Source organism: Dipteris shenzhenensis, chromosome 16 (assembly GCF_047967505.1).
Source record: "Dipteris shenzhenensis isolate YYH24624 ecotype China chromosome 16, Dip_SZ_1.0, whole genome shotgun sequence".
Taxonomy (NCBI): Eukaryota; Viridiplantae; Streptophyta; class Polypodiopsida; order Gleicheniales; family Dipteridaceae; genus Dipteris; species Dipteris shenzhenensis.
In genome coordinates this window covers 6,432,152-6,576,330 of record NC_141611.1, presented here as the reverse complement: position 1 = coordinate 6,576,330, position 144,179 = coordinate 6,432,152, and the positions used below count along the sequence as shown (strand labels likewise).

The window sequence follows — 144,179 nt, the reverse complement described above, 5'->3', positions numbered from 1 at the left end:
ATGTCGGACATATACAACAGTGTTTGTAACAATATTACCCTTTCGAAAGGGCGATACAAAATTGCTCAAACGAGTGGATATATAAAATGCTACTACCACTACTACTCATCCGAGAATCCGAATCCGAATCATCTTCGTCTTATTGGCCTATTCCTTGGTCCTCGACACCTGCATCGCCACGTGTGTCTGATCCTTGGCCCTGTTGATCGCTCGCCTCCGCCGATGATGGGATGCTTGAGCTTTGACCCTAAGAGTGAACCATACAAATCAAAAATTAGATTGGAACTTAAATTAAAAAGTGAGATTACAAGTAGGAGTAAACTTATACCGTGCGAGCAGCCACCTCAACCCAATCGACCGTCGCTCCCATTGCCTCTTGCTCAATGAACCACGGCTTTGTTCCTATCCAAAATGCGCATCGCGTCTCTGCATCTATAGGAAGATGGCCCATCGTAGCTTGCTGTGGATCCAATTTACGAGAGTTAGAGTTAGCTAAAGTGCATGTAATATGTAAGTGAAACAAATAGAACAATACATTAAATGAGAAGAAGTAGACTTTCCACGATTGCCTCGAACGCATACCATCCACCTGCACCAAAGTGCAAAGTACCTACGACATCCAGCTATCTCTTCGCAGCCCTCCTCTGACCCTTGAACATTTTGGGATGGTCCCTATGTTGCTTCTTGAAGTACTTCCAATCAGCTTTGTCTGCCCAGCTGGGTTTAGCCAACCCCTTTGTGATGGAAGTACGCAAGGTTGATCTATGATGCTTCAGGACCAAACCCATGCGCTCTCGCATATAATTGTCATTAAACTCCACATTTGGCGGATTAGGGTATCTTTGTTTTAACTCATCGATCACCACCTGATTCTTTTGGGCATCTTGATACTGCCAATCAGTATTTATGCCGCTCTTGAAGTGATGACTCATCAACCTCCTCATGGTGGCCATCACTGCTTTGCCCTGTTTATCTTCTATTATCTCTCCGACAGATGTGATTTGATAGAAGAGATCCCCTGATGAGTAAGGGGGACTAACGGTAGCAGAGTCTGAAGGAGTGGAAGCTGCGCGAGTGCTTCCGGAGCAAGCAGTAGCAGTGGGACTAGGAGAGGGAAAGGGACCTGACTGATACTGTGTCTCCAGACCAAGTGGAGACCTAAAGGAGCGTGAGTGTGCTGACTCGTCTACATCTCCGAAGTCAGCACAACATGAGCCGCCCGTCCTACTCTTCCTTCCCTTGCGAGAGGCATGTGCAGGTGATGATCCCGCGGTCGAAGGGGCGTGAGGGGATGGCTGGGCAGTACGTCCACCCATCGACGTAGGGAAAGGAATTGCTAAGGTCCTCTGAGAGAGCAGAGAGAAGAATCTCACTGCCTCCTCATCGCTCATCTGCGCTACAAACTCGTCGAGACTCTCGACAAAGCCATGCGTGGCTAGCAAAGGAGTTCCCCGAGGGGTAGTCACAGTGCTACGTGGAAGAGGAGTCGGACCAAGGGTAGTCGTAGTGCTAGGTCCGAGAGGAGTCGGACCAGGGGTAGTCCTCGGGGTAGTCGCATGAGACGAATCAAAGTCCTCTGGAGCATATAGATCGTGAGCTCTCCTCCTACGAGGCTGTCCGTACTCGTCAGATGAGCGACGTGATCCCATGTCTAACATAAACACAAACACGAAAACAGAAAACAAAAAAACAAACATAAGCATAGGCATAGGCAAGAAGAAAGAAGAGGAAAAGGAAAGAAGAGGGAAAGGAAAGAGGGAAAGAAGATGGAAAGGAAAGAAGAGGGCAAGGAAAGAGAAGATGAAGAAAAGGGAAATAGAGAATAAGAGTTAGAGAGAATAAGCTCATGCTTATGCTTATGCAGAAATAGAGAATGAGAGAAGGGGGAAATTGAGAAGGGAAAAGAGATGAGGGGGAATGAGAGAAGCATAAGCATAAGCTTATGCGGAAATAGAGAATGAGCTTATGCGGAAATAGAGAATGAGAGAAGCATAAGCTCATGCTTCTCATTCTCTATTTCCGCATAAGCTCATGCATAAGCATAAGCTTATGTGGAAATAGAGAATGAGCTTATGCGGAAATAGAGAATGAGAGAAGCTTCTCTCGTTCTCTATTTCCGCATAAGCTCATGCATAAGAGAAAGCTTGTGCGGAAATAGAGAAATGAAGAAGGGGGAAAGCTTATGCAAATGAGAGAAGGGGGAAAGAGATGAGGGGGAATGATAAGGGGGAAAGGCTTATGCGGAAACTTATGCATAAGCTCATGCTCATGCATGAGCATAAGCATGAGCTTATGCTTATGCATAAGCATAAGCATAAGCATAAGCTCATGCTTATGCTCATGCAGAAATAGAGAAGGAGCTAATGCGAAAATAGAGAATGAGTTTCCGCATAAGCTTCTCTCATTCTCTATTTCTGCATAAGCTCATGCATAAGAGAAAGCTTGTGCAGAAATAGAGAAATAAAGAAGGGGGAAAGCTTATGCGAATGAGGGCATGCAGAAACTTAAGCATAAGCTCATGCTCATGCTTGTGCTCCTGTGGAAGTAGAGAAGGAGCTTATGCGGAAATAGAGAATGAGTTTCCGCATAAGCTTCTCTCATTCTCTATTTTCGCATAAGCTCATGCATAAGCATGAGCTCATGCTTATGCTTCTCTCATTCTCTATCTCCGCATAAGCTCATGCATAAGAGAAAGCTTGTGCGAAAAATAGAGAAATAAAGAAGGAGGAAAGCTTATGCGAATGAGAGAAGGGGGAAAGAGATGAGGGGGAAATGAGAGAAGAGGGAAATAGAGAAATAAAGAAGGGGGAAAGTTTATGCGAATGAGAGAAGGGGGAAAGAGATGAGGGGGAAATGAGAGAAGAGGGAAAGAGATGAGAGGGAAATGAGAGAAGAGGGAAATGAGAGAAGGGGGAAAGAGATGAGGGGGAAGCTTCTCTCATTCTCTATTTTCGCATAAGCTCATGCATAAGCATGAGCTCATGCTCATGCTTATGCTTCTCTCATTCTCTATTTCCGCATAAGCTCAGCTTATGCAGAAATAGAGAATGAAAGAAGCTTCTCTCATTCTCTATTTCTGTATAAGCTCATGCATAAGAGAAAGCTTGTGCGGAAATAGAGAAATAAAGAAGGGGGTAAGCTTATGGGAATGAGAGAAGGGGGAAAGAGATGAGGGGGAAATGAGAGAAGAGGGAAATAGAGAAATAAAGAAGGGGGAAAGTTTATGCAAATGAGAGAAGGGGGAAAGAGATGAGGGGGAAATGAGAGAAGAGGGAAATAGAGTGGGAAATAGAGAATGAGCTTATGCAGAAAATAGAGAATGACATCCGCATAAGCTTCTCTCATCCTCTATTTCCACATAAGCTCATGCATAAGCATAAGCTTATGCGGAAACTTAAGCATAAGCTCATGCTCATGCATGAGCATAAGCATGAGCTTATGCTTATGCATAAGCATAAGCTCATGCTTATGCTCATGCGGAAATAGAGAAGCTTATGCGGAAATAGAGAATGAGTTTCCGCATAAGCTTCTCTCATTCTCTATTTCCGCATAAGCTCATGCATAAGCATGAGCTTATGCGGAAACTTAAGCATAAGCTCATGCTCATGCATGAGCATAAGCATGAGCTTATGCTTATGCTTATGCATAAGCATAAGCATAAGCATGAGCTCATGCTTATGCTCATGCGGAAGTAGAGAAGGCACTTATGCGGAAATAGAGAATGAGTTTCTGCATAAGCTTCTCTCATTCTCTATTTCCGCATAAGCTCATGCATAAGCATGAGCTCATGCTTATGCTTCTCTCATTCTCTATTTCCGCATAAGCTCAGCTTATGCGGAAATAGAGAATGAGAGAAGCTTCTCTCATTCTCTATCTCCGCATAAGCTCATGCATAAGAGAAAGCTTGTGCGGAAATAGAGAAATAAAGAAGGGGGAAAGCTTATGCGAATGAGAGAAGGGGGAAAGAGATGAGGGGGAAATGAGAGAAGGGGGAAATAGAGTGGGAAATAGAGAAGGAGCTTATGCTGAAATAGAGAATGAGTTCCCGCATAAGCTTCTCTCATTTTCTATTTCCGCATAAGCTCATGCATAAGCATGAGCTTATGTGGAAACTTAAGAATAAGCTCATGCTCATGCATGAGCATAAGCATGAGCTTATGCTTATGCTCATGCGGAGATAGAGAAGGAGCTTATGCGGAAATAGAGAATGAGTTTTCGCATAAGCTTCTCTCATTCTCTATTCCCGCATGAGCTCATGCGGAAATAGAGATGAGCTTATGCGGAAATAGAGAATGAGAGAAGCATAAGCATGAGCTTATGCTTCTCTCATTCTCTATTTCCACATAAGCTCATGCATAAGCATAAGCTCATGCATAAATAAATAGAGAATGAGCTTATGTGGAAATAGAGAATGAGAGAAGCATAAGCTTCTCTCATTCTCTATTTCCGCATAAGCTCATGCTTATGCATAAGCTTATGTTGAAATAGAGAAATAAAGAAGGGGGAAACTTAAGCATAAGCTCATGCTCATGCATGAGCATAAGCATGAGCTTATGCTTATGCATTATAAGCATAAGCTCATGCATGAGAATGCATGAGCTTATGCTTATAATGCATAAGCATAAGCTCATGCTTATGCTCATGCATGAGCATGAGCTTATGCTTAAGTTTCCCCCTTCTTTATTTCTCTATTTCAACAGAAGCTTATGCATAAGCATGAGCTTATGCGAATGAGAGAAGGGGGAAAGAGAGAAGCATAAGCATAAGAGAATATTATGCTTATGCTTATGCTCATGCATGAGCATTAGCATAAGCATAAGCTCATGCTTATGCTCATGCATGAGCATGAGCTTATGAGAATGAGAGATGGGAGAAATAGAGAAGGGGGAATGAGAGAAGCATAAGCATAAGAGAATATTATGCTTATGCTCATGCATGAGCATGAGCTTATGCGAATGAGAGAAGGGGAAAATAGAGAAGGGGGAAAGAGAGAAGGGGGAATGAGAGAAGCATAAGCATAAGAGAATAAGAGGGAAAGGAAATAGAGAATAAGAGGGAAAGGAAAGAGAGAAGGGAAAAGAGATGAGGGGGAAATAGAGAAGGGGGAAAGAGAGAATAAGACAAGAGGGAAAAAAGAGAAGGGGGAAAAAAGAGAATAAGAGAAGGGGGAAGAAGGAGAGGGTTCCTATGCCCATCACTGCAGCTAGCGCTTAAGGCGCTAGCTGCAGGCCAATGCAAATAACAAAAATAATAAATGGAAAAAAGAGGAAGCACTTACCTGAAATAGTATGTCCCACTCGGTGTAGTGGACTGGCCCTACAAAAGAGAGAAAACAACCCATTTTTTCAAATAAGATGTTAGTGGAAGGAGGAGATTACAAAAGCAACTTCTTGAAGGGAGGAGATTGAGGAGACAAGGAAAGGAGGAGATTGAGGAGACAAGGAGAAAGAGAAGGAAGAGAAATACAGAAAAAAGAGGTGAGTTTCCTTTCTTTCTTGAAATCTTGTTTTTTGTTTCAATCCTTTCAAAACAAGCATGAAAACTAGTTTACAGGTTTAGCAATACAAGAAGAAACACTCACAAAACTAAAGCTAACAAACAAACAACCTACATTGTTGAAACAAACTCACCTCTTGAAGAACTTTCTTTCAAGAAACCAAAGAGGGAAAAGGATAGAGAGGGAGTACAAGAGGTAGGAGAAGCACGAGGAGTGGAAAATAGAGTGGGAGGTTGCTTGGAATAGGTGGGAGGTCGTCAAAAATAGGTAGGAGGAGATTTTAGGTTGCTTACTTGAGAGATTAGGGAATGGTATGAACAAAACGCAGCGCATTTAGCATTTCGAATTTTAACCCACAGCGTTGCTATATAGCGACGCTAATCCGTTGCGATATAGCGATGTTTTTAATTAAAAACGTCGCTATATAGCGATGGAATAGAGGAAAGCGTCACTATATAGCGACGCTTACTGTCATTTTTTTGATGTGGCATCAAGAGAAGCTCAAACATGCTTTTTTATAATTGTCAATATGTCCTCCTCATGCTTATGTTGTGATTTTATATTGTGATTTTATAAGTGTAGATGGAAGGGACGAGTGGAAGCTCATCTGATGACGCACCAATGCCCGGGAGCACGAAGTGGCTTACGCAAAGGTTATACTGTCATTGCACTCATTGCAAGCGAGAAGTACCAGGATCATCGATAAGTCAAAGCTATTTAAGTTCGCAATCTTATTGTATACCAGGAAATAGAAGATCTTATATTTACACGAAATCTTAAAACAGGATGAGGAGGGTGACGAGGGTACACATATACCTTCTCACTTTCAGCAAGACTATAGTCTCTTGGATGACGACGAGGGTATGGTCAACATGATGGATTCCATTTTTAGGGGCACTACATCCCACGTACACGTGATGTCAGAGTCTGAGGTTAAAATGCGAGTGTTGCAATCAATACAATTGTACGAGGGTGCTAGGATGTCTAAACTACGTGCTTATCTCTCAATCTTGAATCTACAAGTATAGTATGGGTGGTCAGATACAAGTGTCTCGACCTTAATGAGGTTAGCCCTTGCATTAATTTGACTCATTATTTGTATATTGTTTGTTTTGAGAATCATCATTTGGATACTGTCTTTGTCATAGGTTGCTCCAGAAGATGTTGCCTGCACCTAATACCATGCTCACATCAAGAGATGAAGCGAAAAAGATGCTAACAACCGTGGGTATGGATTATGATACCATCCATGCTTGCTGTAATGATTGTATTCTCTTTCGTCGTGAGCATGGAGATTTGGCTAGTTGTCCAAAGTGTGGGGAACAACAATATAGAGATTACTTACAGGGTGAGCGGATACCCGTAAAGGTCTTGAGACACTTTCCCATCATTGCAAGAATACAACACATGTTTCGATGCAAATCCATAGCAGAGTTGATGACATGGCATGCATCTCATCGGTCCATTGATGACACATTGAGGATTCCCGCAGATTGTGCAACTTGGAAGCACATAGATAATCAGTGGCTGGACTTTGCGAGGGAGCCACGTAACTTACATCTTGGGCTATCCATGGACGGCATGAATCCTTTCGGGTTATGCTTGACATCTTGGTCGACATGGCCCATAGTCGTGGTGAATTACAATATCCCACCATGGCTAACAATAAAAAAGGGACACCTCATGCTTGCACTACTTGTGCCAAGAAAGTACAAGGCAAAAAACATGGATGTGTACATGGCACCTTTGATAGAGGAGTTACAGATATTATGGAGAGGAGTGCAGGTCTTTGATATTTCCAGAGCTCCTAGACATACCAATGATATTTTGGTCAGGGGTATCTTGATGTGGACCATGCATGACTACCCAGGATATGGAGAGTGCGCAGGTACGTGGTTGTGTCTTTACATGTACAATGAGGGATTATGCTTTTTTTACTCTCTTTTGCATGCATGTCTTGTACTAACACATTCATGCACGCGTGCAGGACTTGTTACAAGTGGGTACCATGCTTGTCCTGTTTGTGGACCGCAGCTCTGAAATCGCTTGCACGCTACTCCAAACATATGAGGAAAAATGTTTATGAAGGTCATGCTCGATACCTTCTGCTCGACCATCTCGCACGTGGAGGTCAGCTTGATCCACCACCATCATATTTGAAGGCAAGTGATTGGATTCAAGCTTGGAGGGCGAATGGAGAGGAACCTCCTCCTGGTATGAAGAGGCTATCGATCTTTCACAAGCTTCCTTATTGGGGTCAGTTACAAATCAATCATCTCTTGGATCCCATGCATATCTTCAAGAATGTGGGGGCTACTATTTGGGCACACTTGGTTGATTCCAAGGACTCGAGAGGAGTGCGAGAAGACTTGCGTGCTATGAATAGGATGTCTCGTTTGTGGCCCCAAGTGCATGATTCGAGAAAAGTTGTCCTCCCGAAAGCAACTTGGATCCTCTCTACGAGGGAGGAGGTAGTGGTCAAGGCAGACATTACCTCTTTTCAAACACCGACAGGGTACATGCGTTGCTTGAAAGGAGCATTTTCAAAGGACAATAAGCTTAGTGGCCTCAAGTCCCATGATTGGCACAAGGTCTTACAGGTATTCTAAGTAGAATTAGTGTACCGATAATCGTGATGTGCTAGCGTAATTATTATTATGTTATATTGTTGACATGACTTCATTGTTGCTTTGATAGTTCATCCTCCCAATTACAATAAAAGGGTGCTTACAAGAAGATGTTAGAAATGCTATATTCAAGATCTGTGGTATTGTGAGGTATGCTTACTATCAAATCGCATTATGTATTTTCTTCATGGACATGTGAAATAGGTGGATATCTCAAATATCTTACATATGCATGGACATGTGAAATAGGTGGATATCTCAAAAAGAGATCTCTATATCGAGCATCAAGAAGGCTAGGGTGGAATCCATCGAAGCCGTATGCTTGCTTGAGAAGCACTTTCCCTCGAGCATTATGACAACTCAAGTCCACTTGCTTATGCACATAGTTGATGAGGTGGCTATAGCAGGTACCGTTCATAGTCGCTGGATGTTTTTTCTCAAGCGGTTTATGAAAACTTTAAAGGGGTTTGTAAGACAAAGAGCAAGACCGGAAGCAAGCATGGCAAAGGGATGGCTTGTGCAAGAGTCATTAGTATATATCACAGAGCTTCTTGCATCCACGGATCTTGATATGCCGCAAGCTTGGCACAACAAGGATGATGATCGCATCGTTGGCAAGGTTCCCCAAGCAAAAGGGATTGAAAGAAAGATGAGCGAAGAGCAAATGGAGAAATTCAATAAGTTTTGTATCCTCAATAGCCCTGAGATGCAGAAGTGGATTGAGAGATAGAGATCTGGCTCTTCTCCCTACTCACATGTCACTTGATTGGCTACAACTGGCTCTACGTAAAGCCGAACGTGATGGAGAGATAATAAGCGAGCACGAGTGAGAGTTATCATCTGGATGTATGGTGCATGTAAGTTTTTATCTCTTGACGTAATTAAGTAATTATTTGTGGCAATATATGCTATAAAATAGGTGCATCTTCATTGTTTTAATGATGCTCTTTTACAGTACAAAAAGTACAGTGCATTATGGTCATATGGATGACATTTTCGCGTGGAACACATCGATTCAAAGAGAGTCACGCATGATTGTGGAGTCATGGCTAACTTCACACAAGATAGCCGAGCAAGTGCTTCGGATACCAATCTTTTCTCCTCATAGTTGGATTATTGTGGAACCATACGCGACATCTATGAAATTGATTTCATACGATTTACTATTTTCATTCTTGATGTAAAATGGTTTAGAACTACTTACAACGGTCCCCATGCGATAGTGAGAAAAGATAGTAGCGGTCTCTTTGCAATAGACTCCACTTAACATTGGACCAATGAAAGTGATACTTTTGTTCTTCCCGAGCACTGTGAGCAGGTGCATACTAATGATTTAATTAGTCGAAGCTTTCATTTTTAAAGTCCATTGATATATATATAATTGACGACATTTGGCACCCATCTTCAATATAGGTGGTTTTTCATCCGGATCGTTCTGATCCAAGATGGTGGTACATGATCCAAGTTGCACCACAAAGTAAGCAAATTTTTGAAGATCGAGATGTGGATATGGAGATGCCACTACCAATGCCGGATCCAATTGATGAATCTAGCGAAGAAGATGTAGATCACCATATGAGCCAAGAGGAAGATGCACATAATGACATCGCATGGGACGAGGATGGAGATCACGATATTGATGAAGAAGACAACAATCATCAAGATCAATCACCACACTTAAGCTTTATTGAAGAAGATGCTAGAGTACGATGATGATATAGGAGATCAACTCGGTATAGAGTTGGAGATAGACTTGCTTGGCACCTTAGACTTGGCTCAAGATGAAACAGTTGATGTAAATGCTCTTATTTGATTTTTCTCATCTCAAATTTGGACATGAATATATGAGCTTCAAAGGCTTGATGTACATGCTCTCATTTTTTTATTCTCTATGAGTTCAAACATGTATGAAAATTTAAAAAAATTTGTCATTGGAAAAAACTAACTTTTAAGGCCTATTAAAAAAAAAAAAACCTCTCTGTAAAAACGTCGCTATAAATTTTGTCTCAGTGTCGCTATATAGTGACTGTTGCTGAAAGTCGCTATATAGCGACTTTTTCTATAAAAGTCGCTATATCGCTATATAACGACTTTTTAAAAGTCGCTATATAGCGACTTTTATAGAAAAAGTCGCTATATAGCGACTTTCAGCAACAGTCGCTATATAGCGACGATTTACAAAACCCGCTTTTTATACCGACGATTAGTGCTAAGCGGGCGCTAAATGTCGATACGTAAACGTCGCAATAGGATCCGTGTGTAGTAGTGAGCTTTTATATCCTCCCCTCTTTCAACTCTTTCTTATTCATATTTTTTTATCCATTTATCCATCTTTTTACAATTGTAAGAACAAAAGGTGTTTACTTTGAGTTGCAAGGACACACTCATTTTCTTTTTCCTTCTCTTCCCTTTTTTAATCTCTCCTATATCATGTGGACCATCACTATCATCCCAAATTCAAGGCATATTTGTAATGGGTTCACTAAGAGTTGTCATGTTTCTTTCATCTCCAAGTCCAAGGGTATTGGTCACCTACAGTTATGTCATTCCTCATTATAGCATAGGTGTTCACAAATGTAGCATAGATCTCGCATAGATACTCCAGTTGTATTCTTGCTAGAGGTGTAGGCTAAAGCATAGAAAGCGTTTCTAGTGTGTAAGTAGGTAAAAAAGAAGCAACGACTAGAAGGATTTGCTTGAGAAAGCTAATTGGGGATCCCAAGATAGGGTTTGGGAAAGATTGTAGGGTCTAGAACAAGGATAGGGTTGAGAAATCTAATTTGGGATGCCAAGATTTAGAAAGTTATTAGGTTTGAGAATGGGTTCAAGTTTGAGGAGTGGAGAGCTAGTCTCCTTCACGTTTTCACAGGGTAAAGGGTCAAGACAAAGGAACAAGGTTGAGGGAGGAGGAGAAGGGAGGAGACAGGACGAGGAAGAAGTGCAGAGAGAGGAGGAGGAGGAGGAGGATATGGGAGGAGGGAGTGAAAGGGTAATGATTGCAAGGGCCAAAGAGCATTCTAGAGCGTAGATTTTGGGATGTCAAGTGCAAAGAACAGAAATGTGAATTGAACATTGAATCCCAAATATTGGTATCTTGTTTGCATTCAGAGATATTTATACATTCTATTTCATAGTTTCCATCCTTATACGAAGTGTAAGAACTTTCTCTCTCTTTGTAAGGACTTCTCTCTCTTGTAATGACTTTTTTGTCTTCTGAGGATTTCTCTCTCTTGTAATGACTCCTCCCTCTTGTAAGGGCTTCTCTATTGTAAAAAATTCTCTCTCTTATAATGACTTATCTATCGTGTTAATACTTATCTCTTTTGTAATGACTTATCTCTCTTGTAAGGGCTGAACTCTCTCTTGTCAGAACTTCTCTTTCTTTCACAAGATTGTAAATGTTAGTCTTTCTCTCTCTAGATTATGATTTTAGAAGTATGATTATATATTTTCTATAGAGAATTTGTCCTATCCTTTCCCTATGAGATCCTTCAAATGTATCTTCAAGTTCAATATAGTACAAGTGAAATTTTGTTGCCACTCCACACATAGAACGAGAGCATTTTGGTTGCTCTAGAATGTGCTTTTGACCGTTGTTGTCACATGGTTAACAATAAGGTACTCCATAATGTAAAACAATGATGCTTGAACTATCCATCCTTCTGCCATGGTTCCTTTTAGTCTAGATTTTGTCTTATATACCCTTTCAACTCCTTTATAAACCATTCCCAGCATTCCACTTGATATGCAAAAGTTCTTGCATATGCAACTTCATCTACTAAGTGCACCAGTAGATGCAATTCAATGTCCATCATTCTTATTGGAAATGAATTTTCAATCAAACATACAACTTTGATGCCTTTAATTCTCATTTCCACCCCTACACTAATTAGATTTTGTAACGTGAAGGAAAATTAGACATGCATACCTTACTAACACATTGAGATACATTTGATACATTTTTTTAATCCTACATCTTCACAAAGCAAGTGGAAGTACATACTATAGTAATAACAATGTATCAGTAAATTGGACATTTCATCTAGTGGTTGAGATGATTTTTAGAGGTGATTATATTCCATGAGAAGTCTTTGAAGAATACTATAGGTTTTCCTATATTTGCACTTAAGACACTATCTAGATACCTTGGGGGCTATCCATGAGGGGGAATTCAAAGAAAGCTATTCGTTGAAGAAATAATTAGGACCTTCCATTTTTGTCCATGCCCCCCCAAAATGAACTCCTTGGGGAGCAAGTATTACTTAGCTACACAGCATATGCATTCTCATGTGGTATTAGAGATCTTGGGATGCTGGATGACTTTGGGAAACAAGAACTCATTAAATTCAAAAAATAGAGCTTACCAAGGATCCCACAAATAGGAGAAGACAAAGACAAGTCGTCATTTACAAAAAGGAAAAGGCTTGATGTAGATGAGCAAGATCAAGAAGAGGAGAACTCTAGGGAAGAAAACTATAATTTAAATCATATAGAACAATAATTTACATCATAGAGACTTGCATGTTATAAATATCTTAAATAAATTATGGATCATTACATATCCAAACATGCAACCCCTTTGCTCCCATACCACATCTTTTGTTTTGGATCTTATTCTATTAAACCTTCCTCTTGATAAAAAATACATTCAAGATGGTAATCCTAATTTCCAAGACATCATGCATAGCGTCTCGAAGCAATCTTTATGTCTAGTGATGGTTCTACCATGTTGCAATTGCCAATAATCACGAGATTTGCTACGTACTTCTACACTCTGCAATCTCTGGTGAAAAATAGGAGTTTTCTTATAGAGACATTTCATTGTGATGCATTTGAACGATGGATGTCAGAGTTGACCGATAGGGAAACAAAGGAGAAAATGCATGACCTAAAAGAAACATTGGGATCCCCTGCATTATGGAAATGGTTTGAGGATGCCGCTAATGCTATGAAACCTCTTTTATATGTGCTTAGGGCTTTGGAATCAAAGTCTCCAACAATTGGAAAGGCATGGATGCACTTTTGGAGTGCTCTTATTGCGAGGAATCCCCCTACTTTCCCGAGCCAAGAGAATGAGAGAAGACCATTTAATGCTACAAAATGCAAGGAATTGTGGCAATTGTTTAGGCCACGATGGGAGCAAGCTCATAATCCATTACATGATGTTGGGTACCTTTTAGACCCTGAGTGGTGGAATACGAAGCCCGAAGAGATCCCAATTGTCATGCATGATAAGTTGGTGTGACAATATTATCCCCACAACCATGAGTTTGCAAAGTGTTGTAACGAGTTAGCCAAGTATCGCGATGCAAGGAGGGGTTGTTTGCATCGAGCGATGTTTAAGCATTGGTAGAAACTACATGTGCTTGAAAATGGTGGACGATGAATGGTGGCACGTGTGAGCTTCTACACCCGATTGCAATGAGGGTTCTTTCTCAGACATGCTCAAAAACTTGGGCTCAAAAAGAAACTGGAGTCATTACAAGTACATTCATAGTACTCAATGAAAGAAGGGCAAGAGTGCCCTCAAATTGAAATTAGACACGCATGAGCATACCTTTGGGTGTCTTGGAGTGGTCGATGAGGATGGCTAAGATAGTACCACGAAATGTTAGAGCGATATATAGCTTGCCCTAACTTGAACTAGGTCTCACCCATATATGTGTAACTAGTGATCAATTTGAATCAGTCTTTGGGAGTCTATTTGGTGTGTCTATCATCTCTTCTTCTCTTCTCTCTCAACATGGTATTAGAGCTACAAAGGTGTTGCTATCGTATGCTCACTATAATGAAGAAAGACAAGAAGTATTAGTTGTTGATTTGATTACATAGCACTTTCAATATCTGATCGCTTATTTTCTCTTGTCGATTTTGACATGTCTAACTTGATGTGGTTTTTTGGATGTATTCTAGTGCAAATTTGAGAAAGTAATCAATGGCAAATGAATCATAGATTAAATGCAAAGCGTAGCTCTCGTTGTGCTCTTCGTTCTGAGCACTTAAACGCCCCAATCGGACTTTGGAGCATAAAGTTATGTCAATTTTTGTGACGACTACTTTTTTCTTTGTTTCGTGATCGGCACGCTCATACTCCTTTTTGCCAACAATCTTGTGGCTTCGTGATAAATGTATTGGTTTCATGATTGGCACGATCGTAGTGTTTTTTGCCAAAAATACTTCTGTTTCGTGATTGACAAGTTCTGCTTTTCTCCAAAAATATCGTGGTTTCGTGATCAACAAGCTCAAAGTGATTTCTTGGCATGCATGCTATTTCTAATATACTCCCGTCTCACGTTCTATCATTTTTCGGGGTATTTGGAGTTCTATATTTTCAAAGCAATCATTGTATTCTCGATCATTGATGTGAGCTTTGACAAACGTATTCTCTCGAAGTATGATCGCAATGTCTATAATCGTCAACGGTTTTCCTTCTGGCCAACGATTTGTTCCTCTATTTCAAGGACACGGTTTTCCTAGTTGGAAAGTAAAGATGTTATTGATACTCGAATGTGATAATCTTTCATATATTGTTCTTGGTGATCTCATTTGTCCATCCCAACCTGTTGATGCAACTTTGAATCATGCTCTTGTGACTCATGGCCCTCTCTTTGAGCAATGGAGATCTGACTCTGTTGATTGGCATTCTCGTGATAAGGTAGCTCGTCAGTATATTGTATCTGCTCTACATGATTCTCTTATGCTAGATGTATTGGCCCTTCCTTCTTCTCATGCAATATGGCAATATCTCATTTCTACTTTTGAGAAGAAATCTGTCACACAGATTCTTTATCTTCGTAATCTTTTGAGCTTTCTGTACAAAGTTGGAGCTCCTTAACTGATATTGGCTCATTCAAGAATATCGTCAATCAACTTGTTGCTGTTGGTGCACCTATTCCACAAAATCCATTGGTGACCTATCTTCTCGACACTATCCAGCATCCATTATATAATAATATTGTTACCATCCTTTCCAACAAAGACAAGATTGATTTTGATCAAACATGTACGCTCAACGATGCAAGTGTCGTAAAGATCCTCATGAATCTGCTATGATAACAGCAGATGATGAAGATTCAGAGACACCTTGTGTTGCTCGCAAGCATCCTTTCTCCAAATATGGACATGGTGGTCATCCATATAGAGGTCGTAATTCTTCTCGTCTCAAATATCTTGAGAAACATTGTTCTTACTATGATAAGCATGGTCATGTTATCTCTGATTGTTGGGCTCAGCAATATGATGAGGAACATGGTGTTACCACTAAGCAACCTCGCTTATCCAATAATTCTCCTTGCAAATATTGTGGCAAAAATCATCCATCCTTTCGGTGTTACAAGAGGCATTATGATCGCGAACATACTCAAGCATATGCTGATCAACAACAAGATGCCCATACACATCAAGAGGCAAATCATATATGTTCTGGTATCAGAGCCTGGCTACACATTAGCATGACGTACTGTGAGGAGAAAGTGATATGTTTTTTGTCAATCTAACAACACGATCATTCGCAAAATGTTCTTTCTTATTGTTTCGGCTACTTGATCACTAGGTTTTGAGTTGATATGCAAAAGTTATCTTTAAGGATGCATTGCAAATAAGCATTATGGTCATAATTGATGAAAACGGCCTAAGTTGGCTTGTTTGAAGCGTATGCACCGGTTATTTTGACTGGTTGGATCACTATATTCCGATTTTAGGTAAGAAAGTTATGATTATTTCTTTTTGCAGCCTGCTATCATTCAATAAACTGGTAGAAGAGTGTTTGGACAAGAAGATGAACACTCATAATAGAGAAGAACTGATCTAGAACATGAGGATGGAAAAGGTTCATACTTTCATAGAATCAATAATATTTGAAGCAAAAGCAAAAGCAATTAAAATATATATATAAATACTTAATGATAAGAAGCTTCTTGATATGGTGTCGCCCTCCCGCTTTCAATCTCGGGGGGGTCACTATGTATAAACCCTCTATATCACATGCGTTCAAGGCCTATATTTAAAATCCCTTATCTGTAAATTTTTTCATTAATAAAATGTACCCCTTTTCTATACAAATCTGTAAATTTTTTCCAATACTATTTTAAATAGTCCCTTATGTATATTTATTTCTGTAAATTTTAGGAATAAAAAATATCCTTTTGTTGAACTCACGTGATAGGGTTACATATGATAAGTGACCCCCCCGAGCTTTCAATCTCCACCAGTTAATCACACCATCTTTCACTCAGTATTTGTGTTCCCTTGGATTTAACACACTAGCATATCATGCTTTTACATTCCCACATGAAGAAATAAGATGCTCAATCACATAAAGCAAACTTCTTTAGCTATAGGACTCCATAAAATTTAGATGAAGAGGAGACCCAACACCCATCGGTCATATCCATAAAAACCAAGAGCGCAGGGTTGTTGTTGTAAGCATAGTCGATCTTTAAGGATCAAGATCTGATCTAATCAATGCCAAGTAGAGTCTCAATCTTGTTGTTTAGAGTAAGGTAGCCCAATCTACATGCTTTTGTAGTGATAATTATATACGTTCAATAGACCAAAAAGTTGATTGAGAAAATCACTTGGACAAAAGCTTATCTATCATATAAAAGCAATTTTTGATTTCTATTAGGTCATCAATTAAAATAAGAGTTTAGTGCTTCATCACTTATGGTTTCATGCTACTTTTGCAAAAGTAAAAGCCAATGATGCTTCACATATATTAAGCTAGTTTTTATTTAGTGCATCCTTTACTGACCAATTTCTCATTTAGTTCATCGCTTGCTGAGTCTTTGTGTAAGTGCTTTGCTATTCAACATTCATAGGGCAAGCTATATATAGCTCTAACAATTGTGGCAGAAATCATCCATCCTTTTGGTGTTACAAGAGGCGTTATGATCGCAAACGTACTCAAGCATATGCTGCTCAACAACAAGATGCCCATACGCATCAAGAGGCAAATCATATCTATTCTCATGTCTCTCCAGAAAGGATACTTCATGTTTGAGATGGTTCCAATTTTATTATTGATTATGGTGCTACTAGTAATCTGACATATCAATCTCAATGGTTACATAATTATCATGCTCTTCCTCATAAGAAATTGGTTTATCTCGCTGATGACACTACTTGTCAAGTCATGGGTGTTGGTGATCTATATCTTGGCACATTTTCTTCAACAAGAGTCTTGCAAGGCATTCTCCATGTTCCAGATCTTCAAAGAATCTTCTTTCTATTGCATGACTTGTTGATCTTGGTCAGATGCCTGCCTACTCACTATTGTGTGGCAACTGCAACTCTTTGCTAGTGCTAAGGGAGAAAGCTTTTCGCACACACACAGCAAGATCTAATCGTAAGCATGGCCTCAACTTTTGGCACTGAGCAAAAAATATGGGAAGAGCTAAGTAAGGGTGAGTGCAAGAGAGTGATGAGAAGCATTTAGGATGCCTTTTTTATTACGGTGTGCAACCTGGAGGAGAGTGAGATGGAATTAAAACTATCTAGTTTAGAGGGAGTTAGCACTATGAAGAGGATTCTTGGAGATGCTAAGACCAGTTTGCAGTCTGAAGGTCATGATGACCTTGTGAGCCGGGTGCAATGGGAGACAGATTCCATGCTTTGGGGGGCTGATAGCTTTATTAGGAATGTCGATGCGCACTTCAATGCGCGCACTTCAATGAAGCATGCAATGCAGACCCTACCCTTGCACAAGAGTTTGAAGTCTTCAAATTAATACAATGGATGAGTGTATGGGCCAAGCACAAGAGTAAGCTCATTGCATCAGATCATCGTGTCATAGTGGCTAAGAGCTAGGAAAAGAAGGGTGCAGCAGCTTATGGGTGAGCTACATCCTTGGCTGCAGGTGAAGAGCAACCAGCCTCTATACCCTCTCAACCAAGAGGTGATGAGGTTCAAAGGGCACAATACGTGCCTAGTAACATAGACAGAGTGTCAATCTTGGCCTATGTCACAGAGAGGGAGATCCAAGTTGGTGAGAAATTTGGCTCAAGATCCTATGGCACTGTTTTTAAATTGTGGTTGGTAGGAGCTGCAGGGTTGCCATATCACGTGGAATATACCGAAAAGAAGTACAAGGGCAATATTAGGACGCATACACGAGAAGTAAGGACAAAAAAACTCATGCAGATTTTACATCCAGTCATTCTACGTGTGATCGAAACAACCCGAGAAGAGCCACTGTGGACCATCACACCATACTTTAATAGCGGTAGCTTGTTGCAGTTTCTTCAAATTTTGCCAATGGACCAAGGCAAGTTCACACACTACTTCCACCATGTTCTAAGACGAGAAGCGGATCTAATGGCCACAGCAAGCAGGGTAGTCCAAGCTACATTGGAGAAGGAAGATATTGTTTGAATCAATGTCTTTTGTGAGAATCTCCTCCATATCATCCATGCACTTGTAGATGGTTTGGGAAGGCTGCACATAGGAAGATGGATGCACACAAACCTGCACCCATGCAACATCTTATTGGATTTTGTTGGAAAGTCTAGATGCTGAGTAGGCATCATAGATTGGGGGATGGCCATGTGTTAGAGCTATATATAGGCCACCCTAACTTGAACTATGTCTCACCTATATATGTGTAACTAGTGATCAACATGAATCAGTCTTCGAGAGTCTATTTGGTGTGTCTATCGTCTCTTCTTCTTCTCTCTCAATATGGTATCAGAGTTGCAAAGGTCTTGCTATTGTATCCTCACTGTAATGAAGAAATACATGAAGTATTATGTCTTGATTTCATTACATAGCGCTTTCAGTATCTCATCGCTTATTTTCTCTTGTCAATTCTGACATGTCTAATTTGATGTGGTTTCTTAGAGGTCTTCTAGTGTGAATTTGAGAAAGTTATCAGTGGCAAATGGATCTTAGACCAATTGGGAGCGCATAGTTTTCATCATGCTCTTCGTTTTGAGCACTTAAATGGCCCAATTGGACTTTGGAGCAAAAAGTTATGTCCATTTTTGTGCCAACTACTTTTTTCTTGGTTTCATGATCAGCACACTCGTAGTGCTTTTTGCCAAAAATATCATGATTTCGTGATAAATGTATTGGTTTCATGATCGAAACACTTGTAGTGTTTTTCACAAGAAATGTCTTGGTTTTGGTGATCAACAAGCTCATAGTACTTTTCTTCACAGGTATGCTATTTCTAGCATACTCCAGCATACTCCTATCCCACTTTTTATCCTTTTTTGGCATATCTTGAGTTCTATATTTTCAGAGCAACAATTGTATTCTCGATCCTTGATGTAAGCTCTGACACACATATTTTCCGAAGCATGAAGGCAATGCCTATAATCATCAATAGCTTTCCTTCTGGCCAATGACTTGTTCCTTTGTTTCAAGGACAAGGCTCTTCTGGTTGGAAAGTGAAGATCTTATTGTTGATACTCGAAGGAAATAATCTTTCTGATATTGTTCTTGGTGATCTCGTTTTTCCATCCCAACCTATTGATGCAATTGTCAATCAAGCTCTTGTGACTGAAGGCCCTCTCTTTGAGCAATGGAGGTCTGACTCTATCGATTGGTGTTCTCATTGATAAAGTAGCTTGTCGGTATATTCTGAGCACTCCGTACAAAGTTGGGGCATTTGTGGATGATTTCTTGGATAAAACTGAGGTCCTCTAGAAAATACTTATCTCACCTTCAATATTTCTTTATAAGGGAATTTCCATTCACCAACTCCAAAAGCTTGTTCGGTTTTGTCCTTCTCTCCATCTTTTCCATATGCGTGGGAGTTAAGGGAGAGAATGCGAAGCATTTTCCCAATTGTGGGGGAGCCTTCGGCCTTCCCTAAAATGAAACCCTGCAATTATTTGTTGGCTAAAGTCAGCAAAGTGCTTCGAGTGAGTGAGAAGCACAAAGCGGTGTCCAATAGCCAATGCTGTTGGGAAGATGAATACAAGGAAGAAAGGGAACCCGGGTACTCTCCCTCTTGCTTTCTCCCGACAGTACAATGAAGTCTGGAACGGAAGGAATACTCTGCCTGGGAAACACTACCATTATGAGAATACTACTCGGAACACTCTAGCGGGAATACGACTAGAAGGAATACATACTCCCTACACTGCCAGCAAAATACTACCATCCCAAGAATACTACCGGCCTTCCTTGACTGTGTAGTTATTACATGAGTGTATTCTTGTGGAATTTGAGAGTAGTATTCCTATTCCTTTCCTTCCCTCACCACGGTTGGCTTCCCAGTGTGAGTAGCAATACCCCGAGTTATGGCATGGTATCAATGTGAATACCAATATGTAGTGTTGTAGTATGGTATCAATGGTAGACCAAAGGTCAAATATAATAGCAATGACTGAGATCCCCAAGGAAAGGATCGCACTCATAAGCAAAAGGGACCGAAGGTAACATCACTCGCTATGCAAGAAGCGGAGTCACGCCTTGCCACTCGCCCAACACTTTTCAATTGAATTGAAAGGTCCACAGATTTCATGACCATCTAGTAGTTTGAATTGTACCATAAACTAAGAAATGACAATGCACCTATGTTGTTGGAGTGCCAATCGTGGATCAATCCTGCGATACACAAGAAAGGTCTCCCTAGTATAGCCGCATACCCAGGGTTGTTTTGGAAATCCAGTACAACCTGACACACCCAATATGTGAGACCAAAGGTTTTGATTTTAATGTCCTTGAGTACTCCTACGGGATGAGCCATGCCTAAATCAGCTATTTTAACTACCAAGGAAGTACTCTCTCAGTAAGGACTTTTCCACTTTTCCCAACATTGTTTCATGATGATTCTAACACCTGCTCCTCTGTCTAAGATTATTGTAGGTTTTTGATAATGGAAGGAGATGGGTAACACTTCATTTGTGTCATCACTCTTAAAGTATTGGCCTAGTTTATTGACTAGCACCCTTGGAAGGTCTTGAGCATGATTGGGAGATTCAACATTCTCACAAGATTAGTGAATTGGGGCATCACTATTTGCCCATTCATCCAATCCAAGAGGTCTCTCCATAGAGTAGGATTACCTTGTAATAGTGTCACAATGATCATCTTAATCTCAATGGATAGGTATGAGGCTAATCTTGCAATGTCTCGAGGACTAGTGATAGGTTACCTGACTGTTCATTCTGACTCTTCTAAGCCATATAAGGACATGTTGTCATCCCCCTTTAGTTGTTGCAAGGTGGGGTCTTTTTCAAACATCCAGTGCACTAGAGAGGCTTTGTCTGTTGAAGGGCATGACAAACCCTCTTCATCTACCCTTTCAATTATTTGCAAGGCTTTTGAGGCTTGAGTGTTTATTTCATGTCTTGGATGAATTGTATTACTCTTGCTTGCCTTGAGCCTCTGCATGCATTCCTCTTGGCACTTGCATACCAATTTTTGTGCCTTTGTCAGACATTCTTTCCCCACCCATGGGTTGGGATATTCATTGGGACCCTTAGGTGTTGTGGCTTGGCCATGGGATGAGGCCCTCACATTTGTCTCATGCAGATGTTTGTTGCTACTAATATTTGAGAAAGTACCACAAGAGGAAGAGGATGTTTCTAGGGAGGCTGTGTCTTCATCCAACCCATCTAGACCTTATTGTGTCCCTTCCCAATCTTTATTGCACCCTTGGCTTGGGGGGTGCACCACTAAGAAACTCTAGGTATCACGTGCATTCAAGGGGTATTTAAAAAAACCCTCAACCAAAATTTTTCTTCCAATAAACCACTCTTCTTTTCTTAGGAACTAAGGCATTTTTTTCTAAAGTTGAATTAAAGACCCCCTCTTGTTATTGTAAGCTTGTTAAAATTTTTCCAAAAGTGGAATTAAAATACCCCTCCTTTCAAATGCACATGGTACACTAAAATTTTGGGAGGCAAACCCCCCAAGACCCTTGGGGCTTACTTGTGCTAATTTAGTTTCCTCCCTAGGTAGTGATGTGCTAGCTTAATCCCCTTTGGCTTGTTTGCGAAGCTCTTTATTAAGGGATTTAGCTTGCAACCTCATGATTACATTGAAGGATACTACTAACACTTGGCCTCTTTCAATGCTTAACAAGTTAAGACTTGTGGTCTTAGATGGCCCTCTCATTGAGCAATCCTTAAAAAGATGGTCCGCACCACACCACACCCAGTTCACAATGGTGGTGGTGTATTAGATGCTGTTGCACATGTGACTGTCTACTTAGATTGCCCCTTATATGGATGCTCATTTTCTGGGTGTGGCCCTTAACACATATGGAATTGAATGGGTTTGTCTTGGTCAAGTCATTCCTATCTCCCATTGTTTAAGAAATCAGAGTCATTTGGTAGACTAGAGTGTATTGGACATATTGTATAATTTAGTGACTTATAATGCTAGACCGATTTGCATTGTCACCATATTGGGGATAGTTGTTTCCACTAAAGGTAGGATTGGGGCCCAATCACTAGGTAGTTCATCCACCAATAGTTGATTCAAGGGAGTAATTCGTGGTGGTGGTGGTTGAGGTCTAGGTATTGGTGAGGGTAGTGGAATATTTTGAGCCTTAAATTGCCCTTGATTGGCTGATGTGTCTCTTGGTATTGTCAATTGCTCTTGATTGGAAGGATTGGGCTGTGCAATCAAAGTTAGCTGTGGCCTTTGTTGGTACATGGATTGAGGAATCACGCTAGTATAATGACATTTAGATGTGTCATGATGTCTTCCCAACAAATGGGTTGACCATTTCTATGGGTGGATCATTGAGCCCAAACCTTCCTAGCATGTTTACAAATGAGTCCCATATTCGAGATGCTGTGGAAGGAGTAGGTGGTTGAGGGCATACTAAACTAGATTTTGGAGCTACAGATGCTCTAAGGTTGGGATTTTCACCCATCTCTCCATCAAGGCTCATTGAATATTGAGAGCTAGACAAGTGGTCCATGCATTTAGTGGGCACTAAGTATTGAGGATTTTGAGACTGAATAGTTGTGAAACTTGGCACATAGATAGACAGAACTTGTTTGAGGCACTATTTTTGTGCTGTGGGTCAACTCCTAGGATTTTTCCTGATCTCAAGTGCATGTGTTATCCTGTGCAATTGATGCCCCAATTTTAGGAGGCTGAAGTAGGGTTAAGGGGTCAGATAGCTAACTAATAGTAATGAATCAGGGGTTAGATAGTTGTCTGATAGTAATTAATTAAGGTTGTGGATTAGATATTAACATGTGTCAGTTCAGCAGGATAGCGTTATGTGTAGAAGTGAGTAGGATAGAATAGATGCATCTTGGAAGAGGAGTGAGAGCACAAGATGCAAACCAAAAGTGTTGTTCTCTTAGATTGTGGGAGAGGTGACTCCCTCTTATAGAAATGGGGAGAGGGTGGACTAGATCAAAGGCACCTTCCCTACATCAGTGGCACAATCAGCCCCTACATCAGTGGGACTAGCCTAAATCAAAGGAACCTCCCATGTGGGGGCCTTTGTGCATACAACATCACTTAGGTCACACACTAGACACATCATAGCACTAGATGTGCTTCTACAACACACACACACACACACACACACACACACACACACACACAGACGTGACTCCCCTAGATGCACACATGCACCATAGAGCAAGCCCTTGACCATACTTATCCCAACATACCCCCCCTCAAGGTTTTGCTCTTGCAATGTCATTAACGATTCATCTAGTCACATAGTTTCTCATGCCATCTCATGGTGTGGTGAAGGATAAATCTATGGCTAGGATCTAATGCTAGCAAAGGTGCCCAGGGGTCAAGGTTTACAAAAATGGGATAGATCCATAACATATCACATGGCCTACATCATATGGTGACCAGAGGTTATTTACAAAAGACAAAACATGTGACATTCTTTTTGGAGTACTACTCCAAGCAGAGAACCTCAAAATTTGACTACATGACCAAGTGATGATAAACAAAAATTCAAAGACAAGTTTTACTCAAAAGGCAAAGTCCTTGTCTTCTACCACAAAGTTTGATTGTGAATTTGTTGAAGTACTTTCCTCAATCAGATTTCCCTTGGTATTGTTTGTAAATGCTTGATCATCTTCAAGCTTTCTAGTGTCCAAAAGTGGTGTCTTTTGTTGAAGAGACTCACAAGCAATATGAGTATCATCCTTCACTTTGAAAACTTTGAGGAAGCCTTTTATGTTGATCTTGACATCCATATACATTTTGTCATTTGCCAAAGGGGTTGGCATGAATTCAAATGTGAAGAGAGTAGATCTCCCTTTTTTAATGATAGCACCAAAAATATCTCATCATCAAGAATGTTGTACTTGAGAAGTACAAAACATTTCCAAAAGGAAATATACTTTGAAACATAGTCATCAATATTTGCATCCATTTGTTCACCTATATGAGTGATCATAGACTTCATGATTGTAGAGGAGAATTCCATAAAGTTTGTATCACCATATGCATACCATACTTTCTCGTCTCCATATATGTTGGCATGTCTCCACCATGTTATGCTTCAATGCTTTTAGAACTGAAGTCTCCTATCAATGCATCAACCTCTACACACATTTGTACTTATTTTCAAGCATGAAACCTCTCAAATACTGTTTTCTTCTTCTTGGGGTAGAGTTTCATTCAAAAACAACAAGAATTGGGCATATTTCCTTCAAGTATCATTTCGAACTAGTCAAGTGCTTGTAGATAAAAGTCTTGAGCTTCCAACACTTGCTCAAAGTCAATGCAATGGACTCTTCAACAAAAACTGTCAAAATTCTTCAAACAACAAACATGGAAGTTGGAGACATAAATTTGCACAGCTCGTAGCTCTATCCAAGGGGATTTTTATGCAAAAATGAAGGCCATATACCAGAGAATATCCTCAACCAAGAAAGAGTGCAATGTTGCGCCAGGTCGTCATAGAGAAGCCCTTTAACTTTGACTATGTTTTTGACAAATCTGGCTGATTTTGTGGACCATTTGTCATCAAAATTCAACAAAAAATTTATCATAATGTTGCCCACCTGTGGCTAGAAGGGATTAACAAATAGTTGTGATATTGGGCAGAATTAGCTTAACAGTTGATGCACATAGTTCGGGTCAGCATGGGTGACAGGGATCACAACTTGAAAAATGCTAAGAGGTAGAGGTGCCCCTCAAGTTGTAGAAGCCTTAGTTCAAAGGATTTTGCAAATGGTGGACTATACTCAGAGAACAAGCTCTCACAAATTTGGGGAAGAAGAGGGGAAGAAATGGAGATGATGAAGAAACTTGAAAAAATTCTAAGAATTCATACTAGGGAGCATCTAATGCTAGGCTAAGCTAGATCTAGAACCTAAGGGTCTAATACCAAATGTTTAAGTGAGTAGGATAGAATAGATGCACCTTGGAAGAGGAGTGAGAGCACAAGATGCAAACCAAAAGTGTTGTTCTCTTAGATTGTGAGAGAGGTGACTCCCTCTTATAGAAATGGGGAGAGGGTGGCCTAAATCAAAGGCACCTTCCAAGAATCAGTGGCAATCAGCCCCTACATTAGTGCGACTGGCCTAAATCAAAGGAACCTCCCATGTGGGGGCCTTTGTGCATACATCATCACTTAGGTCACACACTAGACACATCATAGCACTAGATGTCCTTCTACAACACACACACACACACACACACACACACATGTGACTCCCCTAGATGCACACATGCACCATAGAGCAAGCCCTTAACCATACTTATCCCAACATTATGGCACTAGATCAATGCATGTTTGACTGATGGGATAGAGGCCTAAGGTGACAGGTCATGGGGATAGTGAGCTATGGCCACGAGTCATGGGGATAGGAACTTATGGTTTTGATGACTAGTTCTTGATGATTTTGAAGTCTTTGTTCAAGTTTTTTTTATGATAGGGGGATGCTAAACTATTTAGTCGACCTATTCAATGCAAAAAACAAGAAAGAAAAACAACATTTGAATGCAAAATGAGAGTTTTCTTAAATAGGTGATTGTCAACGGTTGTCAACACTCAAAACCACTCCGATTTTTAGCATGATTCCTCATTCTTGGTTGTTTTTTGTGAGTTTTGACACCATACACTCCTTAGCAATCTTCCAACTATCTTCCTACCAAACTCAAAATACTAAAAAAAAAAAAAGGCAGGCTTCAAATGATCCAAAATGCTTTTAAAAAAGAAAATGACAGCTTCTTGTTTCTCTTCCTAACTTCACACTTCCCTACTCATTCCTCTCCTACAACTCCACTAATAGAGATCCAATTTACGCTTAAAGCAATGAGCAATGGGTAGATGATGAGAGAAGGCAATTGCAATGCCAAATCATACCTTGAACTCCCCGATAGTAGTGCCAAAGATGTGTATTCTCAATGGTGACTCACATGTTGTGGGGATCTTGAAGGAATGCTAATGGAGCCTCCACTCCAAGCTACTCCTCATGAGAGCAATGCAAAGCATGAGCCGTCTACAAGTGTCACTCAAGCGAATCCTGGAATCCCGGATTATTGTAATTTGTTTCCACAAGAGAAAGAGGGAAAGGGGAGATGGAAGAAGAGAGGGATAAGTGGAGGAGAAGAGGAAAATGAATGGGGATGAGAAGAGGCAAACATAAAGGCACTACAAAGGAAACAAGAGAACACCCAAAAACACTCTTGGAAGAGAAGAGGGAGCTTGTATTCTAAACAAGTGTGCATCCAACAATGAAAACCAAATTCAACCACTTGGCATTTTATACATCTCACCTTTTGAAGGGAAGGCCATCGCTATTCCCTTTATACTACTCTCTTTCCTCATTGTGTTACAACCATCTTGGGCCTATTTGGATCCAAGGCACAATACTAGCTCTATGGACTTGCCACTATCCATCAAATGACATCACTAACCAAATGGTGGCATATTGTTAACCAATCGGTTAACACATCCCTAATTTCATCCTCATCTATAGGCTCATGTGGGAGATGACTATTTTTGGTGATCATATCCTACAATCAATATGCATTCCATGTTATAAAACCATTTATGGTTAAGGCTTAAAACAATTGTTAAGACCATTATGGGGCATCAACCATGCTCCCACATTTATCATACATATCAATTAGAGTTATTTTTATACATGCATCAGGTTCAATTCTAAAAAAAAATTTTAGCATGCATTTCGTTTCCATTTTCCAAGGTTGCTCTAGGCTACATCCTTTCAAGATGTTGGAAAACGTGGCCCTATTTGTTGACAAACCTTGATTTGAATTTGTGCATGCAAATGAAGATTTTCCTTGATATATTGTTGCACAATGTAGCATATCCTGATATCATTGTATTCCAAGAAACAAACTACAATGGAAGAATGCATTAAAGACATGCTATGAATCTTGCCTGGCATAACATACTCTAAGATCATTGTATTCCAAGAAAACAAGTTGCAATGAGGAAGTTCATTAAAGGCTTGCTATGAATCTTCAAAGCTGCCATATAGATCCACCAAAGAATCTCCCACAAATACATCTAAGTTGATAGACTAGCTCATGCAAATGGAAAGACAAGCAAGAGGCGATCCCTTCCTACAATTTAACATGCTCTTCACTAATATTAATCCAAGGTAGCCACTGCTACTAAAAGACAATAAGGGCAAGATGGCAGGGGGCCATAGCTATTAAGTGATTCAATAGCCATGCCAAAAGTTTTAGAGATAGTTGGGCATCGAAGTAATGGCTCCTACTCTTCTAGTAGGTAGATGCAAAGGATTGTAATTTAAGTGGATAGTACTCACAACATATTACAAGAAGTCCTTGAGACATCTTGTATATAAGGATCCTAGAGTCCATAGAGTTAGGGTCATCTTGTTGCCAGCACAACTTCAAATGTGTAGAGTATGGACAAAGAGTTAATTGTATCCTAATTGTTAATGGCAAAGTAATACAAGAGCTTTGTTTCCAATTCATTCTATATATTGTTCTCTTTACTTCCATTTTCTTTCTAAGTTAAGTCCTTCCCCTTGCCCCTCTATGTTTCATTCCACACTAAGTTCCAAATTTTGTATTCTATCCATGTTAAGATACGAGTTCCTCAACTACTAAGAAATCATAGTCCTTGAAACAATACCCACGCTAAAGATTTCTCCTCCAAGGGTAGTTCAAGTTCAACAAATTTAGCCAAAATAGTTAATATGAATTCAATGTAGAGTACTCAACATACTACATCAAAGGGATGAAATGCCTATTGTATTTATGCCAATCAAGGATGTAGAAAAATTACATACAAAATACCATTAAGTGTTTTAAATGTGGGGGAAGTAATTGAATAGCTAAATTCTCTCATAAGGAGAGAACAAATACATTCTAGCCTATGTGTAGGGCTTGTGGATCCTGGCATGCTTGCATGGGCTATCTACTAGGTTTTAGGCCTTAGCACCCCTAATAAGTAAATAAAGATGTGCCTCTTGGGATGATTTGTGTTTAAAGTAGGGTATGGAAACCCAAAATGTGGTGTCACTACCTATATTCATAGTGGCAAGAGGCAAAAGGAAATAGCTATGCAAAAGACAATTCCAACACGGAATTCAAAGGCCTCGATAAAAGACCAAGACTTACCCATTACAAAGCAAAGTGAAGAAGGTTCTAGGACATCTACACTTAGCATGGAACATTAAAAAAATGCGATGCCTATCTCAATCCTGAAACAAAGAAAGCCACAATGTAACAAAATTGAGGCAATGGGTAGAAAGAGAATATGCAAAATTAAAGGCAAATGAAAATGTCAGTGACCCATGCCTCCAAGCATAGAGAAAATAGTTTAACCCCATTCAACCAAAGGTTCATGGATCACCATATGCTATATCACCATTTGGAAGTATTTGCTTTAGCTGATTTAATCAATCACCTAACAACAATCACCCAAGAATCTTGATTGGAATTCTACTAAGAAGAAACTACCCCACAATGTGGGAAACCTTCAAGGAATGGGTCGAATCTACAAGAAGTGTCCTAGAATAAGAAAAGATATATACCATGATGGGGTTTGGACATCGGAATGGAAAGATATAGGGAATATTCCTTCCTTATAGGGAATATTCCCTATAAGGAAGGAATATTCCCTATATCTTTCCATTCCGATGTCCAAACCCCATCATGGCATATATAATTGGAAACCTCTCAAAGAGTAGATTCTAAATATGCCAGGTTTGACAAGTATTCAATTAATTTGCCAAAAAATTTCCATGCCCCCTTTTTTGAGAGAATATTCTTAAGTGGATTTTTAAAGGTTCCCAAAATGAGCCCCAAATTTCCCTAATGCAAACAACAAAATTAAAGCAAGTACCTCACATTTTGATGTGGATCTAAGAAAGGTACTTAAGGGGAAATATTGGGTAGGATGTAAATTTTATACAATTTACAAAGAGTAGTATAAAGTGGAATGTCTCGAAAGGCATAACATCATGTGTATAAAGAGATCTTAGAGATTAGGGTTGTCTATATAACATTGTAACCCTCAAACGTTTACTGAGAGAAGTTCATATTAATCAATTGGAGGCATAATAATCTCAAACTATAAGGAATATGGAGTGTGAGGCTCATGCTCAACTTGCCGCCTGCATGATTGCATTACATGTGATGGGATCATTAGTCGAATACCATCTTCCTTGAAGGTGAGTTATTGTCAAGGTACATGGAGAGAAAAAGAAGAGCATCTACTAGAGAGACTTTTAGTATTACATGAGCTTCCTCATTTTCTTTCATAGCTAATCAATCACGTTTAGATCATATGCATATTTTTCAAGAATGTGGGATGTTCCATGTGCACATATTTGGTTGGTATAGGGAGAGGGGGGGAGCATGAGAGGAGTTTAGAGGATGCTTGTCAAAAGATAAAGACATCTGTACACCAAATTAGCAATGGTGGGAGGTATGCTTTCTATCATGATCCAATATCATTTTAGTACATTCATAAGAGCTTTAATGAGTAAAATTATAATCTTTCTTTGCATGTGGTAAAGATACACCTCTTTAAATGAGATCTCCTTGTCATGGTCAATAAGGCCAGCTTAGTCTCCATCAAACTTGTGTGCCTACTTGGCTAAGGTGATCAAAGAAAATACCCTAACAAAAGAGAAAGTGAAATTTTGAAGAGAAGTTAAATGCACCCTCATTGTACAAAAAGCATAGTGCATTGCGGTCATATGGACAACATTTTCATATAGAGCACATTGATTCAAAGAGGGCCACATTTGATTGTGGGGCCATGGCTAGCCTTAGATAGTTGTGAATGAATATTAGATGCCAATTGAGTCCTTTCCACAAGATTACTTTTTTGTGGGACCATATATAATATCTTAGAATTTAAATTTAGATAATTAAGAGAGGGTGTCGGGAGGATATGGTGTGACATGAGGATGATACGCAGGAATGGGAGTATGAGATGGAACTATGAGATGGGAGGAATGAGAGAAAAGGGGGATGGGAGGAGAAAGACAAACTAAGGTACAAGTAAAACACGTTATGCAAGGTGAAGCCACAGATTTTCATTCCATTAAATTACCCTTAAATTACCCTAAAAACACCAAAACATATATGCATGCAAGGTCCTTACTTACAATTTTATACTTACTATCTTCACCATCACTATCACTACCATTATCTACATCACATGTATTATCACTCTGGACACAACATCTTTGACTTATTGCTTGCGAATATGTTCAAATAATGTACTCTTGTCCATGAAGTCATCAACACAATGCATGATATCATCCACACATATCTCCTTCAACAAATCCTGGTGATCTCATTTTCTTTGATTGTTTGAATATATTGATTTCATTTTTCAACTTTGTATTCTAAATGAATACCTTCTTGGTAGACCAAGTACATGCATGCAATTCACATTGGGGCTTGGTTGGATTGTAGTAGTGTTAAGGTAATACATAAGGAAAAGTAAAAACCCTACCCAAAAAGTCCAATACTCCTAACAAAATACACTATAGTGACCGAATTAAATTAATGCCAATAAATGTAAAATAATGTTCATAAATTCCTTAAGATATTATGAAAATGAAAGAAAAATTTATAATAGTAGTTACATGAATGGTAAAAAATTGTATCTAATATAAAAAAATGAAACAAAGGGGGGAGCGGGGAGAGAAATGTCTAGAATAAAAAGGAGATGTATGAATAGACAAGATCAAGATTGCCAATGAACTCTAATCAAGATAGGAACAAAAGGTTAAATTGGATGTACAATCTCAAACCCTTCCATATTTAGATTCATCTTGGGACTAGGAATGTTTTGCATCCCAAACCTAGGAGGAAAATAGAACAATAATATGGTGGCTAATTTAGTTATGTGCATGGTTAGTTGGAAGGATTTATGTAAATTAAGAGGATATATGATCCATGATTGAGATGGCAAGCTCTCACTTATGCCAATGGTTCCACATGGAGATGGCAATAATCCACACGTATACTAGGATGGTGTTTGTGTATTATAAAAAACACGTTTCAAGGTGTGTTATCCGAACAAGTACTTATGGTATGGGTACGCCACTTTGCATGCAAGTCAATACCACATAGGTTGAGGCATATGCAAAGTATTGTGCCCATCGGATATGCTTTGCATAGGCGATCATGCATTATACACCGTTTTTGCCTTAGTGTTATATACAACTATTAAAAAACACTGTCCTAGATGTGTTATTTGAACTATTTGAAAAGATGTGTCAATCAAAACTATTTTAAGGTGTATGCAAAGTATTGTGCCCATCAGATATGCTTTGTAGTGTTGATCAAGCATCAAACGCCATTTTTGCCTTAGTGTCATGCACAACCATAAAAAACACAGTCCTAGGTGTGTTATTCAAACAAGTACTTATCGGATGTGGGCTCCACTTTGCACACAAGTCAAGTTCAACTAGGTTGAGGTGGGTGCAAAGTATTGTGCCCATCGGATATGCTTTGCATGGTCGATCATGCATTATACACCGTTTTCCCCCTAGTATTATGCACATCTGTAAAAAAACCTGCTTTTAGGTGTGTTATGCAACCAAGTACTTATTGAATGGGTGTACCACTTTGAATGCAACTCAATACCACCGTGTCTGAGGCACATGCAAAGTAATGTGCCCATCGAATATGCTTTGCATGGTTGAGGGAGCATTAAATACCGTTTTTGCCTTAATGTCATGCACAACCATCTCAAAAAACATCAACGTAGGTGTTTTATTTGAACAAGTGCTTATCGGATGGGGGAACCTCTTTCCACACAAGTAAATACCACCTAAGTTGATGTGCATGCAAAGTATTGTGCCCATCAAATTTGCTTTGCATTGTCAACCATGCATTATATACCATTGTCATCCTTATGTAATGCACTTAAAAACGCGCTGCTAGGTGTGTTGTTCAAACAAGTACTTATGGTATGGGTGTGTCACTTTGCATGCAACTCAATACCACATAGGTTGAGGGAGATACAAAGTATTCTGCCCATCAAATATGCTTTGCATAAGCGATCACACATTTTACACCGTTTTTGCCTTAGTGTCATGCACACTGTAAAAAAATACGATCCTAGATGTGTTATTTGAACAAGTACTTATGGGATGGGTGTGCCACTTTGCATGTAAGTCAATTCCACCAAGTTTGAGATGCATGAAATGTATTGTGCCCATCGGATATGCTTTGCATTGTCGATAATGCATAAAACACCATTTTTGCCTTAGTCTCATGCACAACCATAATACAACATGGTCCTAGGTGTGTTATTCAAACAAGTACTTATCAGATGGAGGTTCCACTTTGCGTGCAAGTCAAGTTCAACTAGGTTAAGGCACATGCAAAGTATTGTGCCCATCGAATATGCTTTGATTGGCCAATCACGCATTATGCACTATTTTGCCCCTACTAGTGTTATGCACATCTGTTAAGAAACATGCTTTTAGGTGTGTTATCCAACCAAGTACTTATTGGATGGGTGTGCCTCTTTGCAAACAAGTCAATAATTATCACCTTCAAGTATCAAAAACATCTTTACTTTCCAACCAGGAAAGCTGTTGACAATTATAGACGTTGCCATCATACTTTGGGAGAATACGTTTGTTAGAGCTCACATCAATGATCGAGAATACAATGGTCACTCTGAAAATATAGAACTCGAGATACCCCAAAAAAGGATAGAACGTGAGACGGGAGTATACTAGAAATAGCATGCATGCCACGAAAGCACTTTGAGCTTGTTGATCACGAAACCACGATATTTTTGGAGAAAAGCAAAACTTGTTAGTCACGAAATAGAGGTATTTTTGGCAAAAAACACTACGATTGTGCTGATCATGAAACCAATACATTTATCACGAAGCCACAAAATTGTTGGCGAAAAGCAGTACGAGTGTGCCAAATCACGAAACCAAGAGAAAAGTAGTCGTCACAAAAACTGATGTAACTTTCTGCTCCAAGTCCGATGGGGGCGTTTAAGTGCTCAAAACGAAGAGCACAATGAGAGCTACGTTTGCAAATGATCTATGATCATTTGCCACTAATGCCTTTCTCAAATTTGCACCAGAAGTCCTCTAAAAAACCACATCAAAATAGACATGTCAAAATCGACAAGAGAAGATAAGCGATGAGATACTGAAAGCGCTATGTAATCAAATCAACAATTAATACTTCTTGTGTTTCTTCATTATAGTGAGCATACAATAGCAACACCTTTGCAGCTTTGATACCATGTTGAGAGAGAAGAAGAGACGATAGACACACCAAATAGACTCCCAAAGACTGATTCATCTTGATCACTAGTTACATATATATAGGTGAGGCCTAGTTCAAGTTAGGGCAAGCTATATATAGCCCTAAAATTTCTTAGTACTATCTTAGCCATCCTCGTTGACCGCTCGAAGACACCCAAAGATGTGCTCATGCGTGTTTAATTTCAATTTGAGGACACTCTTGCCCTTCTTTCATTGTGGCACAGGTTGCATCTCAAACTTAATAGTTCTTACTAGGTGAGAGTACACAAATTTTTGTGGATATATATCTTTTATAATTTATACGGTTCACGTGCTTATGAACTAAACTTGACATCTCTTGTTTGGAAATTATAGAAGTGGCCGTCTCATGAATAGTAGTTGCTCAAGAATGAATGTGCATTTTCATGTTTAGGAAGTTCTAGCTACAAGTATTGACTCGAATTAATCTCATGCTTTTGCAGTGATTGATAAAATCCTAGGTGAACTTGAAGAAGCATCATATTGAATTGTGGTGCCCTTGTTTAAACTTTAGTGGTACAACTAGATGAACATCAAGAAACATTCACAGCAAGTTTAGAGGCATTTTTACCATTACATTGCCAACTTTGCATTCATGACTCATGGATCTAGGTCAAGGAAATGCAGTTCTTCTCTACCAGGTAAGAAATGGATTTTTTATCATTAAGGCTAGCATGGATTTGTCTGCTCTTTGGGATCACAGATCTAAGAAATCAAATGCTGTCCCAACGATTAGACAAATCAATGGCTCTTCTTGACAACAGAGGATGACTCCAATTAATTGTATCTGGCATTTGGGAAGAAATCTAAGGCAAGATAGCCCCTAGGGAAAGCACTACCGAGTTCTCCTATGGCCTTTCATCATAGTACTGGGTCCTTGGTTTTATGGTGTGTCTCTACAGGTAGCTCGTGGAGTAGAATCCCATAGCTATTTAATAGGTGGTGTGTCTCTACAGGTAGCCTGTGGAGTAGGATCCCTTAGCTGGTGGGGGGTGTGGCTTTGGTATTTATGGAGAAAGTCTTTGAGTCCTCATGCATCTAGGTGCTATCTTTAAGTGCCTTCTGAAATAGGATTGAAGTTGCTCCTGTGTTCTTAGTTTTCAGATATTGTGATGTGTTGTTCTACTCACCGTTAGTCTTGTTGTATTGGTCTTTCAATTATACTAATGGGAAATTGGCCTACTGTGCCACTATGCAATGACTCTACTCTCAACAAAAGAAGAGTGAGACTTTAAACATCATTTTGTTTTGTTTCAATATTGTCTAATTCGTGCTCATAATGACATTGTGTTTCGTGGCTGCAATCTTGCAATCTGCCATATGAAACTTCTTCAAGATACTATCAACATACTTGAGCTGACTCATGAATGTTTTATCTGAATCTCTCCAAAACTCAATTCCAATACAATAGTGCATAAGTCCAAGATCTTTCATGTCACACTCTGTAGATAAGTCTTGTTTCAATTTTTTGATGAAGCTATCCTTGCTTTCGGTCACAATCATGTCATCTATGTACAAAAGTGCAATAGTAATGTCTTCCCCTTAAACTTTGTAGTAGAGAGTATGATCTGCATTGGACTTCATGTATCCCAGATCAGCAAAATACCTATCGATTTTGATGTACCAACTTCTGGGTGGTTGGTTTAAGCAATAGAGACTTTTCTTAAGATGGCGAACCTTATTCTCCTTTCTTGGTTCAACATGACCTGCTGGTTGTTGCATGTAGACTTCCTCGTCTAGATAACCATTGAGAAATGCATTCTTGACATCGAGCTGATACACATTCCATCTGCTGAGTGTTGCTAGTGATATCAAGAACCGTATGGAATCCATTTTTGCTAATGGAGCTATTGTACATTGAGAAAAGCTATTCTAAACACAAAAGAACATGTCCTTGCAAGATGTTAGCCTCCACTTCAACCATGATGTAAAGACATATTTGCAGCAGTTCGGTAGAGATTGTTGTAAAGGCCTAGTGTGAACATGTCCCTGTAGGATGGTTAGCTCCACTTTGACCATGTCGACATTTGAAACAGTACGAATCTCCTTCACAATCAGGTGCATAAGAAGGTTCTATCCCAATATGGAAAGGTGTGTTCTCCTTTGACGATGCTAATCCATAGAATGAAAGAACATAATGTCTATTTAGTACTTATACAAACTACCATGTGTGCAAAAGTTGCCTGGTAGAGAGAGCATGGGAATAAGTCTTGATGAATATAAATCTTTTGGAAGGTTCCACTTCAATGTTTTGCACACAATTCCAGAGGTTTTAAAGTCAATTATTTGCTATTTATGAGAGAGAGAGAGAGAGAGAGAGAGAGAGAGAGATGATATGATATGGTTGTATTAAATTCCTCTTGAGATCCTTGACCAATGATTGATGGATTCAGTGATAACTATTAACAGCCAATAGTGATAGAAAATACTATGTAGTCACTATGATATTAAAGACTACCTAGTAGACAAGGTAAAGTGGTTCAATACTAGAATGTTATCCCGTTATTAGCTAAGGTATATTGCTATTACATTAAATTGCATACTGAAATGCATTATAAAAAATGGTCATAATTACATTGTGTATATATGTTTTTATCAACCAATATATCGACACTTGCTTTTTTAAAATGGATATGTCTATTAGAGCTATATATAGCTCGCCCTAACTTGAACTAGGTCTTACCTATATATGTGTAACTAGTGATCAATATGAATGAGTCTTTGGGAGTCTATTTGGTGTGTCTATCGTCTCTTCTTCTTCTCTCTCTTAACATGGTATCAAAGCAAATAAAATATATTTTGATGATGAGATGCTTTATTATGAGAACACCAATCGGTAGAGTCAGATCTCCATTACTTAAAGAGAGGTCCTTGAGTCACAAGAGCATGATTCACACTTCCATCAAAGGGTTGGGATGGACAAACGAGATCACCAAGAACAATATCTGAAAGATTATCGACTTTGAGTATCAATAACATCTTCACTTTCCGACCAGAAAAATCTTGTCCTTGAAATAGAGGAACAGATCATTGGCTAGAAGGAAATCCGTTGATGATCATGCTTCGGGAGAATACGTGTGTTAAAGCTCACGTTAATGAGTGAGAATACAATGGTTGCTCTGAAAATATAGAGCTTGAGATACACCAAAAAGGGATAGAACATGGGACAAGACTATGCATGGTAGAAATAGCATACATCGAAGAAAAGCATTGTGAGCTTGTTGATCACGAAATGACAATATTTTTGAAGAAAAGCAGAGCTTCTTGATCACGAAACAAAGATATTTTTGGCAAAAAGCAATATGATCGTGCCAATCACGAAACCAATATGTTTATCACAAAGCCACAATATTCTTGGTGAAAAGCACTATGAGCATGTTGACCACGAAACGAAGGAAAAAGTCGTCGGCACAAAAACTGACGTAACTTTTTGCTCCAAAGTCAGATCGAGGCGTTGAAGTGCTCAGAACGAAGAGCACGACAAGATCGTTGGTGTCTTGGTCAAAGTATTGTGCCCATTGGATATGCTTTGGATTGTCGATCAAGCATAAACCCCCATTTTTGCCTTAGTGTCATGCACAAACGTAAAAGAACACGGTCCTAGATGTGTTATTTGAACAAGTACTTATGGGATGAGTGCGCCACTTTGCATGTACTGAGTTTATGGTGTGCACAAAATATGGTTCCCAACATATATTCTTTGCATTGTTGATAAAGCATAAAACACCGTTTTTGCCTTAGTGTCATGCACAACCATTAAAAAACATGGTCATAGGTGTGTTATTCAAACAAGTACTTATTAGATGAGGTCTCCACTTTGCACGCAAGTCAAGTTCAAATAGGCAAAGGTGCATGCAAAGTATTGTGCCCATCAGATATGCTTTGCATGGTCGATCACACATTATACACCATTTCCCCCTAGTGTTATGCACATCCTTAAAAAAACAAGCTCTTAAATGTGTTATACGACCAACAGATGGGTATGCCTCTTTGCAAACAAGTCAACACTACCTAGGTTGAGGTGCAAGAAAAGTATTGTGCCCATCAGATATGCTTTGCATGGTCGATTGAGCATTAAATACCGTATTTACCTTAGTGTCAAGCACATTCATAAAAAAACACGCTCCTATGTGTGTTATCTGATCAAGTACATATCGGATGGACTTGCCACATTGCATGAAACTCAATAACACCTAGGTTGAGGTGAGTGCAAAGTATTGTGCCCATCAGATATGCTTTGTAGGTATATCACGCATTAAATGCCGTTTGTGCCTCAGTGTCATGCACAACTATAAAAAAACATGCTTTTAGGTGTGTTATTCGACCAAGTGCTTATCCGATTGGTGTACCACTTTGCCTGCAACTCAATACCACCATGTTTGAGGCACATGCAAAGTATTATGCCCATCGGAAATTCTTTGCATTATTGAGGGAGCATTAAATATCATTTTTGCCTTGGTGTCATGCACAACCGTCAAAAAACACGATCCTAGCTGTGATATTCAAATAAATGCTTTTCAGACGGGGGAACTTGTTTGCACACAAGTCAATTCCACCAAGTTGGAGGTGTGTGCAAAGTATTCAGTCCATTGGATATGCTTTGCATTGTCGATCATGCATTACACACCTTTTTCATCCTTGTGTTATGCACTACCATCAAAAAACGTGCTTCGAGGTGTGTTATCCGAACAAGTACTTATGGTATGGGTGCGTCACTTTGCATGAAACTCAATACCGCATAGTTGAGGCATATGCAAAATATTGTGCCCATCGAATATGCTTTGCATAGGTGATCATGCATTATACACCATTTTTGCCTTAGTGTCATACACAACTGTAAAAAAACACCGTCCTAGATGTGTTATTTGAACAAGTACTAATGGGATGGGTGTGCCACTTTGCATGTAAGTCAATAACAACTATTTTAAGGTGTATGCAAAGTATTGTTCCCATCGGATATGCTTTTCATTATCGATCAAGCATCAAATGCCATTTTTGCCTTAGTGTCATGCACAACCATAAAAAAACACAGTCCTAGGTGTGTTATTCAAACAAGTACTTATCGGATGCGGGCTCCACTTTCCACACAAGTCAAGTTCAACTAGGTTGAGGTGGGTGCAAAGTATTGTGCCCATCGGATATGCTTTACGTGGTCGACGATCACGCATTATACACCGTTTTCCCCCTAATGTTATGCACATCCATAAAAAAACACGCTTTTAGGTGTGTTATGCAACCAAGTACTTATTGAATGGGTGTGCCACTTTAAATGCAACTTGATTGCATTTTCTTCAATTTAAGCTGATTAATCTGTAGCCTGATTATGAAAATATCTTAGATGGACATGTGAGATAGGTGGATATCCTCAGGGGAGTCACTATGTATAAACCCTCTATATCACGTGCGTTCAAGGCCTATATTTAAAATCCCTTATCTGTAAATTTTTTCATTAATAAAATGTACCCCTTTTCTATACAAATCTGTAAATTTTTTCCAAAACTATTTTAAATAGTCCCTTATGTATATTTATTTCTGTAAATTTTAGAAATAAAAAATATCCTTCTGTTGAACTCACGTGATAGGGTTACATATGATGAGTGACCCCCCCGAGTGGATATCTCAAAAAGAAATCTCCATATTGAGCATCGAGAAGGCTAGGGTGGAATCCATCGAAGCCGTATGCTTGCTTGAGAAGCACTTTCCCTCGAGCATTATGACAACTCAAGTCCACTTGCTTGTGCACATAGTTGATGAGGTGGCTATAGCAGGTACCGTTCATAGTCAATGGATGTTTTTTCTCGAGTAGGTTATGAAAACTTTAAAGGGATTTGTAAGACAAAGAGCAAGACCAAAAGCAAGCATGGCAGAGGGATGGCTTGTGCAAGAGTCATTAGTATATATCACAGAGTTTCTTGCATCCACGGATCCCAATATGCCGCAAGCTTGGCATAATAAGGATGATGATCACATCGTTGGCAAGGTTCCCCAAGGAAAAGGGATTGAAAGAAAGATGAGCTGAGCAAATGGAGAAATTGGATAAGTTTTGTATCCTCAATAGCCCTGATATGCAAAAGTAGATTGAGAGATATGAAGTGGCCAAAGTAGAAAGAATAAATGCAAGGACGAGATTCAGAGTAATGTATAGGCAATCACAACCATATCCATGGGATCTGGCTCTTCTCCCTACTCACATGTCACTTGATTGGCTATAACTGGCTGTACATAAAGCCGAACGTGATGGAGAGGCAATAAACGAGCACGAGTGAGAGTTATCATCTGGATGTATGATGCTTGTAAGTTTCTTACCTCTTGACATAATTAAGTAATTATTTGTGGCAATATATGCTATAAAATAGATGCATCTTCATTGTTTTAATGATGCTCTTTTACAGTACAAAAAGTACAGTGCATTATGGTCATATGGATGACATTGTCATGTGGAACGCATCGATTCAAAGAGAGTCATGTATGATTGTGGAGTCATGGCTAACTTCACACAAGATAGCCGAGCAAGTGCTTCGGATACCAATCTTCTCTCCTCACAGTTGGATTATTGTGGAACCATATGCGACATCTATGGAGTTGATTTTAGACAATTTAGTATTTTCATTCTTGATGTAAAATGGTTTAGAACTATTTACAACGGTCCCCATGCGACAATGAGAAAAGATAGTAGTGGTTTCTTTGCAATAGACTCCACCAAACATTGGACCGATAAAAGTGATACTTTTGTTCTTCCCGAACACTGTGAGCAGGTGCATACTAATGATTTAATTAATCGAAGCGTTTGTTTTTTAAGATCCATTGATACATGTACTTGAGCATAATTTCATATATATAATTGACGACATTTGGCACCCATCTTCAATATAGGTGGTTTTTGATTCGGATCGTTCTGATCCAAGATGGTGGTACGTGATCCCAGTTGCACCACGAAGTAAGCAAATTTTTGAAGATAGAGATGTGGATATGGAGATGCCACTACCAATTCCAGATCCAATTGATGAATCTAGCGAAGAAGATGTACATCACCATATGAGCCAAGAGGAAGATGCACATAATGACATCGCACAGGAGGAAGATGGAGATCACGATATTGAGGAAGAAGATAACGATCATCAAGAATCACCACACTTTATTGAAGAAGATGATTAAATACTTTTAGGTGAACGTACGATGCTAGAGTACGATGATGATATAGGAGATCAACTCGGTATAGAGTTGGAGATAGACTTGTTTAGCACCTTTTAGACTTGGCTCAAGATGAAACAATTGATGTAAATGCTCTTAATTGATTTTTTTCATCTCAAACTTAGACATGAATATATGAGCTTCAAAGGCTTGATGTACATGCCCTCATATTTTAATTCTCTATGAGATCAAACATGTATGAAAATTTAAAAAAATTTGTCATTGGAAAAAACTAACTTTTAAGGCCTATATGGAAGAAAAACCTCTCTGGAAAACGTCGCTATAAAATAGTATATCAATGTCCCTATATAGCGACACTTAAAAGTCGCTATTTAGAAACCTTTATAAAAGTCACTATATAGTGACTTTTGGCAAGCATCACTATATAGTGACGCTTTACGAAACCCGCATTTCATACTGATGATTAATGCCATGCAGGTGCTAAGCATCGGTACGTAAACATCACAATAGGATCCATGTGTAGTAGGGGCTTTGCATAGGCGATCACTCATTATACACTGTTTTTGCCTTAGTGTCATGCACAACCATAAAAAAACATGGTCCTAGGTTTATTACTTGAACAAGTACTTATGGGATGGGCACACCACTTTGCATGTAAGTCAAATCCACCTATTTCAATGTGTGTACAAAGTATTGTGCCCATTGGATATGATTTGCATTGTCGATCAAGCATAAAACACCATTCTTGCCTTAGTGTCATGCACAACCATAAAAAAACACGGTCCTAGGAGTGTTATTGAAACAAGTGCTTATCAGATGGGGAAGCCACTTTGCACACAAGTCAATAAAACTTGGTTTGAGGTGAGTTCAAAGCATTGTGCCCATTGGATATGCTTTGCATTGTCAATCAAGCATAAAACACCATTTTTGCCTTAGTGTCATGCATAAATGTAAAAAAACACCGTCCTAGATGTGTTATTTGAACAAGTACTTAAGGGATGAGCATGCCACTTTGCATGTACTGAGTTTAAGGCGTGCACAAAAGATTCTGCCCGATGTATATTCTTTGCATTGTCGATAAAGCATAAAACATTGTTTTTGCCTTAGTGACATTCACAACCATAAAGAAACATGGTCGTAGGTGTGTTATTCAAACAAGTAATTATTAGATGAGGTCTCCACTTTGCATGCAAGTCAAATTCAACTAGTTTAAGGTGCATGCAAAGTATTGTGCCCATCGGATATGCTTTGCATGGTCGATCATGCATTATACACCGTTTCCCCCTAGTGTTATGCACATCCATAAAAAAACACGGTCTTAGATGTGTTATATGACCAACGGATGGGTATGCCTCCTTGTTAACTAGTCAATACCACCTAGGTTTCAATACCACCTAGGTTGAGCTGAAGGAAAAGTATTGTGCCCATCGGATATGCTTTGCATGGTTGATTGAGCATTAAATACCATTTTTGCCTTAGTAACAAGCACATTCGTAAAAAAACACGCTCTTAGGTGTGTTATCCAATCATGTACTTATCGGATGGACATGCCACATTGCATGAAAATAAATAAAACCTAAGTTGAGGTGACTGCAAAGTATTGTGCCCATCAGATATGATTTGCAAGGTATATCATGCATTAAACACCGTTTGTGCCTCAGTGTTATGCACAATTATAAAAAAACATGCTTTAGGTGTGTTATCCGATCAAGTGCTTATTGGATGGCTGTACCACTTTGCATGCAACTCAATATCACCACAAGTTTGAGGTGCATTCAAAGTATTGTGCCCATCGGATATGCTTTGCATTGTTGAGGGAGCATTAAATACACTTTTTGCCTTCGTGTCATACACAACCATCAAAAAACATGGTCCTAGGTGTGTTATTCAAACAAATGCTTTTCGGATGAGGGAACCTCTTTGTGCACAAGTCAATTCCACCAAGTTGGAGGTGCGTGCAAAGTATTCAGTCCATTGGATATGCTTTGTTTTGTCGATGATGCATTATACACCTTTTTCATCCTTGTGTTATGCACTACTGTCAAAAAACGTGCTTTGAGGTGTGTTATCCGAACAAGTACTTATGGTATGGGTGCGTCACTTTGCATGCAACTCAATACCACATCGGTTGAGGCATATGCAAAGTATTATGCCCATCAGATAAGCTTTGCATAGGTGATCATGCATTATACACCGTTTTTGCCTTAGTGTCATACGCAACTATTAAAAAACATCGTTCTAGATGTGTTATTTGAACTATTTGAACTAGATGTATCAATTAAAACTATTTTAAGATGTATGCAAAGTATTGTGCCCATTGGATATGCTTTGCATTGATGATCAAGAATCAAACACCATTTTTGCCTTAGTGTCATGCACAACCATAAAAAACACAGTCCTAGGTTTGTTATCCGATCAGGTACTTATTGGATGGACACGCCACTTTGCATGCAACTCAGTAACACCTAGGTTGAGGTGAGTGCAAAGTATTGTGCCCATTGGATATGCTTTGCATGGTTTATCATGCATTAAACGCCGTTTGTGCCTTAGTGTCATGCACAACCATAAAAAAACATGGTCCTAGGTGTGTTATTGAAAAAGTTCTTATTGGATGGGGGTGCCACTTTGGACACAAGTCAATAAAACCTGGTTTGAGGTGAGTTCAAAACACTGTGCCCATTGGGATATGCTTTGGATTGTCGATCAAGCATAAACCCCCATTTCTGCCTTAGTTTCATGCACAAACGTAAAAGAACACGGTCCTAGATGTGTTATTTGAACAAGTACTTATGGGATGAGTGCGCCACTTTGCATGTACTGAGTTTGAGGTGTGCACAAAATATTGTGCCCAACATATATTCTTTGCATTGTTGATAAAGCATAAAACACCGTTTTTGCCTTAGTGTCATGCACAACCATTAAAAAACATGGTCGTAGGTGTGTTATTCAAACAAGTACTTATCAGATGAGGTCTCCACTTTGCATGCAAGTCAAGTTCAAATAGGCAAAGGTGCATGCAAAGTATTTTGCCCATCAAATATGCTTTGCATGGTCGATCACACATTATACACTATTTCCCCCTAGTGTTATGCACATCCTTAAAAAACAAGCTCTTAAATGTGTTATACGACCAACAGATGGGTATGCCTCTTTGCAAACAAGTCAACACCACCTAGGTTGAGGTGCAAGAAAAGTATTGTGCCCATCGGATATGCTTTGCATGGTCAATTGAGCATTAAATACCATTTTTGCCTTAGTGTCAAGCACATTCGTAAAAAAACACGCTCCTATGTGTGTTATCTGATCAAGTACATATCGGATGGACATGCCACATTGCATGAAACTCAATAACACCTAGATTGAGGTGAGTTCAAAGTATTGTGCCCATCAGATATGCTTTGCAGGTATATCACGTATTAAACGCCATTTGTGCCTCAGTGTCATGCACAACTATAAAAAAACATGCTTTTAGGCGTGTTATCCGACCAAGTGCTTATCCGATGGGTGTACCACTTTGCATGCAACTCAATACCACCATGTTTGAGGTGCATGCAAAGTATTGTGCCCATCAGAAATTCTTTGCATTATTGAGGGAGCATTAAATACCATTTTTGCCTTGGTGTCATGCACAACCGTCAAAAAACATGATCCTAGCTGTGTTATTCAAACAAATGCTTTTCGGACGGGGGAACCTGTTTGCACACAAGTCAATTCCACCGAGTTTGAGGTGTGTGCAAAGTATTCAGTCCATTGGATATGATTTGCATTGTCGATCATGCATTATACACCTTTTTCATCCTTGTGTTATGCACTACCGTCAAAAAACGTGCTTCGAGGTGTGTTATCCAAGCAAGTACTTATGGTATGGGTGCGTCACTTTACATGAAACTCAATACCACATAGGTTGAGGCATATGAAAAAAATTGTGCCCATCGAATATGCTTTGCATAGGTGATCATGGATTATACACCATTTTTGCCTTAGTGTCTTACACAACTATAAAAAAACACCGTCCTAGATGTGTTATTTGAACAAGTACTAATGGGATGGGTGTGCCTCTTTTCATGTAAGTCAATAACAACTATTTTAAGGTGTATGCAAAGTATTGTGCCCATCGGATATGCTTTTCATTGTCGATCAAGCATCAAATGCCATTTTTGCCTTAGTGTCATGCACAACCATAAAAAAACATAGTCCTAGGTGTGTTATTCAAACAAGTACTTATCGGATGCGGGCTCCACTTTTCATGCAAGTCAAGTTCAACTAGGTTGAGGTGGGTGCAAAGTATTGTGCCCATCGGATATGCTTTGTGTGGTCGACGATCACGCATTATAGACCGTTTTCCCCCTAATGTTATGCACATCCATAAAAAAACACGCTTTTAGGTGTGTTATGCAACCAAGTACTTATTGAATGGGTGTGCCACTTTAAATGCAACTCAATACCACCACGTTTGAGGCACATGCAAATTATTGTGCCCATCAGATATGCTTTGCATGGTCGAGGGAGCATTAAATACCGTTTTTGCCTTAATGTCATGCACAATCGTCTCAAAAAACACGGCCTCAGGATTGTCCCTATTCTGCTTCTTGAAGAACTTCGAATCAGCTTTGTCTACCCAGTTGGGTTTAGCCAACCCCTTTGTGATGGAAGTACGCAAGGTTGATCTACAATGCTTATGTAAACAAGTGCTTATCGAATGGGGGCACCTCTTTGCACACAAGTAAATACCACCTAAGTTGATGTGCATGCAAAGTATTGTGCCCATCGGATTTCCTTTGCATTGTCAATCATGCATTATACACCATTGTCGTCCTCATGTAATGCATTAAAAACACACTGCTAGGTGTGTTGTCCGAACAAGTACTTATGGTATGGATGCGTCACTTTGCATGCAACTCAATACCACATAGGTTGAGGCATATGCAAAGTATTTTGCCCATCAAATATGCTTTGCATAGGCCATCACACATTTTACACCATTTTTGCCTTAGTGTGATGCACACTGTAAAAAAAACACGGTCCTAGATGTGTTATTTGAACAAGTACTTATGGGATGGATGTGCCACTTTGCATGTAAGTCAATTCCACTAAGTTGGAGGTGCATGCAATGCATTGTGCCCATCGAATATGCTTTGCATTGTCGATAAAGCATAAAACACTGTTTTTGCTTTAGTCTCATGCACAACCATAATACAACATGGTCCTAGGTGTGTTATTCAAACAAGTACTTATCGGATGGGGGCTCCACTTTGCATGCAAGTTAAGTTCAATTAGGTTAAGGCGTGTGCAAAGTATTGTGCCCATTGAATATGCTTTGATTGGCCGATCACGCATTATACACCATTTTGCCCCTAGTGTTATGCACATCCGTTAAGAAACACACTCTTAGGTGTGTTATCCAACCAAGTACTTATCGGATGGGTGTGCCTCTTTGCAAACAAGTCAATACCACCTACTTGAGGCGTAGGAAAGTATTGTGCCCATCGAATATGCTTTGCACAGTCTAGGGAGCATTAAATACAGTTTTTGCCTTAGTGTCATGCACAACCATCAAAAAACATGGTCCTAGGTGTGTTATTCAAACAAGTGCTTATTGGATGGGGAAACCTCTATCTAGATGCCTGGAATGGGATCTTGATTCGGTGCCTTTCGATTTGAAAAGAGTTGCTCCTGGGAGAGCATGGTACAATGAAAGTTATAGTTTTCGGGGGGGAGTCATTGTCTATCGCCGGCCTCCCCCAGTCAAGGAGGCCTGAGAGACAGTAGCTTACCCCATGGCGGATGTCAGTGGTTCGAGTCTGCTAATCTCCAGCCTGTGATCCAAATTCATGTAATCGCATACACTAGTATGGAATAATCTTGATCCTCAGTGGACAAGTTGACCCATGACCTATTCTCTATGGATGTTGGTAGGATCTCTGTGCGTAGCACATCGAGATAGCATGTGTGTAGAAAAAAACGTTATCATAGTTGAATGAGACAGATGAAAGTGGTAGGCAGCCATCCACTTCATGTCGTGGATGGCTGCCCGCCACTTTCTTCTCATAAAGGTTCACTGTGGCTCCATTGGCTACACAAGTGCAACAGACGCTTTGTGTAATTCATCCACACCTACAATTTCTCCTTCAGATTGCATCGCAGGTGTGGAACCACTAAAATCTTGATGGGTGGAGGCAAGGTTCGCACAGAACAAAAAACGAGCAATCCTCTCTTTCTTGGAAATTCAAGTAATCATGAGGGTCGATCTCCAAACATGGAAGGCTCACCCTATGTCCAAAAATCTATTTGCATTTTGAATCGGATACCACCTATAGGTTGTGCCAGTAAATATGGTTTAAAAATATGAGAAAGAGGACAATGAGAAGAGTCTTGATGAACCTTGGTGTGCTCCTTTACCAAAACTAGAAGACTCAATCGGATGCATACACTGGCAGCAATAGTCTACCAAAACGGCTTAAGGCACTCAGACGATGTATCTTGATGATGAATAACTGAACTTCATAATGCCTTTTTATACCATAAGAGCAGTATTACCTAATCAAATTGAACTAGGAATTGACAATTTTATTGATCCTAACGAGATAGATATGACTCCATCTCAACTTTGGGTAGAGCTAAGATTAGCAGGTGCAACATGCTGAATACAAGCCATGGCAGATTGGCAAGCAACAAGCCACAACCTCATCTCCTAAGAGACATTAAAGCATCTTGTCCAGAGACATTCAATCCAAAGAGGGTACCTGTATTAAGGTTATTGGTTCTTTAATGTTGAATGTTTCCTTGGACAACTAAGTTCTTCCTTGCAAGTCTTTTGTAACTCTTGTACTCAACCTTGGCAAGCACCTCACCAACAAAGAAAATGAAGGAGAAGAGCAACCAAGCAAGTGTGGGTCCAAAATGATCTACTACAAGCAAGGTACTTTGAAGATGAATCATATATTTGGGTTGTAGAAAAACCTTGACATCATGAAAAGCCACCCCATTATGTAAACAACAAACCCTGACATCAAACAATCAAACGACGCCATCCAAAAAGGAATGTACAATACCGTCAAGCTCCCACAAGACTACTAGAGCCCTAGGGATATTACCTTGGAAAAAATTATATTTGGGTATCCAAGGTACTTAGTGCAACAAGAGTACCTCCATCATCTTCAAGTAGGAACGATAAGGTGCTAAATAAAGAACAAAAGAAGGAATGGAGGCCCAAGTCTCTAAAATCTTCATCCTAAACAAATGAGAGGAAAACAACAATGTCGATTATGAAAAATCAAGGCAAAGATTGGAGAGCAGAACCACAAGAACTAGGAAATTTTTTTATGAATAAGTTGTAGATTTCCCATCAAGCTAAAATTTTGATACTTTGTAATTTACATGATTCAATGATTTGGATGGTAGAAAGATGATTCGAAGATCATGAAAATGCACCTTGGACAAATTTGTTCCACCAATGAGCTATAGTGTTCTCTTGCCCTTGGATTTCATTAAAGCTTGCATGGACATATCATGAATTTTGAGTCTTAGGTGTTCTTCTAACCCAATCAAGTGGACTAATATTGGTGGTTTGTGATTCAAGCTACACTAGAAATGGACATATATTTGAATATGTGGGAGTAGAGCATGAAATGGATCAAGAAATAAAATTATTGGATGCTAGCACTTCCAATCCCCAGTGAAGATAGTTTGAGTTCCTCAAAGGGTCTCTCAAAAAGTGATTTAGGAGACCTCGATTTACATGTTGAAGATGTGCAAGACTTGGGCACTAATGATCAAGACGATGAGCATCAATCTCACGAGGAAGATCCTAGTGAGGCTTGGATTTTTACTGGATGGAGGAGAACATTGATACCAGATATTTTTTGTTGTGAAAACATTTATATTTGCTTTTCACTACTGCAAGGTGCATGGTAAACCCTACACTATCCAAAATTATTAATGGCTCAATTCTTTGCATATTATCGACTTTTTGTTGTGATGTGGTTATTTTTCTAGAAGCTTTAGTGATGCAAACATTAGCGCTTCTAGAACATCATGTAGCAATTTTGACTCGATGGGGGTCGTGATCTATAAACCCTTTATATCACATGCATTGAAGGCATATTTGTAGTATCCCTTATCTAAAATTTTCATTAATATAGTATACCCTACAAAATTGTTTTAAAAATTTAGAATGATTTTAAATAATCTCTTACCTAAATTAATGTTTGTAAAAGTTAAAAATATTTTATTTTTTTGTTGAACTCACATGATAGGGTTATATATGATGAGTGTCCCCTCATAAGGTTGTCCCAAATTTTTGTTGAGTCAATGGTAAAAAATCCACTTGGATCCTTCCACACTATAACTTGATCACTTCTATAGAGATGAGTGTGAACCATTTTTCTTTATACTTTAAATTTTCTAAAATTAGCTTGCAAAATATCTAATATGGTTCCAACATAATCCATTTTGCTTGTAATGAGATTCTTATCTCTCAACTATCCCTATTGTCTTGCCAAAAGTTTGTCATGACTCCTCGATCAAATGTGTTGCACTTTTTCTACTAGGTAGTGACTACCATACACCCACACTACACTAATACAAAGGTAATGGATTTTTGTTAGGATATATATAAAGGTTCTAAATGAATATAAACAAGATAAATATGATTATATAACTTTAGATCTTAACCCTATGTAGATTAATTCTCCCCATCTGTCATAATCTGCCCTTTTTAACTAACATATTTGAGAGCATTTTCTAGCCAATCGATGGTGCATTTAGTAGTCATTTTTATAACTCTAGATAATAATTCCTACCTCTATTGATTCTTTTGCATGCTTTTATATCCTCCCCTCTTTCAACTCTTTCTTATTCATATTTTTTGATCCATTTATCCATCTTTTTACAATTGTAAGAACAAAAGGTGTTCACTTTGAGTTGCAAGGACACACTCATTTTCTAATGAGCATTCATATAAGGGGCAATCTAAGTAGACAGTCACATGTGCAACAGCATCTAATACACCACCACCATTGTGAACTGGGTGTGGTGTGGTGCGGACCATCTTTTTAAGGATTGCTCAATGAGAGGGCCATCTAAGACCACAAGCCTTAACTTGTTAAGCATTGAAAGAGGCCAAGTGTTAGTAGTATCCTTCAATGTAATCATGAGGTTGCAAGCTAAATCCCTTAATAAAGAGCTTCGCAAACAAGCCAAAGGGGATAAAGCTAGCACATCACTACCTAGGGAGGCAACTAAATTAGCACAAGTAAGCCCCAAGGGTCTTGGGGGGTTTGCCTCCCAAAATTTTAGTGTACCATGTGCATTTGAAAGGAGGGGTATTTTCATTCCACTTTTGGAAAAATTTTAACAAGCTTACAATAACAAGAGGGGGTTTTTAATTCAACTTTAGAAAAAAATACATTAGTTCCTAAGAAAAGAAGAGTGGTTTATTGGGAGAAAAAATTTTAGTTGAGGGTTTTTTTGAATACCCCTTGAATGCACGTGATATCTAGGGTTTCTTAGTGGTGCACCCCCCAAGCCAAGGGTGCAATAAAGATTGGAAAGGGACACAATAAGGTCTAGATGGGTTGGATGAAGACACGGCCTCCCTAGAAACATCCTCTTCCTCTTGTGGTACTTTCTCAAATATTAGTAGCAACAAACATCTGCATGAGACAAATGAGGGAACAATGAGGGCCTCATCCCATGGCCAAGCCACAACACCTAAGGGTCCCGGTGAATATCCCAACCCATGGGTGGGGAAAGAATAGCTGACAAAGGCACAAAAATTGGTACGCAAGTGCCAAGAGGAATGCATGCAGAGGCTCAAGGCAAGCAAGAGTAATACAATTCATCCAAGACATGAAATAAACACTCAAGCCTCAAAAGCCTTGCAAATAATTGAAAGGGTAGATGAAGAGGGTTTGTCATGCCCTTCAACAGACAAAGCCACTCTAGTGCACTGGATGTTTGAAAAAGACCCCACCTTGCAACAACTAAAGGGGGATGACAACATGTCCTTATATGGCTTAGAAGAGTCAGAATCAACATCCAGGTAACCTATCACTAGTCCTCGAGACATTGCAAGATTAGCCTCATACCTATCCATTGAGATTAAGATGATCATTGTGACACTATTACAAGGTAATCCTACTCTATGGAGAGACCTCTTGGATTGGTCGATGAATGGGCAAATAGTGATGCCCCATTTCACTAATCTTGTGAGAATGTTGAATCTCCCAATCATGCTCAAGACCTTCCAAGGGTGCTAGTCAATAAACTAGGCCAATACTTTAAGAGTGATGACACAAATGAAGTGTTACCCATCTCCTTCCATTATCAAAAACCTACAATAATCTTAGACAGAGGAGCAGGTGTTAGCATCATCATGAAACAATGTTGGGAAAAGTGGGAAAGTCCTTACTGAGAGAGTACTTCCTTGGTAGTTAAAATAGCTGATTTAGGCATGGCTCATCCCATAGGAGTACTCAAGGACATTGAAATCAAAACCTTTGGTCTCACATATTGGGTGTGTCAGGTTGTACTGGATTTCCAAAACAACCCTGGGTATGAGGCTATACTAGGGAGACCTTTCTTGTGTATGGTAGGATTGATCCACGATTGGCACTCCAACAACATTTATCCAGGGAAAGATCAGCAAGTCATGAGGGTTGATCTCCAAACATGGAAGGCTCACCCTATGTCCAAAAATCTATTTGCATTTTGAATCGGATACCACCAATAGGTTGTGCCAGTAAATATGGTTTAAAAATATGAGAAAGAGGACAATGAGAAGAGTCTTGATGAACCTTGATTGGCAAGCAACAAGCCACAACCTCATCTCCTAAGAGACATTAAAGCATCTTGTCCAGAGACATTCAATCCAAAGAGGGTACCTGTATTAAGGTTATTGGTTCTTTAATGTTGAATGTTTCCTTGGACAACTAAGTTCTTCCTTGCAAGTCTTTTGTAACTCTTGTACTCAACCTTGGCAAGCACCTCACCAACAAAGAAAATGAAGGAGAAGAGCAACCAAGCAAGTGTGGGTCCAAAATGATCTACTGTAAGCAAGGTACTTTGAAGATGAATCATATATTTGGGTTGTAGAAAAACCTTGACATCATGAAAAGCCACCCCATTATGTAAACAACAAACCCTGACATCAAACAATCAAACGACGCCATCCAAAAAGGAAGGTACAATACCGTCAAGCTCCCACAAGACTACTAGAGCCCTAGGGATATTTCCTTGGAAAAAATTATATTTGGGTATCCAAGGTACTTAGTGCAACAAGAGTACCTCCATCATCTTCAAGTAGGAACGATAAGGTGCTAAATAAAGAGCAAAAGAAGGAATGGAGGCCCAAGTCTCTAAAATCTTCATCCTAAACAAATGAGAGGAAAACAACAATGTCGATTATGAAAAATCAAGGCAAAGATTGGAGAGCAGAACCACAAGAACTAGGAAATTTTTTTATGAATAAGTTGTAGATTTCCCATCAAGCTAAAATTTTGATACTTTGTAATTTACATGATTCAATGATTTGGATGGTAGAAAGATGATTCGAAGATCATGAAAATGCACCTTGGACAAATTTGTTCCACCAATGAGCTATAGTGTTCTCTTGCCCTTGGATTTCATTAAAGCTTGCATGGACATATCATGAATTTTGAGTCTTAGGTGTTCTTCTAACCCAATCAAGTGGACTAATATTGGTGGTTTGTGATTCAAGCTACACTAGAAATGGACATATATTTGAATATGTGGGAGTAGAGCATGAAATGGATCAAGAAATAAAATTATTGGATGCTAGCACTTCCAATCCCCAGTGAAGATAGTTTGGGTTCCTCAAAGGGTCTCTCAAAAAGTGATTTAGGAGACCTCGATTTACATGTTGAAGATGTGCAAGACTTGGTCACTAATGATCAAGACGATGAGCATCAATCTCACGAGGAAGATCCTAGTGAGGCTTGGATTTTTACTAGATGGAGGAGAACATTGATACCAGATATTTTTTGTTGTGAAAACATTTATATTTGCTTTTCACTACTGCAAGGTGCATGGTAAACCCTACACTATCCAAAATTATTAATGGCTCAATTCTTTGCATATTATCGACTTTTTGTTGTGATGTGGTTATTTTTCTAGAAGCTTTAGTGATGCAAACATTAGCGCTTCTAGAACATCATGTAGCAATTTTGACTCGATGGGGGTCGTGATCTATAAACCCTTTATATCACATGCATTGAAGGCATATTTGTAGTATCCCTTATCTAAAATTTGCATTAATATAGTATACCCTACAAAATTGTTTTAAAAATTTAGAATGATTTTAAATAATCTCTTACCTAAATTAATGTTTGTAAAAGTTAAAAATATTTTATTTTTTTGTTGAACTCACATGATAGGGTTATATATGATGAGTGTCCCCTCATAAGGTTGTCCCAAATTTTTGTTGAATCAATGGTAAAAAATCCACTTGGATCCTTCCATACTATAACTTGATCACTTCTATAGAGATGAGTGTGAACCATTTTACACCAAATCTTTATACTTTAAATTTTCTAAAATTAGCTTGCAAAATATCTAATATGGTTCCAACATAATCCATTTTGCTTGTAATGAGATTCTTATCTCTCAACTATCCCTATTGTCTTACCAAAAGTTTGTCATGACTCCTCGATCAAATGTGTTGCACTTTTTCTACTAGGTAGTGACTACCATACACCCACACTACACTAATACAAAGGTAATGGATATTTGTTAGGATATATATAAAGGTTCTAAATGAGTATAAACAAGATAAATATGATTATATAACTTTGGATCTTAACCCTATGTAGATTCATTCTCCCCATCTGTCATAATCTCCCCTTTTCAACTAACATATTTGAGAGCATTTTCTAGCCAATCAATGGTGCATTTAGTATTCATTTTTATAACTCTAGAGAATAATTCCTGCCTCTATTGATTCCTCTGCATGCTTTTATATCCTCCCCTCTTTCAACTCTTTCTTATTCATATTTCTTGATCCATTTATCCATCTTTTTACAATTGTAAGAACAAAAGGTGCTCACTTTGAGTTAGCACACATTCATTTTCTTTTCCCTTCTCTTCCCTTTTTTAATCTCTCCTATATCATCTGGACCATCACTATCATCCCAAATTCAAGGCATATTTGTAATGAGTTCACTAAGAGTTGTCACTTTTCTTTCATCTCCAAGTCCAAGGGTATTGGTCACCTACAGTTATGTCATTGCTCATTATAGCATATGTGTTTCTAGAAGAAGGATAGGGTTGAGAAATCTAATTGGGGATGCCAAGATTTAGAAAGTTTCTAGGTTTGAGAATGGGTTCAAGTTTGAGGAGTGGAGAGCTAGTCTCCTTCACGTTTTCACAGTGTAAAGGGTCAAGACAAAGGAACAAGGTTGAGGGAGGAGGAGAAGGGAGGAGACAGGAGGAGGAAGAAGTGCAGAGAGAGGAGGAGGAGGAGGAGGAGGAGGAGGATGATATGGGAGGAGGGAGTGCAAGGGTAACAATTGTAAGGGCCCAAGAGCATTCTAGAGCATAGATTTTGGGAGGTCAAGTGCAAAGAACACAAATATGAATTGAACACTGAATCCCAAATATTGGTATCTTGTTTGCATTGAGAGATATTTATACATTATGTTTCATAGTTTCCATCCTTAAACGAAGTGTAAGTACTTTCTCTCTCTTTGTAAGGACTTCTCTCTCTTGTAATGACTTTTTTGTCTTCTGAGGATTTCTCTCTCTTGTAATGACTCCTCCCTCTTGTAAGGGCTTCTCTGTTGTAAGAAATTCTCTCTCTTATAATGACTTATCTATCGTGTTAATACTTATCTCTTTTGTAATGACTTATCTCTCTTGTAAGGGCTGAACTCTCTCTTGTCAGAACTTCTCTTTCTTTCACAAGATTGTAAATTTTAGTCTTTCTCTCTCTAGATTATGATTTTAGAACTATGATTATATATTTTCTACAGAGAATTTGTCCTATCCTTTCCACATGAGATGCATCAAATGTATCTTCAAGTTCAATATAGTACAAGGGAAATTTTGTTGCCACTCCACACATAGAACGAGAGCATTTTGGTTGCTCTAGAATGTGTTTTTGACCATTGTTGTCACATGATTAACAATAAGATACTCCATAATGTAAAACAATGATGCTTGAACCATCCATCCTTCTACCATGGTTCCCTTTAGTCTAGATTTTTGTCTTATATACCCTTTCAACTCCTTGATAAACCATTCCAAGCATTCCACTTGATATGCAAAAGTTCTTTCATATGCAACTTCATCTACTAAGTGCACCAGTAGATGCAAATCAATGTCCATCGTTCTTATTGGAAATGATTTTTCAATCAAACATACAACTTTGATGGCTTTAATTCTCATTTCCACCCCTACACTAACTAGATTTTGTAACATGAAGGAAAATTAGACATGCATAATAGACATATACCTTACAAACACATTGAGATACATTTGATACATTTTTTTAATCCTACATCTCCATAAAGCAAGTGGAAGTGCATACTATAGTAATAACAATGTATCAGTAATTGGACATTTCATCTAGTGGATGAGATGATTTTTAGAGGTGATTATATTCCACAAGAAGTCTTTGAAGAACACTGTAGGTTTTCATTGATAAAGTAGCGTGTCGGTATATTTTATCTGCTCTTATACATGATTCTCTTATGCTGAATGTATTTTCCCTTCTTCTCATGCAATATGGGAATATCTCGTTGCTACTTTTGAGAACAAATCTATCACAAAGATTCTTTATCTTCGTAATCTATTGAGCACTCCGTACAAAGTTGGGGCATTTGTGGAAGATTTTGTGGATAAAACGGAGGTCCTCTAGAAAATGCTTATCGCACCCTTCCTATTTCCTTTTAAGGGAATTTCCATTCATCGACTCCAAAAGCTTGTTCGGTTTTTTCCTTCTCTCCCTCTTTTCGATATGCATGGGAGTTAAGGGAGAGAACGTGAAGCGTTTTCTCGGCTTCTCACCCTGGCTGTGGGGGAGCCTTTAGCCTTCCCGGAAATGAAACGCTGCAAGTATTTGTTGGCTAAAGTGAGCGAAGTGGTTTGAGGATGCAAGGGAGGGAACCCGGGTACTCTCCCTCTTACTTTCTCCCAATAATACAATGAAGTCCAAAATGGAAGGAATACTCCACCTGGTAAACACTACCGTTCTGAGAATACTACCCAAAATGCTGGCGGGAATATGGCTAGAAGGAATACATACTCCCTATACTCCCAACAAAATAGTATCGTCCTAGGAATGCTACCGTCCTTCCTTGACCATGTATTTATTACATGGAGTGTATTCCCCTAGAAGTTGAGAGTAGTATTCCTATTCCTTCCCTTCCCTCATCCAGCTGGCTTCCTAGTGTGAGTAGCAATACCCCCAGTTGCGGCATGCTATCAATGTGAATACCAATATGCGGTGTTGTAGTATGGTATCAATGGTAGACCGAAGGTCAAATATAATAGCGTTGAGTGAGATGCGTTGAGTGAGATCCCCAAGGCAGATCGCACTCATAAGTGAAAGGTACCGAAGGTAACGTCACTCACTATGCAGCAAGTGGAGCTACGCCCAGCCGCTCGCCCAACGCTTTTCAATTGAATTGAAAGGTCCACAAATTTCATGACCATCTAGTAGTTTGAATTGTATCATAGACCAAGAAAACACCATGCGTTTTCTTGACAATGCACCTTCTTTTTCTTCGATTTCCAAGAAAGAAAGAATTGCTCGTTTTTCACGTTCTCTGTGAACCTTGCCTCCATCTCTCAAGCTTTTTGTGGTTCCACACTTGCGATGCAGTCCAAAGGAGAAATCGTAGGTGTGGATGAATTACACAAAGTGTCTACTGTGCTCGTGTGCCAATGGAGATGCAGTGAAGTTTTGTGAGAAGAAAGTGGCGAGCAGCCATCCATGACATGAAGTGGATGGCTGCCTGCCACTTTCCTCCATCTCATTCAACTATGATAACGTTTTTTGCTACACACATGCTACCTCGATGTGCTACACACATGGATCCTATCAACATCCATAGGGAATAGGTCATGGGTCAACTTGTCCACTAAGGATCAAGATTATTCCATACTAGTGTATGCGATTACACGAATTCGGATCATAGGCTGGAGATAAGTAGACTCAAACCACCGATATCCGCCATGGGGTAAGCTACTGTCTCTCAGGCCTACCTGACTGGAGGAGGCCGACGATAGACAATGACTCCCCCATGCACATGGCCTACAACTTTCATTGTATCGTGCTCTCCAAGGAGCAACTCTTTTCGAATCAAAAGTCACCGAATCAAGATCCCATTCCAGGGATCTAGCTAGAGGTGCCCCCATCCAATAAGCACTTGTTCGAATAACACACCTAGGACCGTGTGTTTTGACAGTTGTGCATGACACTAAGCAAAAATGGTATTTAATGCTCCCTCGACCATGCAAAGCATATTCGATCGGAACAATACTTTCCTACACCTCAACCTAGGTGGTATTGACTTGTTTGCAAAGAGGCACACCCATCCAATAAGTACTTGGTTGGATAACACACCTAAGAGCGTGTTTCTTAACAAATGTGCATAACACTAGTAGGGGCAAAATAGTGCATAATGCGTGATTGGCCAATCAAAGCATATTTGATGGGCACAATACTTTGTATGTGCCTTAACCTAGTTGAACTTGACTTGCATGCAAAGTGGAGCCTCCATCTTATAAGTACTTGTTTGAATAACACACCTAGGACCGTGTTGTATTATGGTTGTGCATGAGACTAAGGCAGAAATGGTGTTTTATGCATTATCGACAATGCAAAGCATATTCGATGGGCACAATACATTGCACGCACCTCCAACTTGGTGGAATTGACTTACATGCAAAGTGGCACACCTATCACATAAGTACTTGTTCAAATAACACATATAGGACCGTATTTATTTACAGTGTGCATGACACTAAGGCAAAAATGGTGTAAAATGTGTGATCACCTATGCAAAGCATATTTGATGGGCAGAATATGTCACGCACCATTCTTTCACAATCACGATCAAAATTATAGCAAGATAATAATCACGAATGAACAAGAACAGAGATTCCAGTATGAATCAAACTGATGAGTCTTTACAATAATTTTGGAGAAGAATCACTCCGTGAAGGAGCTCGATACCACCCATCCACCCTTGAGCTATCTCACTCTCACTCTCACTCGCATGAAGATGTTCAAATCAGATGATCAAATGATCAAATCTCAATCACACTCTCACTCTCACTCTCACTCTCGCTCTCAAAATATCTTGATCTTATCTTCTTCTTTGCACTGCCTCGATTCACGTGCGCTATTGTCACTTTCGCAGTGCCTCGATATGCATGCCTTCTCTTCGCTCGAGCAACCTCGAGATGCGTGTCTTCTCTTCTCTTTCGTACAGCCTCAATATGTGTGCGTTGGATTGTGTGTTCTCCTTCTCATGATCTCCTCTTCTTTTATAGGCTTTCACGACTCCAAAAAAAGATGGCCAAAAGCCTCCAAATTCGGCCAAAAATAGCTTTTCTCGAAAAGTGTGCATGTGCTTTTCACCTTCTTTTAGCATGCGCTTTTGATAGCAAACGCGTACGGAATCTCAGCGTCTCTTTTTTTTTTTTTTTAAAGGCATGAAAACGGCCCTGTTCGGAGCATCACCATGCCTGCCTTGTAGATCCAATGGACAAGCTCAATAGCTCATCTCGAAGATCGGACCCTCTTCTTTCCCTTTGCATTTGACCTTTCATGGCTAACTCTTCCATCTCGACCTCCATCTAATACCTACAACTCGACACGGAAATCTAAATGCACTTTTAGCTCAAAACCACTTTGTTAGCAACTTCTGACCTCCATACAAGCATGCAAACGAGTGAACCACAAATTTTTCACTAGGACAAAGTTTTCCTACTCAACAAGATCTAAAACTCTCTTATACACAGTTTCTTCAAATTATTTCTCTAACCAACTCAAAATCCAGCCGACATCATAATGGACAAAAAACCAAAATTTTTTGACAAACACCAAACTTTCCCAAAACCTTCAAAACATCAAAACCATCCTTTTTGAACACTATCTGTGATATATATTCCAAAATATTTCATATACAAAATTGGAGCGTCACATCCGTTCCCTCTTTAGGAACTCTATTCTCAAAGTTTAAATGAAGGAAACTCAGTAAGGCATCTAAGTCTACCCATGAAGCATCTTCTACAAGATAAGCATCCCACTTAACCAAAACTTCTTCTATTGTTCTATTCCTAAGCCGCTTCGTGTTCCTATCCAATATATATTCAGGTTCAACTTTCAAAGTCCCATCCTCCATGATCCTAGACTTGTCCTACAAAATATGAGTTGGGTTGGCAACATAAGATTCCAATAGACAAACATGGAAAACAGGATGCACTTTTATGTTCTCAGGCAGTTCAAGTTGACATGCAAGCATTCCCACCCTCTTTAGGATTTTCAAAAGTCCTGCGAAATGAGGTGAGAGTCTTCTATCCTTCCCAATAATTAGACTACTGCGTTTAGGTATTACTTTCAAAAATACCATCTCCCTAATCTGAATTTCACGGAAAGACCGCCTCTTATCATAGTAATGCTTTTGCCTGTCTTGTGCTCTTTGAATGCTCTTCCGAATCAGTTTCACTTCCTCATCCATCTTCTCAAGCATTTGTCTGGACACTTCGACTCTATTTTGAGGATCCGCAAAATTCACAGAAGTGTGGCAATTCTGACCATACATGGCTTCAAATGGAGTCATTTGAATGGAGCTATGCCATGAACTATTATAAGCAAACTCGGCTAAGGATAGGAATTCAGTCCAATTTGTTTGCTTCTCATTAACATACATTCGAAGCATATCCTCAAGTATGTGATTAACCCTTTCAGTTTCTCCATCTGTTTGTGGGTGAAAAGCTGTACTCATCTTAAGCTCCGTCCCAATTGCTTTGAATGTGGCCTTCCAAAAATTAGAAGTAAATTTGGAATCCCTATCTGACACAATACTTTTAGGCATCCCATGCAATCGGAAATTTTCTTTCACAAACAACTTAGCTACCTCAAGAGCACCATCAGTCTTTTTCCTAGGAAATAAATGTGCCATTTTGGTAAGACAATCAACGATGACAAAAATGGTATCATATCCCCCTCGAGCTGTAGGTAGTTTAGTAATAAAATCCATGGATATTGATTCCCACTTCCTGAAAGGTATATCCAAAGGTTGCATCTTAACAGGCGTCTTATGTTGCTCCACCTTCACTTGTTGACATTGTAAGCATTCTTGGACATAACGATGAACATCATGCTTTAGTGCAGGCCAATAAAATGATTTTTGAACCTTTTTGTATGTTTTGTTATATCCAACATGTCTGAAAATGGAGCATCGTGACAATCATACAAGATTTTCCATCTCAAAGGTGAATCACATGGTAGACAAAGTCTATCATGGCAATATAAATTACCATTCACCAAATGAAACTTTCCTTCAATCATTTCACAAGGTGTTTGAGCAATCTTTTGAAGAATAGGTGCATAAAAAACATCATGTTCAAGTTCATTTCTAATGTTTTCTCCAAGATCGAAACAAATAAGGGTGATGGCATTCACGAAAGGTCTTCTACTTAAAGCATCAGCCACCGTATTCTCCTTTCCCTCAATGTACTTAATCTCAAAGTCATACTCAGAAAGAAGATTCATCCATCCTCTTTGCCTATTATTCATCCATCCAAGTAGAAAGTGTCTCCAATGTTTCAATGCATGAACAACGGCAGCTAATTCGAGATCATGCATGGGATTGTTCTCTTCATGCTTCCTTAATTCTCGAGACTCATATTCCACTACACGACCATCTTGAGAAAGTACACATCCAAGTTGGGTACCACTAGCATCACATGTCACTACAAAAGGTTTACCCATCTCAGGTATCTTGAGAATACAATTTTCAGCCACTTTGTCTTCTATAGTATCAAAAGCTTGTTGACACTTCTCCATCCATATAAACTGCTTGTCAAGTTTTGTCAAATCAGTAAGTGGAGAGGCTATTTTTGAGAAATCTTTGATATGTTTTCTCTCATATTGTGCTAAGCCAATAAAGCCTCTTACCACCCTTACATTTTTCGATTTGGGCCACTCTGAAATAAGGCTTGCTTTGTCAGGATCAATACGAATACCATCTTTTGAAATCACACGACCCAAATACACAAGCTTGTCTTTAGCGAAGAAACATTTGCTCTTTTTCCCATAAAGTTTATGCTCCCGTAACTTTTCAAGTGTTTTCCTTAGATGTTGTTCCCCATTCTTGGAATATACAAAAATGTCGTCCAAAAAAACCAGAATGAAGTCATCTAAATACTCACGGAATACATCATTCATTAGACACATGAAGGTAGCGGGTGCATTGGTCAAGCCAAAAGCAAGCACAGTAAATTCATAATGGCCATAGCGAGTTCTAAAATCAGTTTTAGAAATGTCCTCCTCCTTAATACCAATCTGATGGTAACCAGATCGCAAATCAATTTTAGAGAACACTATGGCACCATTCAATTGAGTCAACAATTCACCAATGTGAGATAGAGGGTATTTATTCTTTATAGTATGCTGATTCAATCCTCTATAGTCAATTCAAAGCCTATAAGTTCCATCCTTTTTCTTTTGAAATAAGATTGGAGCACTCCAAGGAGAAACGCTAGGCTTTATAAACCCTTTCTTCAACAAGTCATCCAATTGAAGCTTTAACTCCTTTAGTTCATCCACATTAAATCTATAGGGAGCCCGCCAATAAGGACTTGTGCCTGGTTCTAACTCTATAGCATGGTCAAGATGCTAGGCGATGGCATCCCAGGTAAATCATCAAAAAACACATCGGAAAATTCTTCAAGGAGTTTTGTAACATAGTGTGGTACTATCTCATCTTCACTTCCCTCCTTTAACTTATCAGCAAAGATGAGGAATGTGTCACAGCCCTGTCTTACTCCTCACAGCAATTTCATGGCTGATATGAGAGAAGCTTTACTATCTCTTTCTTCTCCTTGAATAATTTTATCTTTGCCATCTTCGTTAAGAAAACTAACGGTCCTTTCTCCACAATCAATAACTGCTTTGTTTACATTTAACCACTCCATTCCAATAATAGCGCCACACTTCCCCATCTCAATAACATAAAAATCTCCCTTACTCTTCCTCTGTGCTAAACTGAAGGAAAGATTTTCTAGAAGCCCTTGAGTATGATGTAATTTTCCATTAGCAAGTTAGATTGGTTTTCTGACTTGATTCCTAATTTCTACGTTTAGAGTCTTGAGGAATTTCGAGGATATAAAACAATGAGTGCTACCAGAGTCAATAAGAAAACTTATGTTTTGATTCCCAATTTTCCCCATCACTTTAATCACAGATGCATGCATATGAGTTGTGGAAGATACCATACATCTCATAGGTTCCAAGCACTTACCTTTGTCCCTTGCTTCGTCGATGGTTGGATTCGTCTGATTCGTCTTTGCTCCCATCATTGGTCCTTTCATAAAATTAAATTTTGCTTTATTTGGGCACTCAAATGTTCGGTGACCTTGCTCACCACATCAAAAACATAATCCCAATCTTCTTGCCCGTTCAATAAACTCTGGATCACTTTTCCAAGGTGTGTTTTCTTGGGTTTTTTGATTTGAAACTCCTTTATTTGTTTGATTTTGATTTTGATTCTGATTCTGATTTCGGTTATTAATGTTTGGCCTTCGCACTTGGTTGTACGCAGGTTGGCTACTCCTCTCTTGAAATCTAGGCATATTCGAATAATCAGGTTTTTGTTGAGGCATACCTGAACCTTGTGACCCTTGAAAATGATGACTTGTTGGAATGAACTTTGATTTTGCTATCTTTCTTAGGTTATATTCTTCCATCTTTTCAAATTTTTTGGCCTTAGCCATAGCATCCAAGAAATCACTTGATCCTGTTTCTTTCATCATATATAAAAGATCTTCCTTAAGCCCTTCCACAAATTTGTGAGTAAGAGCTTCACCTGTGACCTCAAGTGCATACTTATGTAATCACAGGAACTTCTCTTTATACTCATCCACAGAGAGATTATGTTTTCCCTCTTGTACTTGCTTAAAATTATATAACTCCATCTTCTTTTCCATATAATAATGTGGAGAACAATACCTCTTTTCAGCTGCAGTTCTGAATTCAGCCCATGTGATGGGTTGATCTTGACATTGTCGGATTTGCACATGCGACTTCCACCATAGTTTTGCAACTCCACATAATTGTAGTGCCGCGATCTTAGCCTTTCCCGCTTCATCAAACTCTCGTAGAGCAAAGAAATCTTCAAGTTCTTTGAGCCATGCTTCCAAATCTTCCCCGGTCTTCTTCTCACTATCGCCAGTCCCACTAATGTAGGGGCTGATTGTGCCAGTAATGAGGGAAGGTGCCTTTGATCTAGGCCACCCTCTCCCCATTTCTATAAGAGGGAGGCACCTCTCCCACAATCAAAGAGAACAACACTTTTGGTTTGCATCTTGTGCTCTCAGTCCTCTTCCAAGATGCATCTATTCTATCCTACTCACTTCTACACATAACGCTATCCTGCTGAACTGACACATGTTAATACCTAACCCACAACCCTAATTAATTACTATCAGATAGCTATCTAACGCCTGATTCATTACTATTAGTCAACTATCCGACCCTGAATTAATTACTATCAATCAGCTATCTGACCCCTTAACCCCGCTTCAACCTCCTAGAATTGGGGCATCAATTGCATAGGCTAACACATGCACTTGAGATCATGAAAAATCCTAGGAGCTGACCCACAACACAAAAATAGTGCCTCAAACAAGTTATGTCTATCTATGTGCCAAGTTTCACAACTATTCAGTCTCAAAATCCTCAATACTTAGTGCCCACTGAATGCATGGACCATCCCAAGCTGAGTTGTCCAGCTCTGAATATTCAATGAGCCTTGATGGAGAGATGGGTGAAAATCCCAACTGTAGAGCATTTGTAGCTCCAAAATCTAGTTTAGTATGCCCTCAATCACCTACTCCTTCCATAGCATCTCGAATATGGGACTCATTTGTAAACATGCTAGGAAGGTTTGGGCTCAATGATCCACCCATAGAAATGCTCAACCCATTTGTTGGGAAGGCATCATGACACATCCCAATGTCATTATACTAGGGTGATTCCTCAATCCTTGTACCAACAAAGGCCACAGCTAACTTTGATTGCACAGCCCAATCCTTCCAATCAAGAACAATTGACAATACCAAGAGCCACATCAGCCAATCAAGGGCAATTTAAGGCTCAAAATATTCCACCACCCTCACTAGTACCTGGACCTCAACCACCACCACCACGAATTACTCCTTTGAATCAACTATTGGTGGAAGAACTACCTAGTGATTGGGCCCCAATCCTACCTTTAGTGGAAACAACTATCCCCAATATGGTGACAATGCAAATCGGTCTAGCATTATAAGTCACTAAATTATACAAGATGTCCAATACACTCTAGTCTACCAAACGACTCTGATTTCTCAAACAATGGGAGATATGAATAACTTGACCAAGACAAACCCATTCAATTCCATATGTGTCAAGGGCCACACCCAGCCAATGAGCATCCATATAAGGGGCAATCTAAGTAGACAGTCACATGTGCAACAGCATCTAATACACCACCACCATTGTGAACTGGGTGTGGTGTGGTGCGGACCATCTTTTTAAGGATTGCTCAATGAGAGGGCCATCTAAGACCACAAGCCTTAACTTGTTAAGCATTGAAAGAGGCCAAGTGTTAGTAGTATCCTTCAATGTAATCATGAGGTTGCAAGCTAAATCCCTTAATAAAGAGCTTCACAAACAAGCCAAAGGGGATAAAGCTAGCACATCACTACCTAGGGAGGCAACTAAATTAGCACAAGTAAGCCCCAAGGGTCTTGGGGGGTTTGCCTCCCAAAATTTTAGTGTACCATGTGCATTTGAAAGGAGGGGTATTTTCATTCCACTTTTGGAAAAATTTTAACAAGCTTACAATAACAAGAGGGGGTTTTTAATTCAACTTTAGAAAAAAATACATTAGTTCCTAAGAAAAGAAGAGTGGTTTATTGGGAGAAAAATTTTAGTTGAGGGTTTTTTTAAATACCCCTTGAATGCACGTGATACCTAGGGTTTCTTAGTGGTGCACCCCCCAAGCCAAGGGTGCAATAAAGATTGGAAAGGGACACAATAAGGTCTAGATGGGTTGGATGAAGACACGGCCACCCTAGAAACATCCTCTTCCTCTTGTGGTACTTTCTCAAATATTAGTAGCAACAAACATCTACATGAGACAAATGAGGGAACAATGAGGGCCTCATCCCATGGCCAAGCCACAACACCTAAGGGTCCCGATGAATATCCCAACCCATGGGTGGGGAAAGAATAGCTGACAAAGGCACAAAAATTGGTACGCAAGTGCCAAGAGGAATGCATGCAGAGGCTCAAGGCAAGCAAGAGTAATACAATTCATTCAAGACATGAAATAATCACTCAAGCCTCAAAAGACTTGCAAATAATTGAAAGGGTAGATGAAGAAGGTTTGTCATGCCCTTCAACAGATGAAGCCACCCTAGTGCACTGGATGTTTGAAGAAGACCCCACCTTGCAACAACTAAACGAGGATGACAACATGTCCTTATATGGCTTAGAAGAGTCAGAATCAATAGTCAGGTAACCTATCACTAGTCCTCGATACATTGCAAGATTAGCCTCATACCTATCCATTGAGATCAAGATGACCATCGTGACACTATTACATGGTAATCCTACTCTATGGAGAGACCTCTTGGATTGGATGAATGGGCAAATAGTGATGCCCCGATTCACTAATCCTGTGAGAATGTTGAATCTCCCAATCATGCTCAAGACCTTCCAAGGGTGCTAGTCAATAAACTAGGCCAATACTTTAAGAGTGATGACACAAATGCAATGTTACCCATCTCCTTCCATTATCAAAAAGCTACAATAATCTTAGACAGAGGCGCAAGTGTTAGCATCATCATGAAACAATGTTAGGAAAAGTGGGGAAGTCCTTACTGAGAGAGTACTTCCTTGATAGTTAAAATAGCTGATTTAGGCATGGCTCATCCCATAGGAGTACTCAAGGACATTAAAATCAACACCTTTGGTCTCACAAATTGGGTGTGTCAGGTTGTACTGGATTTCCAAAACAACCCTGGGTATGAGGCTATATACTAGGGAGACCTTTCCTGTGTATGGCAGGATTGATCCATGATTGGCACTCCAACAACATTTATCTAAGGAAAGATCAGCAAGTCATGAGGGTTGATCTCCAAACATGGAAGGCTCACCCTATGTCCAGAAATCTATTTGCATTTTGAATCGGATACCACCAATAGGTTGTGCCGGTAAAGATGGTTTAAAAATATGCGAAAGAGGACAATGAGAAGAGTCTTGATGAACCTTGGTGTGCTCCTTTACCAAAACTAGAAGACTCAATCGGATGCATACATTGGCAGCAATAGTCTACCAAAATGGCTTAGGGCACTCAGATGATGTATCTTGATGATGAATAACTTAACTCCATTACACCTTTTTACACCATAAGAGCAGTATTACCTAATCAAATTGAACTAGGAAATGACAATTTTATTGATCCTAACAAGATAGATATGACCCCATTTCAACTTTGGGTAGAGCTAAGATTAGCAGGTGCAACATGCCAAATACAAGCCATGGCAGATTGGCGAGCAACAAGCCACAACCTCATCTCCTGAGAGACATTAAAGCATCTTGTCTAGAGACACTCAATCCAAATTGGGTACCTCTATTAAGGTTATTGGTTCTTTAACATTGAATGTTTCCTTGGACAACTAAGTTGTTCCTTGGAAGTTTTCTGTAACTCTTGTACTCAACCTTGGCAAGCACCTCCCCAACAAAGAAAATGAAGGAGAAGAGCAACCAAGCAAGTATGGGTCCAAAATGATCTACTACAAGCAAGGTACTTTGAAGGTGAATCATATATTTGGGTTCCAGAAAAACCTTGACATCAAAAGCCACCCCATTATGTAAACAACAGACCCCGACATCAAAGGATCAAGCGACGCCATCCAAAAAGGAAGGTACAATACCGTCGCGCTCCCACAAGACTACTAGAGGCCTAGGGATATTACCTTGGAAAAACTTATATTTGGGTATCCAAGGTACTTAGTGCAAGAAGAGTACCTCCATCATCTTCAAGCAGCAACAATAAGGTGCTAAATAAAGAGCAAAAGAAGGAATTGAGGCCCAAGTCTCTAAAATCTTCATCCTAAACAAATGAGAGGAAAACAACAATGTCAATTATGAAAAATCAAGGCAAAGATTGGAGAGCAGAACCACAAGAACTGAGAAATTTTTTTATGAATGGGTTGCAGATTTCCTATCAAGCTAAAATTTTGATACTTTGTAATTTACATGATTCGAAGATGGTAGAAAGATGATTCAAAGATCATGAAAATGCATCTTGGACAAATTTGTTCCACCAATGAGCTATATTGTTGTATTGCCCTTGGATTTCATTAAAAGCTAGCATGGACATATCATGAATTTTGAGTCTTAGGTGTTCTTCTAACCCAATCAAGTGGACTAATATTGGTGGTTTGTGATTCAAGTTGCACTAGAAACGGACATATATTTGAATATGTGGGAGTAGAGCATGAAATGGATCAAGAAATAAAATTATTAGATGCTAGCTCTTCTAATCCCCAGTGAAGATAGTTTGAGTTCCTCAAAGGGTCTCTCAAAAAATGATTTAGGAGAACTCGATTAACATGTTGAAGATGTGCAAGACTTGGGCACTAATGATCAAGAGGATGAGCATCAATCTCATGAGGAAGATTCTAGTGAGGCTTGGATTTTTTATAGGATGGAGGAGAACATTGATACCAGATATTTTTTGTTGTGAAAACATTTATATTTGCTTTTCACTACTGCAAGGTGCATGGTAAACCCTACACTATCCAAAATTATTAATGGCTCAATTCTTTGCATATTATCGACTTTTTGTTGTGATGTGGTTTTTTTTCTAGAAGCTTTAGTGATGCAAACATTAGCGCTTCTAGAACATCATGTAGCAATTTTGACTCGATGGGGGTCGTGATCTATAAACCCTCTATATCACATGCATTGAAGGCATATTTGTAGTATCCCTTATCTAAAATTTGCATTAATATAGTATACCCTACAAATTTGTTTTAAAAATTTAGAATGATTTTAAATAATCTCTTACCTAAATTAATGTTTGTAAAAGTTAAAAATATTTTATTTTTTTGTTGAACTCACATGATAGGGTTATATATGATGAGTGTCCCCTCATAAGGTTGTCCCAAATTTTTGTTGAGTCAATGGTAAAAAATCCACTTGGATCCTTCCACACTATAACTTGATCACTTCTATAGAGATGAGTGTGAACCATTTTACACCAAATCTTTATACTTTAAATTTTCTAAAATCAGCTTGCAAAATATCTAATATGGTTCCAACATAATCCATTTTGCTTGTAATGAGATTCTTATCTCTCAACTATCCCTATTGTCTTGCCAAAAGTTTGTCATGACTCCTCGATCAAATGTGTTGCACTTTTTCTACTAGGTAGTGACTACCATACACCCACACTACACTAATACAAAGGTAATGGATTTTTGTTAGGATATATATAAAGGTTATAAATGAATATAAACAAGATAAATATGATTATATAACTTTAGATCTTAACCCTATGTAGATTAATTCTCCCCATCAGTCTTAATCTGCCCTTTTCAACTAACATATTTGAGAGCATTTTCTAGCCAATCGATGGTGCATTTAGTAGTCATTTTTATAACTCTAGATAATAATTCCTACCTCTATTGATTCTTTTGCATGCTTTTATATCCTCCCCTCTTTCAACTCTTTCTTATTCATATTTTTTGATCCATTTATCCATCTTTTTACAATTGTAAGAACAAAAGCTGTTCACTTTGAGTTGCAAGGACACACTCATTTTCTTTTCCCTTCTCTGCCCTTTTTTAATCTCTCCTATATCATGTGGACCATCGCTATCATCCCAAATTCAAGGCATATTTGTAATGAGTTCACTAAGATTTGTCACGTTTCTTTCATCTCCAAGTCCAAGGGTATTGTTCACCTATAGTTATGTCATTCCTCATTATAGCATATGTGTTCACAAATGTAGCATAGATCTCGCATAGATACTCCAGTTGTATTCTTGCTAGAGGTGTAGGCTAAAGCATAGAAAGAGTTTCTAGTGTGTGTGTAGGTAAAAAAGAAGCAACGACCAGAAGGATTTGCTTGAGAAAGCTAATTGGGGATCCAAAGATAGGGTTTGGGTTTGAGAATGGGTTCAAGTTTGAGGAGTGGAGAGCTAGTTTCCTTCACGTTTTCACAGGGTAAAGGGTCAAGACAAAGGAACAAGGTTGAGCGAGGAGGAGAAGGGAGGAGACAAGAGGAGGAAGAAGTGAAGAGAGAGGAGGAGGAGGAGGAGGAGGAGGAGGAGGGTATGGGAGGAGGGAGTGCAAGGGTAACGATTGCAAGGGCCAAAGAGCATTCTAGAGCGTAGATTTTGGGAGGTCAAGTGCAAAGAACACAAATGTGAATTGAACACTGAATCCCAAATATTGGTATCTTGTTTGCATTGAGAGATATTTATACATTCTATTTCATAGTTTCCATCCTTATACGAAGTGTAAGTACTTTCTCTCTCTTTGTAAGGACTTCTCTCTCTTGTAATGACTTTTTTGTCTTCTGAGGATTTCTCTCTCTTGTAATGACTCCTCCGTCTTGTAAGGGCTTCTCTGTTGTAAGAAATTCTCTCTCTTATAATGACTTATCTATCGTGTTAATACTTATCTCTTTTGTAATGACTTATCTCTCTTGTAAGGGCTGAACTCTCTCTTGTCAGAACTTCTCTTTCTTTCACAAGATTGTAAATTTTAGTCTTTCTCTCTCTAGATTATGATTTTAGAAGTATGATTATATATTTTCTATAGAGAATTTGTCCTATCCTTTCCCTATGAGATCCATCAAATGTATCTTCAAGTTCAATATAGTACAAGTGCAATTTTGTTGCCACTCCACACATAGAATGAGAGCATTTTGGTTGCTCCAAAATGTGCTTTTGACCGTTGTTGTCACATGGTTAACAATAAGGTACTCCATAATGTAAAACAATGATGCTTGAACCATCCATCCTTCTGCCATGGTTCCCTTTAGTCTAGATTTTTGTCTTATATACCCTTTCAACTCCTTTATAAACCATTCCAAGCATTCCACTTAATATGCAAAAGTTCTTGCATATGCAACTTCATCTCCTAAGTGCGCCAGTAGATGCAATTCAATGTCCATCATTCTTATTGGAAATGATTTTTCAATCAAACATACAACTTTGATGCCTTTAATTCTCATTTCCACCCCTACACTAATTAGATTTTGTAACGTGAAGGAAAATTAGACATGCATAATAGACATATACCTTACTAACACATTGAGATACATTTGATACATTTTTTTAATCCTACATCTTCATAAAGCAAGTGGAAGTACATACTATAGTAATAACAATGTATCATTGGATATTTCATCTAGTGGATGAGATGATTTTTAGAGGTGATTGTATTCCACGAGAAGTCTTTGAAGAACACTGTAGGTTTTCCTATATTTGCACTTAAGACACTATCTAGATACCTTGGGGGCTATCCATGAGGGGGAATTCAAAGAAAGCTATTCGTTGAAGAAATAATTAGGACCTGCCATTTTTGTCCATGCCCCCCCAAAATGAACTCCTTGGGGAGCAAGTATTACTTAGCTACACAGCATATGCATTCTCATGTGGTATTAGAGATCTTGGGATGCTGGATGACTTTGGGAAACAAAACTCATTAGATTCAAAAAATAGAGCTTACCAAGGGTCCCACAAATAGGAGAAGACAAAGATAAGTTGTCATTTACAAAAAGGAAAAGGCTATATGTAGATGAGCAAGATCAAGAAGAGGAGAATTCTAGGGAAGAAAACTATAATTTAAATCATATAGAACAATAATTTACATCATAGAGACTTGCATGTTATAAATATCTTGAATAAATTATGGATCATTACATATCCAAACGTGCAACCCCTTTGCTCCCATACCACATCTTTTGTTTTGGATCTTATTCTATTAAACCTTCCCCTTGATAAAAAATACATTCAAGATGGTAATCCTAATTTCCAAGACATCATGCATAGTGTCTCGAAGCAACCTTTATGTCTAGTGATGGTTCTACCATGTTGCAATTGCCAGCAACCACGAGATTTGCTACGTACTTCTACACTTTGCAATCTCTAGTGAAAAATAGGAGTTTTCTTATAGAGACATTTCATTGTGATGCATTTGAACGATGGATGTCAGAGTTGACCGATAGGGAAACAAAGGAGAAAATGCATGACCTGAAAGAAACATTGGGATCCCCTGCATTATGGAAATGGTTTGAGAATATTGCTAATGCTATGAAACCTCTTTTATATGGGCTTAGGGCTTTGGAATCAAAGTCTCCAACAATCGGAAAGGCATGGATGCACTTTTGGAGTGCTCTTATTGCGAGGAATCCCCCTACTTACCCGAGCCAAGAGAATGAGAGAAGACCATTTAATGCTACAAAATGCAAGGAATTGTGGCAATTGTTTAGGCCACGATGGGAGCAAGCTCATAATCCATTACATGATGTTGGGTACCTTTTAGACCCTGAGTGGTGGAATAAGAAGCCCGAAGAGATCCCAATTGTTATGCATGATAAGGTGGTGCGACAATATTATCCCCACAACCATGAGTTTGCAAAGTGTTGGAACGAGTTAGCCAAGTATTGTGATGTAATGAGGGGTTGTTTGCATCGAGAGTGATATTTAAGCATTGGCAAAAACTACATGTGCTTGGAAATGGTGGATGATGAATGGTGGCACGTGTGAGCTTCTACGCCCGATTGCAATGAGGGTTCTTTCTCAGACATGCTCAAAAACTTGGGCTCAGAAAGAAACTGGAGTCATTACAAGTACATTCATAGTACTCAACGAAAGAAGGGCAAGAGTGCCCTCAAATTGAAATTAGACATGCATGAGCATACCTTTGGGTTTCTTGGAGTGGTCAACGAGGATGGCTAAGATAGTACCACGAAATGTTAGAGCTATATATAGCTTGCCCTAACTTGAACTAGGTCTCACCCATATGTATGTAACTAGTGATCAATTTGAATCAGTCTTTGGGAGTCTATTTGGTGTGTCTATCATCTCTTCTTCTTCTCTCTCTCAACATGGTATCAGAGCTACAAAGGTGTTGCTATTGTATGCTCACCTTAATGAAGAAAGACAAGAAGTATTAGTTGTTGATTTGATTACATAGCGCTTTCAATATCTGATCGCTTATTTTCTCTTGTCAATTTTGACATGTCTAACTTGATGTGGTTTTTTAGAGGTATTCTAGTGCAAATTTGAGAAAGTTATCAGTGGCAAATGAATCACAGATCATTTGCAAAGCATACCTCTCGTTGTGCTCTTCGCCCCAATCGGATTTTGGAGCAGAAAGTTATGTCAATTTTTGTGACGACTACTTTTTTCTTTGTTTCATGATCGGCATGCTCATACTCCTTTTTGCCAACAATCTTGTGGCTTCATGATAAATGTATTGGTTTCATGATCGCACGATCGTAGTGTTTTTTGCCAAAAATACTTCTGTTTCCTAATTGACAAGTTCTGCTTTTCTCCAAAAATATTGTGGTTTCGTGATCAACAAGCTCAAAGTGATTTCTTGGCATGCATTCTATTTCTAATATACTCCCGTCTCATGTTCTATCCTTTTTTGGGGTATCTAGAGTTCTATATTTTCAGAGCAATCATTGTATTCTCGATCATTGATGTGAGCTCTGACAAATGTATTCTCTCAAAGTATGATGGCAACGTCTATAATCATCAACGGTTTTCCTTCTGGCCACAACGATCTGTTCCTCTATTTCAAGGACACGATTTTCCTAGTTGGAAAGTAAAGATGTTATTGATACTCGAAGGTGATAATCTTTCAGATATTGTTCTTAGTCATCTCATTTGTCCATCCCAACCTATTGATGCAACTTTGAATCATGCTCTTGTGACTCAAGGCCCTCTCTTTGAGCAATGGAGATCTGACTCTGCTGATTGGCATTCTCGTGATAAGGTAGCTTGTCAGTATATTTTATCTGCTCTACATGATTCTCTTATGCTGGATGTATTGGCCCTTCCTTCTTCTCATGCAATATGGGAATATCTCATTTCTACTTTTGAGAAGAAATCTGTCACACAGATTCTTTATCTTCGTAATCTTTTGAGCTTTCCGTACAAAGTTGGAGCTCCTATGACAACTGATATTGGCTCATTCAAGAATATCGTCAATCAACTTGTTGCTGTTGGTGCACCTATTCCACGAAATCAATTGGTGACCTATCTTCTCGACACTATCTAGCATCCATTATATGATAATATTGTTACCATCCATTATATGATAATATTGTTACCATCCTTTCCAACAAAGACAAGATTGATTTTGATCAAACATGTATTTCTTTGATTGAGTACGCTCAACGACGCAAGTGTCGTAAAGATCCTCATGAATCTGTTATGATAACAACACATGATGAAGATTCAAAGACACCTTGTGTTGCTCGCAAGCATCCTTTCTCCAAATATGGACATGGTGGTCATCCATATAGAGGTGGCAATTCTTCTCGTCTCAAATATCCTAAGAAACATTGTTCTTACTGTGATAAGCATGGTCATGTTATCTCTGATTATTGGGCTCAGCAATATGATGAGGAACATGGTGTTACCACTAAGCAACCCCGCTTATCCAATAATTCTCCTTGCAAATATTGTGGCAAAAATCATCCATCCTTTCGGTGTTACAAGAGGCATTATGATCGCGAACATACTCAAGCATATGCTGATCAACAACAAGATGCCCATACACATCAAGAGGCAAATCATATCTGTTCTGGTATCAGAGCCTGGCTACACATTAGCATGACTGTGAGGAGAAAGTGATATGTTTTTTGTCAATCTGACAACACGATCATTCGCAAAACGTTCTTTCTTATCGTTTCGACTACTTGATCGCTAGGTTTTGAGTTGATATGCAAAAGTTATCAAAGATGCATTGCAAATAAGCGTTATGGTCATAATTGATGAAAGCGGCCTAAGTTGGCTTGTTTGAAGCGTATGCACTGGTTATTTTGACTGGTTGGATCACTATATTCCGATTTTAGGTAAGAAAGTTATGATTATTTCTTTTTGCTGCCTGCTATCATTCAATAAACTGGTAGAAGAGTGTTTGGACAAGAAGATGAACACTCATAATAGAGAAGAACTGATCTAGGACATGAGGATGGAAAAGGTTCATACTTTCATAGAATCAATAATATTTGAAGCAAAAGCAAAAGCAATTAAAATATATATATAAATACTTAATGATAAGGAGCTTCTTGATATGGTGTCACCCTCCCGCTTTCAATCTCCACCAGTTAATCACACCATCTTGCACTCAGTATTTGTGTTCCCTTGGATTTAACACACTGGCATATCATGCTTTTACATTCCCACATGAAGAAATAAGATGCTCAATCACATAAAGCAAACTTCTTTAGCTATAGGACTCCATAAAATTTAGATGAAGAGGAGACCCAACACCCATCGGTCATATCCATAAAAACCAAGAGTGCAGGGTTGTTGTTGTAAGCATAGTCAATCTTTAAGCATCAAGATCTTATCTAATCAATGCCAAGTAGAGTCTCAATCTTGTTGTTTAGAGTAAGGTAGCCCAATCTACATGCTTTTCTAGTGATAATTATATACGTTCAACAAACCAGAAAGTTGATCGAGAAAATCACTTGGACAAAAGCTTATCTATCATATAAAAGCAATTTTTGATTTCTATTAGGTCATCAATGAAAATAAGAGTTTAATGCTTCATCACTTATGGTTTCATGCTGCTTTTGCAAAAGTAAAAGCCAATGATGCTTCACATATATTAAGCTAGTTTTTATTTAGTGCATCCTTTACTGACCAATTTCTCATTTAGTTCATCGCTTGCTGAGTCTTTGTGTAAGGGCTTTGCTATTCAACATTCATAGGGCAAGCTATATATAGCTCTAACAATTGTGGCAGAAATCATCCATCCTTTTGGTGTTACAAGAGGCGTTATGATCGCAAACGTACTCAAGCATATGCTGCTCAACAACAAGATGCCAATACACATCAACAGGCAAATCATATCTATTCTCATGTCTCTCCAGAAAGGATACTTCATCTTTGAGATGGTTCCAATTTTATTGTTGATTATGGTGCTACTGGTAATCTGACATATCAATCTCAATGGTTACATAAGTATCATGCTCTTCCTCACAAGAAATTGGTTTATCTCACTGATGATACTACTTGTCAAGTCATGGGTATTGGTGATCTATATCTTGGCACATTTTCTTCAACAAGAGTCTTGCGAGGCATTCTCCATGTTCCAGATCTTCAAAGAAATCTTCTTTCTATTGCATGACTTGTTGATCTTGGTCAGATGCCTGCCTACTCACTATTGTGTGGCAACTGCAACTCTTTGCTAGTGTTAAGGGAGAAAGCTTTCCGCACACACATAGCAAGATCTAATCGTAAGCATGGCCTCAACTGTCGGCACTAAGCAAAAAATATGGAAAGAGCTAAGTAAGGGTGAGTGCAAGAGAGTGATGAGAAGCATTTGGGATGCCTTTTTTATTACGGTGTGCAACCTGGAGGAGAGTGAGATGGAATCAACACTATCTAGTTTAGATGGAGTTAGCACTATGAAGAGGATTCTTGGAGATGCTAAGACCAGTTTGCAGTCTGAATGTCATGATGACCTTGTGAGCCGGGTACAATGGGAGACACATGCCATGCTTTGGGGGGCTGATAGCTTTATTAGGAATGCAGACACGCACTTCAACGAAGCATGCAATGCAGACCCTCCCCTTGCACAAGAGTTTGAAGTCTTCAAATTAATACAATAAGTGAGTGTATGGGCCAAGCACAAGAGTAAGCTCGTTGCATTAGATCATCGTGTCATAGTGGCTAAGAGCTGGGAAAAGAAGGGTGCAGCAGCTTATGGGTGAGCTACATCCTTGGCTGCAGGTGAAGAGTAGCCAGTCTCTATACCCTCTCAACCATTGAGAGGTGATGAGGCTCAAAGGGCACAATAAGTGCCTAGTGACATAGACAGAGTGTCAATCTTGGCCTATGTCACAGAGAGGGAGATCCAAGTTGGCAAGAAATTTGGCTCAAGATCCTATGGCACTATTTTTAAATTGTGGTTGGTAGGAGCTGCAGGGTTGCCATATCACGTGGAATATATCAAAAAGAAGTACAAGGGCAATATTAGGACGCATACACGAGAAGTAAGAATAGAAAAACTCATGCAGATTTTACATCTAGTCCTTGTACGTGTGATCAAAACAACCCAATAAGAGCCATTGTGGACCATCACACCATACTTTAATGGCGGTAGCTTGTTGTAGTTTCTTCAAATTTTGCCAATGGACCAAGGCAAGTTCACACACTACTTCCACCATGTTCTAAGACGAGAAGCGGATCTGATGGCCACAGCAAGCGGGGTAGTCCAAGCTACATTGGAGAAGGAAGATATTGCTTGAATCAATGTCTTTTGTGAGAATCTCCTCCATATCATCCATGCACTTGTAGATGGTTTGGGAAGGCTGCACGTAGGAAGATGGATGCACACAAACCTGCACCCAGGCAACATCTTATTGGATTTTGTTGGAAAGTCTAGATGCTAAGTAGGCATCATAGATTGGGTATGGCCATGTGTTAGAGCTATATATAGGTCACCCTAACTTAAACTAGGTCTCACCTATATATGTGTAACTAGTGATCAATATGAATCAGTCTTCGGGAGTCTATTTGGAGTGTCTATTATCTCTTCTTCTTCTCTCTTAATATGGTATCAGAGTTGCAGAGGTCTTGCTATTGTATCCTCACTGTAATGAAGAAATACATTAAGTATTATGTCTTGATTTCATTACATAGCGCTTTCAGTATCTCATCGCTTATTTTCTCTTGTCAATTCTGACATGTCTAATTTGATGTGGTTTCTTGGAGGTCTTCTAGTGTGAATTTGAGAAAGTTATCGGTGGCAAATGGATCTTGGACCAATTATGAGCACATAGTTCTCATCATGCTCTTCGTTTTGAGCACTTAAATGGCCCGATTGGACTTTGGAGCAAAAAGTTATGTCCATTTTTGTGCCAAGTACTTTTTTCTTGGTTTCATGATCAGCACGCTTGTAGTGCTTTTTGCCAAAAATATCATGGTGTTGTGATAAATGTATTGGTTTCATGATCGACACACTTGTAGTGCTTTTCACAAAAAATGTCTTGGTTTCGTGAACAACAAACTCATAGTGCTTTTCTTCACAGGTATGCTATTTCTAGCATACTCCAGCATACTCCTATCCCACGTTTTATCCTTTTTTGGCATATCTTGAGTTCTATATTTTCAGAGCAACAATTGTATTCTCGATCCTTGATGTAAGCTCTGACACACATATTTTCCGAAGCATGATGGCAATGTCTATAATCGTCAATAGCTTTCCTTCTAGCCAATGACTTGTTCCTTTGTTTCAAGGACAAGGCTCTACTGGTTGGAAAGTGAAGATCTTATTGTTGATACTCAAAGGCAATAATCTTTCTGATATTGTTCTTGGTGATCTCGTTTGTCCATCCCAACCTGTTGATGCAATTGTGAATCATGCTCTTGTGACTGAAGGCCCTCTCTTTCAGCAATGGAGGTCTGACTCTATCGATTGGTATTCTCGTTGATAAAGTAGCTCGTCGGTATATTTTATCTGCTCTTATACATGATTCTCTTATGCTGGATGTAATTTCCCTTCCTTCTTCTCATCTCCTTCTTTTCTTGAGTTGCAAGCCAATGAGCATCCATATAAGGGGCAATCTAAGTAGACAGTCACATGTGCAACAGCATCTAATACACCACCACCATTGTGAACTGGGTGTGGTGTGGTGCGGACCATCTTTTTAAGGATTGCTCAATGAGAGGGCCATCTAAGACCACAAGCCTTAACTTGTTAAGCATTGAAAGAGGCCAAGTGTTAGTAGTATCCTTCAATGTAATCATGAGGTTGCAAGCTAAATCCCTTAATAAAGAGCTTCGCAAACAAGCCAAAGGGGATAAAGCTAGCACATCACTACCTAGGGAGGCAACTAAATTAGCACAAGTAATCCCCAAGGGTCTTGGGGGGTTTGCCTCCCAAAATTTTAGTGTACCATGTGCATTTGAAAGGAGGGGTATTTTCATTCCACTTTTGGAAAAATTTTAACAAGCTTACAATAACAAGAGGGGGTTTTTAATTCAACTTTAGAAAAAAATACATTAGTTCCTAAGAAAAGAAGAGTGGTTTATAGGGAGAAAAATTTTAGTTGAGGGTTTTTTTAAATACCCCTTGAATGCACGTGATACCTAGGGTTTCTTAGTGGTGCACCCCCCAAGCCAAGGGTGCAATAAAGATTGGAAAGGGACACAATAAGGTCTAGATGGGTTGGATGAAGACACGGCCTCCCTAGAAACATCCTCTTCCTCTTGTGGTACTTTCTCAAATATTAGTAGCAACAAACATCTGCATGAGACAAATGAGGGAACAATGAGGGCCTCATCCCATGGCCAAGCCACAACACCTAAGGGTCCCGGTGAATATCCCAACCCATGGGTGGGGAAAGAATAGCTGACAAAGGCACAAAAATTGGTACGCAAGTGCCAAGAGGAATGCATGCAGAGGCTCAAGGCAAGCAAGAGTAATACAATTCATCCAAGACATGAAATAAACACTCAAGGGTAGATGAAGAGGGTTTGTCATGCCCTTCAACAGACAAAGCCACTCTAGTGCACTGGATGTTTGAAAAAGACCCCACCTTGCAACAACTAAAGGGGGATGACAACATGTCCTTATATGGCTTAGAAGAGTCAGAATCAACAGCCAGGTAACCTATCACTAGTCCTCGAGACATTGCAAGATTAGCCTCATACCTATCCATTAAGATTAAGATGATCATTGTGACACTATTACAAGGTAATCCTACTCTATGGAGAGACCTCTTGGATTGGATGAATGGGCAAATAGTGATGCCCCAATTCACTAATCTTGTGAGAATGTTGAATCTCCCAATCATGCTCAAGACCTTCCAAGGGTGCTAGTCAATAAACTAGGCCAATACTTTAAGAGTGATGACACAAATGAAGTGTTACCCATCTCCTTCCATTATCAAAAACCTACAATAATCTTAGACAGAGGAGCAGGTGTTAGCATCATTATGAAACAATGTTGGGAAAAGTGGGAAAGTCCTTACTGAGAGAGTACTTCCTTGGTAGTTAAAATAGCTGATTTAGGCATGGCTCATCCCATAGGAGTACTCAAGGACATTAAAATCAAAACCTTTGGTCTCACATATTGGGTGTGTCAGGTTGTACTGGATTTCCAAAACAACCCTGGGTATGAGGCTATACTGGGGAGACCTTTCTTGTGTATGGCAGGATTGATCCACGATTGGCACTCCAACAACATTTATCTAGGGAAAGATCAGCAAGTCATGAGGGTTGATCTCCAAACATGGAAGGCTCACCCTATGTCCAAAAATCTATTTGCATTTTGAATCGGATACCACCAATAGGTTGTGCCAGTAAATATGGTTTAAAAATATGAGAAAGAGGACAATGAGAAGAGTCTTGATGAACCTTGGTGTGCTCCTTTACCAAAACTAGAAGACTCAATCGGATGCATACACTGGCAGCAATAGTCTACCAAAACGGCTTAAGGCACTCAGACGATGTATCTTGATAATGAATAACTGAACTTCATTATGCCTTTTTATACCATAAGAGCAGTATTACCTAATCAAATTGAACTAGGAATTGACAATTTTATTGATCCTAACGAGATAGATATGACTCCATCTCAACTTTGGGTAGAGCTAAGATTAGCAGGTGCAACATGCTGAATACAAGCCATGGCAGATTGGCAAGCAACAAGCCACAACCTCATCTCCTAAGAGACATTAAAGCATCTTGTCCAGAGACATTCAATCCAAAGAGGGTACCTGTATTAAGGTTATTGGTTCTTTAATGTTGAATGTTTCCTTGGACAACTAAGTTCTTCCTTGCAAGTCTTTTGTAACTCTTGTACTCAACCTTGGCAAGCACCTCACCAACAAAGAAAATGAAGGAGAAGAGCAACCAAGCAAGTGTGGGTCCAAAATGATCTACTACAAGCAAGGTACTTTGAAGATGAATCATATATTTGGGTTGTAGAAAAACCTTGACATCATGAAAAGCCACCCCATTATGTAAACAACAAACCCTGACATCAAACAATCAAACGACGCCATCCAAAAAGGAAGGTACAATACCGTCAAGCTCCCACAAGACTACTAGAGCCCTAGGGATATTACCTTGGAAAAAATTATATTTGGGTATCCAAGGTACTTAGTGCAACAAGAGTACCTCCATCATCTTCAAGTAGCAACGATAAGGTGCTAAATAAAGAGCAAAAGAAGGAATGGAGGCCCAAGTCTCTAAAATCTTCATCCTAAACAAATGAGAGGAAAACAACAATGTCGATTATGAAAAATCAAGGCAAAGATTGGAGAGCAGAACCACAAGAACTAGGAAATTTTTTTATGAATAAGTTGTAGATTTCCCATCAAGCTAGAATTTTGATACTTTGTAATTTACATGATTCAATGATTTGGATGGTAGAAAGATGATTCGAAGATCATGAAAATGCACCTTGGACAAATTTGTTCCACCAATGAGCTATAGTGTTCTCTTGCCCTTGGATTTCATTAAAGCTTGCATGGACATATCATGAATTTTGAGTCTTAGGTGTTCTTCTAACCCAATCAAGTGGACTAATATTGGTGGTTTGTGATTCAAGCTACACTAGAAATGGACATATATTTGAATATGTGGGAGTAGAGCATGAAATGGATCAAGAAATAAAATTATTGGATGCTAGCACTTCCAATCCCGAGTGAAGATAGTTTGAGTTCCTCAAAGGGTCTCTCAAAAAGTGATTTAGGAGACCTCGATTTACATGTTGAAGATGTGCAAGACTTGGGCACTAATGATCAAGACGATGAGCATCAATCTCACGAGGAAGATCCTAGTGAGGCTTGGATTTTTACTGGATGGAGGAGAACATTGATACCAGATATTTTTTGTTGTGAAAACATTTATATTTGCTTTTCACTACTGCAAGGTGCATGGTAAACCCTACACTATCCAAAATTATTAATGGCTCAATTCTTTGCATATTATCGACTTTTTGTTGTGATGTGGTTATTTTTCTAGAAGCTTTAGTGATGCAAACATTAGCGCTTCTAGAACATCATGTAGCAATTTTGACCCGATGGGGGTCGTGATCTATAAACCCTTTATATCACATGCATTGAAGGCATATTTGTAGTATCCCTTATCTAAAATTTGCATTAATATAGTATACCCTACAAAATTGTTTTAAAAATTTAGAATGATTTTAAATAATCTCTTACCTAAATTAATGTTTGTAAAAGTTAAAAATATTTTATTTTTTTGTTGAACTCACATGATAGGGTTATATATGATGAGTGTCCCCTCATAAGGTTGTCCCAAATTTTTGTTGAATCAATGGTAAAAAATCCACTTGGATCCTTCCATACTATAACTTGATCACTTCTATAGAGATGAGTGTGAACCATTTTACACCAAAAAGTTCCCCCGTCCGAAAAGCATTTGTTTGAATAACACAGCTAGGATCGTGTTTTTTGACGGTTGTGCATGACACCAAGGCAAAAATAGTATTTAATGCTCCCTCAATAATGCAAAGAATTTCCGATGGGCACAATACTTTGCATGCGCCTCAAACATGGTGGTATTGAGTTGCATGCAAAGTGGTACACCCATCGGATAAGCACTTGGTCGGATAACACACCTAAAAGCATGTTTTTTTATAGTTGTGCATGACACTGAGGCACAAATGGCGTTTAATGCGTGATATACCTGCAAAGCATATCTGATGGGCACAATACTTTGCACTCACCTCAACCTAGGTGTTATTGAGTTTCATGCAATGTGGCATGTCCATCTGATATGTACTTGATTACATAACACACATAGGAGCGTGTTTTTTTACGAATGTGCTTGACACTAAGGCAAAAACGGTATTTAATGCTCAATCAACCATGCAAAGCATATCTGACGGGCACAATACTTTTCTTGCACCTCAACCTAGGTAGTTTTGACTTGTTTGCAAAGAGGCATACCCATCTGTTGGTTGTATAACACATTTAAGAGCTTGTTTTTTTAAGGATGTGCATAACACTAGGGGGAAATGGTGTATAATGTGTGATCGACCATGCAAAGCATATCTGATGGGCACAATACTTTGCATGCACCTTTGCCTATTTGAACTTGACTTACGTGCAAAGTGGGGACCTCATCTGATAAGTACTTGTTTGAATAACACACCTACGACCATGTTTTTTTATGGTTGTGCATGACACTAAGGCAAAAACGGTGTTTTATGCTTTATCAGCAATGCAAAGAATATATGTTGGGCACAATCTTTTGTGCACACCTTAAACTCAGTACATGAAAAGCTGCACACTCATCCCATAAGTACTTATTCAAATAACACATCATCCGATAAGTACATGATCGGATAACACACTTAAGAGCGTGTTTTTTTACGAATGTGCTTGACACAGCTAAGGCAAAAATGGTATTTAATGCTCAATCAACCATGCAAAGCATATCCGATGGGCACAATACTTTTCCTTCACCTCAACCTAGGGTATTGACTTGTTTACAAGGAGGCATACCCATCCGTTGGTCGTATAACACATCTAAGATAGTGTTTTTTTATGGATGTGCATAACACTAGGGGGAAACGGTGTATAATGCATGATCAACCATGCAAAGCATATCCGATGGGCACAATACTTTGCATGCACCTTAAACTAGTTGAAGTTGACTTGCATGCAAAGTGGAGACCTCATCTAATAATTACTTGTTTGAATAACACACCTACGACCATGTTTCTTTATGGTTGTGCATGACACTAAGGCAAAAATAGTGTTTTATGCTTTATCGACAATGCAAAGAATATACATTGGGCACAATATTTTTTGCACACCTTAACCTCAGTACATTTAAAGTGGCACGCTCATCCCTTAAGTACTTGTTCAAATAACACATCTAGGACGGTTTTTTTTACATTTATGCATGACACTAAGGCAAAAATGGTGTTTTATGCTTGATTGACAATGCAAAGCATATCCAATGGGCACAATGCTTTGAACTCAACTCAAACCAAGTTTTATTGACTTGTGTGCAAAGTTGCGCCCCCATCTAATAAGCACTTGTTTCAATAACACTCCTAGGACCGTGTTTTTTTATGGTTGTGCATGACACTAAGGCAAGAATGGTGTTTTATGCTTGATCGACAATGCAAATCATATCCAATGGGCACAATACTTTGCACACACGTTGAAATAGGTGGATTTGACTTACATGCAAAGTGGTGTGCCCATCCCATAAGTACTTGTTTAAGTAATAAACCTAGGACCATGTTTTTTTACAGTTGTGCATGACACTAAGGCAAAGATGGTGTATAATGAGTGATCGCCTATGCAAAGCCACTACTACACACGGATCCTATTGCGATGTTTATGTACCGATGCTTAGCACCTGCATGGCATTAATCATCGGTATAAAATGCGAGTTTCGTAAAGCGTCACTATATAGCGACGCTTGCCAAAAGTCACTATATAGTGACTTTTATAAAGGTTTTTAAATAGCGACTTTTAAGTGTTGCTATATAGCGACACTGATATAGTATTTTATAGCGACATTTTCCAGAGAGGTTTTTCTTCCATATAGGCCTTAAAAGTTAGCTTTTTCCAATGACAAATTTTTTTAAATTTTCATACATGTTTGATCTCATAGAGAATTAAAATATGAGAGCATGTACATCAAGCCTTTGAAGCTCATATATTCATGTCCAAGTTTGAGATGAAAAAAATCAATTAAGAGCAATTACATCAACTATTTCTTCTTGAGCCAAGTCTAAGGCGCCAAACAAGTCTATCTCCAACTCTATACCGAGTTGATCTTCTATATCATCATCGTACTCTAGCATCGTATGTTCACCTAAAAGTATTTAATCATGTTCTTCAATAAAGTGTGGTGATTCTTGATGATCGTTGTCTTCTTCCTCAATATCATGATCTCCATCTTCCTCTCATGTGATGTCATTATGTGCATCTTCCTCTTGGCTCATATGCTGATGTACATCTTCTTCGCTAGATTCATCAATTGGATCTGGCATTGGTAGTGGCATCTCCATATCCACATCTCTATCTTCAAAAATTTGCTTACTTCCTAGTGCAACTTGGATCACGTACCACCATCTTGGATCAGAACGATTCGGATGAAAAACCACCTATATTGAAGATGGGTGCCAAATGTCGTCAATTATATATATGAAATTATGCTCAAGTACATGTATCAATGGATCTTAAAAAATGAACGCTTCGACTAATTAAATCATTAGTATGCACCTGCTCATAGTGCTCGGGAAGAACAAAAGTATCACTTTCATCGGTCCAATGTTTGGTGGAGTCTATTGCAAAGAAATTGCTACTATCTTTTCTCACTGTCGCATGGGGACCGTTGTAAATAGTTCTAAACCATTTTACATCAAGAATGAAAATACTAAATCATCTAAAATCAACTTCATAGATGTCGCATATGGTTCCACAATAATCCAACTATGAGAAGAGAAGATTGGTATCCGAAGCACTTGCTCGGCTATCTTGTGTGAAGTTAGCCATGACTCCACAATCATACATGACTCTCTTTGAATCGATGCATTCCACATGAAAATGTCATCCATATGACCATAATGCACTGTACTTTTTGTACTGTAAAAGAGCATCATTAAAACAATGAAGATGCATCTATTTTATAGCGTATATTGCCACAAATAATTACTTAATTATGTCAAGAGGTAAGAAACTTACATGCACCATACATCCAGATGATAACTCTCACTCGTGCTCGTTTATTGTCTCTCCATCGCGTTCGGCTTTATGTACAGCCAGTTATAGCCAATCAAGTGACATGTGAGTAGGGAGAAGAGCCAGATTCCATGGATATGGTTGTGATTGCCTATACATTACTCTGAATCTCGTCCTTGCATTTATTCTTTCTACTTTGGTCACTTCATATCTCTCAATCCACTTTTGCATATCAGGGCTATTGAGGATACAAAACTTATTGAATTTCTCCATTTGCTTTGCTCATCTTTCTTTCAATCCCTTTGCCTTGGGAAGCCTTGCCAACGATGCGATCATCATCCTTGTTATGCCAAGCTTGCGGCATATTGGGATCCATGGATGCAAGAAACTATTGGATATATACTAATGACTCTTGCACAAGCCATCCCTCTGCCATGCTTGCTTCTGGTCTTGCTCTTTGTCTTACAAATCCCTTTAAAGTTTTCATAAACTACTCGAGAAAAAACATCCATCGACTATGAACGGTACCTGCTATAGCCACCTCATCAACTATGTGCACAAGCAAGTGAACTTGAGTTGTCATAATGCTCGAGGGAAAGTGCTTCTCAAGAAAGCATACGGCTTCGATGGATTCCACCCTAGCCTTCTTGATGCTCAATATGGAGATTTCTTTTTGAGATATCCACCTATCTCACATGTCCATGTAAGATATTTTCATGATCAGTCTACAGATTAATAAGCTTAAATTGAATAAAATGCAATCAATGTGATTTGATAGTAAGCATAGCTCACAATACCATAGATCTTGAATATAGCATTTCTAACATCTTCTTGTAAGGACCCTTTTATTGTTATTGGGAGGATGAACTATCAAAGCAACAAAGAAGTCATGTCAATAATATAACATAATCATAATTATGCTACCGCATCACGATTATCGGTACACTAATTCTACTTAGAATACCTGTATGACCTTGTGCCAATCATGGGACTTGAGCCCACTAAGCTTATTGTCCTTTGAAAATGATCCTTTCAAGCAACGCATGTACCCTGTCGGTGTTTGAAAAGAGGCAATGTCTGCCTTGACTACTGCCTCCTCCCTCGTAGAGAGGATCCACGTTGCTTTCGGGAGGACAACTTTTCCTAAAGCATGCACTTGAGGCCACAAACGAGACATCCTATTCATAGCACACAAGTCTTCTCCCACTCCTCTTGAGTCTTTGGAATCAACCAAGTGTATCCAAATAGTAGCCCCCACATTCTTGAAGATATGCATGGGATCCAAGAGATGATTGATTTGTAACTGACCCCAATAAGGAAGCTCGTGAAAGATCGATAGCCTCTTCATACCAGGAGGAGGTTCCTCTCCATTTGCCTCCAAGCTTGAATCCAATCACTTGCCTTCAAATATGATGGTGGTGGATCAAGCTGACCTCCACGTGCGAGATGATCAAGCGGAAGGTATCGAGCATGACCTTCATAAACATTTTTCCTCATATGTTTGAAGGAGCGTGCAAGCGATTTCAGAGCCGGTCCACAAACAGGACAAGCATGGTACCCACTTGTAACAAGTCCTCCATGCGTGCATGAATGTGTTAGTATAAGACATGCATGCGAAAGAGAGTTATAAAAGCATAATCCCTCATTATACATGTAAAGACACAACCACGTACCTGCGCACTCTCCATATCCTGGGTAGTCATGCATGGTCCATCAAGATACCCCTGACCAAAATACCATTGGTATGTCCAGGAGCTCTAGAAATATCAAAGACGTGCACTCCTCTCTATAATATCTGTAACTCCTCTATCAAAGGTGCCATGTACACGTCCATATTTTTTGCCTTGTACTTTCCTAGCACAAGTAGTGCAAGCATGAGGTGTCCCTTTTTTATTGTTAGCCATGGTGGGATATTGTAATTCACCACGACTATGGGCCATCTCGACCAAGATGTCGAGCGTAACCCGAAAGGATTCATGCCATCCATGGCGAGCCCAAGATGTAAGTTGTGTGGCTCTCTCGCAAAGTCCGGCCACTGATTATCTATGTTCTTCCAAGCTACACAATCTGCAAGAATCCTCAATGTGTCATCAGTGGACCGATGAGATGCATGCCATGTTATCAACTCCGTTATGGATTTGCATCGGAACATGTGTTGTATTCTTGCAATGATGGGAAAGTGTCTCAAGACCTTTACCAGTATCCGCTCACCCTGCAAGTCATCTCTATATCATTGTTCCCCACACTTTGGACAACTAGCCAAATCTCCATGCTCACGACGAAAGAGAATACAATCATTATGACAACCATGGATGGTATCATAATCCATACCCACCGTTGTTAGCATCTTTTTCACTTCATCTCTTGATGCGGGCATGGTATTTAGTGCACGCAACATCTTCTGGAGCAACCTATGACAATTCAAACATATATAGGCTTCGAACAATGATGATTCGGTATACACTATCCAAATGATGATTCTCAAAACAAACATGATAATTCTCAAAACAAACAATATCCAAATAATAAGTCAAATTAATGCAAGAGCTAACCTCATTAAGGCTGAGACACTTGTATCCAACCTCCCATGCTTTACTTGCAGATTCAAGATTGAGAGACAAGCACGTAGTTTAGACATCCTAGCACCCTCGTACAATTGTGTTGATTGCAACACTCGCATTTTGACCTCAGACTCTAACATCACATGTACATGGGATGTAGTGCCCCTAAAAATGAAATCCATCATATCAACCATACCCTCGTCATCATCTGGGAGACTATAGTCTTGCTCAAAGTGTGAAGGTATATGCGTACCCTCATCACCCTCCTCATCCTATTTTAAGATTTCGTGTAAATATAAGATCTTGTATTTCCTGGTATCCAATAAGACTGCAAACTTAAATAGCTTTTACTTACCGATGGTCCATCAACACGTGCAACACCAACGGTGGGTATTGGTTTGGGCTGCTCCCCATACATCTGCAAGTGGTACATGATAATACGATGTTGATGTCGTACTTCTCGCTTACAATGAGTGCAATGACAGTATAACCTCTTCGTAAGCCACTTCATGCTCCCGAGCATTGGCGCATCATCGGACGAGCTTCCACTCTCGTCCCTTCCATCTATACACTTTAAAAATCACAACTTAAGTTGCAAGAAAATGTATTAACAGTTATAAAATAGCATCTATGAGCTTCCCTTTATGTTAGAACAAAAAGTGACTTAAAGCGTCGCTATATAGCGACTTTTTGCTCTGTTCCATCGCTATATAGCGATGTTTTTAATTAAAAACATCGTTATATAGCGACGGAAAAGCCTCACTATATAGCGACGCTCCGAGTTAAAACCCGAAACTCGTGTCGCATGGCGCTTTCTTTAGCAATCTCTCTAATCTTTCAAGTAACCAAGGCGATCTCTTCTCCCACCTATTTTCGATGACCTCCCACCTATTTTCGATGACCTCCCACCTATTTCTAACAACCTCCCACTCTATTCTCCACTCCTCACCCTTCTCCTAGCTCTTATACTCCCTCTCTACCCTTTTCTCTCTTTGGTTTCTTGAAAGGAAGTTCTTCAAGAGGTGAGTTTGTTTCAACAATGTAGGTTATTTGTTTGTTAGCTTTAGTTTTGTGAGTGCTTCTCCTTGTATTGCTAAACCTATAAACCAGTTTTCATGCTTGTTTTCAAAGGATTGAAACAAAAAATGAGATTTCAAGAAAGAAAGAAGACTCATCTCTTCTAGTCTTTTTTGTATTCCTCTTCCTTCTCTTTCTCCTTGTTTCCTCAATCTCCTCCTTTCAAGAAGTTACTTTTGTAATCTCCTCCTTCCTCTAATATCTTATTTGAAAAATGGTATGTTTCCTCTTTGTTGTAGGGCCAGTCCACAACACCGAGCGGGAAGTACTATTTCAAGTAAGAGCTTCCTCTTTTTTCCATTTATTATTTTTGTTATTTGCTTTGTTCTGCAGCTACCGCCCTAAGCGCTAGCTGCAGTGATGGGCATAGGAACCCTCTCTTCCCCTCTCTTTCCTCTTCTCTCCTTTTCTTTCCCTCCTTTCCTTCTTCTCTCCTTCAATCTCTTTCCTCCTCTTTTTCCCTCTTTCCTTTTCTTCTTCTCTCTTTCTTTCCCTCTTTCCTTTCCCTCTTCTTCTCTCTTTCCCCCTTCTCTTATGCTCATGCATAAACATAAGCATGAGCATAAAAGGAGACATATGCTCATGCTTATGCTTATGCTTGAGCATAAGAGAAGTAGACATATGCTCATGCATAAGCATGAGCATATATCTCTTTTTTCCTCTTTTCTCTTTCCCTCTTTTTCTCTCTTTCTCTCCCTCTTTCTTCTTTTCCAATCTCTCCTTCCTTTCCCTCTTCTTCTCTCTTCTCTCTTCTCCCCCTCTTTTCCCTCTTTCCTTTCCCTCTTATTCTCTCTTTCCCCCTTCTCTTATGCTCATGCATAAGCATAAGCATGAGCATATGCTTATGCTTATGCTTAAGCATAAGCATGAGCATAAAAGAAGGAGACAAATGCTCATGCTTTCCCTCTTTTCTCTTTTCTAGTCTCTCTTTTCCTCTTTCTCCTTTCCCTCTTCTTCTCTCTTTCCCTCTTTCCTCTTTTCCAATCTCTCTTTCCTCTTTCCTTTTCCTCTTCTTCTCTCTCTTTTCCTCTTCTTCTCTCTTTTTTTCGACTTTCTCCTTTCCCTCTTCTTCTCTCTTCTCCTCTTTTCCCCCTCTTTTCCCTCTTTCATGCTTATGTTCTTATGCTCATGCATAAGCATAAGCATAAGCATGAGCATATGTCTCCGTCTCTTATGCTTATGCATAAGACTCCTCTTATGCATAAGCATAAGCATGAGCATATGACTACTCATATGCTCATGCTTATGCTTATGCATAAGAGGAGTCTTATGCATAAGCATAAGAGACGGAGACATATGCTCATGCTTATGCTTATGCATGAGCATAAGAGAAGTAGACATATGCTCATGCATAAGCATGAGCATATGTCTTTTTTTTCCTCTTTCCTTTTCCTCTTCTTCTCTCTTTTTCCCTCTTCTTCTCTCTTTTTTTCCTCTTTCTCCCTTCCCTATTCTTCTCTCTTTCCCTCTTTCCTCTTTTCCAATCTCTCTTTTTCTCTTTCTCCTTTCCCTCTTCTTCTCTCTTTCGCTCTTTCCTCTTTTCCCTCTTCTTTCCCTCTCCGTCTCTTATGCTTATGCTTATGCTTATGCTCATGCTTATGCTTATGCATGAGCATAAGAGAAGTAGACTCCTCTTATGCATCCTCTTATGCATAAGCATAAGCATGAGCATAAGAGAAGGAGATATATGCTCATGCTTATGCTTCTTTCCCCCTTCTTCTCTCTTTTCCTCTTCTTTTCTTTTCCAATCTCTCTTTTCCCTCTTCTTCTCTCTTCTCCTCTTTTCCTCTCTTTTTTTTCTCTTTCTCCTTTCCCTCTTCTTCTCTCTTCTCCTCTTTTCCCCTCTCCTTTTCCTCTTTCATGCTCATGTTCTTATGGTCATGCATAAGCATAAGCATGAGCATAAGATAAGAAGACATATGCTCATGCTTATGCTTAAGCATGAGCATAAGAGAAGTAGACATATGCTCCTCTTTTCCCTCCTCTTCTCCTCTTTTCCCTCTTTTCTTCTTCCTCTTCTTTCTCTCTTCTTTCTCTCTTATTCCTCTTCTCTCCCTCTTCTTCCTCTTCTTTCCCTCTTTCCTTTCCCTCTTCTTCCTGTTCTCGTCCACTTCCTCTTTTCCCTCTTCTTCCTCTTCTCTCCCTCTTTCCTTTCCCTCTTCTTTCTCTTCTCGTCCACTTTCTCTTTTCCCTCTTCTCTCCCTCTTCTTCAGATTCCTCTTCCTCTTCCTCTTCTCTCCCTCTTTGCCTATGCCTATGCTTATATTTGTTTTTTTGTTTTTTGTTTTCGTGTTTGTCTCTATGTTAGACATGGGATCACGTCGCTCATCCGACGAGTACAGACAGCCTCACAGGAGGAGAGCTCACGATCTATATGCTCCAGAGGACTTTGATTCCTTTCAGGTGACTACCCCGAGGACTACCCCTGGTTCGACTCCTCTCGGACCTAGCACTACGACTACCCCTGGTCCGACTCCTCTTCCACGTAGCACTACGACTACTCCTCAGGGAACTCCTTTGCTAGCCATGCATGGCTTTGTCAGGAGTCCCGACAAGTCTGTAGCACAGATGAATGATGAGGAGACAGTGAGATTCTTCTCTCTGCTATCTCAGAGGACCTTAGCAATTCCCTCCCCTACACCGATGACTGGACGTACTGCCTAGCCGTCCTCTTGTGCCCCTTCGACCGAGGGGTCATCACGTGCACGTGCCTCTCATAAGGGAAGGAAGATTAGGAAGGGCAGCTTATGTTGTGCTGACTCGGGAGATGTAGATGAGTCAGCACACTCACATTCCTACAGGTCTCCACTTGGTCCGGAGACACAATATCAGTCAGGTTCCTTGCCCTCTCCTACTCCCACTACTACTCCTTGCTCCGGAAGTGCTCACACAGCTTCCACTCCTTCTGACTCTGCTACCATCAATCCTCTTACTCATCAAGGGATCTCTCCTATCAAATCACAGCTGCCGGAGAGATAATAGAAGATAGAAAGGGCAAAGCAGTGATGGCCACCATGAGGCGGTTAATGAGCCATCACTTCAAGAGTGGCATTGCTACCGATTAGCAGTATCAAGATGACCAAAAGAAGCAGGCGATCATCGATGAATTAAAACAAAAATACCCTAACCCGCCAAATTGGGAGTTTAATGAGGATTATATGCGAGAGCGCATGGGTTTGTTCTTGAAGCATCGTAGATCAACCTTGCGTACTTCTATCACAAAGGGGTTGGCTAAACCTAGCTGAGCAGACAAAGCTGATTGGAAGTTCTTCAAGAAGCAGAATAGGGACAATCCCGAATTGTTCGAGGATTAGAGGAGGGCTGCGAAGAGACGGCTAGACATCATAGGTACTTCGCACTTTGGTATAGGTGGACGGTTGGCGTTCGAGGCAACCATGGTAAGTCTACTTCTTCTCATTTAATGTATTGTTCTATTTGTTTTACTACATATTACATGCACTTCAGCTAACTCTAACTCTCATAAATTGGATCCACAGCAAGCTACGATGGGTCGTCTTCCTAGAGATGCAGAGACGCGACGCGCATTTCGCATAGGAACAAAGCCGTGGTTTATTGAGCAAGAGGCAATGGGAGTGATGGTCGATTGGGCTGAGGTGACTGCTCGCATGGTATATGTCTACTCCTACTTGTAATCTCACTTTTTAAATTGTTTTATTCTTAAGTTCCAATCTAATTTTCAATTTATATGGTTCACTCTCAGGGTCAAAGATCAAGCGTCCCATCATCAGAGGCAAGCGATCACCAAGGCCAGGGATCAGATGCACGTGATGAGGATCAGAAAGAAGGAGCAGCTCATGAGGACCAAGGATCAGGCCAACAAGACGAGGACGAGGACGATTCGAATGAGTAGTAGTAGTAGTGATAGTAGTAGCAGATTGCATATTCTTCGCCATGTATGTCATTTTGTATATCCACTCGTTTGAGCAATTTTGTCTCACCCTTTCGAAAGGGTAATTTTGTAACAAACAATGTTGTATATGTTCGACATGTATATGCTTTTATTGCTTGATCATTTCATTTGAGCAATTTTGTGTCACCCTTTTTGCAAGGGAAATTTTGTTATAAAAAAACTTTATTTTGTAATTACCAAAAAAAAAAAGGATTAGTGGGGCTAAACAGTGCCATAGCAAGTCCTGTTTAGCCCCACTAATCCTTTTTTTTAAATTCTGTTAATCATCGCTATATAGCAACGTTTACCAGTGTTGCTATATAGCAACAATTAACATTGTCGCTATATAGCGATGTTTATCATCGTCGCTATACAGCGACGCTTTATAGCGATGGTTCTTTTTCGATGCTTTTAGTGACTTTTATAGCGACGTTTGTGACTGTGAAAAAAAAAATTAATGTAAAAAGCATCAGTATTTTCGTTGGAAAAAGGCCTATGCCTTGTAGTGAGCATATCCGATGGACATAATACCTTGCATATCCCTCAACCTATGCGTATTGAGTTGCATGCAAAGTAACGTGCCCATAGCATAAGTACTTGTTCAGATAACACACCTAGGAGCATGTTTTTTGACGATAGTGCTACATAACACAAGGACAATAATGATTTATAATCTATGATTGATAATGCAAAGCATATTCGATGGACACAATACTTTGTGTGCACCTCTACCTAGGTGGTATTGACTTTTGTGCAAAGAGGTGTCCCCATCCAATAAGCACTTGTTCAAATAACACACTTAGGACCTTGTTTTCTCGACCATGCAAACAATACTTTTCATTCGCCTCCAAAGTGGTGGTATTGTATTGCATGCAAAGTGGTACACCTATCCAATAAGCACTTGGTCAAATAACACACCTAAAAGCATGTTTTTTAAAGGTTGTGCATGACATTGAGGCACAAACGCTGTTCAATGCGTGATATACCATGCAAAGCGTATCCAATGTAAACAATACTTGGCATGCACCTCAACCTAGGTATTATTGAGTTGCATGAAAAGTGGCTTGTCTATCCGATAAGTACTTGATCTTATAACACACCTAGGAGCGTGTTTTTTTATGGATGTGCTTCACACTAAGGCAAAAATGGTATTTAATGCAATGCTCAATCGACCATGCAAACCATATCCGATGGGCACAATACTTTCCTATGACTCAACCTATGTGGTATTGACTTTTTTGCAAAGAGGCACACCCATCCGATAAGTACTTGGTTGGATAACACACCTAAGAGCGTGTTTTTTAACGGATGTGCATAACACTAGAGGCAAAACCATGTATAATGCGTTATCGACCAAGCAAAGAATATCCGATGGGCACAATACTTTGTACATGCCATAACCTAGTTGAACTTGACTTGCGTGCAAAGTGAATTCCCCATCCAATAAGTACTTGTTTGAATAACACACCTATGACTGTGTTTTTTTATGATTGTGCATGACACTAAGTCAAAAATGGTGTTTTATGCTTTATCGACAATGCAAAGCATATCCACTGGGCAGAATACTTTGCACGCACCTCCAAATCGATGGAATTTACTTACATGCAAAGTGGCGCACTCATCCCATAAGTACTTCTTCGAATAGTTAACACATCTAGGACTGTGTTTTGTTACGGTTGTGCATTACACTAAGGCAAAAACGCTTTATGCTTGATCAATAGACCATGCAAATCATATCTGATGGGTAGAATACTGTGCATGCACCACAACCTAGGTGGTATTGAATTGCATGCAAAGTGGCATGTCCATCTAATAAGTACTTGATCGGATAACACACCTAGGAGTGTGTTTTTTTATGGATGTGCATGACACTAAGACAAAAATGGTATTTAATCCTTGATCGACCATGCAAAGCATATCTGTCGAGCATAATACTTTTCTTGCGCCTCAACCTAGGAGGTATTCACTTGTGTGCAAAGAGGCCCACCCATCCATTGGTCAGATACCACACCTAAGAGCATGTTTTTTTATGGATGTGCATAACACTAGGGGGAAAATGGTGTATAATGTGTGATCAACCATGCAAGGAATATCCGATGGGCACAATACTTTGCATGCACCTCAACCTAGTTTAACTTGACTTGCATGTAAAGTGGAGCCCCCATCCGATAAGTACTTGTTTGAATAACACACCTAGGACTGTGTTTTATTATTGTTGTGCATGAGACTAAGGCAAAAATGGTGTTTTATACTTTATCAATAATGCAAAGCATATCTGATGGACACAATCTTTGCACGCACCTCCAACTCAGTGAAATTGCCTTACATGCAAAGTGGCAGACCCATCCCATAAGTACTTGTTCAAATAATACATTTAGGACCATGTTTTTTTATAGTGTGCATGACAGTAAGGCAAAAACGGTGTATAATGCGTGATCGCCTATGCAAATCATATTTGATGGTCAAAATACTTTGCATATGCCTCAACCTATCCAATGGTATTGAGTTGCATGCAAAGTGACTCATCCATACCATAAGTACTTATTCGGATAAAACACCTAGGAGCGTGTTTTTTGACGGTAGTGCATAACACAAAGACAAAAATGGTGTCTAATGCATGATTGACAATGCACATATGGTGGGCACAATACTTTGTGTGCACCTCAATCGAGGTGGTATCAACTTATGTGCAAAGAGATGCCCCTATCTGATAAGCACTTGTTCAAATAACACACCTAGGACCGTGTTTTTTAACGGTTGTGCATGACACTAAGGCAAAAATAGTATTTAATGCTCCCTCGACCATGAAAAGCATATCCGATGGGCACAATACTTTTCATGCACCTCAAACGCAGTGGCATTGACTTGCATGCAAAGTGATACACCCATCCAATAAGCACTTGCTCGGATAACACAACTAAAAGCATGTTTTTTAATGGTTGTGCATGACACTAAGGCACAAACGGTGTTTAATGCATGATATACCATGAAAAGCATATTTGATGGGCACAATACTTTGCATGTGCCTTAACGTAGGTGTTATTGAGTTACATGCAAAGTGGTGTGTCCATCCGATAAGTACTTGATCGGATAACACACCTAGGAGTGTGTTTTTTTATGAATGTGCTTAATACCAAGGCAAAAACGTTATTTAATGCTCGATCGACCATGCAAAGCATATCCGATGGACACAATACTTTTCTTTCACATCAACCTAGGTGGTATTGACTTGTTTACAAAGAGGTACACCCATCCAATAAGTACATGGTCGGACAACACACCTAAGAGCATGTTTTTTTATGGATGTGCATAACACTAGGGGCAAAACGATGTATAATGCTAGATTGACAATGCAAAGCATATCCGATGGGCATAATACTTTGCTCGCACCTCAAACTAGGTGGAATTTACTTACATGCAAAGTGGCACCATACCCCGTAAGTACTTGTTCGAATAATATTTTGATCTAGGACCGTGTTTTTTTATAGTTATGCATGATGCTAAGGCAAAAACGGTGTTTAATGCTTGATCAACAATGCAGAGCATATCCAATTGGCACAATAATTTTCACGCACCTCAAACCAGGTTGTATTGAATTTTGTGCAAAGAGGCATCCCCATCCGATAAGTACTTGTTCGAATAACACACCTAGGACCATGTTTTTTGACGATTGTGCATGACAGTGAGGCACAAACATTGTTTAATGCTTGATAGACCATGCAAATCATATCCCATAGGCACAATACTGTGCATGCACCACAACTTAGATTTTATTTAGTTTCATGCAAACTGGCATGCCCATAAGATAAGAACTTGATCGGATAACACACCTAGGAGCGTGTTTTTTTATGAATGTGCATCACACTTAGGTAAAAACAAAACTTAATGCTTGATCGACAATGCAAATCATATCGGATGGGCACAATACTTGGAATGCATCTCAACATAGGTGGCATTGACTTTCCTACAAAGTGGCACGCCCATCCCATAAGTACTTGTTCAGATAACACACCTGGGAGTGCATTTTTTGATGGTTGCACATAACAAAGTAGCACGCCCATCCCATACGTACTTATTCACAAAACATTTTTTATAATCATTATGACTATATGCAAAAGTAATCAAAGATGCATCGCAAATCAATGCTGTGGTCATGATTGATGGAAACAGCCCACGACAGCTTGTTTGAAGCCTATGCGCCGGTTATTTTGACTGGTGGATCACTATATTCTGATTTCAAGTAAGCTACTAACAAACTGGCCATGCACTGTAGCATGCTACATTTATTGGGACTTCAATCAGGTATTCATAGTATATTCAAAGTATTCGCACGTTGCTCATGCGGCCGACAGAGGTCGCTCATGGTTGTATATGTATAAAGGGCCTGCCTTTGTCTAATATTTCCGTAGCATGGCTTCCGATATACGGCTCGTTATAGCTTTGTTCTTTTCCCGATCTTTTGCTCGCCCAAGTTGCCCAACTCTCCGTAGATGCACCAACAGTTCAGCCTACAATGCCTTTCACAAACGTTTGAATATCCATCGATGCATTGCAATCCAAGCTTCCTACAAGCCATCTTGTAAATGGTGTTACAGCCAATCTCTTTACGAGCACGAGACGGTGCCATTGCGCTTTTCGCGACCCTTTCCGCCATTGCAGCCCTACAGTGCAAGGCCCATTGCAAGGCTTTTAAACATCCGCTGAACCTGCCAGTGATATCTAGGTTAACACGGACTTTAACATGGTGGCAACTTGCTAAACGCAAATTTTGACCCTGACCCGCCGAGGACGCCGGATAAGTTGCACACTGATAATTGTGGATCCAATGCTAATTTAATATTCGTGTTCCCTGCGGTACTGCAGTTTAAATGCTCACCGTTCAAAGCTCTCTCCGTGCATTTAGAAGTTCTAATAGGAAGGCTCCTGTTTTGCGGCAATGGCTCTACAACGTCTCTTGGCTGTAGCTCTCCTTTGTTTGATGGTCGCCACGCAAATGGAAGGCGGACTTGCGTTCGACCGCAAGTATTGCCCGCTTTGCCGTCGACTACCGTATCGCACCGTTGTTTGCAAATCCGACTGCCCGAAAACGCGTGAGCAGAATCCGTTAAAGAAGATATGCAAGATCGACTGTACAGCATGCAGTTCTACGTGCGAGCCTAATGGTGAGCTCCCGCATTTCCCTCGAAAGGTAGTGTTTCGGAATACGTTCTTTCACTGCAATTAGAGATCATCTGGCTGCATGTGATGTGATTGCTTCTCTAGATATTAACCATTGGCATGGCGCTGCTGTGCCTGTTCCTTGAGTTGATGCAAAAGATTGCCGTAAGCGGGGAGCCGTATGCGAGGACCCTCGTTTTGTAGGAGGAGACGGTGTTTATTTTTACTTCCACGGAAAAGCCAACGAAGACTTCTGCCTGGTGTCCGACAAGAAGGTGCACATAAACGGCCACTTCATCGGCAAGCGTCCTGAGGGTCGAATGAGAGACTTCACCTGGGTGCAGGGAGTGGGCATTCTCTACGGTTCGCACAAAGTCAAGATCAACGCCAAGAAGGTGGCGTTGTGGGATGATAGCATCGATCAAATGGAGGTGTCATACGATGGAATTCCCGTCATTCTAGCTAGCGAGAACGGGTCAAGCTGGAGATCCCCACACGGCGAACTCAAGGTAGTGCGAACAAAAGAGGTGAATGCGGTAGAGATGGAAGTGACAGGGTTGCTCAGAGTGTCGATCAACGTGAACTATGTGAGCGAAGAAGACAGCAAGGTGCACAAATACGGGATCACGGAGGAAGATTGCTTCGCGCATTTGGATTTACAGTTCAGTTTCTACGATCTGTCGGCGGAAGTGGAAGGGGTGTTGGGCCAGACTTATGGTGCGAACTACAAGAGCCGAGTGAAAGTCGGGGTACCGATGCCCATCATGGGAGGCTACAACAAGTTCAAGAGCTCCTCCCTCTTTGCAGTGGACTGTGAGGTGGCTCGCTTCAATCCGTCTTTTGCTGCTGGTGCTGCTGCTGAGGATGAATACAACATGGATTCCGGCTTCGGGTTGATGCCCAGCACGAGCTGTACTAGCCGAGGCGAGAACGGCATCGTGTGCCGTCGCTGATCATCTATTACCCTAATGATCTCAAAAATGTCATCTATTCTGCAGCTAGCATTTGTATAAACAAATGCAAAATAATCTCCCACATAAAATTTTCATGCATTCATTATCATATTATTATATTTCAAAGTAGCAAAATCGTGCCCATTCTAAGCTGTCTATGGCTATTGAGAGATCATTAATTAATGGATATCCTCTCTATCTCTGCGGACAACTTTAATTGGCCCAAAATGATCAGGAAGAAAAGACCACCTATGCTTTTACTTATTAAGGTAATCTACCAACATGTGAGAAATGCGATCAAAGAGTTCAAATAATACCTGATCACGTTATTGAAGAACACATGTATCACTTTCATTTGTCTGAAGTTTAGATGAGTCTCTGATCAAGAGCCAATGGCCTCTTTCTTGATTTCTAGCATTAGTTCTCATCCAAAAACCTTGAGAGAGAAAACCCTAAGCATCAAAACCTAAACTCTCAAAAGAACCCTCAATATCGTTCTTGTCGTGCTCTTCGTTCTGAGCACTTCAACGCCTCGATCTAACTTTGGAGCGAAAAGTTACGTCAGTTTTTATGCCGACTACTTTTTCCTTCGTTTCGTGGTCAGCACGCTGGTAGTGCTTTTCACCAAGAATATCGTGGCTTTGTGATAAACATATTGGTTTCGTGATCGGCACATCATATTGCTTTTTGCCAAAAATATCTTCGTTTCGTGATCGAGAAGCTCTGCTTTTCTTCAAAAATATCGTCATTTCATGATCAACAAGCTCAGAGTGCTTTTCTTCGCATGTGTGCTATTTCTAACATAGTCTTGTCCCATGTTCTTTCCTTTTTTGGTGTATCTCGAGCTCTATATTTTCAGAGCGACCATTGTATTCTCACTCATTGACGTGAGCTTTGACACACATATTCTCCCGAAGCATGATCATCAACGGATTTCCTTCTAGCCAACGATCTGTTCCTCTGTTTCAAGAAAAAGATTTTTCTGGTTGAAAAGTGAAGATGTTATTGATACTCGAAGGCGATAATCTTTCAAATATTGTTCTTGGTGATCTCGTTTGTCCATCCCAACCCTTTGATGCAAGTGTGAATCATGCTCTTGTGACTCAAGGACCTCTCTTTAAGCAATGGAGATCTGACTCTACCGATTGGCATTCTCGTAATAAAGCAGCTCATCATCAAAATATATTTTATTTGCTTTGATACCATGTTAAGAGAGAGAAGAAGAAGAGACGATAGACACACCAAATACACTCCCAAAGACTCATTCATATTGATCACTAGTTACACATATATAGGTAAGACCTAGTTCAAGTTAGGGCGAGCTATATATAGCTCTAACAACCATATCCATTTTAAAAAAGCAAGTGTCGATATATTGGTCGATAAAACCATATATACACAATCTAATTATGACCATTTTTTATAATGCATTTAAGTATGCAATTTAATGTAATAGCAATATACCTTAGCTAATAACGGGATAACATTCTAATATTGAACCACTTTACCTTGCTTACTAGGTAGTCTTTAATATCATAGCGACTACATAGTATTTTCTATCACTATTGGTTGTCAATAGTTATTACTGAATCCATAAACCATTGGTCAAGGATCTCAAGAGGACTTTAATACAACCATATCATATCATCTCTCTCTCTCTCTCTCTCTCTCTCTCTCTCTCTCTCTCTCTCTCTCTCTCATAAATAGCAAATAATTGACTTTAAAACCTCTGGAATTGTGTGCAAAACATTGAAGTGGAGCCTTCCAAAAGATTTATATTCATCAAGACTTATTCCCATGCTCTCTCTACCAGGCAACTTTTACACACACGGTAGTTTGTATAAGTACTAAACAGACATTATGTTCATTCATTTTATGGATTAGCGTCGTTAAAGGAGAACACACCTTTCCATATTGGGATAGAACCTTCTTATGCACCCCATTGTGAAGGAGATTCGTACTGTTTCAAATGTTGACATGGTCAAAGTGGAGCTAACCATCCTAGAGGGACATGTTCACACTAGGCCTTTACAACAATCTCTACCGAACTGCTGCAAATATGTCTTTACATCATGGTTGAAGTGGAGGCTAACATCTTGCAAGGACATGTTATTTTGTGTTTAGAATAGCTTTTTTCAATGTACAATAGCTCCAGTAGCAAAAATGGATTCCATACAGTTCTTGATATCACTAGCAACACTCAGCAGATGGAATGTGTATCAGCTCGATGTCAAGAATGCATTTCTCAATGGTTATCTAGACGAGGAAGTCTACATGCAACAACCAGCAGGTCATGTTGAACCAAAAAATGAGAATAAGGTTTGCCATCTCAAGAAAAGTATCTATTACTTAAACCAAGCACCTAGAAGTTGGTACAGCAAAATCGATAGGTATTTTGCTGATATGGGATACATGAAGTCCAATGCAGATCATACTCTCTACTACAAAGTTTAAGGGGAAGACATTACTATTGCACTTTTGTACATAGATGATGTGATTGTGACCGAAAGCAAGGATAGCTTCATCAAAAAATTGAAACAAGACTTATCTGTAGAGTTCGACATGAAAGATCTTGGACTTATGCACTATTGTCTTGGAATTGAGTTTTGGAGAGATTCAGATAGCACATTCATGAGTCAGCTCAAGTATATTGATAGTCTCTTGAAGAAGTTTCATATGGCAGATTGCAAGATTGCAGCCACGAAAAGACAATGTCATTATGAGCACGAATCAGACAATATTGAAACAAAACAAAATGATGTCTAAAGTCTCACTCTTCTTTTGTTGAGAGTAGAGTCATTGCATAGTGGCACAATAGGCTAGTTTCCCATTAGTATAATTGAAAGACCAATACAACAAGACTAACCGTGAGTAGAACAACACATCACAATATCTGAAAACTAAGAACATAGGAGCAACTTCAATCCTATTTCAGGAGGCAATTAAAGATAGCACCTAGATGCATGAGGGCTCAAAGACTTTCTCCATAAATACCAAAGCCACACCCCCACCGGTTAAATAGCTAAGGGATCCTACTCCATGGGCTACCTGTCAAGACATACCACCTATTAAATAGCTATGGGATTCTACTCCACGAGCTACCCGTAGAGACACACCATAAAACCAAGGACCCAGTACTATGATGAAAGGCCATAGGAGAGCTCGATAGTGCTTTCCCTAGGGGCTATCTTGCATTAGATTTCTTCCCAAATGCCAGATACAATTAATTGTAGTCATCCTCTATTGTCAAGAAGAGCCATTGATTTGTCTAATCGTTAGGATAGCATTTGATTTCTTAGATCTATGATCCCAAAGAGCAGACAAATCCATGCTAGCCTTAATGATAAAAAAGCCATTTCTTACCTGGCAGAGAAGAACTGCATTTCCTTGACCTAAATCCATGAGTCATGAATGCAAAGTTGGCAATGTAATGGTAAAAACGCCTCTAAAGTTGTTCTGAATGTTTCTTGATGTTCATCTAGTTGTACCACTAAAGTTCGAACAAGGGCACCACAATTCAATACGATGCTTCTTCAAGTTCACCTAGGATTTTATCAATCACTGCAAAAGCATGAGATTAATTCGAGTCAATACTTGTAGCTAGAACTTCCTAAACATGAAAATGCACATTCATTCTTGAGCAACTACTATTCATGAGATGGCCACTTCTATAATTTCCAAACAAGAGATGTCAAGTTTAGTTCATAAGCACGTGAACCGTATAAATTATAAAAGATATATATCCACAAAAATTTGTGTACTCTCACCTAGTAAGAACTATTAAGTTTGAGATGCAACCTGTGCCACAATGAAAGAAGGGCAAGAGTGTCCTCAAATTGAAATTAAACATGCATGAGCACATCTTTGGGTGTCTTGGAGCGGTCGACGAGGATGGCTAAGATAGTACTAAGAAATTTTAGAGCTATATATAGCTTGCCCTAACTTGAACTAGGTCTCACCTATATATATGTAACTAGTGATCAAGATGAATCAGTCTTTGGGAGTCTATTTGGTGTGTCGATCATCTCTTCTTCTCTCTCAACATGGTATCAAAGCTACAAAGGTGTTGCTATTGTATGCTCACTGTAATGAAGAAAGACAAGAAGTATTAATTGTTGATTTGATTACATAGCGCTTTCAGTATCTCATCGCTTATCTTCTCTTGTCGATTTTGACATGTCTAACTTGATGTGGTTTTTTAGAGGTCTTCTGGTGCAAATTTGACAAAGGTATCAGTGGGAAATGGGTCAAACAGTCCAACATCCATTTTATGATAATAATGTTACCATCTTTTCCAACAAAAATGAGATTGATTTTGATCAAACATGTATTTCTTTGATTGAGTACACTCAACGACGCGAGTGTCGTAAAGATCCTCATGAATCTGTCATGATAATAATGGGTGATGCAGATTTAGAGATAGCTTGTGTTGCTCGCAAGCGTCCTTTCTCCAAATCTGGACATGGTGGTCATCCATATAGAGGTGGCAATTCTTCTCATCTCAAATATCCTCAGAAACATTGTTCTTACTGTGATAAGCATGGTCATGTTATCACTAATTGTTGGGCTCAGCAATATGATGAGGAACATGGTGTTACCACTAAGAAACCCCGCTTATCCAATAATACTCCTTGTGAATATTGTGGCAGAAATCATTCATCCTTTTGGTGTTACAAGAGGCGTCATGATCGCGAACATACTCAAGCATATGCTATTCAACAACAAGATGCCCATATGCATCAAGAGGCAAATCATATCTGTTCTAGTATCAGAACCTAGCTACACTTTAGCATGACTGTGAGTAGAAAGTGATATGTTTTTTGTCAATCTAACAACACGATCATTTGCAGAACATTCTTTCTTATCGTTTCAACTACTTGATCGCTAGGTTTTCTGTTGATATGCAAAAGTTATCAAAGATGCATTACAAATAAGCGTTATGGTCATGATTGATGAAAACGACTTGCGTTAGCTTATTCGAAGCATATGCGCCGATTATTTTGACTGGTTGTATCACTATATTCCAATTTTAGGTAAGAAAGTTATGATTATTTCTTTTTGCTGCTTGTTGTCATTCAATAAACTGGTAGAAGAGTGTTTGGACAGGAAGATGAACACTCATAATAGAGAAGAACTGATCTAGGACATGAGGATGGAAAAGGTTCATACTTTCATAGAATCAACAATATTTGAAGCAAAAGCGAAAGCAATTAATATATATATATATATATACTTAATGATAAGAAGCTTCTTGATATGGTGTCGCCCTCCCGCTTTCAGTCTCCACCAGTTAATAACACCATCTTGCACTCATTATTTGTGTTCCCTTGGATTTAACACACTGGCATATCATGCTTTTACATTCCCACATGAACAAATAAGATGCTCAATCACATAAAGCAAACTTCTTTAGCTATGGGACTCCATAAATTTTAGATGAAGAGGAGACCCAACGTCATATCCATAAAAACCAAGAGCGCAGGGTCTTGTTGTAAGCGTAGTCAATCTTTAGGGATCAAGATCTTATTTAATCGATGCCAAGTAGAGTCTCAATCTTGTCATTAAGAGTAAGGTAGCCCAATCTACATGCTTTTCTAGTGATAATTATATACATTCAATAAACCAAAAACTTGATTGAGAAAATCACTTCAACAAAAGGTTATCTATCATATGAAAGCAATTTTTTATTTCTATTAGGCCATCGGTGAAAATAAAAGTTTAGTGCTTCATCACCTGTGGTTTCATGCTGCTTTTGCAAAAGTAAAAGCTAATGATGCTTCACATATATTAAGCTAGTTTTTATTTAGTGCATCCTTTACTGACCAGTTTCTCATTTAGTTCATTGCTTGCTGAGTCTTTCTGTAAGTGCTTTGCTACTCAACCTTCATAAGGCAAGCTATATATAGCTCTAACAATTGTGGCGGAAATCATGCATCCTTTCAGTGTTACAAGAGACATTATGATCGCAAACGTACTCAAGCATATGCTGCTCAACAACAAGATGCCCATACGCATCAAGAGGCAAATCATATCTGTTCTCATGTCTCAAATCTTATTGTTGATTATAATGCTACTGGTAATATGACATATCAATCTCAATGGTTACATAATTATCATGCCCTTCCTCATAAGAAATTGGTTTATCTTGCTGATGACACTACTTGTCAAGTCATGGGTGTTGGTGATCTATATCTTGGCACATTTTCTTCAACAAGAGTCTTGCGAGGCGTTCTCCATGTTTCAGAACTTCAGAGAAATCTTCTTTCTGTTGCACAACTTGTTGATCTTGGTCTCTTTATTGGCTTTGACCACACATAGTGTCGGATTGAAAAAGATGGACATACCATAGTAGTTTCTCCTCAGAATGGTAACCTCTTTCAACTTTTCTCAAATGATGATATTGCTAATGTGGTTACAACCTCAGTGATTTGGATTGCTAATTTTTTACAAAGTTATCTTGCATGTCATGCATGCATGCATTGAAATCATTTGCATATGGGCATTGAAATCATTTGCATTTGCATTTCATGCATGCATAGGGTTTAAGTTATTGTCAGATGCCTGCCTGCTCACTATTGTGTGGCAACTACAACTCTTTGCTAGTGTTAAGGAAGAAAGCTTTCCGCACACACACAGCAAGATCTAATCGCAAGCATGGCCTCAACCATTGGCACTAAGCGAAAAGTATGGGACGAGCTAAGTAAGGGTGAGTGCAAGAGAGTGATGAGAAGCATTTGGGATGCCTTTTTTATTAGGGTGTGCAACCTGGAGGAGAGTGAGATGGAATCAACACTATCTAGTTCAGAGGGAGTTAACACTATCAAGAGGAGGATTCTTGGAGATGCTAAGACCAGTTTGCAACTTGAAGGTCATGATCACCTTGTGAGCCGGGTGCAATGGGAGATAGATGCCATGCTTTGGGGGGCTTATAGCTTTATTAGGAATGCAGAGACCCGCTTCAATGAAGCATGCAATGCAGACCCTACTCTTGCACAAGAGTTTGAAGTCTTCAAATTAATACAATGGACGAGTGTATGGGCCAAGCACAAGAGTAAGCTCATTGCGTCAGATCGTCATGTCATAGTGGCTAAGAGCTGGGAAAAGAAGGGTGCAGCAGCTTATGGGTGAGCTACGTCCTTGCCTACAGGTGAAGAGCAGCAAGCCTCTATACCCTCTCAACCATTGAGAAATGATGAGGTTCAAAGGGCACTACACGTGGCTAGTAACATAGATAGAGTGTCAATCTTGGCCTATGTCACAGAGAGGGAGATCCAAGTTGGCAAGAAAATTGGCTCAAGATCCTATGGCACTATTTTTAAATTGCAGTTGGTAGGAGCTGCAGGGTTACCATATCATGTGGAATATGTCGAAAAGAAGTACAAGGACAATATTAGGACGCATACATGAGAAGCAAGGAGAGAACAACTCATACAGATTTTACACCCAGTCCTTGTACGTGTGATCGAAACAACCCGAGAAGAGCCACTGTGGACCACCACACCATACTTTAATGGTGGTAGCTTGTTGCAGTTTCTTCAAATTTTGCCAATGGACCAAGGTAGGTTCACACACTGCTTCCACCATGTTCTAAGAGGAGGAGCGGATCTGATGGCCATAGTAAGCGGGGTAGTCCAAGCTACATTAGAGAAGGAAGATGATGCTTGAATCAATGTCTTTTGTGAGAATCTCCTCCATATCATCCATGCACTTGTAGATGGTTTGGGAAGGCTGCACGTAGGAAGGTGGATGCACACAGACTTGCACCCAAGAAAAATATTATTGGATTTTGTTGGAAAGTCTAGATTCTAAGTAGGCATCATAGATTGGGGGATGGCCATGTGCTAGAGCTATATATATCTCACCTTGACTTGAACTAGGTCTCACCTATATATGTGTAACTAGTGATCAATATGAACCAGTCTTTGGGAGTCTATTTGGTGTGTCTATCATCTCTTCTTCTTCTCTCTCAATATTAAACAGAGCTACAAAGGTCTTGCTATTGTATGCTCATTGTAATGAAGAAAGACATGAAGTATTACTTGTTGATTTCATTAGATAGCATTTTCAATATCTCATTGCTTATTTTCTCTTGTCAATTCTGACATGTCTAACTTGATGTGGTTTTTTGGAGATCTTCTGGTGTGAATTTGAGAAAGTTATTGTTGGCAAATGGATCTTTGATCAATTAGGAGACGTAGCTCTCATCATGCTCTTTGTTTTGAGCACTTGAATGGATCCTCAGGGGGGTCACTATGTATAAACCCTCTATATCACGTGCGTTCAAGGCCTATTTTTAAAATCCCTTATCTGTAATTTTTTCATTAATAAAATGTACCCCTTTTGTATACAAATCTGTAATTTTTTTCCAAAACTATTTTAAATAGTCCCTTATGTATATTTATTTTTGTAAATTTTAGAAATAAAAAATATCCTTATGTTGAACTCACGTGATAGGGTTACATATGATGAGTGACCCCCCCGAGAATGGATCGTTGGAATTCGAAGCAAAAAGTTACGTCCATTTTTGTGCCGACTACTTTTTTCTTGGTTTCATGATCAGCACGCTCGTAGTGCTTTTCGCCAAAAATAGCATGGTTCTGTGATAAATGTATTGGTTTCATGATCGACATGCTTGTAGTGCTTTCCACAAAAAATGTCTTGGTTTTGTGATCAACAGGCTCATAGTGCTTTTCTTCGCAGGTATGCTATTTCTAGCATACTCCAGCATACTCCCGTCCCACGTTTTATCCTTTTTTGGCATATCTTGAGTTCTATATTTTCAAAGCAACAATTGTATTCTCGATCATTGATGTGAGCTCTAACACACATATTTTCCGAAGCATGATGGCAACATCTATAATCGTCAACAGCTTTCCTTCTGGCCAACGACGTGTTCCTTTGTTTAAAGGACAAGGCTTTTCTGGTTGGAAAGTGAAGATGTTATTATTGATACTCGAAGGCAATAATCTTTCTAATATTGTTCTTGGTGATCTCGTTTGTCCATCCCAACCTGTTGATGCAATTGCGAATCATGCTCTTGTGATTGAAGGCCCTCTCTTTGAGCAATGGAGATCTAACTCTGTCGATTAGCATTCTCATTGATAAAGTAGCTCGTCGGTATATTTTATCTACTCTTATACATGATTCTCTTATGCTGGATGTATTTTCCCTTCTTCTCATGCAATATGGGAATATCTCGTTGCTACTTTTGAGAAGAAATCTGTCACAGAGATTCTTTATCTTCGTAATCTTCTGAGCACTCCGTACAAAGTTGGGGCATTTGTGGAAGATTTCCTGGATAAAACCGAGGTCCTCTAGAAAATGCTTATCTCACCCTTCATATTTCCTTTTAAGGGTTTTTCCATTCACCGACTCCAAAAGCTTGTTTGGTTTTTTCCTTCTCTCCCTCTTTTCCATATGCGTGGGAGTTAAGGGAGAGAACGTGAAGCGTTTTCTCGGCTTCTCGCCCCGGCTATGGGGGAGCCTTCAGCCTTCCCGGAAATGAAACCCTGCAAGTATTTATTGGCTAAAGTGAGCGGAGTGCTTCGAGGATGCAAGGAAGGGAGGGAACCCAGGTACTCTCCCTCTTACTGTCTTCTAATAATACAATGAAGTCTAGAATGGAAGGAATACTCCACCTGGTAAACACTGCCTTTCTGAGAATACTACCCAGAACACTGGCGGGAATACGGTTGGAAGGAATACATACTCCCTATACTCCCAGCAAAATACTATCATCCCGGGAATACTACCATCCTTTGTTGACCATGTATTTATTACGTGGAGTGCATTCCCCTGGAAGTTGAGAGTAGTATTCCTATTCCTTCCCTTCCCTCATCCGGCGGGCTTCCCAATGTGAGTAGCAATACCCCCAGTTGTGGCATGGTATCAATGTGAATACCAATATGTAGTGTTGCAGTATGGTATCAATGGTAGACCGAAGGTCAAATATAATAGCGTTGAGTGAGATCCCCAAGGCAAGGATCGCACTCATAAGTGAAAGGGACCAAAGGTAACGTCACTCACTATGCAGCAAGCGGAGCCACGCCCTGCCGCTCGCCCAATGCTTTCCAATTGAATTGAAAGGTCCACAAATTTCATGACCATCTAGTAGCTTGAATTGTACCATAGACCAAGAAAACACCATGCATTTTCTTGACAACGCACCTTCTTTTTCTTCAATTTCCAAGAAAGAAAGAATTGCTCGTTTTTCATGTTCTTTGTGAACCTTGCCTCCATCTCTCAAGCTTTTAGTGGTTCCACACCTGCGATGCAGTCCGAAGGAGAAATCATAGGTGTGGATGAATTACATAGAGCATCTACTACACTGTGTGCCAATGGAGCTGCAGTGAAGCTTTGTGAGAAGAAAGTGGTAGGAAACCATCCATGACACGAAGTGGATGGCTGCCTACCACATTCCTCTGTCTCATTCAACTGTGATAACGTTTTTTTCTACACACATGCTACCTCAATGTGCTACGCACATGGATCCTGTCAACGTCCATAGGGAATAGGTCATGGGTCAGCTTGTCCACTAAGGATCAAGATTATTCCATACTAGTGTATGCGATTACATGAATTTGGATCATAGGCTGGAGATAAGCAGATTTAAACCACTGATATCCACCATGGGGTAAGCTACTATCTCTCAGGCCTACCTGACTAGAGGAGGCCGACGATAGACAATGACTCCCCCATGCACACAGCCTACAATTTTCATTGTATTGTGCTCTCCAAGGAGCAACTCTTTTCGAATCAAAAGCACTGAATCAAGATCCCATTCCAGGGATCTAGCTAGAGGTGCCCCCATCCGATAAGCACTTGTTCGAATAACACACCTAGGACCGTGTTTTTTGACGGTTGTGCATGACACTAAGGCAAAAATGGTATTTAATGCTCCCTCGACCATGCAAAGCATATCCGATGGGAACAATACTTTCCTACGCCTCAACCTAGGTGGTATTGACTTGTTTGCAAAGAGGCACACCCATCCAATAAGTACTTGGTTGGATAACACACCTAAGAGCATGTTTCTTAACAGATGTACATAACACTAGTAGGGGCAAAATAGTGCATAATGCGTGATTGGCCAATCAAAGCATATTCAATGGGCACAATACTTTGCATGTGCTTTAACCTAGTTGAACTTGACTTGCATGCAAAGTGGAACCTCCATCTGATAAGTACTTGTTTGAATAACACACCTAGGACCATGTTGTATTATTGTTGTGCATGAGACTAAGGCAAAAATGGTGTTTTATGCATTATCGACAATGCAAAGCATATCCGATGGGCACAATACATTGCATGCACCTCAAACTTGGTGGAATTGACTTACATGCAAAGTGGCACACCCATCCCATAAGTACTTGTTCAAATTACACATCTAGGACCGTAGTTTTTTTTACAGTGTGCATGACACTAAGGCAAAAACGGTGTAAAATGTGTGATCACTTATGCAAAGCATATTTGATGGGCAGAATACTTTGTATCTACCTCAACCTATGTGGTATTGAGTTGCATGCAAAGTGACGCACCCATACCATAAGTGCTTTTTTGAACAACACACCTAGCAGCGTGTTTTTAAGTGCATTACATAAGGATGACAATGGTGTATAATGCGTGATTGACAATGCAAAGCAAATTTGATGGGCACAATACTTTGCATGCACATCAACTTAGGTGGTATTTACTTGTGTGCAAAGAGGTGCCCCCATCCGATAAGCACTTGTTCGAATAACACACCTAGGTCGATGTTTTTTGAGACGGTTGTGCATGACATTAAGGCAAAAACAGTATTTAATGCTCCATCAACCATGCAAAGCATATGCAATGGGGATAATACTTTGCATGTGCCTCAAACACGGTGGTATTGAGTTGCATTCAAAGTGGTACACCCATTCAATAAGTACTTGGTTGCATAACACACCTAAAAGCAGGTTTTTTTACAGATGTGCATAACACTAGGGGGAAAACAGTGTATAATGCATGATCAACCATGCAGAGCATATCTGATGGGCACAATACTTTGCACCCACCTCAACCTAGTTGAACTTGACTTTTGTGCAAAGTGGAGCCCACATCCAATAAGTACTTGTTTGAATAACACACCTAGGACTGTGTTTTTTATGGTTGTGCATGACACTAAGGCAAAAATGGCGTTTGATGCTTGATCAACACTGCAAAGCATATCTGATGGGCACAATAATTTGCATACAACTTAAAATAGTTTTGATTGACACATCTTTTCAAATAGTTCAAATAACACATCTAGGACAGTGTTTTTTAACAGTTGTATATAACACTAAGGCAAAAACGGTGTATAATGCATGATCGCCTATGCAAAGCATATCCGATGGGCACAATAATTTGCATATGCCTCAACCTATGTGGTATTGAGTTGCATGCAAAGTGGCGTACCCATACCATAAGTACTTGTTCGGATAACACACCTCGAAACGCATTTTTTATAATACACAAATACCATCCTAGTATACGTGTGGATTATTGCCATCTCCATGTGGAACCATTGGCGTAAGTGAGAGCTTGCCATCTCAATCATGGATCATATATCCTCTTAATTTACATAAATCCTTCCAACTAACCATGCACATAACTAAATTAGCCACCATATTATTGTTCTATTTTCCTCCTAGGTTTGGGATGCAAAACATTCCTAGTCCCAAGATGAATCTAAATATGGAAGGGTTTGAGATTGTGCATCCAATTTAACCTTTTGTTGCTATCTTGATTAGAGTTCATCGGCAATCTTGATCTTGTCTATTCATACATCTCCTTTTTATTCTAGACATTTCTCTCCCCGCTCCCCCCTTTGTTTCATTTTTTTATATTAGATACAATTTTTTACCATTCATGTAACTACTATTATAAATTTTTCTTTCATTTCCATAATATCTTAAGGAATTTATGGACATTATTTTGCATTATTGGCATTAATTTAATTCGGGCACTATATTGCATTTTGTTAGGAGTATTGGACTTTTTGGGTAGGGTTTTTACTTTTCCTTATGTATTACCTTAACACTACTACAATCCAACCAAACCCCAATGTGAATTGCATGCATGTACTTGGTCTACCAAGAAGGTATTCATTTAGAATACAAAGTTGAAAAATGAAATCAATATATTCAAACAATCAAAGAAAATGAGATCACCAAGATTTGTTGAAGGAGATATGTGTGGATGATATCATGCATTGTGTTGATGACTTCATGGACAAGAGTACATTATTTGAACATATTTGCAAGCAATAAGTCAAAGATGTTGTGTCCAGAGTGATAATACATGTGATGTAGATAATGGTAGTGATAGTGATGGTGAAGATAGTAAGTATAAAATTGTCAGTAAGGACCTTGCATGCATGTATGTTTTGGTGTTTTTAGGGTAATTTAATAGAATGAAATTACCCTTAAATTACCCTTCACCTTGCATAACGTGTTTTACTTGTACCTTAGTTTGTCTTTCTCATCCCATCCCCCTTTTCTCTCATTCCTCCCATCTCATAGTCCCATCTCATACTCCCATTCCCACGTATCATCCTCATGTCACACACCATATCCTCCCGAGTCCCTCTCTTAATTATCTAAATTTAAATTCTAAGATATTATATATGGTCCCACAAAAAAGTAATCTTGTGGAAAGGACTCAATTGGCATCTAATATTCATGCACAACTATCTAAGGCTAGCCATGGCCCCACAATCAAATGTGGCCCTCTTTGAATCAATGTGCTCTATATGAAAATGTTGTCCATATGACCGCAATGCACTATGATTTTTGTACAATGAGGGTGCATATTATAGTTATTTCGGCCATGATTATTGAGAAAACTCAATGTAATGGGTCAAGTTAAATAGTAAGACTCAAGAGGCTTGCTACACATTGCAGTTCATATCCCCTTGTGACTCCAACTTCATGCACTTCTACCCCACTTTATTTGACCATAGAAAGATCTAGTTGTAGACAATCACTATACCTACCATTAGAGAGAATATCAAGGTCCTTTGAATACGGTTGTGTACTTTTACTTTGTCCAAATCTACTCCTTGTAAATAGCTAATCTCTCTTTCCTAGCCTCTTTGTATCTCTTCTTGTAGGTAGATTCTCTATCTTTCCTAGCCTCTTTGTATCTCTCCTCCCCAACAAATTTTGCAAGTCTTTGCTATTGAGAATACAAAACTTACTTAACTTCTCTTCAAAATTTCACTTTCTCTTTTGTTAGGGTATTTTATTTGATCACCTTAGCCAAGTAGGCACACAAGTTTGATGGAGACTAAGCTGGCCTTATCGACCATGACAAGGAGATCTCATTTAAAGAGGTCTATCTTTACCACATGCAAAGAAAAATTATAATTTTAAGCTCTTATGAATGTACTAAAATGATATTGGATCATGATAGAAAGCATACGTCCCACCATTGCTAATTTGGTGTACAGATGTCTTTATCTTTTGACAAGCATCCTCTAAAGTCCTCTCATGCTCCCCCCCTCTCCCTATACCAACCAAATATGTGCACATGGCACATCCCACATTCTTGAAAAATATGCATATGATCTAAACGTGATTGATTAGCTACTAAAGAAAATGAGGAAGCTCATGTAATACTAAAAGTCTCTCTAGTAGATGCTCTTCTTTTTCTCTCCATGTACCTTGACAATAACTCGCCTTCAAGAAAGATGGTATTCGACTAATGATCCCATCACATGTAATGCAATCATGCAGGCGGCAAGTTGAGCATGAGCCTCACACTCCATATTCCTTATAGTTTGAGATTATTATGCCTCCAATTGATTAATATGAACTTCTCTCAGTGAACGTTTTGAGGGTTACAATGTTATATAGACAACCATAATCTCTAAGATCTCTTTATACACATGATGTTATGCCTTTAGAGACATTCCACTTTATACCACTCTTTTGTAAATTGTATAAAATTTACATCCTACCCAATATTTCCCCTTAAGTACCTTTCTTAGATCCACATCAAAATGTGAGGTACTTGCTTTAATTTTGTTGTTTGCATTAGGGAAATTTGGGGCTCATTTTGGGAACCTTTAAAAATCCACTTAAGAATATTCTTTCAAAAAAGGGGGGCATGGAAATTTTTTGGCAAATTAATTGAATACTTGTCGAACCTGGCATATTTAGAATCTACTCTTTGAGAGGTTTCCAATTATATATGCCATGATGGGGTTTGGACATGGGAATGGAAAGATATAGGGAATATTCCTTCCCTATAAGGAATATTCTTCTATAAGGAAGGAATATTCCCTATATCTTTCCATTCCCATGTCCAAACCCCATCATGATATATATCTTTTCTTATTCTAGGACACTTCTTGTAGATTCGACCCATTCCTTGAAGGTTTCCCACATTGTGGGGTAGTTTCTTCTTAGTAGAATTCCAATCAAGATTCTTGGGTGATTGTTGTTAGGTGATTGATCAAATCAACTAAAGCAAATACTTCCAAATGGTGATATAGCATATGGTGATCCATGAACCTTTGGTTGAATGGGGTTAAATTATTTTCTCTATGCTTGGAGGCATGGGTCACTGACATTTTCATTTGCCTTGAATTTTGCATATTCTCTTTCTACCCATTGCCTCAATTTTGTTACATTGTGGCTTTCTTTGTTTCACGATTGAGATAGGCATCGCATTTTTTTAATGTTCCATGCTAAGTGTAGATGTCCTAGAACCTTCTTCACTTTGCTTTGTGATGGGTAAGTCTTGGTCTTTTATCGAGGCCTTTGAATTCCGTGTTGGAATTGTCTTTTGCATAGCTATTTCCTTTTGCCTCTTGCCACTATGAATATAGGTAGTGACACCACATTTTGGGTTTCCATACCCTACTTTAAACACAAATTATCCCAAGAGGCACATCTTTATTTACTTATTAGGGGTGCTAAGGCCTAAAACCTAGTAGATAGCCCATGCAAGCATGCCAGGATCCACAAACCCTACACATAGGCTAGAATGTATTTGTTCTCTCCTTATGAGAGAATTTAGCTATTCAATTACTTCCCCCACATTTAAAACACTTAATGGTATTTTGTATGTAATTTTTCTACATCCTTGATTGGCATAAATACAATAGGCATCTCATCCCTCTGATGTAGTATGTTGAGTACTCTACATTGAATTCATATTATTGTTCCAACTATTTTGGCTAAATTTGTTGAACTTGAACTACCCTTGGAGGAGAAATCTTTAGCGTGGGTATTGTTTCAAGGACTATGATTTCTTAGTAGTTGAGGAACTCGTATCTTAACATGGATAGAATACAAAATTTGGAACTTAGTGTGGAATGAAACATAGAGGGGCAAGGGGAAGGACTTAACTTAGAAAGAAAATGGAAGTAAAGAGAACAATATATAGAATGAATTGGAAACAAAGCTCTTGTATTACTTTGCTATTAACAATTAGGATACAATTAACTCTTTGTCCATACTCTACACATTTGAAGTTGTACTGACAACAAGATGACCCTAACTCTATGGACTCTAGGATCCTTATATACAAGATGTCTCAAGGACTTCTTGCAATATGTGGTGAGTACTATCCACTTAAATTACAATCCTTTGCATCTACCTACTAGAAGAGTAGGAGCCATTACTTCGATGCCCAACTATCTCTAAAACTTTTGGCATGGCTATTGAATCACTTGATAGCTATGGGCCCCTGCCATCTTGCCCTTATTGTCTTTTAGTAGCAATGGCTACCTTGGATTTATCTTAGTGAAGAGCATGTTAAATTGTAGGAAGGGATCGCCTCTTGCTTGTCTTTCCATTTGCATGAGCTAGTCTATCAACTTAGATGTATTTGTGGGAGATTGTTTGGTGGATCTATATGGTAGCTTCAAAGATTCATAGCAAGCCTTTAATGAACTTTCTCATTGCAACTTGTTTTCTTGGAATACAATGATCTTAGAGTATGTTATGCTAGGCAAGATTCATAGCATGTCTTTAATGCATTCTTCCATTGCAGTTTGGTATCTTGGAATACAATGGTATTAGGATATGCTACATTGTGCAACAATATATCAAGGAAAATCTTCATTTGCATGCACAAATTCAAATCAAGGTTTGTCAACAAATAGCGCCACTTTTTCCAACATCTTGGAAGGATGTAGCCTAGAGAAACCTTGGAAAATGGAAACGAAATGCATGCTAAAAAATTTTTGTTAGAATTGAACCTGATGCATGTATAAAAATAACTCTAATCGATATGTATGATAAACGCGGGAGCATGGTTGATGCCCCATAATGGTCTTAACAATTGTTTCAAGCCTTAACCATAAATGGTTTTATAACATGGAATGCATATTGATTGTAGGATATGATCACCAAAAATAGTCATCTCCCACATGAGCCTATAGATGAGGATGAAATTAGGGATGTGTTAACCGATTGGTTAACAATATGCCACCATTTGGTTAATGATGTCATTTGATGGATAGTGGCAAGTCCATAGAGCTAGTATTGTGCCTTAGATTTAAATAGGCCCAAGATGGTTGTAACACAATGAGGAAAGAGAGTAGTATAAAGGGAATAGCGATGGCCTTCCTTTCAAAAGGTGAGATGTATAAAATGCCAAGTGGTTGACTTTGCTCTTCATTGTTGGATGCACACTTGTTTGGAATACAAGCTCCCTCTTCTCTTCCAAGAGTGTTTTTGGGTGTTCTCTTGTTTCCTTTGTAGTGCTTTTATGTTTGCCTCTTCTCATCCCCATTCATTTTCCTCTTCTCCTCCCCTTCTCCGTCTCTTCTCCCATCTCCCCTTTCCCTCTTTCTCTTGTGGAAACAAATTACAATAATCCAGGATTCTGGGATTCGCTTGAGTGACACTTGCAGATGGCTCATGCTTTGCATTTCTCTCACAAGGAGTAGCTTGGAGTGGAGGCTCCATTAGCATTCCTTCAAGATCCCCACAACATGTGAGTCACCATTGAGAATACACATCTTTGGCACTGCTATCGTGGAGTTCAAGGTATGATTTGGCATTGCAATTGCCTTCTCTCGTCATCTACCCATTGCTCATTGCTTTAAGCTTAAATTAGAGCTCTATTACTGGAGTTGTAGGAGAGGAATGAGTAGGGAAGTGTGAATTTAGGAAGAGAAAGAAGAAGCTGTCATTTTCTTTTTTAAAAGCATTTTGGATCATTTGAAGCCTGCCTTTTTTTTTTTTTTAGTATTTTGAGTTTGGTAGGAAGATAGTTGGAAGATTGCTAAGAAGTGTATGGTGTCAAAACTCACAAAAAACAACCAAGAATGAGGAACCATGCTAAAAATCGGAGTGGTTTTGAGTGTTGACAACTGTTGACAATCACCTATTTAAGAAATCTCTCATTTTGCATTTAAATGTTGTTTTTCTTTCTTGTTTTTTGCATTGAATAGGTAGACTAAATAGTTTAGCATCCCCCTATCATAAAAAAAACTTGAACAAAGACTTCAAAATCATCAAAAACTAGTCATCAAAACCATAAGTTCCTATCCCCATGACTCGTGGCCATAGCTCACTATCCCCATGACCTGTCACCTTAGGCCTCTATCCCATCAGTCAAACATGCATTGATCCAATGCCATAATGTTGGGATAAGTATGGTTAAGGGCTTGCTCTATGGTGCATTTGTGCATCTAGGGGAGTCACATGTGTGTGTGTGTGTGTGTGTGTGTGTGTTGTAGAAGGACATCTAGTGCTATGATGTGTCTAGTGTGTGACCTAAGTGATGATGTATGCACAAAGGCCCCCACATGGGAGGTTCCTTTGATTTAGGCCAGTCGCACTAATGTAGGGGCTGATTGCCACTAATTCTTGGAAGGTGCCTTTGATTTAGGCCACCCTCTCCCCATTTCTATAAGAGGGAGTCACCTCTCTCACAATCTAAGAGAACAACACTTTTGGTTTGCATCTTGTGCTCTCACTCCTCTTCCAAGGTACATCTATTCTATCCTACTCACTTAAACATTTGGTATTAGAGCCTTAGGTTCTAGATCTAGCTTAGCCTAGCATTAGATGCTCCCTAGTATGAATTCTTAGAATTTTTTCAAGTTTCTTCATCATCTCCATTTCTTCCCTTCTTCTTCCCCAAATTTGTGAGAGCTTGTTCTCTGAGTATAGTCCACCATTTGCAAAATCCTTTGAACTAAGGCTTCTACAACTTAAGGGGCACCTCTACCTCTTAGCATTCTTCAAGTTGTGATCCCTGTCACTCATGCTGACCCGAACTATGTGCATCAACTGTTAAGCTAATTCTTCCCAATATCACAACTATTTGTTAATCCCTTCTAGCCACGGGTGGGCAACATTATGACAAATTTTTTGTTGAATTTTGATGACAAATGGTCCACAAAATCAGCCAGAATTGTCAAAAACATAGTCAAAGTTAAAGGGCTTCTCTATGACGACTTGGCGCAACATTGCACTCTTTCTTGGTTGAGGATATTCTCTGGTATATGGCCTTCATTTTTGCATAAAAATCCCCTTGCATAGAGCTACGAGCTGTGCAAATTTATGTCTCCAACTTCCATGTTTGTTGTTTGAAGAATTTTGACAGTTTTTGTTGAAGAATCCATTGCATTGACTTTGAGCAAGTGTTGGAAGCTCAAGACTTTTATCTACAAGCACTTGACTAGTTCAAAATGATACTTGAAGGAAATATGCCCAATTCTTGTTGTTATTGAATGAAACTCTACCTCAAGAAGAAGAAAACAGTTTTTGAGAGGCTTCATGCTTGAAAATAAGTACAAATGTGTGTAGAGGTTGATGCATTGATAGGAGACTTCAGTTCTAAAAGCATTGAAGCATAACATGGTGGAGACATGCCAACATATATGGAGACGAGAAAGTATGGTATGCATATGGTGATACAAACTTTATGGAATTCTCCTCTACAATCATGAAGTCTATGATCACTCATATAGGTGAACAAATGGATGCAAATATTGATGACTATGTTTCAAAGTATATTTCCTTTTGGAAATGTTTTGTACTTCTCAAGTACAACATTCTTGATGATGAGATATTCTTGGTGCTATCATTAAAAAAGGGAGATCTACTCTCTTCACATTTGAATTTCATGCCAACCCCTTTGGCAAATGACAAAATGTATATGGATGTCAAGATCAACATAAAAGGCTTCCTCAAAGTTTTCAAAATGAAGGATGATACTCATATTGCTTGTGAGTCTCTTCAACAAAAGACACCACTTTTGGACACTAGAAAGCTTGAAGATGATCAAGCATTTACAAAGAATACCAAGGGAAATCTGATTGAGGAAAGTACTTCAACAAATTCACAATCAAACTTTGTGGTAGAAGACAAGGACTTTGCCTTTTGAGTAAAACTTGTCTTTGAATTCAAATGTTTATCATCACTTGGTCATGTAGTTAAATTTTGAGGTTCTCTGCTTGGAGTAGTACTCCAAAAAGAATGTCACATGTTTTGTCTTTTGTAAATCACCTCTGGTCACCATATGATGTAGGCCATGTGATATGTTTTGGATCTATCCCATTTTTGTAAACCTTGACCCCTGGGCACCTTTGCTAGCATTAGATCCTAGCCATAGATTTATCCTTCACCACACCATGAGATGGCATGAGAAACTATGTGACTAGATGAATCGTCAATGACATTGCAAGAGCAAACCCTTGAGGGGGGGTATGTTGGGATAAGTATGGTCAAGGGCTTGCTCTATGGTGCATGTGTGCATTTAGGGGAGTCACGTCCGTGTGTGTGTGTGTGTGTGTGTGTGTGTGTTGTAGAAGCACATCTAGTGCTATGATGTGTCTAGTGTGTGACCTAAGCGATGTTGTATGCACAAAGGCGCCCACATGGGAGGTTCCTTTGATTTAGGCCAGTCCCATTGATGTAGGGGCTGATTGTGCCACTGATGTAGGGAAGGTGCCTTTGATCTAGGCCACCCTCTCCCCATTTCTATAAGAGGGAGTCACCTCTCCCACAATCTAAGAGAACAACACTTTTGGTTTTCATCTTGTGCTCTCACTCCTCTTCCAAGATGCATCTATTCTATCCTACTCACTTCTACACATAACAATATCCTGCTGAACTGACACATGTTAATATCTAACCCACAACCTTAATTAATTACTATCAGACAGCTATCTAACCCCTGATTCATTACTATTAGTTAGCTATCTGACCCCTTAACCCCGCTTCAGCATCCTAAAATTGGGGCATCAACTGCACAGGCTAACACATGCACTTGAGATCAGGAAAAATCCTAGGAGCTGACCCACAACACAAAAATAGTGCCTCAAACAAGGTCTGTCTATCTATGTGCCAAGTTTCACAACTATTCAATCTCAAAATCCTCAATACTTAGTGCCCACTAAATGCATGGACCATCCCAAGCTGAGTTGTCCAGCTCTGAATATTCAATGAGCCTTGATGGAGAGATGGGTGAAAATCCCAACCTTAGAGCATCTGTAGCTTCAAAATCTATTTTAGTACGCCCTCAACCACCTACTCCTTCCACAGCATCTCGAATATGGGACTTATTTGTAAACATGCTAGGAAGGTTTGGGCTCAATGATCCACCCATAGAAATGGTCAACCCATTTGTTGGGAAGACATCGTGACACATCCCAATGTCATTATACTAGGGTAATTCCTCAATCCATGTACCAACAAAGGCCACAGTTAACTTTGATTGCACAGCCCAATCCTTCCAATCAAGAGCAATTGACAATACCAAGAGCCACATCAGCCAATCAAGGGCAATTTAAGGCTCAAAATATTCCACTACTCTCACCAGTACTTGGACCTCAACCACCACCACCACGAATTACTCCCTTGAATCAACTATTGGTGGAAGAACTACCTAGTGATTGGGCCCCAATCCTACCTTTCGTGGAAACAACTATCCCCAATATGGTGACAATGCAAATCGGTCTAGCATTATAAGTCACTAAATTATACAAGATGTCCAATACACTCTAGTCTACCAAATGACTCTGATTTCTCAAACAATGGGAGATAGGAATAACTTGACCAAGACAAACCCATTCAATTCCATATGTGTTAAGGGCCACACCCAGCCAATGAGCATCCATATAAGGGGCAATCTAAGTAGCCAGTCACATGTGCAACAGCATCTAATACACCACCACCATTGTAGGTGTGGTGTGGGGCGGACCATCTTTTTAAGGATTGCTCAATGAGAGGGCCATCTAAGACCACAAGCCTTATTTTGTTAAGCGTTGAAAGAGGCCAAGCGTTAGCAGTATCCTTCAATGTAATCATGAGGTTGCAAGCTAAATCCCTTAATAAAGAGCTTCGCAAACAATCCAAAGGGGATAAAGCTAGCACATCACTACCTAGGGACGCAACTAAATCAGCACAAGTAAGCCCCAAGGGTCTTGGGGGGTTTGCCTCCCAAAATTTTAGTGTACCATGTGCATTTGAAAGGAGGGGTATTTTAATTTCACTTTTGGAAAAATTTCAACAAGCTTACAATAACAAGAGGGGGTTTTTAATTCAACTTTAGAAAAAAATGCGTTAGTTCCTAAGAAAAGAAGAGTGGTTTATTGGAAGAAAAATTTTGGTTGAGGGTTTTTTTAAATACCCCTTGAATGCACGTGATATCTAGAGTTTCTTAGTGGTGCACCCCCCAAGCCAATGGTGCAATAAAGATTGGGAAGGGACACAATAAGGTCTAGATGGGTTGGATGAAGACACGGCCTCCCTAGAAACATCCTCTTCCTCTTGTGGTACTTTCTCAAATATTAGTAGCAACAAACATCTACATGAGACAAATGAGGGAACAATGAGGGCCTCATCCCATGGCCAAGCCACAACACCAAAGGGCCCCAGTGAATATCCCAACCCATGGGTGGGGAAAGAATGTCTTACAAGAAACAAAAATTGGTACGCAAGTGCCAAGAGGAATGCATGCAGAGGCTCAAGGCAAGCAAGAGTAATGCAATTCATCCAAGACATGAAATAAACACTCAAGCCTCAAAAGCCTTGCAAATAATTGAAAGGGTAGATGAAGAATTTGGATGGTAGAAAGATGATTCGAAGATCATGAAAATGCACCTTGGACAAATTTGTTCTACCAATGAGCTATAGTGTTCTCTTGCCCTTGGATTTCATTAAAGCTTGCATGGACATATCATGAATTTTGAGTCTTAGGTGTTCTTCTAACCCAATCAAGTGGACTAATATTGGTGGTTTGTGATTCAAGCTGCACTAGAAATAGACATACATTTGAATATGTGGGAGTAGAGCATGAAATGGATCAAGAGCACTTCCAATCCCCAGTGAAGATAGTTTGAGTTCCTCAAAGGGTCTCTCAAAAAGTGATTTAGGAGACCTTGATTTACATGTTGAAGATGTGCAAGACTTGGGCACCAATGATCGAGAGGATGAGCATCAATCTCACGAGGAAGATCCTAGCGAGGCTTGGATTTTTACTGGATGGAGGAGAACATTGATACCAAATATTTTTTGTTGTGAAAACATTTATATTTGCTTTTTACTACTACAAGGTGCACGGTAAACCCTACACTATCCAAAGTTATTAATGGCTCAATTCTTTGCATATTATCGACTTTTTGTTGTGATGTGGTTTTTTTTCTAGAAGCTTTAGTGATGCAAACATTAGCACTTCTAGAACATCATGTAGCAATTTTGACTCGATGGGGGTCGTGATCTATAAACCCTCTATATCACATGCATTGAAGGCATATTTGTAGTATCCCTTATCTAAAATTTGCATTAATATAGTATACCCTACAAAATTGTTTTCAAAATTTAGAATGATTTTAAATAATCTCTTACCTAAATTAATGTTTGTAAAAGTTAAAAATAAAAATATTTTATTTTTTTGTTGAACTCACATGATAGGGTTATATATGATGAGTGTCCTCTCATAAGATTGTCCCAAATTTTTGTTGAATCAATGGTAAAAAATCCACTTGGATCCTTCCACACTGTAACTTGATCACTTCTATAGAGATGAGTGTGAACCATTTTACACCAAATCTTTATACTTTAAATTTTCTAAAATTAGCTTGCAAAATATCTAATATGGTTCCAACATAATCCATTTTGCTTGTAATGAGATTCTTATCTCTCAACTATCCCTATTGTCTTACCAATAGTTGTCATGACTCCTCGATCAAATGTGTTGCACTTTCTCTACTAGGTAGTGACTACCATACACCCACACTACACTAATACAAAGGTAATGGATTTTTGTTAGGATATATATAAAGGTTCTAAATGAGTATAAACAAGATAAATATGATTATATAACTTTGGATCTTAACCCTATGTAGATTAATTCTCCCCATCTATCATAATCTCCCCTTTTCAACTAACATAATTGAGAGCATTTTCTAGCCAATCAATGGTGCATTTAGTAGTCATTTTTATAACTCTAGAGAATAATTCCTGCCTCTATTGATTCTTTTGCATGCTTTTATATCCTCCCCTCTTTCAACTCTTTCTTATTCATATTTTTTGATCCATTTATCCATCTTTTTACAATTGTAAGAACAAAAGGTGCTCACGGAAACTATGAAACATAATGTATAAATATCTCTCAATGCAAACAAGATACCAATATTTGGGATTCAGTGTTCAATTCATATTTGTGTTCTTTGCACTTGACCTCCCAAAATCTATGCTCTAGAATGCTCTTGGGCCCTTACAATCGTTACCCTTGCACTCCCTCCTCCCATATAATCCTCCTCCCCCTCCTCCTCCTCCTCCTCTCTTTGCACTTCCTCCTCCTCCTGTCTCCTCCCTTCTCCTCCTCCCTCAACCTTGTTCCTTTGTCTTGACCCTTTACCCTGTGAAAACGTGAAGGAGACTAGCTCTCCACTCCTCAAACTTGAACCCATTCTCAAACCTAATAACTTTCTAAATCTTGGCATCCCCAATTAGATTTGTCAACCCTATCCTTCTTCTAGACCCTACAATCTTTCCCAAACCCTATCCTGGAATCCCCAATTAGCTTTCTCAAGCAAACCCTTCTGGTCATTGCTTCTTTTTTACCTACACACACACTACAAACTCTTTCTATGCTTTAGCCTACACCTCTAGCAAGAATACAACTGGAGTATCTATGCGAGATCTATGCTACATTTGTGAACACCTATGCTATAATGAGCAATGACATAACTGTAGGTGACCAATACCCTTGGACTTGGAGATGAAAGAAAAGTGACAACTCTTAGTGAACTCATTACAAATATGCCTTGAATTTGGGATGATAGTGATGGTCCACATGATATAGGAGATTAAAAAAGGGAAGAGAAGGGAAAAGAAAATGAATGTGTCCTTGCAACTTAAAGTTAAATGAAGTGTAAGTACTTTCTCTCTCTTTGTAAGGACTTCTCTCTCTTGTAATGACTTTTTTGTCTTCTGAGGATTTCTCTCTCTTGTAATGACTCCTCCCTCTTGTAAGGGCTTCTCTGTTGTAAGAAATTCTCTCTCTTATAATAACTTATCTATCGTGTTAATAATTATCTCTTTTGTAATGACTTATCTCTCTCGTAAGGGCTGAACTCTCTCTTGTCAGAACTTCTCTTTCTTTCACAAGATTGTAAATTTTAGTCTTTCTCTCTCTAGATTATGATTTTAGAAGTATGATTATATATTTTCTACAGAGAATTCGCCCTATCCTTTCCCCATGAGATCCATCAAATGTATCTTCAAGTTCAATATAGTACAAGTGAAATTTTGTTGCCACTCCACACATAGAACGAGAGCATTTTGGTTGCTCTAGAATGTGATTTTGACCGTTGTTGTCACATGATTAACAATAAGATACTCGATAATGTAAAACAATGATGCTTGAACCATCCATCCTTCTACCATGCTTCCCTTTAGTCTAGATTTTTGTCTTATATACCCTTTCAACTCCTTGATAAACCATTCCAAGCATTCCACTTGATATGCAAAAGTTCTTGCATATGCAACTTCATCTACTAAGTGCACCAGTAGATGCAAATCAATGTCCATCATTCTTATTGGAAATGATTTTTCAATCAAACATACAACTTTGATGCCTTTAATTCTCATTTCCACCCCTACACTAACTAGATTTTGTAATGTGAAGGAAAATTAGACATGCATAATAGACATATACCTTACAAACACATTTGATACATTTTTTTAATCCTACATCTTCACAAAGCAAGTGGAAGTACATACTATAGTAATAATAATGTATCAGTAAATTGGACATTTCATCTAGTGGATGAGATGATTTTTAGAGGTGATTATATTCCACAAGAAGTCTTTGAAGAACACTGTAGGTTTTCGTTGATAAAGTAGCTCGTTGGTATATTTTATCTGCTCTGATACATGATTCTCTTATGCTGGATGTATTTTCCCTTCTTCTCATGCAATATGGGAATATCTCGTTGCTACTTTTGAGAACAAATCTGTCACAAAGATTCTTTATCTTCATAATCTACTGAGCACTCCGTACAAAGTTGGGGCATTTGTGGAAGATTTCCTGGATAAAACCAAGGTCCTCTAGAAAATGCTTATCGCACCCTTCCTATTTCCTTTTAAGGGAATTTCCATTCACCGACTCCAAAAGGTTGTTCAGTTTTTTCCTTCTCTCTGTCTTTTCCATATGCATGGGAGTTAAGGGAGAGAACGTGAAGCGTTTTCTCGGCTTCTCACCCTGGCTATGGGGGAGCCTTTAGCCTTCCCGGAAATGAAACGCTACAAGTATTTGTTGGCTAAAGTGAGCGAAGTGCTTCGAGGATGCAAGGAAGGGAGGGAACCCGGGTACTCTCCCTGTTACTTTCTCCCAATAATACAATGAAGTCCAAAATGGAAGGAATACTCCACCTGGTAAAACTACCGTTCTGAGAATACTACCCAAAATGCTGGCGGGAATACGGCTGGAAGGAATACATACGCCCTATACTCCCAACAAAATAGTATCGTCCCAGGAATACTACCGTCCTTCCTTGACCATGTATTTATTACATGGAGTGTATTCCCCTAGAAGTTGAGAGTAGTATTCCTATTCCTTCCCTTCCCTCATCTGGCTGGCTTCCCACTGTGAGTAGCAATACCCCCAGTTGCGGCATATGCGGTGTTGCAGTATGGTATCAATGGTAGACCAAAGGTCAAATATAATAGCGTTGAGTGAGATCCCCAAGGCAAGGATCGCACTCATAAGTGAAAGGTACCGAAGGTAACGTCACTCACCATGCAGCAAGTGGAGCTACGCCCAACCGCTCACCCAACGCTTTTCAATTGAATTGAAAGGTCCACAAATTTCATGACCATCTAGTAGTTTGAATTATATCATAGACCAAGAAAACACCATGCGTTTTCTTGACAATACACCTTCTTTTTCTTCGATTTCCAAGAAAGAAAGAATTTCTTGTTTTTCACGTTCTCTGCGAACCTTGCCTCCATCTCTCAAGCTTTTAGTGGTTCCACACCTGTGATGCAGTCCGAAGGAGAAATCGTAGGTGTGGATGAATTACACAAAGTGTCTATTGTGCTCGTGTGCCAATGGAGATGTAGTGAAGTTTTGTGAGAAGAAAGTGGCGAGCAGCCATCCATGACACGAAGTGGATGGCTGCCTGCCACTTTCCTCCATCTCATTCAACTGTGATAATGTTTTTTGCTACACACATGCTACCTCGATGTGCTACACACATGGATCCTATCAATGTCCATAGGGAATAGGTCATGGGTCAACTTGTCCACTAAGGATCAAGATTATTCCATACTATTGTATGCGATTACACGAATTTGAATCATAGGCTGGAGATAAGTAGACTCGAACCACTGATATCCGCCATGGGGTAAGCTAATGTCTCTCAGGCCTACCTGACTGGAGGAGGCCGACGATAGACAATGACTCCCCCATGCACACGGCCTACAACTTTCATTGTCTCGTGCTCTATAAGGAGCAACTCTTTTTGAATCAAAAGGCACCGAATCAAGATCCCATTCCAGGGATCTAGCTAGAGGTGCCCCCATCCGATAAGCACTTGTTCGAATAACACACCTAGGATCGTGTTTTTTGACAGTTGTGCATGACACGAAGGCAAAAATGGTATTTAATGCTCCCTCGACCATGCAAAGCATATTCGATGGGAACAATACTTTCCTACACCTCAACCTAGGTGGTATTGACTTGTTTGCAAAGAGGCACACCCATCCAATAAGTACTTGGTTGGATAACACACCTAAGAGCGTGTTTCTTAACAGATGTGCATAACACTAGTAGGGGCAAAACAGTGCATAATGCGTGATTGGCCAATCAAAGCATATCCGATGGGCACAATACTTTGCATGTGCCTTAACCTAGTGGAACTTGACTTGCATGCAAAGTGGAGCCTCCATCTGATAAGTACTTGTTTGAATAACACACCTAGGACCGTGTTGTATTATGGTTGTGCATGAGACTAAGGCAAAAATGGTGTTTTATGCATTATCGACAATGCAAAGCATATCCGATGGGCACAATACATTGCACGCACCTCCAACTTGGTGGAATTGACTTACATGCAAAGTGGCACACCTATCACATAAGTACTTGTTCAAATAACACATCTAGGACCGTATTTATTTACAGTGTGCATGACACTAAGGCAAAAATGGTGTAAAATGTGTGATCACCTATGCAAAGCATATTTGATGGGCAGAATATTCACGCACCGTTCTTTCACAATCACGATCAAAATTATAGCAAGATAATAATCACGAATGAACAAGAAGAGAGATTCAAGTATGAATTAAACTGATGAGTCTTTACAATAATTTTGGAGAAGAATCACTCCGTGAAGGAGCTCGATACCACCCGTCCACCCTCGAGCTATCTCACTCTCACTCTCACTCTCACTCTCACTCGCATGAAGATGTTCAAATCAGATGATCAAATGATTAAATCTCAATCACACTCTCACTCTCACTCTCAAAATATCTTGATCTTATCTTCTTCTCTGCGCTGCCTCGATTCACGTGCGCTATTGTCACTTTCGCAGTGCCTCGATATGCATGCCTTCTCTTCGCTCGAGCAACCTCGAGATGCATGCCTTCTCTTCTCTTTCGTATAGCCTCGATATGTGTGCGTTGGATTGTGTATTCTCCTTCTCACGATCTCCTCTTCTTTTATAGGCTTTCACGACTCCAAAAAAAGATGGCCAAAAGCCTCCAAATTCGGCCAAAAACAGCTTTTCTCAAAAAGTGTGCATGTGCTTTTCACCTTCTTTTAGCGTGCGCTTTTGATAGCAAACGCGTACGGAATCTCGACATCTCTTTTTTTTTTTTTAAGGCATGAAAACGGCCCTATTCGAAGCATCACCACGCCTACCTTGTAGATCCAATGGACAAGCTCAATAGCTCATCTCGAAGATCGGACCCTCTTCTTTCCCTTTGCATTTGACCTTTCATAGCTAACTCTTCCATCTCGACCTCCGTCTAATACCTACAACTCGACACGGAAATCTAAATGCACTTTTAGCTCAAAACCACTTTGTTAGCAACTTCTGATCTCCATACAAGCATGCAAACGAGTGAACCACAAATTTTTCACTAGGACAAAGTTTTCCTACTCAACAAGATTTAAAACTCTCTTATACAGAGTTTCTTCAAATTATTTCTCTAACCAACTCAAAATCTAGCCGACATCATAATGGACAAAAAACCAAAATTTTTCGACCAACACCAAACTTTCCCAAAACCTTCAAAACATCAAAACCATCCTTTTTGAACACTATCTGTGATATATATACAAAATTGGAGCATCACATCCATTCCCTCTTCAGGAACTCTGTTCTCAAAGCTTAAATGAAGGAAACTCAGTAAGGCATCTAAGTCTACCCATGAAGCATCTTCTACAAGATAAGCATCCCACTTAACCAAAACTTCTTCTATTATTTTATTCCTAAGCCGCTTCGTGTTCCTATCCAATATATATTCAGGTTCAACTTTCAAAGTCCCATCCTCCATGATCCTAGACTTGTCCTACAAAATATGAGTTGGGTTGACAACATAAGATTTCAATAGACAAACATGGAAAACAGGATGCACTTTTAAGATTTTAAAAGTCTTGCGAAACGAGGTGAGAGTCTTCTATCCTTCCCAAGGATTAGATTACTGCGTTTAGGTATTACTTTCAAAAATACCATCTCCCTAATCTAAATTTCACAGAAAGACCGCTTCTTATCATAGTAATGCTTTTGCCTGTCTTGTGCTCTTTGAATGCTCTTCCGAATCAGTTTCACTTCCTCATCCATCCTCTCAAGCATTTGTCTAGACACTTCGACTCTATTTTGAGGATCCGCAAAATTCACAGAAGTGTGGCAATTCTGACCATACATGGCTTCAAATGGAGTCATTTGAATGGAGCTATGCCATGAACTATTATAAGCAAACTCGGCTAAGGATAGGAATTCAGTCCAATTTGTTTCCTCAAGTACGTGATTAACCCTTTCAGTTTCTCCATCTGTTTGTGGGTGAAAAGCTGTACTCATCTTAAGCTCCCTCCCAATTGCTTTGAATGTGGCCTTCCAAAAATTAATAGTAAATTTGGAATCCCTATCTGACACAATAATTTTAGGCATCCCATGCAATCGGAAAATTTCTTTCACAAACAACTTAGCTACCTCAAGAGCACCATCAGTCTTTTTCATAGGAAAGAAATGTGCCATTTTGGTAAGACGATCAACGACGACAAAAATGGTATCATATCCCCCTCAAGCTGTAGGTAGTTTAGTAATAAAATCCATGGATATAAAGGTATATCCAAAGGTTGCATCTTAACAGGCGTCTTATGTTGTTCTAGCTTCACTTGTTGACATTGTAAGCATTCTTGGACATAACGATGAACATCATGCTTTAGTGCAGGCCAATAAAATGATTTTTGAACCTTGTTGTATGTTTTGTTATATCCAACATGTCTCGAAAATGGAGCATTGTGACAATCATACAAGACTTTCCATAATTTTCGAGACTCATATTCCACTACACGACCATCTTGAGAAAGTACACATCCAAGTTGGGTACCACTAGCATTACATGTCACTACAAAAGGTTTACCCATCTCGGGTATCTTGAGAATACAATTTTCAGCCACTTTGTCTTTTATAGTATCAAAAGCTTGTTGACACTTCTCCGTCCATATAAACTGCTTGTCAAGTTTTGTCAAATCAGTAAGTGAAGAGGCTATTTTTGAGAAATCTTTGATATGTTTTCTCTCATATTGTGCTAAGCCAATAAAGCCTCTTACCACCCTTACATTTTTCGATCTGGGCCACTCCAAAATAAGCCTTGCTTTGTCAGGATCAATATGAATACCATCTTTTGAAATCACACGACCCAAATACACAAGCTTGTCTTTAACGAAGAAACATTTGCTCTTTTTCCCATAAAGTTTATGCTCCCGTAACTTTTCAAGTGTTTTCCTTAGATGTTGTTCATGTTGTTCCCCATTCTTGGAATATACAAAAATGTCGTCCAAAAAAACCAGAATGAAGTCATCTAAATACTCACGGAATACATCATTCATTAGACACATGAAGGTAGCGGGTGCATTGGTCAAGCCAAAAGCAAGCACAGTAAATTCATAATGGCCATAGCGAGTTCTAAAAGCAGTTTTAGGAATGTCCTCCTCCTTAATACCAATCTGATGGTAACCAGATCGCAAATCAATTTTAGAGAACACTATGGCACCATTCAATTGAGTCAGCAATTCATCAATGTGAGATAGAGGGTATTTATAATTTATAGTATGCCGATTCAATCCTCTATAGTCAATGCAAAGCCTATAAGTTCCATCCTTTTTCTTTTGAAATAAGATTGGAGCACCCCAAGGAGAAATGCTAGGCTTTATAAACCCTTTCTTTAACAAGTCATCCAGTTGAAGCTTTAACTCCTTTAGTTCATCCACATTAAATCTATAGGGAGCCCGACAATAAGGACTTGTGCCTGGTTCTAACTCTATAACATGGTCAAGATGCTAAGCGATGGCATCCCAGGTAAATCATTAGAAAACACATCGAAAAATTCTTCAAGGAGTTTTGTAACATAGTGTGGTACTGTCTCATCTTCACTTCCCTCCTTTAACCTATCAGCAAAGACGAGGAATGTGTCACAGCCCTGTCTTACTCCTCACAGCAATTTCATGGCTGATATGAGAGAAGCTTTACTATCTCTTTCTTCTCCTTGAATAATTTTATCTTTGCCATCTTCATTAAGAAAACTAACAGTCCTTTCTCCACAATCAATAACTGCTTTGTTTACATTTAACCACTCCATTTCAATAATAGCGTCACACTTCCCCATCTCAATAACATAAAAATCTCCCTTACTCTTCCTCTGTGCTAAACTGAAGGAAAGATTTTCTAGAAGCCCTTGAGTATGATGTAATCTTCCATTAGCAAGTTAGATTGGTTTTCTGACTTGATTCCTAATTTCTACGTTTAGAGTCTTGAGGAATTTCAAGGATATAAAACAATGAGTGCTACTAGAGTCAATAAGAAAACTTATGTTTTGATTCCCAATTTTCCCCATCACTTTAATCACAGACGCATGCATATGAGTTGTGGAAGATACCATACATCTCATAGGTTCCAAGCACTTACCTTTGTCCCCTGCTTCGTCGATGGTTGGATTCGTCTGATTCGTCTTTGCTCCCATCATTGGTCCTTTCATAAAATTAAATTTTGCTTTATTTGGGCACTCAAATGGTCGGTGACCTTGCTCACCACATCAGAAACATAATCCCAATCTTCTTGCCCGTTTAATAAACTCTGGATCACTTTTCCAAGGTGCGTTTTCTTGGGTTTTCTGATTTGAAACTCCTTTATTTCTTTGATTTTGATTTTGATTCTGATTCTGATTTCGGTTATTGATGTTTGGCCTTCCCACTTGGTTGTACCCAGGTTGGCTACTCCTCTCTTGAAATCTAGGCATATTTGAATAATCAAGTTTTCGTTGAGGCATACCTGAACCTTGTGACCCTTGAAAATGATGACTTGTTGGAATGAACTTTGATTTTGCAATCTTTCTTAGGTTATATTCTTCCATCTTTTCAAAGTTTTCGGCCTTAGCCACAGCATCCAAGAAATCACTTGATCCTGTTCCTTTCATCATATATAAAAGATCTTCCTTAAGCCCTTCCACAAATTTGTGAGTAAGAGCTTCACCTGTGACCTCAGGTGCATACTTATGTAATCACAGGAACTTCTCTTTATACTCATCCACAGAGAGATTATGTTTTCCCTCTTGTACTTGCTTAAAATTATAGAACTCCATCTTCTTTTCCATATAATAATGTGGAGAACAATACCTCTTTTCAGCTGTAGTTCTGAATTCAGCCCATGTGATGGGTTGATCTTAACGTTGTCGGATTTGCACATGCGACTTCCACCATAGTTTTGCAACTCCACGTAACTGTAGTGCCGCAATCTTAGCCTTTCCCGCTTCATTAAACTCTCGTAGAGCAAAGAAATCTTCAAGTTCTTTGAGCCATGCTTCCAAATCTTCCCCGGTCTTCTTCTCACCATCGCCAATCCCACTAATGTAGGGGCTGATTGTGCCACTAATGTAGGGAAGGTGCCTTTGATCTAGGCCACCCTCTCCCCATTTCTATAAGAGAGAGTCACCTCTCCCACAATCTAAGAGAACAACACTTTTGGTTTGCATCTTGTGCTCTCAGTCCTCTTCCAAGATGCATCTATTCTATCCTACTCATTTCTACACATAACGCTATCCTGCTGAACTAACACATGTTAATACCTAACCACCAACCCTAATTAATTACTATCAGACAGCTATCTAACCCCTGATTCATTACTATTAGTCAGCTATCCGACCCTGAATTAATAACTATCAATCAGCTATCTGACCCCTTAACCCCGCTTCAGCCTCCTAGAATTCGGGCATCAATTGCACAAGCTAACACATGCACTTGAGATCAGGAAAAATCCTAGGAGCTGACCCACAACACAAAAATAGTGCCTCAAACAAGTTCTGTCTATCTATGTGCCAAGTTTCACAACTATTCAGTCTCAAAATCCTCAATACTTAGTGCCCACTGAATGCATGGACCATCCCAAGCTGAGTTGTTCAGCTCTAAATATTCAATGAGCCTTGATGGAGAGATGGGTGAAAATCCCAACTGTAGAGCATTTGTAGCTCCAAAATCTAGTTTAGTATGCCCTCAATCACCTACTCCTTCCACAGCATCTCGAATATGGGACTCATTTGTAAACATGCTAGGAAGGTTTGGGCTCAATGATCCACCCATAGAAATGGTCAACCCATTTGTTGGGAAGGCATCATGACACATCCCAATGTCAATATACTAGGGTGATTCCTCAATCCTTGTACCAACAAAGGCCACAGCTAACTTTGATTGCACAGCCCAATCCTTCCAATCAAGAACAATTGACAATACCAAGAGCCACATCAGCCAATCAAGGGCAATTTAAGGCTCAAAATATTCCACTACCCTCACTAGTACCTGGACCTCAACCACCACCACCACGAATTACTCCCTTGAATCAACTATTGGTGGAAGAACTACCTAGTGATTGGGCCCCAATCCTACCTTTAGTGAAAACAACTATCCCCAATATGGTGACAATGCAAATCAGTCTAGCATTATAAGTCACTAAATTATACAAGATGTCCAATACACTCTAGTCTACCAAACGACTCTGATTTCTCAAACAATGGGAGACAAGAATAACTTGACCAAGACAAACCCATTCAATTCCATATGTGTCAAGGGCCACACCCAGCCAATGAGCATCCATATAAGGGGCAATCTAAGTAGCCAGTCACATGTGCAATAGCATCTAATACACCACCACCATTGTGAACGGGGTGTGGTGTGGTGCGGACCATCTTTTTAAGGATTGCTCAATGAGAGGGCCATCTAAGACCACAAGCCTTAACTTGTTAAGCATTGAAAGAGGCCAAGTGTTAGCAGTATCCTTCAATGTAATCATGAGGTTGCTAGCTAAATCCCTTAATAAAGAGCTTCACAAACAAGCCAAAGGGGATAAAGCTAGCACATCACTACCTAGGGATGCAACTAAATCAACACAAGTAAGCCCCAAGGGTCTTGGGGGGTTTGCCTCCCAAAATTTTAGTGTACCATGTGCATTTGAAAGGAGGGGTATTTTAATTCCACTTTTGGAAAAATTTTAAAAAGCTTACAATAACAAGAGGGGGTTTTTAATTCAACTTTAGAAAAAAATACATTAGTTCCTAAGAAAAGAAGAGTGGTTTATTGGGAGAAAAATTTTAGTTGAGGGTTTTTTTAAATACCCCTTGAATGCACGTGATACCTAGGGTTTCTTAGTGGTGCACCCCCCAAGCCAAGGGTGCAATAAAGATTGGAAAGGGACACAATAAGGTCTAGATGGGTTGGATGAAGACACGGCCTCCCTAGAAACATCCTCTTCCTCTTGTGGTACTTTCTCAAATATTAGTAGCAACAAACATTTGCATGAGACAAATGAGGGAACAATGAGGGCCTCATCCCATGGCCAAGCCACAACACCTAAGGGTCCCAGTGAATATCCCAACCCATGGGTGGGGAAAGAATAGCTGACAAAGGCACAGAAATTGGTACGCAAGTGCCAAGAGGAATGCATGCAGAGGCTCAAGGCAAGCAAGAGTAATACAATTCATCCAAGACATGAAATAAACACTCAAGCCTCAAAAGACTTACAAATAATTGAAAGGGTAGATGAAGAAGGTTTGTCATGCCCTTCAACAGATGAAGCCACCCTAGTGCACTGGATGTTTGAAGAAGACTCCACCTTGCAACAACTAAACGAGGATGATAACATGTCCTTATATGGCTTAGAAGAGTCAGAATCAATAGTCAGGTAACCTATCAATAGTCCTCAATACATTGCAAGATTAGCCTCATACCTATCCATTGAGATCAAGATGACCATCGTGACACTATTACAGGGTAATCCTACTCTATGGAGAGACCTCTTGGAATGGATGAATGGGCAAATAGTGATGCCCCGATTCACTAATCCTATGAGAATGTTGAATCTCCCAATCACGCTCAAGACCTTCCAAGGGTGCTAGTCAATAAACTAGGTCAATACTTTAAGAGTGATGAGACAAATGCAATGTTACCCATCTCCTTCCATTATCAAAAAGCTATAATAATCTTAGATAGAGGAGCAAGTGTTAGCATCATCATGAAACAATGTTAGGAAAAGTGAAGAAGTCCTTAGTGAGAGAGTACTTCCTTGATAGTTAAAATAGCTAATTTAGGCATGGCTCATCCCATAGGAGTACTCAAGGACATTAAAATCAACACCTTTGGTCTCACATATTGGGTGTGTCAAGTTGTACTGGATTTCCAAAACAACCCTGGGTATGAGGCTATACTAGGGAGACCTTTCCTGTGTATGGCAGGATTGATCCATGATTGGCACTCCAACAACATTTATCTAAGGAAAGATCAGCAAGTCATGAGGGTTGATCTCCAAACATGGAAGGCTCACCCTATGTCCAGAAATCTATTTGCATTTTGAATCGGATACCACCAATAGGTTGTGCCAATAAAGATGGTTTAAAAATATGAGAAAGAGGACAATGAGAAGAGTCTTGATGAACCTTGGTGTGCTCCTTTACCAAAACTAGAAGATCAATCGGATGCATACACTGGCGGCAATAGTCTACCAAAATGGATTAGGGCACTCAGACGATGTATCTTGATGATGAAAAACTTAACTCCATTACACCTTTTTACACCATAAGTGCAGTATTACCTAATCAAATTGAACTAGGAAATGACAATTTTATTGATCCTAACAAGATAGATATGACTCCAATGCAACTTTGGGTAGAGCTAAGATTAGCAGGTGCAACATGCCGAATACAAGCCATGGCAGATTGGCGAGCAACAAGCCACAACCTCATCTCCTGAGAGACATTAAAGCATCTTGTCCAGAGACACTCAATCCAAATCGGGTACCTCTATTAAGGTTATTGGTTCTTTAACATTGAATGTTTCCTTGGACAACTAAGTTGTTCCTTGCAAGTTTTCTATAACTCTTGTACTCAACCTTGGCAAGCACCTCACCAACAAAGAAAATGAAGGAGAAGAGCAACCAAGCAAGTATGGGTCCAAAATGATCTACTACAAGCAAGGTACTTTGAAGGTGAATCATATATTTGGGTTCCAGAAAAACCTTGACATCAAAAGCCACCCCATCATCTAAACAACAGACCCTGACATCAAAGGATCAAATGACTCCATCCAAAAAGGAAGGTACAATACCGTTGGGCTCCCACAAGACTACTAGAGGCCTAGGGATATTACCTTGGAAAAACTTATATTTGGGTATCCAAGGTACTTAGTGTAAGAAGAGTACCTCCATCATCTTCAAGCAGCAACAATAAGGTGCTAAATAAAGAGCAAAAGAAGGAATGGAGGCCCAAGTCTCTAAAATCTTCATCCTAAACAAATGAGAGGAAAACAACAATGTCGATTATGAAAAATCAAGGCAAAGATTGGAGAGCAGAACCACAAGAACTGAGAAATTTTTTTATGAATGGGTTGCAGATTTCCCATCAAGCTAAAATTTTGATACTTTGTAATTTACATGATTCAATGATTTGGATGGTAGAAAGATGATTCGAAGATCATGAAAATGCACCTTGGACAAATTTGTTCTACCAATGAGCTATATTGTTGTCTTGCCCTTGGATTTCATTAAAGCTTGCATGGACATATCATGAATTTTGAGTCTTAGGTGTTCTTCTAACCCAATCAAGTGGACTAATATTGGTGGTTTGTGATTCAAGCTGCACTAGAAATGGACATATATTTGAATATGTGGGAGTAGAGCATGAAATGGATCAAGAAATAAAATTATTAGATGCTAGCTCTTCTAATCCCTAGTGAAGATAGTTTGAGTTCCTCAAAGGGTCTCTCAAAAAATGATTTAGGAGACCTCGATTTACATGTTGAAGATGTGCAAGACTTGGGCACCAATGATCGAGAGGATGAGCATCAATCTCACGAGGAAGATCCTAGTGAGGCTTGGACTTTTACTGGATGAAGGAGAACATTGATACCAAATATTTTTTGTTGTGAAAACATTTATATTTGCTTTTTACTACTACAAGGTGCATGGTAAACCCTACACTATCCAAAATTATTAATGGCTCAATTCTTTGCATATTATCGACTTTTTGTTGTGATGTAGTTTTTTTTCTAGAAGCTTTAGTGATGCAAACATTAGCGCTTCTAGAACATCATGTAGCAATTTCGACTCGATGGGGTCGTGATCTATAAACCCTCTATATCACATGCACTGAAGGCATATTTGAAGTATCCCTTATCTAAAATTTGCATTAATATAGTATACCCTGCAAAATTGTTTTAAAAATTTAGAATGATTTTAAATAATCTCTTACCTAAATTAATGTTTGTAAAAAATAAAAATATTTTATTTTTTTGTTGAACTCACATGATAGGGTTATATATGATGAGTGTCCCCTCATAAGGTTGTCCCAAATTTTTGTTGAGTCAATGGTAAAAAATCCACTTGGATCCTTCCACACTATAACTTGATCACTTCTATAGAGATGAGTGTGAACCATTTTACACCAAATCTTTATACTTTAAATTTTCTAAATTTAGCTTGCAAAATATCTAATATGGTTCCAACATAATCCATTTTGCTTGTAATGAGATTCTTATCTCTCAACTATCCCTATTGTCTTGCCAAAAGTTTGTCATGACTCCTCAATCAAATGTGTTGCACTTTTTCTGCTAGGTAGTGACTACCATACACCCACACTACACTAATACAAAGGTAATGGATTTTTGTTAGGATATATATAAAGGTTATAAATGAATATAAAAAAGATAAATATGATTATATAACTTTAGATCTTAACCCTATGTAAATTAATTCTCCCCATTTGTCAATATAATCTCCCCTTTTCAACTAACATATTTGAGAGCATTTTCTAGCCAATCGATGGTGCATTTAGTAGTCATTTTTATAACTCTAGAGAATAATTCCTGCCTCTATTGATTCTTTTGCATGCTTTTATATCCTCCCCTCTTTCAACTCTTTCTTATTCATATTTTTTGATCCATTTATCCATCTTTTTACAATTGTAAGAACAAAAGGTGTTCACTTTGAGTTGCAAGGATACACTCATTTTCTTTTCCCTTCTCTTCCCTTTTTTAATCTCTCCTATATCATGTGGACCATCATTATCATCCCAAATTCAAGGTATATTTGTAATGAGTTCACTAAGATTTGTCACGTTTCTTTCATCTCCAAGTCCAAGGGTATTGGTCACCTACAGTTATGTCATTCCTCATTATAGCATAGGTGTTCACAAATGTAGCATAGATCTCGCATAGATACTCCAGTTGTATTCTTGCTAGAGGTGTAGGCTAAAGCATAGAAAGAGTTTGTAGTGTGTGTGTAGGTAAAAAAGAAGCAACGACCAGAAGGATTTGCTTGAGAAAGCTAATTGGGGATCCCAAGATAGGGTTTGGGAAAGATTGTAGGGTCTAGAAGAAGGATAGGGTTGACAAATCTAATTGGGGATGCCAATATTTAGAAAGTTATTAGGTTTGAGAATGGGTTCAAGTTTGAGGAGTGGAGAGCTAGTCTCCTTCACGTTTTCACAGGGTAAAGGGTCAAGACAAAGGAACAAGGTTGAGGGAGGAGGAGAAGGGAGGAGACAAGAGGAGGAGGAAGTGCAGAGAGAGGAGGAGGAGGAGGAGGGGGAGGAGGATGATATGGGAGGAGGGAGTGGAAGGGTAACAATTGTAAGGGCCCAAGAGCATTCAAGAGCATAGATTTTGGGAGGTCAAGTGCAAAGAACACAAATATGAATTGAACACTGAATCCCAAATATTGGTATCTTGTTTGCATTGAGAGATATTTATACATTATGTTTCATAGTTTCCATCCTTAAATGAAGTGTAAGTACTTTCTCTCTCTTTGTAAGGACTTCTCTCTCTTGTAATGACTTTTTTGTCTTCTGAGGATTTCTCTCTCTTGTAATGACTCCTCCCTCTTGTAAGGGCTTCTCTGTTGTAAGAAATTCTCTCTCTTATAATGACTTATCTATCGTGTTAATACTTATCTCTTTTGTAATGACTTATCTCTCTCGTAAGGGCTGAACTCTCTCTTGTCAGAACTTCTCTTTCTTTCACAAGATTGTAAATTTTAGTCTTTCTCTCTCTAGATTATGATTTTAGAAGTATGATTATATATTTTCTACAGAGAATTCACCCTATCCTTTCCCCATGAGATCCATCAAATGTATCTTCAAGTTCAATATAGTACAAGTGAAATTTTGTTGCCACTCCACACATAGAACGAGGGCATTTTGGTTGCTCTAGAATGTGATTTTGACCGTTGTTGTCACATGATTAATAATAAGATACTCCATAATGTAAAACAATGATGCTTGAACCATCCATCCTTCTACCATGCTTCCCTTTAGTCTAGATTTTTGTCTTATATACCCTTTCAACTCCATGATAAACCATTCCCAGCATTCCACTTGATATGCAAAAGTTCTTGCATATGCAACTTCATCTACTAAGTGCACTAGTAGATGCAAATCAATGTCCATCATTCTTATTGGAAATGATTTTTCAATCAAACATACAACTTTGATGCCTTTAATTCTCATTTCCACCCCTACACTAACTAGATTTTGTAATGTGAAGGAAAATTAGACATGCATAATAGACATATACCTTACAAACACATTGAGATACATTTGATACATTTTTTTAATCCTAAATCTTCACAAAGCAAGTGGAAGTACATACTATAGTAATAACAATGTATCAGTAAATTGGACATTTCATCTAGTGGATGAGATGATTTTTAGAGGTGATTATATTCCACGAGAAGTCTTTGAAGAACACTGTAGGTTTTCCTATATTTGCACTTAAGACACTATCTAGATACCTTGGGGGCTATCCATGAGGGGGATTCAAAGAAAGCTATTCGTTGAAGAAATAATTAGGACCTTCCATTTTTGTCCATGCCCCCCCAAAATGAACTCCTTGGGGAGCAAGTATTACTTAGCTACACAGCATATGCATTCTCATGTGGTATTAGAGATCTTGGGATGCTAGATGACTTTGGGAAACAAGAACTCATTAGATTCAAAAAATAGAGCTTACCAAGGGTCCCACAAATAGGAGAAGACAAAGATAAGTCGTCATTTACAAAAAGCAAAAGGCTTGATGTAGATTAGCAAGATCAAGAAGAGGAGAATTCTAGGGAAGAAAACTATAATTTAAATCATATAGAACAATAATTTACATCATAGAGACTTGCATGTTATAAATATCTTGAATAAATTATGGATCATTACATATCCAAACGTGCAACCCCTTTGCTCCCATACCACATCTTTTGTTTTGGATCTTATTCTATTAAACCTTCCTCTTGATAAAAAATACATTCAAGATGATAATCCTAATGTCCAAGACATCATGCATAGCGTCTCAAAGAAATCTTTATGTCTAGTGATGGTTCTACCATGTTGCAATTGCCAGCAACCACGAGATTTGCTACGTACTTCTACACTTTGCAATCTCTGGTGAAAAATAGGAGTTTTCTTATAGAGACATTTCATTGTGATGCATTTGAATGATGGATGTCAGAGTTGACCGATAGGAAAACAAAGGAGAAAATGCATGACCTGAAAGAAACATTGGGATCCCCTGCATTATGGAAATGGTTTGAGGATGCCGCTAATGCTATGAAACCTCTTTTATATGCACTTAGGGCTTTGGAATCAAAGTCTCCAGCAATCGGAAAGGCATGGATGCACTTTTGGAGTGCTCTTATTGCGAGGAATCCCCCTACTTACTCGATCCAAGAGAATGAGAGAAGACCATTTAATGCTACAAAATGCAAGGAATTGTGGCAATTGTTTAGGCCACGATGGGAGCAAGCTCATAATCCATTACATGATGTTGGGTACCTTTTAGACCTTGAGTGGTGGAATACGAAGCCCAAAGAGATCCCAATTGTTATGCATGATAAGGTGGTGCAACAATATTATCCCCACAACCATGAGTTTGCAAAGTGTTGTAACGAGTTAGCCAAGTATTGCGATGCAAGGAGGGGTTGTTTTCATCGAGCGATATTTAAGCATTGGCAGAAACTACATGTGCTTGGAAATGGTGGACGATGAATGGTGGCACGTGTGAGCTTCTACACCCGATTGCAATGAGGGTTCTTTCTCAGACATGCTCAAAAACTTGGGCTCAAAAAGAAACTGGAGTCATTACAAGTACATTCATAGTACTCAACGAAAGAAGGGCATGAGTGCCCTCAAATTGAAATTAGACACGCATGAGCATACCTTTGGGTGTCTTGGAGTGGTCGACGAGGATGGCTAAGATAGTACCACGAAATGTTAGAGCTATATATAGCTTGCCCTAACTTGAACTAGGTCTCACCCATATATATGTAACTAGTGATCAATTTGAATCAGTCTTTGGGAGTCTATTTGGTGTGTCTATCATCTCTTCTTCTTCTCTCTCTCAACATGGTATCAGAGCTACAAAGGTGTTGCTATTGTATGCTCACCTTAATGAAGAAAGACAAGAAGTATTAGTTGTTGATTTGATTACATAGCGCTTTCAATATCTGATCGCTTATTTTGTCTTGTCAATTTTGACATGTCTAACTTGATGTGGTTTTTTGGAGGTATTCTAGTGCAAATTTGAGAAAGTTATAAGTGGCAAATGAATTACAGATCATTTGCAAAGCGTACCTCTCATTATGCTCTTCGTTCTGAGCACTTAAACGCCCCAATCGGACTTTGGAGCACAAAGTTATGCAATTTTTGTGACGACTCTTTTTTCTTTGTTTCATGATCGGCACGCTCATACTCCTTTTTGCCAACAATCTTGTGGCTTCGTGATAAATGTATTGGTTTCTTGATCGCACGATCATAGTGTTTTTTGCCAAAAATACTTCTATTTTCTGATTGACAAGTTCTGCTTTTCTCCAAAAATATTGTGGTTTCGTGATCAACAAGCTCAAAGTGATTTCTTGGCATGCATGCTATTTCTAATATACTCTCGTCTCACGTTCTATCCTTTTTTGGGGTATATAGAGTTCTATATTTTCAAAGCAATCATTGTATTCTCGATCACTGATGTGAGCTCTGACAAACATATTCTCTCGAAGTATGATGGCAACGTCTATAATCGTCAATGGTTTTCCTTCTGGCCAACGATCTGTTCCTCTATTTCAAGGACACGGTTTTCCTAGTTGGAAAGTAAAGATGTTATTGATACTCGAAGGTGATAATCTTTCAGATATTGTTCTTGGTGATCTCATTTGTCCATCCCAACCTGTTGATGCAACTTTGAATCATGCTCTTGTGACTCAAGGCCCTCTCTTTGAGCAATGGAGATCTGACTCTGCTGATTGGCATTCTCCTGATAAGGTAGCTCGTCAGTATATTTTATCTGCTCTACATGATTTTCTTATGCTGGATGTATTGGCCCTTCCTTCTTCTCATGCAATATGGGAATATCTCATTTCTACTTTTGAGAAGAAATCTGTCACACAAATTCTTTATCTTCGTAATCTTTTGAGCTTTCCGTAGAAAGTTGGAGCTCCTATGACAACTGATATTGGCTCATTCAAGAATATCGTCAATCAACTTGTTGCTGTTGGTGCACCTATTCCATGAAATCAATTGGTGACCTATCCTCTCGACACTGTCCAGCATCCATTATATGATAATATGAATACCATCCTTTCCAACAAAGACAAGATTGATTTTGATCAAACATGTATTTCTTTGATTGAGTACACTCAACGACACAAGTGTCGTAAAGATCCTCATGAATCTGTTATGATAACAACAGATGATGAAGATTCAAAGACACCTTGTGTTGCTTGCAAGCGTCCTTTCTCCAAATATGGACATGGTGGTCATCCATATAGAGGTGGCAAATCTTCTCGTCTCAAATATCCTGAGAAACATTGTTCTTACTGTGATAAGCATGGTCATGTTATCTCTGATTGTTGGGCTCAGCAATATGATGAGGAACATGGTGTTACCACTAAGCAACCCCGCTTATCCAATAATTCTCCTTGCAAATATTGTGGCAAAAATCATCCATCCTTTCGGTGTTACAAGAGGCATTATGATCGTGAACATACTCAAGCATATGCTGATAACCAACAAGGTGCCCATACACATCAAGAGGCAAATCATATCTGTTCTGGTATCAGAGCCTGGCTACACAACATTAGCATGATTGTGAGGAGAAAGTGATATGTTTTTTGTCAATCTGACAACACGATCATTCGCAAAACGTTCTTTCTTATCGTTTCGACTAGTGATATGTTTTTTGTCAATCTGACAACACGATCATTCGCAAAACGTTCTTTCTTATCGTTTCGACTACTTGATCGCTAGGTTTTGAGTTGATATGCAAAAGTTATCAAAGATGCATTGCAAATAAGCGTTATGGTCATAATTGATGAAAATGGCCTAAGTTGGCTTTATTTTCTCTTGCCAATTCTAACATGTCTAATTTGATGTGGTTTCTTGGAGGTCTTCTGGTGTGAATTTGAGAAAGTTATTGGTGGCAAATGGATCTTAGACCAATTATGAGTGCATAGTTCTCATCATGCTCTTTGTTTTGAGCACTTAAATGGCCTGATTGGACTTTGGAGCAAAAAGTTATGTCCATTTTTATGCCAACTACTTTTTTCTTGGTTTCATGATCAGCACGCTCGTAGTGCTTTTTGCCAAAAATATCATGGTGTTGTGATAAATGTATTGGTTTCATGATCGACACACACCTAGGGCAGGATGTGCCCCAAAAGAAGAGAGGCGGGTACCTGGCTGATCTGCAAGAGCATAAGGCAGAGCAGAGGACAACAGTAGGGACCCAAGAGAAGAGACCACAGATGACGTCAGCAACAGTATGAAATAGTACAGAGCTGAGGCGCACACGTGGCAGATCAAGAGAACAGGGTAAACAGGCGTTGACATGGTAGATCAGGAGCGTAGGTGTACGAGGCTACATGGGGCTTGGTAGAGCAACAAATGGGGCTACTAGTAGGCAGTGGCATGCCTTATATAGGCTGGGCCCCTACCTTGATTGGAGGGCCAAAAGCCCTAGAAGTGTGGGCCAAAGGGCCCTAGTTTTGTGAGCCCTTAAAGGACTGTTTTGGGGCAGACTGGTCAGCCCAAACAGACCAGCCAGTCGGCCCATTTAGGGCTGGATGGTCGGTTAGTTCAAGGGGCCCTTGGGGCCTATATAGTGCTTTTCACAAAAAATGTCTTGGTTTCGTGATCAACAAGCTCATAGTGCTTTTCTTCACAGGTATGC

At 39.2% G+C, this 144,179-nt stretch overlaps 1 protein-coding gene and 1 pseudogene across 1 annotated transcript; both read left to right on the top strand.

Annotated features, from left to right (window-relative positions):
- The first annotated feature begins 73,049 nt into the window (after window positions 1–73,049).
- On the top strand, window positions 73,050–97,389 carry LOC147892471 (uncharacterized; annotated as a pseudogene).
- Window positions 97,390–97,621: 232 nt separating this feature from the next.
- Window positions 97,622–98,795, top strand: LOC147892470 (uncharacterized). The gene is made up of 2 exons (XM_087387400.1): window positions 97,622–97,847; window positions 98,002–98,795. The coding sequence occupies exons 1-2, from the start codon at window positions 97,622–97,624 to the stop codon at window positions 98,793–98,795; spliced, it is 1,020 nt and encodes a 339-aa protein (XP_087243526.1).
- The last annotated feature ends 45,384 nt before the right edge of the window (window positions 98,796–144,179 follow it).

Bases quoted from the DNA above. Each gene is read 5' to 3' on its own strand.
- LOC147892470 (XM_087387400.1), top strand. From the start codon at position 97,622: ATGGCTCTACAACGTCTCTTGGCTGTAGCTCTCCTTTGTTTGATGGTC. The intron at 97,848-98,001 runs GTGAGCTCCCGC...TTGATGCAAAAG, and splicing joins TTCTACGTGCGAGCCTAATG to ATTGCCGTAAGCGGGGAGCC.